The sequence below is a fragment of the Haematobia irritans genome, chromosome 5 (assembly GCF_050003625.1).
Source record: "Haematobia irritans isolate KBUSLIRL chromosome 5, ASM5000362v1, whole genome shotgun sequence".
NCBI classification, from domain to species: Eukaryota; Metazoa; Arthropoda; class Insecta; order Diptera; family Muscidae; genus Haematobia; species Haematobia irritans.
Genome location: NC_134401.1, coordinates 94,980,524 through 95,124,702, shown reverse-complemented (window position 1 = coordinate 95,124,702; position 144,179 = coordinate 94,980,524). Strand labels below are relative to the sequence as shown.

The 144,179-nt window shown below is 35.2% G+C and overlaps 3 protein-coding genes across 3 annotated transcripts in view; all 3 read right to left on the bottom strand.

Annotated features, from left to right (window-relative positions):
- Window positions 1–45,760, bottom strand: part of LOC142238612 (ATP-binding cassette sub-family G member 1-like) — a 46,274-nt gene extending 514 nt beyond the window's left edge. Inside the window, exons 1-7 of the mRNA XM_075310305.1 lie at window positions 45,470–45,760; window positions 45,081–45,198; window positions 15,184–15,519; window positions 14,873–15,111; window positions 11,041–11,288; window positions 10,802–10,970; window positions 8–264 (exon numbers count right to left, since the gene is read on the bottom strand). Coding sequence (XP_075166420.1) covers window positions 8–264; window positions 10,802–10,970; window positions 11,041–11,288; window positions 14,873–15,111; window positions 15,184–15,519; window positions 45,081–45,198; window positions 45,470–45,620 — 1,518 coding nt within the window. The 5' untranslated portion in view covers window positions 45,621–45,760. The remainder of the gene's footprint in view (window positions 1–7; window positions 265–10,801; window positions 10,971–11,040; window positions 11,289–14,872; window positions 15,112–15,183; window positions 15,520–45,080; window positions 45,199–45,469) is intronic.
- Window positions 45,761–70,756: 24,996 nt separating this feature from the next.
- LOC142241205 (ATP-binding cassette sub-family G member 1-like) lies at window positions 70,757–90,097 on the bottom strand. The gene is made up of 8 exons (XM_075312950.1): window positions 89,961–90,097; window positions 89,701–89,815; window positions 81,650–81,985; window positions 81,150–81,388; window positions 80,834–81,087; window positions 75,807–75,975; window positions 71,293–71,549; window positions 70,757–71,225 (listed from the first exon to the last, which is right to left on the bottom strand). Exons 1-8 carry the CDS (start codon window positions 90,091–90,093, stop codon window positions 70,863–70,865), a joined length of 1,866 nt encoding a protein of 621 aa, XP_075169065.1. The 5' UTR covers window positions 90,094–90,097; the 3' UTR covers window positions 70,757–70,862.
- Window positions 90,098–105,619: 15,522 nt separating this feature from the next.
- LOC142240574 (ATP-binding cassette sub-family G member 4-like) lies at window positions 105,620–129,661 on the bottom strand. The gene is made up of 8 exons (XM_075312267.1): window positions 129,426–129,661; window positions 125,595–125,709; window positions 115,184–115,519; window positions 114,866–115,104; window positions 114,535–114,794; window positions 106,980–107,148; window positions 106,671–106,927; window positions 105,620–106,586 (listed from the first exon to the last, which is right to left on the bottom strand). The coding sequence occupies exons 1-8, from the start codon at window positions 129,508–129,510 to the stop codon at window positions 106,221–106,223; spliced, it is 1,827 nt and encodes a 608-aa protein (XP_075168382.1). The 5' UTR covers window positions 129,511–129,661; the 3' UTR covers window positions 105,620–106,220.
- Window positions 129,662–144,179: the final 14,518 nt, after the last annotated feature.

Genomic DNA, 144,179 nt, shown 5'->3' with positions numbered 1-144,179 from the left:
TTCTTACTAATAGACAAAATCTGGAACCAATAAATAGGCCAAATGTTATGCCCACCATTGAGGTAAGAAAATTCATGCCAAAGAAAAGAAAAAATCGAAATGTTTCGACGGGTTGGCCAGTGACGAAATATAGAATTGCCGAACAACACAGACACATAACCGTAGTGATTGGTATTTGGGATGTCAGTAGTGCTAGAAAATAGGAACTGAGACGATACCATCGATTGAAGTACTCCCTTCTTAGATATTGCATTTCAAGGGGAACTGTAAAGAAAAGTAAATACAGTGAGTCAAAAAATTTTACATACACCCAATATTCAGTAATAAGAGTGTAAATGTTTACAAGATAACTTAAAAACAGGCAAACATAGCCATATAGTAAATTTATGTCAAGACATGTTTACGTATGCTAAATGTAAATTACTTTAAGTTTAATTAAATACCAAATCTAACCGAAAATTGAGCACTGGCTATAATCCTATATGCTGTTGAAGTCTTGTGGTCAGCAAAAAAGGAATTCTTTCCACCCAAATGAAAATTTGTTTGGAATAAAAGTATATAAATTGCTGTAATAAACCTTGGCGTATTTTTATACCCTGCTCCACACTGTGGAACAGGGTATTATAAGTTAGTGCATATGTTTGCAACACCCAGAAGGAGACGAGATAGACACATGGTGTCTTTGGCAAAAATGCTCAGGGTGGGCTCCTGAGTCGATATAGCGATGTCCGTCTGTCCGTCTGTCCGTGAACACATTTTTGTAATCAAAGTCTAGGTCGCAGTTTTAGTCCAATCGACTTCAAATTTGGCACAAGTATGTGTTTTGGCTCAGAATAGATCCCTATTGATTTTGGAAGAAATCGGTTCAGATTTAGATATAGCTCCCATATATATATTTCGCCCGATATGGACTCATATGGCCCCAGAAGCCAGAGTTTTACCCTAATTTGCTTAAAATTTTGTACAAGAAGAACAATTAGTACTATAGTCAAGTGTGCCAAATTTTATCGAAATCGGTTCAGATTTAGATATAGCTCCCATATATATCTTTCGCCCGATATGGACTAATACGGTCCCAGAAGCCAGAGTTTTACCCCAATGTGGTTGAAATTTTGCACAGGGAGTAGAATTAGCATTGTAGCTATGCGTGCCAAATTTATTTGAAATCGGTTCAGATTTAGATATAGCTCCCACATATATCTTTCGCCCGATTTACACTCATAGGACCACAGTGGCCAATTTTTTGCTCCGATTTAGTTGAAATTTTGCACAGGGAGTAGAATTAGCTTTGTAGCTATGCGTGCAAAATTTGGTTGAAATCGGTTCAGATTTAGATATAGCTCCCACATATATATGTTTTTCTGATTTCGACAAAAATGGTCAAAATACCAACAATTTCCTTGTAAAATCGCCACTGCTTAGTCGAAAAGTTGTAAAAATGACTCTAATTTTCCTTAACTTCTAATGCATATATATCGAGCGATAAATCATAAATAAACTTTTGCGAAGTTTTCTTAAAATTGCTCCAGATTTAAATGTTTCCCATATTTATACCCTGCTCCACACTGTGGAACAGGGTATTATAAGTTAGTGCATATGTTTGCAACACCCAGAAGGAGACGAGATAGACACATGGTGTCTTTGGCAAAAATGCTCAGGGTGGGCTCCTGAGTCGATATAGCCATGTCCGTCTGTCCGTGAACGCATTTTTGTAATCAAAGTCTAGGTCGCAGTTTTAGTCCAATCGACTTCAAATTTGGCATAAGTATGTGTTTTGGCTCAGAATAGATCCCTATTGATTTTGGAAGAAATCGGTTCAGTTTTAGATATAGCTCCCATATATATATTTCGCCCGATATGGACTTAGATGGACCCAGAAGCCAGAGTTTTACCCTAATTTGCTTAAAATTTTGCACAAGAAGAACAATTAGTACTATAGTCAAGTGTGCCAAATTTTATTGAAATCGGTTCAGATTTAGATATAGCTCCCATATATATCTTTCGCCCGATATGGACTAATACGGTCCCAGAAGCCAGAGTTTTACCCCAATTTGGTTGAAATTTTGCACAGGGAGTATAATTAGCATTGTAGCTATGCGTGCCAAATTTGGTTGAAATCGGTTCAGATTTAGATATAGCTCCCATATATAGCTTTCGCCCGATTTACACTCATATGACCACAGAGGCCAATTTTTTGCTTCGATTTACTTGAAATTTTGCACAGGGAGTAGAATTAGCATTGTAGCTATGCGTGCCAAATTTGGTTGAAATCGGTTCAGATTTAGATATAGCTCCAATATATAGCTTTCGCCCGATTTACACTCATATGACCACAGAGGCCAATTTTTTGCTCCGATTTAGTTGAAATTTTGCACAGGGAGTAGAATTAGCATTGTAGCTATGCGTGCCAAAATTGGTTGAAATCGGTTCAGATTTAGATATATCTCCCATATATAGCTTTCGCCCGATTTACACTCATATGACCACAGAGGCCAATTTTTAACTCCGATTTAGTTGAAATTTTGCACAGGGAGTAGAATTTGCATTACAGCTATGCGTGCCAAATTTGGTTGAAATCGGATCAGATTTAGATATAGCTCCCATATATAGCTTTCGCCCGATTTACACTCATATGACCACAGAGGCAAATTTTTAACTCCGATTTAGTTGAAATTTTGCACAGGGAGTAGAATTTGCATTACAGCTATGCGTGCCAAATTTGGTTGAAATCGGTTCAGATTTAGATATAGCTCCCATATATATGTTTTTCTGATTTCGACAAAAATGGTCAAAATACCAACATTTTCCTTGTAAAATCGCCACTGCTTAGTCGAAAAGTTGTAAAAATTACTCTAATTTTCCTAAACTTCTAATACATATATATCGAGCGATAAATCATAAATAAACTTTTGCGAAGTTTCATTAAAATTGCTTCAGATTTAAATGTTTCCCATATTTTTTCGTTGCAACCACGTTATTTTCTCGAAAATTAAGTATCTGTTTTCGGAAAGAATGTTATGTTTGGCGAGAAAACGACATTTTTGTGACAAACATGTTACATGGTCACCATCCAAAAATAACATTTTGCTCTTGAAACATATTTGAGGTGATCATATTCCTTCCCTGGGTTTATAGAGGTTCCTATAATCATGAAGCGATATGAACCAATTTTCGCATGATAATTAGAACGCCGAATTCGATTCTACCAGATAAAATTTGTTCCTCCATCAGGCTTCAGAAATAAAATCTCGGGAGTCAGTTATATAAAACAAGTAAGGAAAGTCTAAAGTCGGGCGGGGCCGACTATATTATACCCTGCACTTTGTAGATCTAAATTTTCGATACCATATCACATCCGTTAAATGTGTTGGGGCTATATATAAAGGATTGTCCCAAATACATACATTTAAATATCACTCGACCTGATCGGAATTTGATAGACTTCTACAAAACCTATAGAGTCAAAATTTAAGTCGGCTAATGCACTAGGGTGGAACACAATGTTAGTAAGAAAATATTGGCCACTTGTTCCACAGTGTGGCGCAGGGTATAATTATGAACAGAGATGGACTAATTTTTCTGCATGATTATTAAAAATCATCACGTTCAAAATTGCAACCGGTTCTAATGAAATTTACTACTTCCAGAGAACCAGGAAGTCAAATGGATCGGATGAAATTTTTTCTCCCGTGGGCCATATCCGAGGAGCGATATATAATCATGGACTGACTTGAACCAATTTTTGCACATACCAAATTTCAGCCGGCCCTGCCGAAATCTTCCGGTGTACTTTGTCTAATTCTGAGCCGATTTTGATAAAATTTGGCACACATTGCTAAAATTTTAATTAAACTCGCAGTGCAAAACTTCAACACTTTCGAAATTAAACTTCGGCCTCAGTGGTCATATCAATCTAAATCAGACACAATGGGAACTATATCTAAATCTGAACCGATTTCTTCCAAAATCAATAGGGATCTATTCTGAGCCAAAACACTTACTTGTGCCAAATTTGAGGTCGATTGGACTAAAACTGCAACCTAGACTTTGATTACAAAAATGTATTCACGGACAGACGGACATCGCTATATCGACTCAAGAGCCCACCCTGAGCATTTTTGCCAAAGACACAATGAGTCTATCTCGTCTCCTTCTGGGTGTTGCAAACATATGCACTAACTTATAATACCCTGTTCCACAGTGTGGCGCAGGGTATAATTATGAACAGAGATGGACTAATTTTTCTGCATGATTATTAAAAATCATCACGTTCAAAATTGCAACCGGTTCTAATGAAATTTACTACTTCCAGAGAACCAGGAAGTCAAATGGATCGGATGAAATTTGTTCTCCCGTGGGCCATATCCGAGGAGCGATATATAATTATGGACTGACTTGAACCAATTTTTGCACATACCAAATTTCAGCCGGCCCGGCCGAAATCTTCCGGGGTACTTTGCCTTATTCTGGGCCGATTTTGATAAGATTTGGCACACATTGCTAAAATTTTAATTCAACTCTCAGTGCAAAACTTCAACACTTTCGAAATGAAACTTCGGCCTCAGTGGTCATATGAATCTAAATCGGGCGAAAGATATATATGGGAGTTATATATGAATCTGAACCTACTTTGACAAAATTTGGCATGTGTAGCAAGAATGTTAGTCATACTCACTGTGCAAGTAAATCGGAGTGAAATTTTTACCTCTGGGATCATATAAGTGCGTATCGGACGAAAGATATATATAGCAGCTATATCTAAATAAATTTAGCATACATAGTAAAAATGTTAATTCCATTCCCTGTGCATAATTTTAAGAAAATTGGAGTGAAATCTTGATCTACGGTGGTCATATGACTGTAAATCGGAAGAGAGATATATTTGGAAGGTATATCTAAATCTGAACCGATTTCAACCAAATTCGGTACGCATATTTATAATTTTAATTCTACTCCCTGTGCAAAATTTCACATAACTGGGAGTAAACCTTTGAGGCCACAGAAGTGTAAATCGGGTGAAAGCTATATATGAGAGCTATATCTGAATCAATTTGATATTCTGCAAAATTTACGAGACTAATAAAATATTCGATTATACGGAATTGGAATAAGATCGGTTGTTAACTACGTCATTTATAACCAGATCGGCTATAAATATAAACTAATTCATTGTTTATTTGTATTTATAATGTTGTGCAAGCAAACATCACATATTTTTACACACTCTATTTTGGTACAATTTCAACAATAAGTAATAATTCCATATTTATATCATGTAACTGCAAATAAGAAAATGATACCATATAGCAAAATGCAGAATTAAAAACAGGTACATTTTTTCAACCACACTTCCCATTTTTGTGTTCGCATAAAACCACGTGCCACTTCTGAATAAATAAATTAACACAAAACACAATAATTCCGTATTCTCCGTCTATTCCAAGCAATAATCAACACACGACTGACGCGTAAAATGAAAATCGTGTTTACCTGCTCAATGTTTTTATAAAATTCGTTTCGCTGCAAAAAAGTAAAAAAACAAGTAGATACAGCACTAAGTTCGGCCGGGCCGAATCTTAAATACCCACCACCATGAACCAAATATTAGGGTTTCCTTTGAAATTTCAGGAGGGCTTGAGGACTTGAGGACACTTCCCGAAGATAAATTTAAAGACTTCACCTATGAGGACTATATCAGATTCTGGGTTTATAAGAACCATTTTTGTTTGAGTTTTAGAGGAATCATTAACATCTCTTGTAAGTGTGCAAGAAAATTATAAAATAACGTCCTGATTTGAAATCTTAAATCTGTAGATTTTCTCCCGAGAAGTAAAATCTGGAAATTTTACATTGAGTTTTAAGCAATTTTCATGATCAGTGCGCCTTCTGTATCCTCAAGAAGTGAAATCGGTTTATATGGAGGCATTACCAATTGGACCGACAAAAACTTAATCCGATACACGTTTTTGTGAGCTTAAAATACCAGAATATTTACAATTTCAGGTAAATAGGATAAAAAGTACGGTTTCTAGAAACCCAAGGAGTTAAATCGGGAGATCGTTGTTATGGGGGCTATACTAAAATATGGACCGATACTCACCGTTTTCGGCACACCTCTTTATGACCCGAAAATACCTCTAGATTTCCAATTTCATGCAAATAGGATAAAAACTTCGGATTCTAGAAGCCCAAGAAGAAAAATCGGGAGATCGGTCTATATGGGGGCTATACCAAAATATGGACCGATACTCACCATTTTCGGCACACCTCTTTATGGTCCTAAAATACCTCTAGATTTCCAATTTCAGACAAATTGGATAAAAACTACGGTTTCTATAAGCCCAAGACCCAAAATCGGGCACTATACCAAAACATGGACCGATACTCACAATTTTTGGCACACGTATTTGTGGTCCTACAATACCTTTAGATTTCCAGTTTCAGGTAAATTGAATAAAAACTGCGGTTTCTATAAGCCCAAGAAGTAAAATCGGGAGATCGGTCCATATGGGGGCTATACCAAAATATGGACCGATACTCACAATTTTTGGCACACGTATTTGTGGTCCTACAATACCTCTAGATTTCCAATTTCAGGTAAATTGAATAAAAACTGCGCTTTCTATAAGCCCAAGAAGTAAAATCGGGAGATCGGTCCTTATGGGGGCTATACCAAAACATGGACCGATACTCACAATTTTTGGCACACGTATTTGTGGTCCTACAATACCTTTAGATTTCCAATTTCAGGTAAATTGAATAAAAACTGCGGTTTCTATAAGCCCAAGAAGTAAAATCGGGAGATCGGTCTATATGGCGGCTATACCAAACTATGGACCGATACTCACCATTTTTGGCACACCCCTTTATGGTCATAAAATACCTCTAGATTTCAAATTTCAGGCAAATTGGATAAAAACTTCGATTTCTATAAGCCCAAGACCCCAAATCGGGAGGTCGGTTTATATGGGGACTATACCAAAACCTGGACCGATATAGCCCATCTTCGAACTTGACCTGCCTGCAGACAAAGGACGAGTTTGTGCAAAATTTCAGCACGATTGCTTCATTATTGAAGACTGTAGCGTGATTACAACAGACAGACAGACAGACGGACATCGTTATATCGAATTTCTCCCAGATCAAGAATATATATACTTTATATAGTCGGAAATCGATATTTCGATGTGTTACAAACGGAATGACAAACTTATTATACCCCCGTCACCATTCTATGGTGGTGGGTATAAAAATAAGTTGTCATGAAAAATATATACATGGCCTTTACGGCCATGTAATGGTTCTAGACATGTCTATACGTAACCTATAAAAATACTTTTTTCCCTGCAAAAAAGTAAAAATGAATGGTCAGGTACATGATTTTCACGACCATTTATGTAAATGGTCTCAAATTCTATCATTTGAATAAAAGAACACGTTTTTGGCATTTTATAACCATTTAAATGCATACATATTTCTCTGCTCGAAAACTATTTTTACAAAGACAAAATACATGGTTTTCGCGACAATTACATGCTTTAGATAAGCATTAAATTAATGCGGCAACGATGTCCAAACATGTTTTTTCTGTGCGTGTACTTTTAAATGCCTTTTAACTTTAAAGTCAAGATGCAAAAAGTCAACAATATTAAAGACGATTTCATTAATTTTGAATATTTTTTCAGAAGTATAAAAGCCAAGTTGACTTTAATAAAACGAAATTTTCTTTCATATTAGGATACCCAATTTTGAGTCGAACCAATTAACTATAACAAATATATAAGGCCGTAAGTTCGTCCAGGCCGAATCTTATGTACCCTCCACCATGGATTGCATATAAACTTATAAAGGGTGATTCTTTTGAGGTTAGGATTTTCATGCATTAGTATTTGACAGATCACGTGGGATTTCAGACATGGTGTCAAAGAGAAAGATGCTCAGTATGCTTTGACATTTCATCATGAATAGACTTACTAACGAGCAACGCTTGCAAATCATTGAATTTTATTACCAAAATCAGTGGCAGAAAATCCGCTTTTTTATCGACAAATTTTGTTCAGCGATGAGGCTCATTTCTGGTTGAATGGCTACGTAAATAAGCAAAATTGCCGCATTTGGAGTGAAGAGCAACCAGAAGCCGTTCAAGAACTGCCCATGCATCCCGAAAAATGCACTGTTTGGTGTGGTTTGTACGCTGGTGGAATCATTGGACCGTATTTTTTCAAAGATGCTGTTGGACGCAACGTTACGGTGAATGGCGATCGCTATCGTTCGATGCTAACAAACTTTTTGTTGCCAAAAATGGAAGAACTGAACTTGGTTGACATGTGGTTTCAACAAGATGGCGCTACATGCCACACAGCACGCGATTCTATGGCCATTTTGAGGGAAAACTTCGGAGAACAATTCATCTCAAGAAATGGACCGGTAAGTTGGCCACCAAGATCATGCGATTTGACGCCTTTAGACTATTTTTTGTGGGGCTACGTCAAGTCTAAAGTCTACAGAAATAAGCCAGCAACTATTCCAGCTTTGGAAGACAACATTTCCGAAGAAATTCGGGCTATTCCGGCCGAAATGCTCGAAAAAGTTGCCCAAAATTGGACTTTCCGAATGGACCACCTAAGACGCAGCCGCGGTCAACATTTAAATGAAATTATCTTCAAAAAGTAAATGTCATGGACCAATCTAACGTTTCAAATAAAGAACCGATGAGATTTTGCAAATTTTATGCGTTTTTTTTTTTTTAAATTTATCAAGCTCTTAACAAATCACCCTTTATAAACGGCCGTAAGTTCGGCCAGGCCGAATCTTATGTACCCTCCACCATGGATTGCGTAGAAACTTCTACGAAAGACTGTCATCCACAATCGAATTACTTGGGCTGGGGTATCTTAAATCGTTTTCTAAATTGTGAGATAGTCCATACGTGGTATATATTAGACAAAAAGGTATGTAAGTCTACAAATAATTACGAATCGATATGGACTTTGCACGGTTCGTAGGGAGCCAGAATTGAAATATGGTGGTCGCTTATATGGGGGCTATATACAAATATTGATATGGACCAATTTTTTGTGTGATTGGGGATCGATTTATCTGAGGGCTATATATAACTATAGACCGATATGTACCTAGTTGGGCATGGTTGTTAACGGCCATATACTAGCACAATTTTAACTGACTCGGATGAAATTTGCTCCTCCAAGAGGCTCCAAAACCAAATCTCGGGATCGGTTTATATGGGGGCTATATATGATTATGGACTGATATGGACCACTTTCGGCAAGGTTGTTAAATATCATATTCTACCACCACGTACAAAATTTCAACCAGATCGGATGAATTTTGCTTCTCCAAAAGGCACCGGAGGTCAAATCTGGGGATCGGTTTATATGGGTGCGATATAATTATGGACTGATATGAACCAATTCCTGCATGGTTGTTGGATACCATATACTAACATCACGTACCAAATTTCAACCGAATCGGATGAATTTTGCTCTTCAAAGGGGCTCCGGAGGTCAAATCTGGGGATCGGTTTGTATGTGGGCTATATATAATTATGGACCGATGTGGACCAATTTTTGCGCGGTTGTTAGAGATCATATACTAACACTATGTACCAAATTTCAGCCGGATCGGATGAAATTTGCTTCTCTTAGAGGCTCCGCAAGCCAATCGGGGGACCGGTTTATATGGGGGCTATATATAGTGTGGACCGATGTGGACCAATGTTTGCATGGTTGTTAGAGACCATATACTAACACCATGTACAAAATTTCAATCGGATCTGATGAAATTTGCTTCTCTTAGAGGCTCCGAAAGCCAAATCGGTGGATCGGTTTATATGGGGGCTATATATAATTATGGACCGATGCGGACCAATCTTTGCGCGGTTGTTAGAGATCATATACTAACACTATGTACCAAATTTCAGCCGGATCGGATGAAATTTGCTTCTCTTAGAGGCTCCGCAATCTAAATCGGGGGACCGGTTTATATGGAGGCTATATATAATTATGGACTGATGTGGTGCAATTGTTGCATAGTTGTTACAGATCATATACTTACACCATGTACCAAATTTCAACCGGATCGGATGAATTTTGCTTCTCCAAGACGCTCCGGAGCTAAAATCTGGAGATCGGTTTATATGGGGGCTATATATAATTATGGACCGATGTGGACCAATTTGTGCATGGTTATTAGAGACCATATACACCCACAATGTACCAAATTTCAACCGGATCTGATGAATTTTGCTCCTCTAAGAGGCTCCGCAAGCCAAATCTGAGCGTCGGTTTGTATGGGGGCTATACGTAAAAGTGGTCCGATATGGCCCATTTGCAATACCATCCGACCTAAATCAATATATATAACAACTACTTGTGCCAAGTTTCAAGTCAATAGCTTGTTTCGTTCGGAAGTTAGCTTGATTTCAACAGACGGGCGGACGGACATGCTTAGATCGACTCACAATTTCACCACGACCCAGAATATACATACAAAAGGAATGACAAAGTTAACAAAGTTAAAACAAAACGACTTCATTGAAAAGATTATCGAATTTTTGACAAGGAATAAAACTTTATATGAGATAAATGCGTCTTCTATGCTAAGTAAAATTCGCATTCGTCTTTTAAGGACATGAAATCTTTGGCCTAGCGACAATATTCTTTTCAGTGTATGCAAGCAGGCATGCTAACCATTGCACCACGGTGGCTCCCTGCACAAACTTATTATAGCCTGTACCACAGTAGTGGTGAAGTATATAAATAAAAACAAAATTTCTACTCACCATGAGCAAACATTGGCAATGTACACATGAAAACGAATTGCAGACAGGTCAATAGAATAAAATAATAATTGGACATAGCAAATTTGGCATTATTACCAAAGCCTGCGTAGGCACAAGCAGTCATTATAGCAACAAATAGTTGGAGTGTAACCCTAAGTTGCATATTGGACTAAAAGAAAAACAAAATGATTTGATGCAATGCGATTTCTCATTCACAATATTTAATTTCACACGAATACCTTATCACGCCAAATTTGTTGTGTAATTCTTATAAAAATGCATCTATACTCGTACCACCATGAACAACTATTGATTTGATAGACTTTCACCTTTGTATCACCTTCGGTATTGGCTTTATTGTCATTTGTGATCTTCTCTTTAATGACATCCTTTGAAGGTGGTATCCACTTTAGTAATTTTCCATTGTTTGTATGACGAACCATTTCTTCGTGAATGTTTCCATAGGCTTTTGTTGCTGCTTCAATAACTGTGGAGAATAATAAGAAAACGGATACATATAAATTTACGATTAGGATACAGATTTCAATCATCGAATTTTCCTTCTCGTTTTGCGTTATATCCACAAAGTTATGCATAAACAAAAAATATCAGTTTAAAAATCTAAATTATAACAAATACATATGTACTTCAAAGCAAAACATGTTTTCTTAATTTTACAAATCGTTAAACCAACGACACAAAATCCTTAAAATAAGTTTTAGCCTACTTTTAAGGCTTTTTTATCTTTAATCCACCTAGCACCCAGTTGTTCTACAAACATTTTGCATTGCGGGATGCTCCATCGATTTTTTTCCCACTTCCGTTGCAGTTCTTTAAATTTAAATAAATTTAAATTTTGGACAATTAATTCTCGGTAAAAAGAATAGAATAATCAATAAAAAAGTAAAACAAGTGAGTAAAGTAGAAAGTCGAGCGGGATCAACTGTATCATACCCTAAACCACACCTACATAATTATTAAACATAAGCATTTGTGGGTATCAATGAATTAGGTTTGGGAAATGAACAGAATTTCCTTATTTAAGAAAACTAAGAGGTACATGTTTATTGGAGTTTTATCTCAATCTGAACAGAAATGGCTTATATTAGGACACTAGTAGAAAAAGTTTCGTTATATTAACGAAATGTGTCGTTAAAAGTCAGCCAATGAAACAAATTCGTTAATACAACGAAATTTTTCGTTATTATAACGAATTTTCTGTCAATCAACGTAACGTTTCGTACTATTAACGAATATTTTCATTGTATTAACGAAAATGTTTCGTTATATCAATGAAAATTTTTCGTTGGCTGAGTTTTAATGAAATTTTCTTTGTGTGGAGCACCATACTTGATTCTGCAGAGCTAGTAGACCACTAATATTGAGTCCGTTATTAAACAAGTGAGTAAAGTAGAAAGTCGGCGGGGCCGACTATATCATACCCTAAACCACACCTACTGAATTAGCAAATATAAGGATTTGTGGGGTGCCATCGAAATAGGGCTGCGAGATATATCACATATTTATCTCTTAACTCCATATTTCAGAACATTAAGGGGTACATGTTTATGGGACTTTTGGCACAATCTGAGCAGAAATGTCTGATATTATATATAGTTGTAGCTGTATTTGATTTTGCACCTACAGAGTTAGTATATAACTAATATTGAGCCCATTATTAAACAAGTAAGTAAAGTAGAAAGTCGGGCGGGGCCGACTATATCATACCCTAAACCACCATTACAGAATTAGTAATCATAAGCATTTGTGGGGTAACATATAGGTCTGGGAGATAAACCGCAGTTGCATATTTAAGAAAATTGAAGGGTACATGTCTATGGGTGCTTTGTGTCAATCTGACTATAGCTCATAGTCAATGTTGCCAGGAAAAATGTGCGGTTTACCTTACAAGGACAAAAAAAGTTCCCTACTTTCCTATACATTCCCAAACAATTTTCCCTACTATAATTTTCGTTAAATTTAAAAAATTTTACAAAACAAAAATGGTTCTAAGTACTTTATTTTCTTAAAACATGAATATGCAACGTATATAACTTAGAATATAAATTTGTATTACGACCACGGTTACCACAGTTGGTAGAATTCTACCCAAATTATTAATCTTCTTTGTTAAATCTTTATAAAAATAAAATTTTGGAAAAAGTTTCTATAAACAAATTTTTGTGAGAAATTTTTCTATAGAAATAAAATTTTGACAATAAATTCGATAGAAATAAAATTTTGAGACAAAATTCCACAGAAATAAAATTTTGAGAAAATTTTTTATAGAAATAATATTTTGTAAAAAATGTCTATAGAAATACAATTTTGACAAAATGTTCTATAGAAATAAAATGTTGACAAAATTTTCTACAGGAATAAAGTTGACCACACATTGTTAAAGATCAAGCCTTGCCGGCTTCTAATTTCCTCCTCTAGAGCCACCAAAATGTAAAAATTATTACAAATTGTATTGAGTGAAAATGCCCTACATTGTGGCCTTACGTCCCTACAAGACGCTAAATATTAGAAAAACCCTACATATAGGGAATTTCCCCTACTTCTAGCAACACTGGCTGTGTTGATATTGCGCCTACGGAGTTAGTATGTCACTAATATTGAGCCCATTATTAAAAAAAGAGAAAATCGTTAAATTAGTGTGGGTAATAAATACAAATTTGTAAAAATCGAGCAATATTCTTATGTAAGAGCAACAAGTACGTATAAGTACGATCGACTAGAACATCAAAATTTGAAATTTGAGTAACATTGGTTAATATATAAGAGTACTATGGCCAAATTTGGGAAAATCGAGCGATGAATATATATGGAAGCTATATCTAAATCTGAACCAATTTGCATAATATTTTGCGGGTTTGATTAATACCACAAAAGGTTACCTTGTGCAAGATTTGAGTAATATCAGTTAAGAAATGAGGCCTGTATTGTCAAACATAAGGTTATTGGGTCGAATTTTCCAAAATCGGGTGATACATATATGGGAGCTAGATCTACATCTGAACCGATTTCGATTAAATTTTGCACATACTGTTAGTACTATAGAGGACTGGATCTAGCCAACTTTGAGTAAGATCGGTTAATAAATAAGGGTTCTATGGCCAAATTGGGAAAATCGGGATATACATATATATGGGAGCTATATCTCAATCTGAACCGATTTCGATGAAATTTTGCACATACAGTTAGTGCTATAGAAGATTATATTTAGCCAAATTTGAGTAAGATCGGTTGATAAATAAAGGTTTTGTGGCCAAATTTAGGAAAATCGGGTGATACATATATATGAGAGCTATATCTAAATCTGAACCGATTTCGATGAAATTTTGCAGACTTGAAGGGCGGTGAAAAAGATTACCTTCTGCAAATTTGGTGACGATCCGTTTGAAAAAAAGCGCAACGTGACCCCATTTGTCGAAATCGGGCGATACATATATATGGGAGCTATATCTAAATTTGATCCGATTTCTTCCAAATTCAATAGCGTTCGTCCTTGTGCCCAAAAAACTCCCTGTACCAAATTTCATCAAAATCGGTTAATAATTGCGACCGGAATCCTGTGAACAACAAATACATGGACAGACGGACGGACGGACACCAAGCGCTAGATCGACTCAGGAGGTGATTCTGAGTCGATCGGTATATATTTTATGGGGTCTAAACTCAATATTTCTAGCAGGCACATTTTTTGGCCGATCAAACTTATTATACCCTAACCACTATGTGGTTTAGGGTATAAAAAGATTTCCGCTACCGTGACTCGAACCGGTGTTGTCTGCACCATACGCGTTAACAGTCATCTTAGCACATTACACGAGCGGCTGAGTTGCCATAACAACGTCTAACGATTATTTTAAGACTTTTCATGGTCAAAGAAAAACGAATGCCGTTCATGGAATCGTGAACGAAATCGTGAACATTCCGTTTTAATTTTTTGTGAACGTTTCTGTTTCATTTTGTCACCGTCCGTTCACGATTGTGGAACGCAATTTTTTCTATTACTATAAGAAACCCATAAAACCCCATCCTTGCGGAATTTGATATAAAACTTACTGAAATCTGCTGGATTATAAGTGATCGGACATTCCAAGTTGAATTGTTTCAGGTAGGGAACTACATAATCAACATCGCCCTGGTAAATACATTCTCCTGCAGCTAAGATGAAAACCTTATCGAACATTTGAAACAATTTGGCCGAAGGACAATGTATCGAACAGATAACTGTGTGTCCAGAATTTGCCAAACGTTTTAGAAGTGTAACACATTGCGCTGCAGAATACTCATCAAGCCCTCTGAAATATTCAAAATTAAACAACAAATACTTATAATTTACTTTAAAAGTTCACAAAAACTCCCTTACTTACGTAGTTGGTTCGTCCAGAAATAATACAGGTGGTTTATCCATTATTTCCAAAGCAATGCATACTCTCTTCCTTTGGCCCCCCGACAGCAGACCAACTTTGGTATTTGAATGTTGTAAAAGCTGGAAAATATCCAGAATTTCATCTATCACAGATTGTCGTTGTTCTATGGTATAGCTTGGATTCAATTTGAATTTTGATGCGTACATCATAGTTTCGCCCACTGTGAAATGGGGACTGATATGATCATCCTGTAGAATATAGCGTGTATATTCATTGAATGTATTAAAGTCTTGAAGTCTGCCATTGACGCTAACAGTTCCAGAGGTTTTGCGAATTCTGAAAAAAACACACAAAGCAAAATAGTTTTGTTTACGAATAATCCATAACATTCATCTAGCAAGTATATACAGAGAGAATAAAAAGACAAGAGGACGAAACTGTAAAGCGAAACTGCGTCAGTAGATGGCAGTAATGAGGAAAAGTTCTCTAATATCATGCAGTTTTTGTCGGCGCTTCTCTCAAATATCATACAGTTTGCGTCGGCGCCATCCAGTTCAGTTATCTGCCGGCTTTACGAAACGTAAGGAAAATAGGATTTAGGACCTACTTTGTAATAACAAATGTTCTTTTATATAAATATTTTCATTCTATTAAATTTTTTGGCAGACAATTTGAAATTATAACTGCCGATGCTTTTATAAACAATTTATCAAAACAGCGCTTCGACCGCAACGTAGGTAATACCAACAATGCAGGCATTTTGCGACATCTACACGGTTGACATTTGTTCTTTTTGTAGAAGAGAAATTTTCGTCCTCTTGTGTTTTTATTCTCTCTGGTATATACAGCATGGATTGCTTAGAAATTTCAACAAAGTGATTGTGTCATCCCAATCGAGTTATTTGGGTTGTGGGAACACTTGTCGATGGCAAGTTATTTAATGCGCTTTACAGTCTATCAGTTATTCCGAACGGAATGTCGGTGTTTGTAAAGAATCTTACAGTGTGTCGGATCGATACGACTTTTCGGCGATGACTAAATAATCGGTAAATGTGTTATCGATCCCATAAACATGCAGCAGTATCGATTATGCCTTCGGATTTAACTTATAATGTGCACAATATATGGGAATTGTTCGACACGAGCACTATCGTCCGGAATAACTGATAGTCTGTAAAGAGCATAACAGCTTCTTGGCATTGCAGTCTAAATTGTAACTTAGTCCAGGTGGAGTTTATGTTAGACAAAAAGGGTGGATTAAATAAATATATAAGCCAACTCAGTTCTGAATCGGTTTATATAGAGGGGTCCATAAATAATTATGAACCAATTTTCGAAGGGAAATTATACTGAAAACAACTATATAACAGGTTGGCTGATAAGTCCCCGGTCTAACAAAGAAAAACACATTTTTTTTTGTAAAAATTCGTTTTTTATTATTCAACATAGTTCCCCAGCAAAAACTCCTATTACCGGGTATGAGTACAAGTATGCCTGCGCCAAATTGGTAACAACTTCCTCGTACATATATCAGTAGTAATACTTTTACACGGGCATGACATTGGAGGAAAGAACTTCCGTGCAAGCATACCAGCAGTCGAAAAATAAGTACTTCTTCGCAAGCATACCAGCTCTCCAAAAATAATATCTGTACCATAAAGATACCCAAAAAGTACGAACTCACCCCTGTTGTTTTGTTATCTGACACACTATACCACGCTCCACGACATGGATCTATTCAATGATGTTATTTTGTAATATAAATTATGTACAATACAACTTTAGAAAAAAAGTTATATTTTATTGGCAATATTTTTCTGAAATGTAATTTGGTATTACTTTTCGCTACTATTAACGGTGCCCACTGTAGAGCCGAACCCGGACCTCAAGATATGATTTTGGTTACCGGTATTAATAGAAAGAATCACTTTTTGCCTACGCAGGTAAGTTATTATTTTTAAATCCCAGGTAATACTGCAAGTAGTAACTTTTTGATTACCGGTATTACTGAAAGAATCACTAGTGCTTACCCAGTTTTTGCTGGGTCCCTTCAAGAGCGATACAACGATTATAACGACCTTCCAATTTTTTGATACCATTTTGGTAGTACTCCTTCGGTTTTGCAAAATTTCAGCACGATTGCTTCATTATTGAAGACTGTAGCGTGATTACAACAGACAGACAGAGGGACATGGTTATAAGAGGTTGGCTGATAAGTCCCCGGTCTGACACATAGATGGCGTCGCTAGTATTAAATGCATATTATTTTTATATAGTACCAACCTTCAAATGATTCGTGTCAAAATTTTACGTCTGTAAGTCAATTAGTTTGTGAGATAGAGCGTCTTTTATGAAGCAACTTTTGTTATTGTGAAAAAAATGGAAAAAAGGGATTTCGTGTTTTGATAAAATACTGTTTTCTGAAGGGGAAAAAATACGGTGGAAACAAAAACTTGGCTTGATAATGAGTTTCCGGACTCTGCCCCAAGGAAATCAACAATAATTGATTGGTATGCAAAATTCAAGCGTGGTGAAATGAGCACGGAGGACGGTGAACGCAGTGGACGCCCGAAAGAGTTGGTTACCGACGAAAACATCAAAATAATTCACAAAATGATTTTGAATGACCGTAAAATGAAGTTGATCGAGATAGCAGAGGCCTTAAAGATATCAAAGGAACGTGTTGGTCATATCATTCATCAATATTTGGATATGCGGAAGCTCTGTGCAAAATGGGTGCCGCGCGAGCTCACATTTGACCAAAAACAACAACCTGTTGATGATTCTGAGCGGTGTTTACAGCTGTTAACTTGTAATACACCCGAGTTTTTCCATCGATATGTGACAATGGATGAAACATGGCTCCATCACTACACTCCTGAGTCCAATCGACAGTGGGCTGAGTGGACAGCGACCGGTGAACCGTCTCCGAAGCGTGGAAAGACTCAAAAGTCCGCTGGCAAAGTAATGGCCTCTGTTTTTTGAAATGCGCATGGAATAATTTTTATCGATTATCTTGGGAAGGAAAAAACCATCAACAGTGACTATTATATGGCGTTATTGGAAGAAAAAAAAAGTGTTGTTCCAACAAGACAACGCACCGTGCCACAAGTCATTGAGAACGATGGCAAAAATTCATGAATTGGGCTTCGAATTGCTTCCCCACGCACCGTATTCTCCAGATCTGACCCCAGCGACTTTTTCTTGTTCTCAGACCTCAAAAGGATGTTCGCAGGGAAAAAATTTGGCTGCAATGAAGAGGTGATAGCCGAAACTGAGTCGTATTTTGAGGCAAAACGGAAGGAATACTACCAAAATGGTATCAAAAAATTGGAAGGTCGTTATAATCGTTGCATGAAGGGAACTATGTTGAATAATAAAAACGAATTTTGACAAAAAAATGTGTTTTTCTTTGTTAGACCGGGGACTTATCAGCCAACCTGTTATATATAAAAAAATTCTTTTCTGAAGAACGAATCTTTCTTTAGAAACAATTAAAAAAGAATTGAGTTAAAAGTCACAACGCTTCTTGTAAATTCGTCTGGTTTATTTGCTCTCGAAGAAAGAACTTTACAACAAATCGGAATTCCAATATCCCTATACAAAAGTTAGATTTTTGGAAGAAATATAGGACACAGTAGATAGTAATTTCATTGAAATAACGAAAACCGGTTAAACGATTATAAAACACCGGTAATTAACCGAAAATGCCAAATTTTTCACAATCCGGTTTCGGTTTGTATAATTGAATCAGGTTAACCGGTGTCGGTTTTGGACTACCTTATTGCAATTAAATCTTTCTTATGTCAACATATCTATTCTTTACAACAATCAGCTATACCATTTTTTTTTGCAAAATTATGAAATAAAGAAAAGACAATACAATCATACATTATGATATGTTTCGCATTTCCATAAAGGTTTTTGTTTTTGAAAGGGTTATCTAAAACTTATTTGGTGTTTTTTTCGAATTTGCTTTGTTATAGGCTTTTTCTAAATTAGAAACCAAGACCTTGGAAAACTTTGAATTGATAACGCTATTAAATACCAGTGTTTCTTCACAGCTACACATGCAGAGTGGCTGATATGTAATGCAAGAAATTTAGGAAATAACAGCAAATATTTGAATCAGTTTAGATTTGCTCGAATTTCTTTAAAATAAATAATTTTTAATTAAGAGAGGGTTTATAATCGTTGCTTTCAAAGTGTTTCCATTAAATTTAGGACACGAACTAAGGCAATTTTTCTTTAAAGCAGAGTAATACATTTTTTCGGAAAACAATTTTTTTAAATGAACTGACATAATAAAGCTTTTGATTTACGATAACAAAACGCTTAAAAAATATAGGCTAATACTTTTTTAAAAATTTTGTATCTTTCGTTTGATTTGTTTTACTTAAGAAAATATTATTCTACTTTGTAGTATCTGTTATAGTTAGCTTGTACGTTAATAGCAATTGGAGAAAGCAAACTCAGTTTTGATTTTTGTAGGCCAAGTAAATACGGCCACCAAATTAATCGTTTATTCAAAATGTACCCCATTTTTCGTGCTACCTCGCACCTCCTTTGCCTACAAGTGTCATACTTTTTATATTTTTGTGGCTGGTATTTATTTTATTTGTACTATTTTTATAAAATTTGAACACAAATCGCATTATGATTACGGATGCAATCAAGTATATGTGTCATTTTTGTTGTCACTTATGAAAAAGCTTTTAAGCGGATAATCGGAGCGCCTAAAAGTATGCAATTGCATGAATGAAAATTTTCTGTAGTACACACAAAAAAATTTTTTTCTGATTCAATCACGAAATTAATTGATCCAATTAATTTTTTAATTGAAATGTCTTCAATCACAGAAATGATAGTATCAATTAAAAAATTAATTGGCAGTCAATTAAAAAATTAATTGATCCAATTAAATATTTAATTGGTACTATTAATTTGTGTGATTGATTTTTATTTCAATTAAAAAATTTGTTGAATCAATTAAGTTTTTAATTGAATATTTTTTAAAACTCAATTAAGATTTTAATTGGAAAAATTTTCGTGAAATTTTTTTCTGTGTAGGTAAAATGACGAGATACTCCAAGCAATTGTCACTTTAAATCACTAATTTTTGATCATTTAGAAGCAGCAGTATTGTTAGATTACTTTAGATCTAACTTCGACAAACTGATATTACAGTTTCCTACAAAAGCTGACATATGATTGTGCTGCCTTTTATAGCGGGTTATACTTTATATACGTTTTTATACCCTCCACCATAGGATGGGGGTATATTAACTTTGTCATTCCGTTTGTAACACATCGAAATATTGCTCTAAAACCCCATAAAGTATATATATTCTGGGTCGTGGTGAAATTCTGAGTCGATCTAAGTATGTCCGTCCGTCCGTCCGTCTGTTCGAATCACGCTAACTTCCGAACGAAAGAAGCTATCGACTTGAAACTTAGCACAAGTAGTTGTTATTGATGTAGGTCAGAAGGTATTGCAAATGGGCCATATCGGTCCACTTTTACGTATAGCCCCCATATAAACGGACCCCGAAATTGGGCTTGCAGACCCTCTAAGAGAAGCAAATTTCATCCCATCCGGCTGAAATATGGTACATGGTGTTAGTATATGGTCTTTAACAACCATGAAAAAATTGGTCCACATCGGTCCATAATTATATATAGCCCCCATATAAACCGATTCCCCGATTTGGCTTTCGGAGCCTCTAAGAGAAGCAAATTTCATCCGATCCGGCTGAAATTTGGTACATGGTGTTAGCATATGGTCTCCAACAACCATGCACAAATTGGTCCACATCGGTCCATAATTATATATAGCCCCCATATAAACCGATTCCCCGATTTGGCTTTTGGAGAGAAGCAAATTTCATCCGATCCAGCTGAAATTTGGTACATGGTGTTAGTATATGGTCTTTAACAACCATGAAAAAATTGGTCCACATCGGTGCATAATTAACAGGTTGGCTGATAAGTCCACGGTCTAACAAAGAAAAACTCCTTTTTTTTGTCAAAATTCGTTTTTATTATTCAACATAGTTCCCTTCAAGAGCGATGCAACGATTATAACGACCTTCCAATTTTTTGATACCATTTTGGTAGTACTCCTTCGGTTTTGCCTCAAAATAGGCCTCAGTTTCGGCGATCACCTATTCATTGCAGCAAAATTTTTTCCCTGCGAGCATCCTTATGAGGTCTGAGAACAAGAAAAAGCCGCTGGGGGCCAGATCTGGAGAGTACGGTGGGTGGGGAAGCAATTCGAAGTCCAATTCATGAATTTTTGCCATCGTTCTCAATTGACTTGTGGCACGGTGCGTTGTCTTGGTGAAACAACACTTTTTTCTTCCTCATATGGGGCCGTTTTGCCGCGATTTCGACCTTCAAACGCTCCAATAACGCCATATAATAGTCACTGTTTATGGTTTTTCCCTTCTCAAGATAATCGATAAAAATTATTCCATGCGCATCCCAAAAAACAGAGGCCATTACTTTGCCAGCGGACTTTTGAGTCTTTCCACGCTTCGGAGACGGTTCACCGGTCGCTGTCCACTCAGCCGACTATCGATTGGACTCAGGAGTGTAGTGATGGAGCCATGTTTCATCCATTGTCCCATATCGACGGAAAAACTCGGGTTTATTACGAGTTAACAGCTGCAAACACCGCTCAGAATCATCAACACGTTGTTGTTTTTGGTCAAATGTGAGCTCGCGCGGCACCCATTTTGCACAGAGCTTCCGCATATCCAAATATTGATGAATGATATGACCAACACGTTCCTTTGATACCTTTAAGACCAGACCTCTGCTATCTCGATCAACTTCATTTTACGGTCATTCAAAATCATTTTGTGGATTTTTTTGATGTTTTCGTCGGTAACCACCTCTTTCGGGCGTCCACTGCGTTCACCGTCCTCCGTGCTCATTTCACCACGCTTGAATTTTGCATACCAATCAATTATCGTTGATTTCCCTGGGGCAGAGTCCGGAAACTCTTATCAAGCCAAGTTTTTGCTTCCATCGTATTTTTTCCCTTCAGAAAACAGTATTTTATAAAAACACGAAATTCCTTTTTCCATTTTTTTCACAATAACAAAAGTTGCTTCATAAAAAACGCTCTATCTCACAAACTAATTGACTTACAGACGTAAAATTTTGACACGAATCATTTGAAGGTTGGTACTATATAAAAATAATATGCATTTAATACTAGCGACGCCATCTATGTGTCAGACCGGGGACTTATCAGCCAACCTGTTATATATAGCCCCCATATAAACCGATCCCCAGATTTGGCTTGCGGAGCCTCTAAGAGAAGAAAATTTCATCCGATCCGGCTGAAATTTGGTACATGGTGTTAATATATGTCCTCAAACACCCATGCAAAAATTGGTCGAAATCGGTCCATAATTATATATAGCCCTCATATAAACCGATGCCCAGATTTGACCTCCGGAGCTCCTTGGAAGAGCAAAATTCATCCGATTCGGTTGAAATTTGCTATGTGATGTGAGTATATGGTATCCAACAACCATGCAGGAATTGGTTCATATCAGTCCATAATTATATATAGCCCTCATATAAACCGATCCCAAGATTTGACCTCCGGTGCCTTTTGGAAGACCAAAATTCATCTGATTCAGTTGATATTTGGTACGTGGTGTTAATATATGGCCCCAAACACCCATCCACAAATTGGTCCACATCGGTCCATAATTATATATAGCCCCCATTTAAACCGATCCCCCGATTTGGCTTTCGGAGCCTCTAAGAGAAACAAATGTCATCCGATCCAGCTGAAATTTGGTACATGGTGTTAGTATATGGTCTCTAGTGACCATGCAAAAATTGGCCCACATCGGTACATAATTATATATAGCCCCCCATGTAAACCGATCCCCAGATTTGACCTCGTGACGTGCTGTTAGTATATGGTATCCAACAACAATGCAGGAATTGGTTCATATCAGTCCATAATTATATATAACCCCCATATAAACTGATCCCCAGATTTGACCTCCGGTGCCTTTTGGAGAAGCAAAATTCATCCGATCTGGTTGAAATTTGGTACGTGGTGGTAGTATATGATATTTAACAACCATGCCAAAAGTGGTCAGTCCATAATCATATATAGCCCCCATATAAACCGATCCCGAGATTTGGTTTTGGAGCCTCTTGGTACATTGTGCTAGTATATGGCCGTTAACAACCATGCCTAACTAGATCCATATCGGTCTATAGTTATATATAGCCCTCAGATAAATCGATCCCCAATCGCCCAAAAATTGGTCCATATCAAGTTCATAATTGTATATAGCCCCCATATTTCAATTCTGGCTCCCTACGTACCGTGCAAAAGTCCATATCGATTCGTAATTATTTGTAGACTTACCTACACATACCTTTTTTGTCTAATATATACCACGTATGGACCAACTCACAATTTAGAAAACGATTAAAGATACCACAACCCAAATAATTCGATTGTGGATGACAGTCTTTCGTAGAAGTTTCTACGCTATCCATGATGGAGTGTACATAAGATTCGGCCTAGCCGAACTTACGGCCATATATACTTGTTGAAATTCTCAACGCTAATGTTGACTTCATTTCATAGTTCATTCTAAGATTTTAATAATAATTGTATACCCTAAACCACATAGTGGCCAGGGTATAATAATTTTGATTTGCCAAAAAAATGGGCCTACCATAAATATTGATTTTAGAGCCCATAAAATATATACCCATCGACTAAGAATCACCTCCTAAGTCGATCTAGCACTTGGTGTCCCTCCATGTGTCTGTCCGTGTATTTGTTGTTTGCAGGATTCCGGTCGCAATTATTAACCGATTTTGATGAAATTTGGTACAGAGTGTTTTTTTTTTTGGGCACAAGGGCGAACGATCTTGCATCCGAAATCGGATCAAATTTTGATTTAGCTCCCATATATATGTATCGCCCGAATTCGACAAATGTGGCCCAGAGACCACAATTTTATATTGATTTGCTGATAGTATCGTAAATTATGCCAAATTTGGTTGAAATCGGTGCAGAATTAGATATAGCTCCCATAAATATCTTTCGTCTGATATGCAGAGGCCAGAGTTTCATCGTAATTTTCTTCAAATTTTGGTCAGTTGTACTCTTAACTAATAGTATCGTCAAGTATGATCAATTAGGCTGAAATCGGTTCAGATTTAGATATATCTCCTATATATATCACATGCCGATATAGATTCATATGACCAGCGGAGGACAAAATTTCATTCCGATTTACATGCAATTTTGCACTGAGAGTAGAATTAACATTTTAGCAATATGTGTCAAATTTGGTTCAAATTTGTTAATATTTTTAGGCATAGCTCGCATATGTATGAACGCCTGATTTAGGGAAATATGGTGGAATATTTCATTGTTATATCCATTTTCAATGGGATTTTATTCCAATTTACTTGATATTTTACTCAGAGAATAGATTTGACATTCTATTCAGGTGTGTCGAATTTGATCCTCCGGTTTAGGCAAATATGGCGAAAATACCCTAATTTTATACAAAATTCTGTGATGATCTCCCATATTGTAGTCAAATCCTACACACTGTAATGCCACACTGAAAAAACAGTGAACCCACCTGGAAGAAAACATTTGGTTATTTTGGAAAATTTTGAATATTTTTAGAAAATGTTGAATATTTTTAGAAAATTTTAACTAAACAGTATTATAAACGCTGGCATCACGCCTATATCACAAAAATAAGTAAATATTTTTCGACAAAGTCAAGAAAATTTATTAGGCATAATTAATTTTTTTCTCTCGTTAAAGAAAATTTTGTAGTTTAAAGAAAAAAATTGTAGTTCAAAATTGCAAGAATGTCTTTAGTGACACACGAAGTTCAAGATGGACGCATTTTTAGTAAAATTTACAAATTTAAAGAAATAATGAACTATTTTATGAGAAATACGAATTTAGTAAATCTTTATGCTTAGTTTGTGTATATTTTTTTAGTTCATTTAACTAACGTACGCAAACAACTATTAGAGTAAAAAAACTTTCTCCAAACATAATAATTCCATGAACTAAAATAAATTCAAATTTTAATTGTAGAGAATGTGTTAGAGAAATACATGTGTATTCCAATTTAGACCTTTATGTATTTATCAAAAAATTTGATAGATTTGAGATGGTAAAAAAATTTTTGGTTTACACAGTGGTGAAGGGTATAATATAGTCGGCCCCGCCCGACTTTAGACTTTTCTTACTTGTTTGTATATCAATTAATATTTGGGGTGTAAATTCAAATAATATACAAATATGTGTATTCCAACACAATTAACATATTAAACAAGTAAGGAATGTCTAAAGTCGGGTGGGGCCGACTATATAATACCCTGCACCACTTTGTAGATCTAAATTTTCGATACACCGAAAGAATTTTCTTCGTTAATTTTACGAAGAATTCTTCATTAACTATTCTTCCTGAATTCTTCATTAAAATAACGAAATTTTCATTCATTTTCGTAAATTTTACGAAGAACATTTTACGAATATACGAAACATTCTACATTAACTTTTCTTCGTACAAAGTTCGTACTTTTAACGAAACTTTCTTCATATTTCATGAATTTTGTGAAGAAGTTTTTACTAATATTTTACGAAACATTCTGCGTTAAAATTTCCTAATAAAAAGTACGAAACATTTTCTTTGAAATAACGAAGAAGTTTCATTGAAAATGTAAAATTTCCGTTCGCGGCATTAAATTGTCTTTTATAATGTGCTTGAGTGTATTCCTTTATTCTATTTGTTATGCAAGTCAATGCTACTTCTCATTTGGGTGATAGCGCGCTATGAATAAAAGTGAAGCAATAAAACTAAAAATTATTCAAAAACTTAAGATGTAAAGTAGTGATGTCATTTTTCACACTTGCAACTACAACCAAATGCACTTTCGACTATAAATTTTTTTCTAAAAGTTCGAACATTTTTCAGAAAAAAGTACGAAAATTTTTCATAAAAAGTACGAACATTTTTCATAAAATCTACGAAAATTTTTCATAAAAAGTACGAAACATTTTCATAAAAAGAACGAAATTGTTTCATAAAAAGTACGATGATTTTTCATAAAAAGTACGAACATTCTTCATAAAAAGTACGAGTTTTTTTTTCTTACAAACTACGAAAATTTTGGAAGAACTTTTCTTCGTAAAAAGTACGAAATATTTCGTACTTTTTATGAAAAGTTTCTTTAGTTGTAAAACAATGACAAATTTCGTACTTTTAACGAAATTTTTCGTTCTTTTTACGAAGAAAATTCTTTCGGTGTACCATATCAAATGTGTTGGGGCTATATATAAAGGTTTGTCCCAAATACATACATTTAAATATCACTCAATCTGGACAGAATTTGATAGACTTCAACAAAATCTAGAGACTCAAAATTTAAGTCGGCTAATGCACTAGGGTGGAACAAAATGTTAGTAAAAAAAATATGGGAAACGTTTAAATCTGAAGCAATTTTAAGGAAACTTCGAAAAAGTTTATTTATGATTTATCGCTCGATATATAGGTATTAGAATTTAAGAAAATTGGAGTCATTTTGACAACTTTTCGACTAAGCAGTCGCGATTTTACAAGGAAAATGTTGGTATTTTGACCATTTTTGTCGAAATCAGAAAGACATATTGTCATAAGCGTAGGAAGGCCTCTGGGGAGGGGGCTTAGACCCCCCAGAAAAATTTTAGCCCCCCCCCAGAATTTGAAACTGTTCTTTTTGGGTCTAGAAGTGGTGCAAAATTGGCGGAGAAGCAAGGTTAGGTTAGGTTAGGTTAAAGTGGCAGCCCGATTAAGATTCAGGCTCACTTAGACTATTCAGTCCATTGTGATACCACATTAACTAAAAGTACCTATTACATATGGGCACTTCTAGTTTTAACCGCTGAACCTTCTTGATTATTTTTCTTTGTTGAACCAACCAGATTGTTCCAAAAACATTAGCAGACTGCTTAAGTTAACGTTTTCCAGATCCGCCAGTAATCTGAAGCTATATGCTCCTAAAAGTTGCTTGCGCTTTACACAAAATGCAGGACACTCACACAAGAGGTGTTTAATTGATTCTTTTTCCTCCGCATCATGACAGCTCATACAATAGTCATTATACTTCGCGCCAATAGTTTTTGCAAAATCGCCTATCAGGCAGCGACCCGTTATAGCAGATATCAGGAGTGATATCTGACGTCTCGAGAACATTAGCATATCTAGTGTGCGGTTTAAGTTGAAATGGGGCCATATTTGCTTGGTGTCGTTACAACCCTTGCAATTCTCCCATCGAACATTTGCCATCCTAACAGCCTTCTCACGAAGCATGAGCTTGCAGGTAGCTAGGGGCATACCAACAAATTCCAGTTCCCCTGGAATATGTAAGGTAGTCCCCAGCCTTGCCAACTCATCCGCTTCGCAGTTCCCCGGTATGTTCCTATGGCCAGGCACCCATATTAGGTGAATATTGTACTGCTCAGCCATCTCATTGAGAGATTTGCGGCAGTCGATGGCCGTTTTCGAGTTGAGGAACACAGAGTCCAAGGATTTTATTGCAGGTTGACTGTCTGAGTATATGTTAATGCCAATATTTGTTGGAACATTACTTCTCAGCCAATTCGCCACCTCTCTTATTGCTAATGTTTCAGCCTGAAAAACACTACAGTGATTAGGTAATCTTTTCGCTATTCGAATTTCCAGATCTTTAGAATATACTCCGAACCCCACTTGTCCATTCAATTTGGAGCCATCAGTATAGAAATCTATATATCTTTTATTCCCCGGGGTCTGTGTACACCACGCCTCACTGTTGGGAATTAGAGTTTCAAACTTTTTGTCGAAAAGTGGTTTTGCCAGGGTATAATCCACTACGTTAGGCACATCTGGCATTATTTTGAGGACCGAACTATGACCGTACATTTTTTCCGACCACAGCGATAGCTCGCGCGACCGCACAGCCGTTGTTGCAGCTGACTGTTTGGCCAAAATGTCTAAAGGCAATTGATGTAGCATGACATTAAGGGAGTCTGTTCCTGTCTTACTAAATGCGCCTGAGATACATAAGCTCGCCATACGCTGAACTTTATCTAAACAAGTCGGTTTCTGAAGTGCCGGCCACCAGACTACAACACCATATAGCATTATAGGTCTAACTACTGCAGTGTATAGCCAATGCACAATTTTTGGTTTTAGTCCCCACTTTTTCCCTATTGCCTTTTTGCACGAGTACAAAGCTACCGTGGCTTTTCTCGCCCTCTCTTCAATATTAAGCCTAAAATTCAGCTTCCTGTCCAAAATAACGCCAAGGTATTTTGCACACTCACCAAAGGGATTTTCAGTACCCCCTAAGGAAATGGGCCTAACCGTGGGAGTTTTACGATCTTTGCAGTACATGACTAGTTCTGTCTTTGCTGGATTTACACCAAGACCATTATCTTTCGCCCATTTCTCAGTCATCCCGAGAGCTCTCTGTATAATATCTCTGATTGTGGATGGGAATTTTCCCCTGACTGCTAGCGCCACATCATCTGCGTATGCCACCACTTTTATCCTTTCTTTTTCTAGGGAAACCAGAAGGTTGTTTATAGCAACATTCCAAAGAAGAGGTGATAGAACTCCTCCTTGGGGAGTGCCTCTGTTCACATACCTTTGTATGTTTGCTTGCCCTAGTGTGGCTGAAATACGTCTCTTTATTAGAAGTTCGTCTAACAGCCTAAGTATACCTGGATCAACATTCAGAGTTGTCAGTCCATTTAATATCGAGCTCGGATGGACATTATTGAACGCCCCTTCGATGTCTAGAAACGCCACGATTGTGTATTCTTTGACAGATAGTGAGCTTTCAATAAAGCTGACTAGTTCATGCAATGCGGTCTCAGTAGACCTGCCCTTCGAGTATGCATGCTGTCGTTTCGAGAGCAAACTTGAATCCACGCTAGTTCTAAGATACATGTCTATCATCCTCTCCAGGGTCTTAAGTAGGAATGAGGATAAGCTGATTGGTCGGAAATCCTTCGCACTCGAGTGAGAGGCTTTTCCTGCTTTAGGTATGAAGACGACTTTTGTTTCCCTCCACTTTTCTGGAATATATGCTAAGTTTACACATCGTTTATATATCACCGTCAACCAGGGGATAACTCTTTCAGCCACTGCCTGTAACTCCGCCGGAGTAATTCCATCAGGTCCGGGGGATTTGAATGGTCCAAAGCTATTTAAAGCCCATTTTATTCTAGATTCCGACACAATTTCCTCGATAGGAAATGATCGCTGAGCCTCTGTTACACCGCCGGAACATGGTTCAACCGTCTGATTTCCAGGGAAGTGTGTGTCCAAAAGTACCTCCAACGTCTCCTCACTGGACGTTGTCCAATTTCCCTCCGATGTTTTAATGAAACCTGGAGCGGTGTTAGTGGATGGTAGTACCTTCCGTAGTCTGGAAGCCTCTGACGTATTCTCAATACTGCTACAGTAATCATCCCAAGAGTTTTGTTGAGACCTTCTCAGTTCTCGTTTATATTCTCTCAGATTCATCTTGTAAGTGTCCCAATCCTCCGGAGCTCTTGTGGACTTTGCTTTGTTAAAGAGCTTCCTGCAGGATTTCCTCATATTACTTAACTCCGTAGTCCACCATGGCGGCCGATTTTTTCCCCTTGGCTTTCCTCTAGGGCAAGCAGCTTTCAGTGAAATGTTGAAGGCCTTAGTAATCCGCTCCACTGCGTGTTCGATATCTTGCACAGTGCTCATATTTGTCTCCGGCATTTCCGGTATCATCGAATTGAACGATTCCCTATACCTATTCCAATCAGCTTTCCTAACATTTGGCGGAAATATGGTCTTTGCAGTACGAACAGCCAATCTGAAACTGATGTAGCGATGATCTGAGAAGCTATGTTCCCTCAAAACTTGCCACTCAGATATCTTATCATTCAGTTCCGGAGAGGTCAACGTTACGTCCAAAACCTCTTGTCTGTTCCTGGTGACGAAGGTTGGTACATCTCCCTTATTGCAAACTACCAGGTTAGTACGCAAAATAAACTCTATTAGCGACTCTCCCCTTGCATTAGTATCACTACTTCCCCAAATACTATGATGTGCATTTGCATCGCATCCCATAATGAGTTTTGTCTTTGTTTTTAGTGACTCCTCAACTAAGGTCTTAACGGCACAGGGTGGCATCTCCCTATCATGTCCCATGTAGACCGAAGATACCCAATATTTGCATTTGGCTATTTCTAGACTGGCTACGACAGTGTCTGCATTGCTCAATGAAGGAAGCAGAAACAAGTTTAGTTCGTTTTTAGCAATTATACATGCTCGATTTATATCGGTACCGGTATTATGCAAAAGTTTGAAACCCGGAGTGCTTAATTCACAGATCTTGTTCTTATATATGTATGGTTCTTGAATAAGAACTATATCTATGTCTCCTTTCATCAGGAGAACTTTTAAGGCAGCACAAGCGGCCTTACAATGGTGAAGATTTATCTGGAGGAACCGTAGAACCATCCAAATTTTCAACCACCGTCACATCAGCCGCTTCAATTGAGTCATCAAGGGCTTCCTCTTCACAGATCTCGGTGACTCTCGCAACAATCCGCGGTTCAGTTTTGGTGAGGCTTGAGCCTGTAGAAACTTTCCGCATATGATTTTCGCCATAGTCTGCAGGTTTTATGTCTCCTTCGGCTTCGCTAGGAGATTTTTCCACTGCTGACTCTACCGGAGGCTTGTCCGTTTCGGAATCCTTTGGCTGATCGCTTTTGTATACCTTCATATGGATATCATGAAAGCCATAACTTACGCGTCCTTGGGTCTGGGCTAGATGTGGCAGCGACTCTATGTTTAATATAAACACCGCATGTCGTCTTGGTCCATCCACCTCATCCAAACGACCAACCTTCCAATCGGCGGTTGGAAGATCTGGGTTACATTCTTTTAGTCTCTCTAGTATTGACTCAGGATCAGGAGGGTTTGCCGGTATCCATGCATGTGCTCTAGGTTTAGCCGGTATGTCTTTTTTATCGACTAACTCCAAAGCGGCTCCTTCCCAAACTTCACCAATTAGCATCAATGCAGCTTTAAAGCAATCCATAGACCTCTGGTCTGCAAAAGCTATTAACTTATATCGTCCTTGATACCATTCAGCATCGTGCCGTCGAGGACTTGGTCCGGGAAACTTTTTTCGCACCTCTGAGTAGACACCAGACATCGCGTTCTCAATTTCCCCCCATTTTTGCCTTGGAATCATACCGTCCAATGCTCCTTTATTAATAATAGCCATCACAAGGCTGTCTTTTGCAACTGAGGCAAACGATCTTTGATCCCGTTTAGAGGATGGCAGCTCATCCGGTGATCGTTCCCTTTTTCCAGCTTCAAGAATTCCTTGAGCCCATTTTAAGGAATCGCTTTGCTTAGCCGACAACGTGCTTGGGTCGACTGATCCTAATTTCTTTAGGATAAACAAAGCATTTCTTCGTTCCTTGAATCTCTTTCGAGAGGGATTGCCTCCTTTTGATGTCGTCACCTTAGAAAAGGTTCGACTTGCCAAAGTGTCACCGCCAGTCGACCCGTCTACAGGTCGACTAATTGGGCCTGACTCTTGGTCGATGCCCAAATTTATAACTTCAGTCGTTACCCGTCCACTGGGCCCTGAAGTTAGCAACCCAGTGGATGACTTTGAATTTCGCTGCATGGTGGTTTATTATTTCCACCGCGGAGAAGCAATGAATGTAATATGAGCTTGTCATAGGACAAATGTTCACGGTTTCAACAGGCGTTGCAATGAATTTGCATCACTTCTTAAGGTGAGATCCGAATTCAGTGTTTTGAATGTGAATTAAAAAATTTTGTGATATTTTCCCAAATAAATAATTTTTATATAGATTTTATGATTTTTAATGCATTCTGACGCTTGTTTGAAACGTTTTTCCTCGAATAATTTCCAAACTTATCGATTTTTCTATAATGGATTTAGCAGTTTTGTGGCAAAATTTGAATAATTTGTACCAATTTATTTATTCTTACTCTTTTTTTAAACTATTTAAAAAAAAAAGAAAACAAAAAATTACACATTAAAATATGAAAAAAAACGAAGTAGTTAAAATAATTGAGGACATTTTTGGAAGTACTTTTAAAGTTGTGCCTTTAGAACAACTCACAATTTTCTTGCTGGGAAAAGTGTGGAACTACTTTTAGTTGCTTTATTATAAATTAATTGTCGAGTTATTTTGATGCCTATATTGTTATTCATTTTTATGAAATAAAACATTAATTGAACCTATAAGTTCAGTCTATAAATTTTTAGCTAGGGGGGCTATAGCCCCCCCTAGGAAAATTGTCTAGCTACGCTAATGCATATTGTTACGTTTTTATATTGAGGCGTATTTAATTACCCGATAATTAAAACACAGTTCTTTTCAAATAACGACAATCTACAATTTATTTGTTTAACTGATTGGTTTCACTTATTTGCTCTACGATGTGTACTGTCTAAACTTTAGCTTACGACTGACTTGACTGCTCCCTCCGCCATGGGCTTATATACCGTGATTTGACGATTTCGAAAATTCTGGATAGTCTGGCCTACAACCATCTAGAACTATCTTGATACAATTTATCTAACACCACATATTCAACTGGTTATCTTCATTGCCTACAGCCATCTGGAATGTTCTATAGGCATACTTTTAGGCTTATGCTAATAATCTAGTGCATTCTACTAGATTAGGTAGATGTCGTGCAGGCATAACATAAGTGATTATGGTCATATTACCGATAATTATAACAGTAAAACAAAAGGTGTTATTTTTACAATGAACGATTGGAAAACTAAGAACACAAAAGATGAAAGTACTAGAAAATAAAGAAATGACTCTAACAAGTTATGACGTAATTTTATCGTTACAATTTGAAATTTAAATTAACGGAAACTAATTTAAATAACTTAAATCTAGAAATATCAAATTCGTAACAATATATATGGGAGCTAAAGGGTGATACGGTCAAAATTTGGTCAATATAAACTTGACGTATTTCTTTCAATTTTGCATTTAAAAAACCTGAACACCCCTCATTTTGAAGGTGTGTGTGTAGAATGTTGCTCCAATTTGGTTTTGGAATTCACTCTTCAGTTGTCAAAATGCCGTCCAAGCAAGAAGAGCAGCGTATCAAAATTTACTCGCACGCAAAGCTGGCAAAATCGCTAAAAGTTGCCAAATCAACCGTTACAAATGTAATTAAAGTGTTTGGGGAACGTTTGTCGACAGCCAGGAAGTCTGGATCGGGGGGAAATCGAAAACCGGAAGCCGCTGAGACGACAAAGAGAGTTGCCGGTAGTTTCAAGCGAAACCCTAACCTCTCTCTCCGAGATGCCGCAAATAAGCTGGGTGTATCGTCTACAACCGGAAGGGGAAATGTAGCAGATATTTTCAAGCACATAAAATTGCCAAAGTTCGCAAAGAAATATCTGGTTTGGCAAGCCATCTGTACCTGTGGCTTGAAAAGCAGCATTTTCATAGCTTCCGGGACTGCCAAACAAGAAATTTACGTGAAAGAGTGTTTGAATAAACGTCTGCTGCCTTTCCTGAAGAAACACGGTTGTTCCGTACTGTTTTGGCTGGATGTGGCATCTTGCCATTACGGTAAAAAGGCCATGGAGTGGCACGCCGCCAACAACGTGCAGGTGGTTACCAAGGACAAGAACCCTCCCAACACACCAGAGCTCCGCCCAATTGAGAAATACTGGGCTATTGTCAAGCGGAACCTAAGGAAGACCAAAAAAACTGCTAAGGACGAGCAGCAGTTCAAGGCAAACTGGCTTTCTGCGGCGAAGAAGGTGGACAAGGTGGCTGTACAAAATCTGATGACAGGTGTCAAGCGTGAGGCCCGGCAATTCGGATTTGGAAAAGCGAAAGTCTAACTGAATATTTTTCCTGAATTTTATACTAATTGAACTTGAAAAATAAATTTAATTTGATTTTTTAAATAAACGATTTCACCGATTTACACGCGTTTTCCCTTGACCAAATTTTGACCGTATCACCCTTTAAAAATTGTGATTGTGGTAATACTCACCGATGGCCAGGTATCTTTAAACTTCTTAACACCGTCTTCTAAATTGTAAGTTAGTCCATACGTGCCATATATTAGGCAAAAAAGGTATATATAGGGAAGTCTACCAATAATTACGAACCGATATGAACTTTTACGCGGTAATTAGAGAGTCAGCATTGAAATATGGGGGTCGCTTTATATGGGGGCTATACATAATTATGAATAGATATGGACCAATTTTTGTGTCATTGGGGATCGGTTTATCTGGGGGCTCTATATAACTATAGACCGATGATGACCAAGTTTGGCATGGTTGTTAGATGCCACATACTAACACAATATACCAAATTTCAACCAAATCGGATGAAGTTTGCTCCTCCAAGAGGCTCCGTGGTGCAATGGTTAGTATGCCCGCCTTGCATACACAAGGTCGTGGGTTCGATTCCTGCTTCGACCGAACACCAAAAAGTTTTTCAGCGGTGGATTATCCCACCTCAGTAATGCTGGTGACATTTCTGAGGTTTTCAAAGCTTCTCTAAGTGGTTTCACTGAAATGTGGAACGCCGTTCGGACTCGGCTATAAAAAGGAGGTCCCTTGTCATTGAGCTTAACATGGAATCGGGCAGCACTCAGTGATAAGAGAGAAGTTCACCAATGTAGTTCACCAATGGACTGAATAGTCTAAGTGAGCCTGATACATCGGGCTGCCACCTAACCTAACCTAACCTAAGAGGCTCCGGAGGCCAAATGTGGGGATCTATATATATGCTATATTTAATTATGAACCGATATGGACTAAGTTTTGCATGGTAGGTGCCCATATACCTACACAAAATACAAAATTTCAACTGAATCAAAACGCTCCAAAATCAAAAAAATTTTGCTCCTCCAAGAGGCTCCGGATTTCAAATCTGGGGATCGGTTTATATGGGGGCTATATATAATTATGAACCGATATGGACCACTTTTTGCATGGTTGTTAGAGACCATATGCTAACACCAAATTTCAAACGGATCGAATGAATTTTGCTCCTCGAAGAGGCTCAGGAGGTCAAATCTGGGGATCGGTTCATATGGGGGCTACATATAATTATAGACCGATATGGACCAATTTTTGCATGGTTGTTAAAGACCATATACTAACACCACGCATCAAATTTCAACCGAATCGGATCAATTTTGCTCCTTCTAGAGGCTCCGAAGGTCCAATCTGGTGATCGGTTTATATGGGGGCTATATATAATTATGGACCTATATGCACCACTTTTTGCATGGTTGTTAGAGACCATATACTAACACCATCTACCAAATTTCAACTGGTTCGGATAAATTTTGCTACTCCAAGAGGCTCCGGAGGTCAAATCTGGGGATCGGTTTATATGGAGGCTACATATAATTATAGACCGATATGGAACTATTTTTCTATGGTTGTTAAACACCATATAATAACACCACATACAAAATTTCAAACGGATCGGATCATTTTTGCTCCTCCAAGAGGCTCCGCACACCAAATCTAGGGGTCGGTTTATATGCACTGTTAGAAAAATATGTTTTTCATATGTTCCGATATAAACAAAATGTGTTTCGGGCACGATTTTAAACCACAATATATTTAAGTGCGAACATGTAATTTTCCTAAACTAACACTAAATGTTTGGGACATCTATGTTAATATGTTAGAATATATTATGTTTGGGGCATGAATGTTTCATAAAAATCATATGTGTGAATACAAACATATATAAATTTACAAATTTCAACTAAACATACATATGTTGTGATATTTTATTCAAAGCGACAGAGAGAGTATAGAGAGAAATAGAGATGGAAACCGGGAGAGTTGACGAAAGATATCAATATAACACAGCAAAAGAGTCAAAAGAGAACAATTTCTGTGAAACCGCTTGTATGTTGTTTCGGAAAACTGTTTTATGATAAGGCCAAAAATTTGATATGTTTAAGTCTAAATATTATTTCATTTGAATAAAGAGAATATACATTCTGAACCAAGAGAATAGACATTTGAAAAACAAACAGCTTATGTTTTCGCCTTGAGAGCAGCATTTTATGTATGTGTGGACATGTGTTTTGTTTATCATTTTGGCATTATTTTTTTCTTGGTTCGTTAAAAGAAATCAGGGGTCTTCATAAAAATAACGAAAGGGCACTATACTCTTTTTAGAGTTGGGACGGTAAAATGAAATAAGGAGGAAATAGTGAAAAATTACACAGTAAAATGTAAAAAAAACAAAGTTTAGTTTCTCTTTATTAAAAAGTAGTCCACGAGGAGTTGACGGACACCATCAAATATAAAAGCGGGCATTAAGTTCGACTTTTACAGCTAAAACAATTTAAAAAGTTTATTTTCTTTAAAATGAATTATTAAAGAAAAATAAAAGGAATTTTAGAGCGATGGTATTAAATGCTAGTAAAAAACTGTTCACTCCTAAATAAATTTATGTTTATATTATAAAATTATGTATGTATGTTTATACTCGACTCCACGTTCTTCTTTTGTTAGTTTTTGAATTCCTTCCAAATTTTAAAGTTTTGTACAAAAACAGTTTTTTATTACAATTTCGTTTATATCAAGCACTGTTACTGACTATAAATCTTTAATAACGCACATTTCGATGTTTCATTTAAAAAAATTAATATAGAATAAATATAAATGTGTAAATTAAAAAAAAAAAAAAAAAAAAAAAAAAAATCGGTCGGAGCAGGGATTGAACCCACGACCCTTTGCATGCAAGGCAGACATGCTAACCACTGCTCCACGTGGCAAACAAATGTATGTTTCTGTTAAATAATGTTATGTTTGCATGGGCTCGTGGGCGCTGCAAACTATGCTATATAAATGTAACTTAAAACGATAATTATCTACTGGTGACTATAACAGCTACGTAGCCCAGTGGATAGTGTGTTGGCTTACAAACTGTATGGTCCTCGGTTCGATTCTCCGTGCAGGCGAAAGGTAAAACTTAAAAAATTTATAAAAGTGAATAATTTCTTCAACATTATTTGTATTACAGAGAAAGGTGCCAATAACTAAAAAATTTCGTGGAAGTGAAAATTACGAGTATGTTAGGGAATGAGCACAATCGTGTTTGGGAAAAATTCTTCCAAGCATATAATATTTTTGGCTCAAAATGCTTCCAAACATATAATATGTTCACATAATGCAAACATATTAATGTTTCGGCAGTATGCAATAATATATGTGCTTCCTGCAAAATATGTTTGGAACATATGTTAAAGAAGCGATTTTTTTTGAGGGTGTGGGGGCTATACGTAAAAGTGGTACGATATGGCCCATTTGCAATACCATCCGACCTACATCAAAAACAACTACTTATGCCAAGTTTCAAGTCGATTGCTTGTTTCGTTCGGAAGTTAGCGTGATTTCAAAAAGCGGACGGACGGACGGAAATGCTTAGATCGACTCAGAATTTCACCACGACCCAGAATATATATACTTTATGGGATCTTAGAGCAATATTTCGATGTGTTACAAACGGTATGACAAAGTTAATATACCCCCCTCCTATGGTAGAGGGTATAAAAAGTACAAGTACAAAGTAAATAAAATAATCAAGTCTAAAGAGGAAGAACGGTTGAAGCAAATACCTATCACATGAATAAGAAGGCCTTAAATCTAATGAAGAATTTCACCGCTGGATTGTGCGTTTCACACGCATGTTACTTCAAGGTTAAATTATATTTGCTCTTATATAGCAGAGTGTATCAAACATATATGTAGATATGTATGTACGTATGGGGTATTTGTTTTAATTGTTAATACGCACATTCGAATGCTACATAGAACACATTAGTGTGGGGTGAATAGTTTGACTATGTCTAGCAATCTTTCATTCACGAAAAATATTTATGCGACCACATCTAATAGGTGTGCCACCTATCGCATAAAATATTAATGCATAGATATTGCTTTCAGTAATTTTAAACAAATTAACAAATCTGGACTATAATTTCTATAGGAATTTCCTACATTTGAGTGAAATGGATACCCATCGTAAAATATGGGAAATTAATTCGAAAAAAAAATGGATTTATAAAAGTATACCCATATTCATAATAATTTACTGATAGTTTATCGAAGAAATTTGTATGGTAAAGTAGGTTTAAAATTTGCATTAACTTTTATGAATATGGCGGTCAATATTTACAGAAAAAGAAGTAAACTGTTTTATGGAAAAAACAAGTAAGGAAAGTCTAAAGTCGGGCGGGGCCGACTATATTATACCCTGCACCACTTTGTATATCTAAATGTTCGATACCATATCACATCCGTTAAATGTGTTGGGGGCTACATATAAAGGTTTGTCCCAAATACATACATTTAAATATCACTCGATCTGGACAGAATTTGATAGACTTCTACAAAATCTTCAGACTCAAAATTTAAGTCGGCTAATGCACTAGGGTGGAACACAATGTTAGTAAAAAAAATATGGGAAACATTTAAATCTGAAGCAATTTTAATGAAACTTCGCAAAAGTTTATTTATGATTTATCGCTCGATATATATGTATTAGAAGTTTAGGAAAATTAGAGTAATTTTTACAACTTTTCGACTAAGCAGTGGCGATTTTACAAGGAAAATGTTGGTATTTTGACAATTTTTGTCGAAATCAGAAAAACAATATATGGGAGCTATATCTAAATCTGAACCGATTTCAATCAAATTTGGCACGCATAGCTGTAATGCAAATTCTACTCCCTGTGCAAAATTTCAACTAAATCGGAGTTAAAACTTGGCCTCTGTGGTCATATGAGTGTAAATCGGGCGAAAGCTATATATGGGAGATATATCTAAATCTGAAACAATTTCAACCAAATTTGGCATGCATAGCTACAATGCTAATTCTACTCCCTGTGCAAAATTTCAACTAAATCGGAGCAAAAAATTGGCCTCTGTGGTCATATGAGTGTAAATCGGGCGAAAGCTATATATTGGAGCTATATCTAAATCTGAACCGATTTCAACCAAATTTGGCACGCATAGTTACAATGCTAATTCTACTCCCTGTGCAAAATTTCAAGTAAATCGAAGCAAAAAATTGGCCTCTGTGGTCATATGAGTGTAAATCGGGCGAAAGCTATATATGGGAGCTATATCTAAATCTGAACCGATTTCAACCAAATTTGGCACGCATACCAACAATGCTAATTCTACTCCCTGTGCAAAATTTCAACCAAATTGGGGTAAAACTCTGGCTTCTGGGGCCGTATTAGTCCATATCGGGCGAAAGATATATATGGGAGCTATATCTAAATCTGAACCGATTTCAATAAAATTTGGCACACTTGACTATAGTACTAATTGTTCTTCTTGTGCAAAATTTTAAGCAAATTAGGGTAAAACTCTGGCTTCTGGGTCCATCTAAGTCCATATCGGGCGAAATATATATATGGGAGCTATATCTAAATCTGAACCGATTTCTTCCAAAATCAATAGGGATCTATTCTGAGCCAAAACACATACTTATGCCAAATTTGAAGTCGATTGGACTAAAACTGCGACCTAGACTTTGATTACAAAAATGTGTTCACGGACAGACGGACAGACGGACATGGCTATATCGACTCAGGAGCCCACCCTGAGCATTTTTGCCAAAGACACCATGTGTCTATCTCGTCTCCTGCTGGGTGTTGCAAACATATGCACTAACTTATAAACCCTGTTCCACAGTGTGGAGCAGGGTATAACAAGTAAGGAAAGTCTAAAATTGGGCGGGGTCGACTATATTATATCCTGCACCAGTTTTTCCACATTTTCGATACCATATCAAATCCGTCAAATGTGTTGGGTGCTATAACATATATTAAGGTTTTTCTTGTGGCCACTTTACCAATGGCGATTTCATTTCATTCATTTTAGACTTGTAATACAAAAGTTTTTGCGGTCAATAAATATATTTCATATAATTCTTAAACCTGAGTAAACAAATGTAAATAAAAGAATTTAATACACAATGGAAATATAACTTATTCCGATATTAACAACAGACTATTTTATAGAAGAAAGACAAATTTATATATCTCACGAAATCAGCAAAGGAACAACCGAGAAAATGCTTAACATGAATTGTGATATGCTCTCTTCTACACACATTATAAACAAAACGTGCAATCGTGTTAACAATTAGTTACCCTAATCCTATTCATAACATTCGAACCGCAACCCGAAACAATCTCCAACTCATTAGGAGAGATTTCGCCACCCTAAATCTGACATGAAGAGGTAAATATATGTTAGCAGCATATATACGTCGCAATGCTGCCCATACACGTCTTGATACCAAATTAACATGATGGTCAAAGTTCAACCTCGTATCAAAAACGACATCTATGATGATGAAAAAAATCAATTGGAGTATTTCCTAAACCAGAAGAGAGGGCATTAGTTTTAGATGGATTCACACAAAGCGAGTTGAGTTCAGACCATTCAAGAAAATGAGTCAAAATGAGTCACTAATATCATATTGAAATCTAAATAAGTCGGATCGTTCCTATTTACAAAGTAGGAACACATCATCGGCAAACAATAAAGCATGGCACCTAGGCGAGTTTACCATCCGAGCCAGATCATTAACATACAGAAGGAACAAAATGGGCCCTAAAACGGAACCCTGAGGGACACCAGAACGGAGGGGAAGTACTCCAGAATGAGAACCCCTTAGGACAACAAATTGGCATCGACCGGAGAGGTATGAAACAACAAGTCTACAAGCTTGGAATGAAAAACCAAATTCATGTCTCAGTTTGGACACCATGCACCTAAAGTTGACAGAATTGAATGCCTTAGAAAGGTCAAGTGAAACCAGCACATTGAGTTTATCACTATTAGCATTCTCACGAAGCGTATCAGTAAGTTGAAGAAGCAACGACATTGTAGAGCGATTCCCACGGAAGGCAAAATCTGATCTTTCATAAGGTTCTCGAATACTTTCGAAAGAGCGAGCACTATAGTAATAGGCCTAAGATCTTCAGGTCCTCGAATATGGCTACCCTTAGGAATTGGGACTACTCGTCTCGTCTTCTCGTCTCGTCTACTCGTCTTCCAAGTCAAAGGAAAGGCAGATCTGGTAAAAACCATATGAAATAAATCTAAAATGTAAGAAGAAACCTAGGGAAATACTGACTTAATAAAATAAATAGGAATTCCATCCACACCTAATGATTTTGACCTAACCTTACGCAACGCGTCATAAACCTCATATTCGTAAACGCAACGGAAGTAAAAATCATTAAGAGAATCAGGATAGGACTCCACGTCCTGATCGTTTCGAAAATCAATTTTATCAGCGTCATACATAATATTCCTATGACTCGAACCAAAATCTTGCCGAATTCTCGCCGCCAAAAAGACCCGTATAAAATGTCCGTCTCTCCTTACGAATAATACGCTTAGCTCTATTCCGAAGTTTGCAGTAAGTCCTCCAATGGTCATTTGGAAAGGCTTTGTAAGCTAAATCTCTAAGCGATCGAGCTAACATGATATTGCTACGTCTCATCCATGCATCATATACAAGGACAATGTTGGTATTTTGACCATTTTTGTCGAAATCAGAAAAACATATATATGGGAGCTATATCTAAATCTGAACCTATTTCAACCAAATTTGGCACGCATAGTTACAATGCTAATTCTACTCCCTGTGCAAAATTTCAATCAAATCGGAGCAAAAAATGGGCCTCTGTGGTCATATGAGTGTAAATCGGCCGAAAGCTATATATGGGAGCTATATCTAAATCTGAACCGATTTCAACCAAATTTGGCACGCATAGCTACAATACTAATTCTACTCTCTGTGCAAAATTTCAACTAAATCGGGGTTAAAAATTGAGCTCTGTGGTCATATGTAAATCGGGCGAAAGCTATATATGGGAGATATATCTAAATCTGAACCGATTTCAACCAAATTTGGCACACATAGCTACAATGCTAATTCTACTCTCTGTGCAAAATTTCAACTAAATCGGAGCAAAGAATTGGTCATATGAGTGTAGATCGGGCAACCATATATATGGGAGCTATATCTAAATCTGAACCGATTTCAATAAAATTTGGCACACTTGATTACACTACTAATTGTACTCCTAGTGCAAAATGTCAACCAAATTGGGATAAAACTCTGGCTTCTGGGGCCATATAAGTCCATATCGGGCGAAATATATATATGGGAGCTATATACACATACTTGTGCCAAAGTCGATTGGACTAAAACTGCGACCTAGACTTTGATTACAAAAATGTGTTCACGGACAGACGGAACGACGGAACGACGGACAGACGGACATGGCTATGTCGACTCAGGAGTTCACCCTGAGCATTTTTGCCAAAGACACCATGTGTCTATCTCGTCTCCTTCTGGGTGTTGCAAACATATGCACTAACTTATAATACCCTGTTCCCCAGTGTGGCGCAGGGTATAAAAAATATTGTTTTGAGGTTAAAGATTTCATGCCCTTAAATGTGCATTTTTCTTTCAATCACACCCAGCAAAAACTAGGTAACCACATCTCATTACAATTGACATTACCAGGAGTAAAGCTGTCATTACACGTTGCATTACATTGCGGCGAGTTATAATGACTAACTTGTAATGACAAAAATAAATACTTCTCGGTAATTTTCGAATTGTTGTTCTCAAATTTTTAGGCAGTTGTAGTTAACGAATTAATAAAATAGAATAAATGATGGTACCATTAGGTATAATTATTCACATAATCGAGCACTTACATAAAAAATCAAAAAGAATATGTAATGTAATGGTAATTCTGAAAATTTTTCCGTTAAGAAATATTTCATAATAATTGTGTTTAATGACATTGTCATATTATGTTTTAAATAAATGCTTTCTTAAACCTCATTCACATTACACTTCCAAAATGCGCTTAAACTAAATTTCAAATGCCATTTGCCTTATAAAAAAGAGACTTAAAATCCACTTTTAGTAGATTCGAACCTAATGTGAATTGGCTATTGGATATAAAGGGTGATTTGTTAAGAGCTTGATAACTTTTTTTTTAAAAAAAACGCATAAAATTTGCAAAATCTCATCGGTTCTTTATTTGAAACGTTAGATTGGTCCATGACATTTACTTTTTGAAGATAATTTCATTTAAATGTTGACCGCGGCTGCGTCTTAGGTGGTCCATTCGGAAAGTCCAATTTTGGGCAACTTTTTCGAGCATTTCGGCCGGAATAGCCCGAATTTCTTCGGAAATGTTGTCTTCCAAAGCTGGAATAGTTGCTGGCTTATTTCTGTAGACTTTAGACTTGACGTAGCCCCACAAAAAATAGTCTAAAGGCGTCAAATCGCATGATCTTGGTGGCCAACTTACCGGTCCATTTCTTGAGATGAATTGTTCTCCGAAGTTTTCCCTCAAAATGGCCATAGAATCGCGAGCTGTGTGGCATGTAGCGCCATCTTGTTGAAACCACATGTCAACCAAGTTCAGTTCTTCCATTTTTGGCAACAAAAAGTTTGTTAGCATCGAACGATAGCGATCGCCATTCACCGTAACGTTGCGTCCAACAGCATCTTTGAAAAAATACGGTCCAATGATTCCACCAGCGTACAAACCACACCAAACAGTGCATTTTTCGGGATGCATGGGCAGTTCTTGAACGGCTTCTGGTTGCTCTTCACTCCAAATGCGGCAATTTTGCTTATTTACGTAGCCATTCAACCAGAAATGAGCCTCATCGCTGAACAAAATTTGTCGATAAAAAAGCGGATTTTCTGCCAACTTTTCTAGGGCCCATTCACTGAAAATTCGACGTTGTGGCAGATCGTAAGTCTATTCATGATGAAATGTCAAAGCATACTGAGCATCTTTCTCTTTGACACCATGTCTGAAATCCCACGTGATCTGTCAAATACTAATGCATGAAAATCCTAACCTCAAAAGAATCACCCTTTATTATAACGTAATTCACGAATCCAACTACCTTAAACAACCTACATTTATTTCTATTTTATGTGTGAAATTAATTTGCGTGTAATCTTATTTAGATTATTTATTAGATTTTTTGTTTGTTTATACAATATTCGTTTCTATTCAAGTAGTTCTCCTATTACAGCATCACTCGCCATATTTTGATCCATTGCAATCGGCGATAGAAATCAATAGTTTCGAGATTTGGTTGGCTGAGACAATAAGTGGCTATTTTGCAAACTTTGGTGTATCTACGAATAAGTCATTACATATTAGGTGATTATATGCTTTAGATGCACTACTTATTTTATGGCCGAAAGTATGCCTGTGGAGAAGTACTTTCCTTCTAGGACATGCATATGTAAATGTAATCCGAAGCGATGCCAATTAATAAGTGGTTATTAATTTTTAAATAGGCTTACCTACAAGATTACCGGGTAATGAGAGTTTTTGCTGGGCACTTTTAGTTGGGCATAAAAAAATAAAAAAAAATAATGATTTCATGAGCAAATTTCAATCAATTTTTTAATTTAATCAATTAAAAATTTAATTGATGTTGATTGCAAAACTCAATAAATTTTTTAATTAAAAACGTAACGTTTTCCAATTATATTCCCAACTGGGATTGTGCTTTTAGTTTGATTAAAAGAATGATTGTTTGAAATAAAGTTTTAAGTAAATAAATTTTCATCACCTTTTTTAACTGACTTAGTCTTCCGAGTTTGATTAAAAAGTTAATAGTATCAATTACTTTATTAATAAAATTTTTTTCAATTTCAATCAACTTTTTAATTGGACATATTTTGGGGATATTTTTTTCTGTGTACTTACCTATAGCCTGATAAGAGATTCAGTAAACTTGTTTTGCCACTTCCGGAAGGTCCCATAATGGCAGATAATTGACCAGCACGAAATTCACCACTAACACCATTCAATATATTTTTTGTGCCTTTTATTATTTCGTTTTGGGAATTAAGTAAAAAATTATAAAATAATTAATTACGTTATAAATTATTAAAACAAATATATATTTCGTTATTTCAATTGATTCATTCATTATTAGAAAAACACACAGAGTAAAGCACACAAATATTTTTTAATTCATTAATTTTTATACAAATACTTTTGTACAAGTTTTTTTATTTTATTTTTTATTTATTTGAAAAAATTCTTAATTTATTCTTGTCATATTTCTCTTCCTATAATATTTTTCGATTTACTTTTTCCATTACGATCCAACACACTGTAAGTGACATCACAAAAATGTAAATTCACCAGCGAATCATTCGTTATTCTTTGAAAAATATTATAACCAAAATCATTCTTTTTCACATTCATTTCAGTGGATCCATTTGAGTAACCATTGGCCATTTTTAATAGGAAAATATTTAAATATTAATTTGATTTATTATAATCCAATAAATAATAATGGCAAAGAATTGGATTATCCGATTTATAACCGCGTTTACAAGAATTTTTATTCAGAATTTATGCGCGGCAAGCCAACACAACCAAACACTAGTGCCACTTTTCCAATTGTGAATTACCCAACCGCTTTCGTTCAATTAGTGTTTGGCCAAAAAGTGAGAGTTGATTATTCGTTATCGGTCATTCGTTGTGTGTTTGAAATGCTATGAGACATCTATACTCTCATGTGCTATTATTTGATGAGTACGTTTCTGCGTGTAGTGCATAGAACATAATCCCAGCGGGAAAATTGCGAAGTACCGCAAAAATCATGCCTTCTTAACCCATGATTTTGGGATCCTTAACACCTTCCCATATGCCTTCTCCTATCATGCATGCTAAAATGCCTTGCACTTCCTTTCTAAAAAATGCCCGCAAACATTATTCTGTGCCTTCTTTGGGAATTGGAAAAAGAAGGACCTACATTGTTGTTATAAGAACGAAAATTCAGTTTTTTTATATAATCATCAAACAAACATTTGTACAAACATTTTTAACAGGACACGGTTTTAATCCGATTTGCCTCAAAACTAGAATTTGCTGTTATTTCGCAAGATGATTTATAGTTAGATATAGTTCTTGATTTTAGTTTTAGACAATGTAATGTATTCTCATCCATTTGCCAGAAATTTGGAAATTAGTATCCCTCCCCGCCTTCCAGTGTATTTAAGATAGAATATATCTTTATACCCTCCACCATAGGAAAAAAAAGCAGTAGAAAAGTGAAGTTTTGTATTCGAAACAGCGTTTCTGGCGATGTCTTAAAATTTACGTATTTTAGGGATTAAGTTGGACATATAGTTAGTTGTAGATCAATTTACCCACATATTTTCCATTGGTTTTACTTTATACGTTTGTTTTGATCGTGATATTTCTCTTTGTCTTCTATATTAGTTGTTGTTGTTATAATACAGTTTTGTAATGTTGTTGTGAGAGCATACACACAGAAAAATTTATTTGACTTCAAATCTTTTTAATCTTTTTAAGGATTTCGTTATTGAATCTGAGATATTGTTTTTTTTTAATATAAAGTCACTTTTTTGGAAGCTAACTAGCTTTAGATCTAGGCTCTGTGAATTTAAAGCTAGGATATAGGTCTCATTTATTGAATTTTCGTTCACGTTTTGCGATATATCAACACAGGTATACAGCTATAAATAAATTTCGAATAAAAAGCCAAATTGTAAAATACATTTTAATGCAACAAATGTTTTCTTATTTTCAAATAAATTTTTAATCAAAAATGCAAAATCTTCCAAATAAGTATTAGCGTATTTTCCAAATAAGTATTAGCCTCTTTAATACAAGGGTTCAATATCACAGTTAATTAAAAGATTATTCACTTAAATCATTTTTTTCTTCTTTATATTAAATGAAATTGGCCTTATTTTAAGGTCCTATAACTTTGATAGAGGCACGAACATTTCAAAGATTCGTGTACTAAATTTAAATAAAATAGATTTTAATTTAAGATTATGAACTTTTTTCAATTATTTTTTTTGTATGTGTGCAGTTTTATCTCTACATGGTTACTATAGTTTGTTCTCCCTTGCTTTTGAAAAATAAAATTTTAAAAAATTAAAAAGTATAGCACTTGTTGTATTACATATCAGCCACCCTGTACATATGGAGAGGGTGCTTGCCACTCAAAAAAAATGTTTGTTCAAAATTTCAAAAAATTGGCTGAGTAATATGGGATATAAACTCAAATCGGACGATTATATATACGGGCGCTATATATATACCTGACACGATCTCTTTGAAAATTGACAGAGATACTACTATTAACAAGAGCCAACGTTTTGCCAAATTTCATGTAAATCGGTTGTTTCCTTGAATTAGTACCAGTTTGGGGGTCAAATACCCCACTGTTCGACGGTATACTTTATACAAGTAGCTACTATTTATGTAGGTCGGATGGTATTGCGGACCACATTTAGGTGTAGCCCACGATCCTCTTGGAGGAGACAATTTTATCACATCCGGTGGAAATTTGATACGTGGCCTGTAACAACCAGGCAAAAATTAGTCCAAACCCATCCCCCGATTTTATTTCCTGCGCTTTCTGGAGGTGAAAAATTCATTCGAACCAGTTGAAATGTGGTACGTGGTGTTAGTAACTGGCCTCTAACAACGATGCAAAAGTGGCCCATATCGGTCCAAAAATATATGTAGCCTCCATAAAAAGCAACTTCCATTATTTATTTATTATTCAATTTATTATAATTACAAATTACAATAAACTTATTTATACGGGCACTAGCAACTAGAGGCTATCGGCCTAAGCAATTTCCATATTTGGTTACCTGCGCTTCTGCAGGGGGATATTTCATACGATCCAATCGAAATTGGAAATTTTATGTTAACCGATCAAGAACTGATTTAGCTTATATAGGTATTTAATCTACCTCTATGTACATTAAGGCAATGTTAAGAGGTTTTAAGATACCTTGTCTTTAGTATAACTTACTGTATTACGAAACATGGTGGATGGTCCATAAGACTCGCCCTGCCTGACATTACGGCCGTATTTACTTATTTTTACAGTGCGGTTAAATAAATAAACATAAATCTTTCTAAATAATTAATAATTAAATTAATAATAACAAAAATCTATAACTTTGCCTATGGTAGAATCTGTTCGAACCCACCAATGATCCCATACTCATTCTTTGTTGGCTGCCAAGCTATTAATTTGCTTATGTCTAGTTACTCCTAACTTTGGCCTTCTAGAAGACATTCTATGTAACATATAAAAGATCCGATACCCATTATACGTTCACTTCCAACAGAAGGGAACGCGGAATGACCTCACGTGTAGCTTAAGTTTACCTTTTGGCGCCCACATCCCATAAATGTGTCGTAGGCCAGTGGATGAGTGTAGGACTACCAATAACGAGGACCCCGGTTCAAATCCCGATAGAGCAGAAAAATAAAAATACACTTGAGGTAAATATTAAAATCACAAAAATAAGATAAACTGTATAGGAAAAGTAAGTCAAATTAAATTCTAACGTAAAAGGTATGAGGGCAAATGTTCAGTTCATAGACAACCTTGCCTTCTTTTTACACGCTTTCTTTTATGCCTTCCTGTCCAGGCCTTTTTGAGGGCCTTCTTTGGAAGGCATGATTTTTGTACTTAGTATGAAGGCCTGATAACATGGCATCGACGACACCACTTCTAGAAGGCATACGAATAGAAGCGAGAGGCAAGGCCTTGGTCTCCAATCCAATCCAATGTTATTTTGAAATGAACACGTAATGCAGCGCCCAGGCCTTATAGCTACCCGGACAGCACTTCCATCATCGATTCCACGTCGCTTCCATTTCCCGCTGGGATGTCATTTGCCTGTCCCACCAAAAATTCTCTACAAAATACAAGTCAATCTATAGAAAAATAAACACAACACACATCCGAACGCATGTAAATATATGTACTATTCGCAATTAATGCTGCCAGCCTGAGGGATTTCTTTTTTCAAATTGGGAATTACAATTTATGTTGGAAGTATTGAAATCTGTACGTGAGGATGTCCAATCATGAAGAGCCAGGGATTATAAATAGCATAGTTAAAATTGTACTAAGTTGGTTCGGAAAAAATACTTTTCTACGCCGAAATTTTCTTCATGATCTTAGGTTAAAGTGCACCCTCAAAAAAAATCGCTTCTGTAACATATACTCCCAAACATATTTTGCTTCAAGCATATACATTTTTGGGTATTGCCCAAACATTTATATGTTTGATTTCTTCCAATATATAATATGTTTGGAAGCATATTGGTCTAAACAATATAAATTGTTTGGGTAGTCTAAGTTCCAAACATTTTGTATTTTTCCATCCAAATTCAATAATATTGTCTTCCAAAAAACTATATGTTCTTATGTGAACATATAATATGTTTGGAAACATTTTGAACCCAAAAATATTATATGCTTAGAAGAATTTTCTCCCAAAGAAGATTGTGCTCACATTTTTTTCCTGCCTAATTGTATATTCCCTCACATTTTGCTCACTTCAACGAGTTTTTAGCACCTTTTTCTGTAATACAAACATTTTAGAAGAAATTATATTTTATAATTTTTTTTAATTTCACCTTTTGCCGGACGGGGATTCGAACAACGGACCACAAAGTTTGTAAGCTAGCACACTAACCACTGGCCTACGTAGCTGTTATGGTCATCAAGAGATAATTATCGTTATAAGTTATATTTATATAGCATAGCTTGCGGCGCCCACGAGCCGATGCAAACATAACATTGTTTAACAACATAACATTGTTAAACATACATTTGTTGGCAGCGTGGAGCAGTGGTTGGTCGTCCGCCTTGCGTGACAGGTGTCCTGGGTTCGATCCCTGCTTCGACCAACACCATTTTTATACCCACCACCATAAAATGGTGACGGGGGCATAATAAGTTTGTCATTCCGTGTATAACACATCGAAATATCGATTTCCGACTATATAAAGTATATATATATATATATATTCTTGATCAGGGAGAAATTTTAAGACGATATAAGCATGTCCGTCTGTCTGTCTGTCTGTTGTAATCAATAATGGCGCTATCGTCCCGAAATTTGGCACAGATTAGTTTTTTGTTTGCAGGCAGGTCAAGTTCGAAGATGGGCTATATCGGTCCAAGTTTTGATATAAACCGACCTCCCGATTTAGGGTCTTGGGCCTAGAAAAACCGTAGTTTTTATCAGATTTGCCTGAAATTAGAAATCTAGAGGTATTTTGGGACCATAAAGAGGTGTGTCGAAAACGATCCGTATCGGTCCATGTTTTAGTATAGCCCCCATATAGACCGATCTCCCGATTTTGCTTCTTAGGCGTCTAGAAACAGTATTTTCTATCCGATTTGTCTGAAATTGAAAATCTAGAGGTATTTTAGGACCATAAGGAGGTGTGTCGAAAATCGTTCGTATCGGTCCATGTTTTGATATAGCCCCCATATAGACCGATCTCCCGATTTTGCTTCTTGGGCGTCTAGAAACTATATTTACCATCCGATTTGCCTGAAATTGGAAATCTATAGGTATTGTGGGACTACAAAGAGGTGTGTCGAAAATGGTCCATATCGGTCCATATTTTGGTATAGTCCCCATATAGGCCGATCTCCCGATTTTGCTTTTTATGCGTCTAGAAACAATATTTTCTATCCGATTTGTATGAAATTGAACATCTAAAGGTATTTTGGGACCATAAGGAGGTGTGTCGACAATGGTCCGCATCGGTCCATGTTTTGATATAGTCCCCATATAAACCAACCTCCCGATTTGGAGTCTTGGGCCTGTAAAAACCGTAGTTTTTATCCAATTTGCCTGAAATTGGAAATATAGAGGTATTTGAGGACCATAAAAAGGTGTGCCAAAAATGGTGCTCATCGGTCCATGTTTTGGTATAGCCCCCATATAGACCGATATCCCGATTTTGCTTTTAGGGCTTCTAGAAACTATATTTACCATCCGATTTGCCTGAAATTGGAAATCTAGAGGTATTTGAGGACCATAAAAAGGTGTGCCGAAAATGGTGCCCATCGGTCAATTTTTTGATATAGCCCCCATATAGACCGATCTCCCATTTTGCTTCTTGGGCTTCTAGAAACTATATTTACCATCCGCTTTGCCTAAAATTCTTGAGCTACAATAACTGTATTTATTACATGATTTGCCTGAAATTCGAAATCTAGAGGTATTTTTAGACCACAAATAAGAGTGCCGAAATTGAGGTATATCGGTCCATTTATTGGTATAACCCCCATATAGACAGATCTCTCGATTTTTACTTGTATATTTTCTGGTCGATTTGTTTGAAATTGAAAATCTGGAGGTATTTTAAGATCACAAATATGTGAGTAGCAAATGGTGCCTATCGGTGCATGTTTTGGTATAGCCCCCATATACACCTATCTCCCGGCTTTATTTCTTGGGCTTCTAGAATCCGTAGTTTTTATCCGATTTGCTGATAATTAGTAATCTATAATAACATTTTAGACAAACGAAATTTCTTTTTCTTTTTTGTTTTTTCAACGATTGTCTCTAAAATTTGTGTCAAAAGAAAACTTTGCTTGTCTAAAATTACGTTTCTCAAAAAAGAAAACACTTCTTTCAGGGTATATCAGGCGCACTGATCATGAAAATTGCTTCAAACTGAAAGTAAAAGTTCCAGATTTTACTCATCGTATTTAAATAAATGCGGAAAAATCTACAGATTTAAGATTTTAAATCAAGGCGTAAATTCAACATATACACGATATGTTTATATTTTCTCTAAAACTCAAACAAAATTGGTTCTCATAAATCCAGAATGTTATCTGGTCCTCATAGGTAGAATCTTTAAAGTTTGTCTTCGGGAGCTGGCTCGTTTGCGAGGAGATTTGTCATCAAACCCCCTACAATTCTATATATTATCAAGTAACCCACTACGACGAAGAGTTTTCATAGTAAACTATTATACTTGATTCATGGTGGTGGGTATTTAAAATTCGGCCCTGCCGAATTTACTGCTGTTTATACTTGTTTTTTTTTAATATATTTTTTAACATATATTCCAGATTCGTTCGGAAGTTCCCGAAAAAGTGTCCAGCATTACATACCATATATTACATTTTTACTACGAAATTGTAAAGTGTGTGTTTTAAAAAAGACTTAAAGTCAGAAAAGAAAAGTGCTTGATATAAACGAAATGGACTGAGTTCAAATCAAATATTATTTTTTTATTGCAACAATAAAAATTGTGTAACAAATAAAGGTTTTTATATACAAGTTTAAAATTTTCGAAGAAATTCAAAAACTCTTACCAAAGAAGAACGTGAAGTCGAGTATATATAAATATTTTTCCATCGAACCCTAAGGTTAACGATAACCATTCAAAAGCACATTATATTTAAATTCTAAACAGTAATTTTAAAACAGCACATAAATTTATTTTGGTGTGAACAATTGTTTGCTAGCATGTAACACCATTAATTTAGAAATACAAATAAATATGAATTTTTATTAACGAATAATTTTGTACTTAATTTAATTCTTAAGGCCGGTATAAATTGGCATTATCACGTTAAAATGGTCATGTTCACCCTTTTACTTTTCTTTAATAATTTCTTTTAAAGAAACTAAACTTATTCAATTGTTGCTTTGGATCTTTCCCCACCATGTTATAATACAATTTACCGGAAAAGTTGTAATGTTATTCTGGTTTTGCCGCTAAAATCAGAAATAATTTTAGCGACAAAACTCGAACTCAATGTCCGTCAACTCCTCTTGGACTACTCATTAATACAGAGGAACTAATCTTTGTTTTTATAGATCTTCAAAGGTCGATACTTTCAATGAAGTCGTGTTGTCGTTATAATTAAGTGATTTGACTTAAAAATGGGTATCATAACATGAAGGAACAAATTTTGGACTAAGGTCAACTTGACTTTAATAATTCAGAAAAATTCTTTAAAATTAATGAAACTGTCTTTAAATTTGTTGCATTTTTGCATCTTGACTACAAGGCAAAAATCAATCAAAAATATGATATGTTTTTCAATACTTTATTTTAAAGACATTTTTTACTTGAAACATAGCATAATTTCTACTGGAAGTCTTGTTTTTAACGGACATTTTATAGCATATGAAAAAAAGCTGAAAAAGCGAAAAATTGAAATGTGCTTCGTAGAGTCAAGTAGACAAAACCCCATTTAAAAGGGAATTGTGTCTTAAAAGCATCCTTACTTGTATTCTCCGCTTCTTTGGTTCGGAATCAATATCAAATTTGTTAAAGTGGAGACACAATCTTTGGAACCGGACATGCTTTTTGTTCAGTGTATAGTGCCCTTTCGTTAGTTTTTATGAAGATCCCTTTAATTACCTTTGTTTGAATATTTTGACTTACTCGTCCTACGTTTCGATTTGTTTTGACGAAACAAAAAAATTGTGCCCGTAATGCGAAAATGATAAACAAAACTCATGCTCATTTTTTCAAATATATTTTATCTTGGTTCCGAATGAATTTTCTCTCCGAATACTCATTTTAATATTTTACTTAAGCACATACAATTTTTGGCGAAGTCTTATATCACAACATATATATTTTTGCTCATAATATGTAAATTTATACTTGTTTATATTCACACATAGTATTTTTCCTATATTTAATGAAATTTTCTTTGTGTATATATATTTGTAATGCGCCAATTGGTTACTTTCATTATTTTACTTCCAGCATACACTTTGTCTCTCTTTGTAAACACATATATGTTTATGGGCTATTTCTAATTAATATATGTTTGCATCAAAGCATATTATATTTACAAACATTTTATGTCCCAAACATAATATGTTCTAACATATTAACATATGTGTCCCAAACATATTATGCTAGTTTACGAACATTATATGTTTGCACTCAAAAATATTGTGTTTAAAAATTTGAGTTCCAAACATATAATGTTTATACCCAAACATATGAAAAACAGTCTTTTTCGTCCGTGTGGCAGCCCGATTAAGATTCAGGCTCACTTAGACTATTCAGTCCATTGTGATCCAGTCATGATCTTTGTGAAAACCGGTCTGGCGGTACCATTTTATGGCCAAATGTACACACAAAAAAATAATACATTTATTTTAAGAATAGTGTTCACAAAAATTTTCCAAACACGGGATTCATAAATTATATGAAAACAATTCATTAAATAAAAAATGCAGGTTTTCATTGACTATAAATGTGTACATAATATGAGTGTAATTTTTAAAATTATAAACGAAGTATACATATTATTGTCATTGCAAAATATGTACTTTTACATATTATATACTAAAAACGTCATGCATTATATGTAACTTTTCTCTTAAATTTTTTCCCCTGATTGTTAATGCCTGCATAATTGGTCAAAATGTATGAACCAATTTATTAAAATCCGCATTAAAATCCAGCCAGCAAAGAACATAGTTTTATAATATTTTATATTATTAATAAACATGAGCACCAACGACTCCAGTTAATATTGTTTTTTCGTCAATTTTTTCTAAAGCAATAAAAAATCTTCGAATCGCGACGGCGACTAAAACTGTACTGAAAAACTCAAACACAACAAAATCACGTGTTGCCTTCAAAACGTTACGTTTCGGTTTTTGTTTCGTATTATATGATTGTATTGTATACATATGAGAGTAACTCTATGTTGTGGCTCTCTCACGCTAAGGGAAAACCAGTATTTTTGATATATTAAGTAAAATTTCATTAATTTTATGAAACCGTCTGTACATATTATTAAAAAATTCATAATTTCATAACAAGTATTTACGAAAACAATATATTATGTAAGTGCACACATTTTTTATGAAATATTCCATAAATTTATAAAAATGTACAAATTCATATTGTTACGAATGTGATATTTCTAGATTTAAGTTTATTTAAATTAGTTTACGTTAATTTAAATTTCAAATTGTAACGATAAAATTACGTCATAACTTGTTAGAGTCATTTCTTTATTTTCTAGTACTTTCTTAAACATCTTTTGTGTTTCCAATCGTTCATTGTAAAAGTAACGCCTTTTGTTTTATGCCTGCACGACATCTACCTAATCTAGTAGAATGCACTAGATTATTAGCATAAGCCTAAAAGTATGTGTGCCATATCACCTGTAAAATAACGCCGATAGAATATTCCAGATGGCTGTAGGCAATGAAGATAACCAGTTGAATATGTGGTGTTAGATAAATTGTATCAAGATAGTTCTAGATGGTTGTAGGCCAGACTATCCAGAATTTTCGAAATCGTCAAATCACGGTATATAACCCCCTGGCGGAGGGTGCAGTCAAGTCAGTCGTAAGCTAAAGTTTATACAGTACACATCGTAGAGCAAATAAGTGAAGCCCTCAGTTAAACTAATAAATTGTAGATTGTCGTTATTTGAAAAGGACTGTGTTTTAATTATCGGGTTATTAAACACGCCTCAATATAAAAACGTAACAATATTTTATTTTTTTGTGTGTACTAGTTAGATTTAGTCCACTCGTAAAATTTAAAATGAAATTTATGTTCACAGTAAGGCAACGCAATCCTTGTCTTGGGTTTATTTTGCTTACAGAGTCAGAGAGAATGAAAACACAAGAGGACGAAAATTTCTCTTCTACAAAAACAACAAATGTCAACCGTATAGATGTCGCACAATGCCTGCAGCTTTGGTATTACCGACGTTACGGCCGAAGCGTATTTAAAAAAAAATATTTATAAAGGCATCGGCAGTTATAATTTCAAATTGTCTGCCAAAAAATTTAATGGAATGAATACATTTATAAACAAGTAAGGAAAGTCTAAAGTCGGGCGGGGCCGACTATATTATACCCTGCACCACTTTGTAGATCTAAATTTTCGATACCATATCACATCCGTCAAATGTGTTGGGTACTATATATAAAGGTTTGTCCCATACATATAAATATCACTCAATTTGGACAGAATTTGATAGACTTTTACAAAAACTATAGACTCAAAATTTATGTTGGCTAATGCACTAGGATGGAACACAATTTTAGAAAAAAATATGGGAAACATTTAAATCTGAAGTAATTTTAAGGAAACTTTGTAAAAGTTTATTTATGATTTGTCGCTCGATATATATGTATTAGAAGTTTAGGAAAATTAGAGTCATTTTTACAACTTTTCGACTAAGCAGTGGCGATTTAACAAGGAAAATGTTGGTATTTTGACCATTTTTGTCGAAATCAGAAAAACATATATATGGGAGCAGAGAATGAAGCCGACCCATTTTTGTCGGCGGCGGCGGACACTAAATTTTTGCCTCCGGCGGCGGCGGCTTGACGGCTGAGCCGATATATATTTGTTCACTCGGCGGCGGACAATTATCCATTATAAAATCAATTTGAAGTTAATCGAATGGTAATGAGATTAGTTGTACAACCTATCTTACACACAAATTTACTTTTCGTTCAAATTTTCTGAGCTAAATTTTTGCTAAATTATTATAGCAGATTAAATATGATTGGTTGTGTTCAAAATTTTGGAAAAAATACGACAATTTAATAAAAATTTTTCTGATTTAAATCGATATTTTTGATTACTTGGCGGCTAAATTTGAGTCGAGATGAGTCGACATATTCGGCGGCGGCGTCGACTGGCAAAAAATGGTCGGCGGCGACTGAATTCGGCGGCGCGACTCGGCGGCTTCATTCTCTGTATGGGAGCTATATCTAAATCTGAACCGATTTCAATAAAATTGGGCACACATGACTATATTACTAATTGTACTCCTAGTGCAAAATTTCAACCAAATTGGGCCAAAACTCTGGCTTCTGGGGCCATATAAGTCCATATCGGGCGAAATATATATATGGGAGCTATATCTAAATCTAAACCGATTTCAATCAAATTTTGCACACATGACTATACTACCAATTGTACTCCTTGTGCAAAATTTCAAGCTAATCGGGATAAAACTCTGGCTTCTTGGTCCATATAAGTGCATATCGGGCGAAAGATATATATGGGAGCTATATCTAAATCTGAATCGATTTCAACCAAATTTGGCGCGCATAGCTACAATGCTAAACCTACTCCCTGTGCAAAATTTCAACCAAATTGGGCCAAAACTCTGGCTTTTAGGACCATATTAGTCCATATCGGGCGAAATATATATATGGGAGCTATATCTAAATCTAAACCGATTTCAATGAAATTTTGCACACTTGACTATATTACTAATTGTACTCCTAGTGCAAAAATTCAACCAAATTCGGCCAAAAATCTGGCTTCTGGGGCCATATAAATCCATATCGGTCGAAAGATATATATGGGAGCTATATCTAAATCTGAACCGATTTCAATCAAATTTTACACACTTGACTATACGACTAAGCGGTATGTTTGTACAAAATTTCAAGAAATCGGTATAAAACTCTGGCTGCTGGGTCCATATTAGTGCATATCGGGCGAAAGATATATATGGGAGCTATATCTAAATCTGAACCGATTTCTTCCAAAATCAATAGGGTTCTATTCTGACCCTATGCCAAATTTGAAGGCGATTGGACTTAAATTGCGACCTAGACTTTGATCACAAAAATGTGTTCACAGACAGACGGACGGAGGGACGGACGGTCAGACGGACATGGTTATATCGACTCAGGGACCCACACTGAGCATTATTGCCAAAGACACCATGTGTCTATCTTGTGTCCTTCTGGGTGTTACAAACATATGCACTAACTTATAATACCCTGTTCCACAGTGTGGCGCAGGGTATAAAAAGACTACACCGAAAGAATTCTCTTCGTTAATTTTACGAAGAATTCTTCATTAACTATTCTTCCTGAATTCTTCATTAAAATAACGAAATTTTCATTCATTTTCGTAAATTTTACGAATAACATTTTACGAATATACGAAACTTCTACGAAACATTCTACATTAACTTTTCTTCGTAAAAAGTTCCTACTTTTAACGAAACTTTCTTCACATTTCATGAATTTTGTGAAGAAGTTTTTACGAATATTTTACGAAACATTCTGCGTTAAAATTTCTTCATAAAAAGTACGAAACATTTTCTTTGAAATAACGAAGAAGTTTCATTGAAGTTGTAAAATTTCCGTTCACGGCATTAAATTGTCTTTTATAATGTGCTTGAGTGTATTCCTTTATTCTATTTTTTTATGCAAGTCTATGCTACTTCTCATTTGGGTGATAGCGCGCTATGAATAAAAGTGAAGCAATAAAACTAAAAATTATTCAAAAACTTAAGATGTAAAGTAGTGATGTCATTTTTCACACTTGCAACTACAACCAAATGCACTTTCGACTATAAATTTTTTTTTCTAAAAGTTCGAACATTTTTCAGAAAAATGTACGAAATTTTTTCATAAAAAGTACGAAAAGTTTTCATAAAAACTACGAAAATTTTTCATAAAAAGTACGAAACATTTTCATAAAAAGTACGAAGATTTTTCATAAAAAGTACGAAGATTCTTCATAAAAAGTACGATTTTTTTCTTACAAACTACGAAAATTTTGGAAGAACTTTTCTTCGTAAAAAGTACGAAATATTTCGTACTTTTAATGAAAAGTTTCTTTGGTTGTAAAACAATGACAAATTTCGTACTTTTAACGAAATTTTTCGTTCTTTTTACGAAGAAAATTCTTTCGGTGTATTGTTAACACAAAGTAGGTTTTAAATCCTATTTTCTTTACGTTTCGTAAAGTTGGCAGAGAACTGAACTGGGTGATACCGACGCAAATTGTACGATATTTGAGAGAACCGCCGACAAAAACTGCATGATATTAGAGAAATTTTTCTCATGACTGCCACCTACTGACGCAGTTTCGCTTCACAGTTTCGTCCTTTTGTCTTTTTATTCTCTCTGACAGAGTAGTTTTCGGTGTTGCCAAACGTTTCATTACTTTCGTGAGTAGAATCAATCTTGACATTCAGATTGTTTATAAAAGATTAATTTCAGTAAAAATAAATTTCGGGTGTGGGCTTGATTGGTCCATGTCAACTCTGGAACAAATTTTCTACTCTATCACTTTTGGATTTTGACATATTGTGATGTAATGACATGAAAATAAGCTGTATACAAGCAATTTCAATAGGCAAAAAAACGCCAATTTGCCACATATTCTCGAATGTCTTTGCCAGAATAGACCTGATAGTCAACATGGGCTCGGTTTGAGAAATAAATAAGCATTTCAAACAGGCATGTAGTGGGATTTTGTATTTGTTCACGATAATCGCATTGTTAATATTGTCGTAAAATAGTTGTATGCATTAACGAAGGTATCATTCTATAACTAATCCTTAACAACTGTTGTTTAAGCAGCGTTGACTCTTCCTAATGTTGCGATTCATCATACTCTAAACCACATAGTGGTCAGGGTATAATAACTTTGATCTGCCAAAAAAATGTGCCTACCAGAAATATTATGAACTATTTCTAACTGGTTACTTTTCATGTTAGCCTGATATCGAAACATAGCGATTAACGTCCAAATACATGATTTGAATTTACAATTAATTATTATTCGATCAACAAAGTCCTTGAAAAGAAAACGCCACACATACGAAAAAGACTGTTTTTCATATGGTTGGGTGTAAAAATTATATGTTTGGAACTCAAATTTTTTAATTTTTAAGTGCAAGCATATAATGCTCATAAACTAGCATAACATGTTTGGGACATATATGTTAGAACATATTATGTTTGGGACATAAAATGTTTTTAAATATAATATGCTTAGAAGCAAACATATATTAATTTAGAAATAGCCTGTAAACATATATGTGTTTAGAAAGAGAGACCTAGAGAGTATGTTGCACGTAAAATAATGGAAGTAACCATTAAAAAATACTGAATTCAATTCAACGGATAGATTTCCGGCTTCTCCAGAGTGTGTAATAAAAATAATTTTATGCACCCCCCCCCACCATTGATTGCAGGCAAACTTCTACTAAGAACTGCCTGCCATCCACAGTCTCTTATCGAACCAAAACTGTCTCAATGTTTCAAATATCAAATCGGATAACAACTGCGGTTTCTATACCGTCAACTCAAATCGGGGAGATCGGCAAATCGGATGAAAATTGCGGCTTCCATGCCTTCAAGAGGGAAATGGTTCTATATAGGGTCTATATTAAAACACAAGTAAGTAAAGTAGAAAGTCGGGCGGGGCCGACTATATCATACCCTAAACCACCATTACAGAATTAGTAATCATAAGCATTTGTGGGGTAACATATAGGTCTGGGAGATAAACCGCAGTTACATATTTAAGAAAATTAAGGGGTACATGTCTATGGGTTCTTTGTGTCAATCTGACTATAGCTCATAGTCAATGTTGCCAGGGAAAATGTTCGGTTTACCCTACAAGGACAAAAAAAGTTCCCTACTTTCCCATACATTCCCAAACAATTTTCCCTACTATATTTTTCGTTAAATTTAAAAAAATTTACAAAACAAACATAGTTCTAAGTACTTTATTATCTTAAAACATGAATATGCAACGTATATAACTTAGAATATAAATTTGTATTACCACCACGGTTGCCACAGTTTGTAGAATTCTACCCAAATTAGTAACCTTTTTTGTTAAATCTCTATAAAAATAAAATTTTGGAAAAAATTTCTATAAACAAATTTTTGTGAGAAATTTTTCTATAGAAATAAAATTTTGACAATAAATTCTATAGAAATAAAATTTTGAGAAAAAATTCCACAGAAATAAAATTTTGAGAAAATTTTTTATGGAAATAATATTTTGAAAAAAATTTCTATAGAAATACAATTTTGACAAAATGTTCTATAGAAATAAAATGTTGACAAAATTTTCTACAGGAATAAAGTTTACCACACATTATTAAAGATCAAGCCTTGCCGGCTTCTAATTTCCTCCTCTAGAGCCACCAAAATGTAAAAATTATTACAAATTATGTTGAGTGAAAATGTCCTACATTGTGGCCCTACGTCCCTAAAAGACGCTAAATATTAGAAAAACCCTACATATAGGGAATTTCCCCTACTTCTAGCAACACTGGCTGTGTTGATATTGCACCTACGGAGTTAGTATGCCACTAATATTGAGCCCATTATTAAAAAAGAGAAAATCGTTAAATTAGTGTGGCTAATAAATCAAAATTTGTAAAAATCGAGCAATATTCTTATGTAAAAGCTACAAGTACGTATAAATACGATCGGCTAGTACATCAAAATTTGAAATTTGAGTAACATTAGTTAATAAATAAGAGTATTATGGCCAAATTTGGGAAAATCGAGCGAAGCATATATATATGGAAGCTATATCTAAATCTCAACCAATTTGCATAATATTTTGCTGGTTTGATTAATACCACAAAAGGTTACTTGTGCAAGATTTGAGTAAGATCAGTTACGAAATGAGGCCTGTATGGTCAAACATAAGGTTATTAGGGGCGAATTTTTCAAAATCGGTCGATACATATATGGGAGCTATATCTAAATTTGAACCGATTTCGATGAAATTTTGCACATATAGTTAGTACTATAGAGGACTGGATCTAGCCAACTTTTAGTAAGATCGGTTGATAAATAAGGGTTTTATGGCCAAATTTAGAAAACTCGGGCGGTACATATATATGGGAGCTATAGCTAAATCTGAACCGATTTCGATGATTTTTTGCACATATAGTTAGTGCTATAGAAGATTATATTTAGCCAACTTTGAGTAAGATCGGTTGATAAATAAAGGTTTTGTGGCCAAATTTGGGAAAATCGGGCGATACATATTTATGAGAGCTATATCTAAATCTGAACCGATTTGGATGAAATTTTGCAGACTTGAAGGGCGATGGAAAAGATTACCTTTTGCCAAATTTGGTGACGTTCCGTTTGAAAAAACGCGCAACGTGACCCCATTTGTCGAAATCGGGGATACATATATATGGGAGCTATATCTAAATTTAATCCGATTTCTTCCAAATTCAATAGCGTTCATCCTTGTGCCCAAAAAACTCCCTGTACCAAATTTCATCAAAATCGGTTAATAATTGTGACCGGAATCCTGTGAACAACAAATACATGGACAGACGGACGGACGGACGGACACCAAGCGCTAGATCGACTCAGGAGGTGATTCTGAGTCGATCGGTATATATTTTATGGGGTCTAAAATCAATATTTCTGGTAGGCACATTTTTTGGCCGATCAAACTTATTATACCCTGACCACTATGTGGTTCACACGCAAAGAAAAAAAACGTTTGGAAAACGTGTACCGAAAACGTTTTTCTTTTGTTAGAGTTTTTTGAATTGCTTCGAAAATTTTAAACTTTTATCACCAAAAAAAATCGTTTGTTACAAAGTTTTTATTTTTTCAATAAAAAAAGTTATTTTTGAAACAACAACAGAGTCCATTTCGTTTATATCAAACACTGTTCTTTTCTGACTTTTGGTCTTTAATAAAACACATTTTACAGTTCAAAATTTAATATAGTACAATGTAATGTTGAACATTTTTTCGGAATCTTCCGAACATATGTAGAATGTATGTAAAAAAAAAACTTTGGTCGAAGCAGGGATCGAACCCACGACCCTTGGCATGAGAGTCAGACGTAGCAACCACTGCTCCACGGTTCCAAACTAAATGTTTGTTTCTGTTAAATAAACTTTGTTTATTCGGTTCGTGGGCGCCGCAAGCTATGCTATATAAATATAACTTATATGGATATTTATCTATTGATGACCATAACAGGTACATAGCTCAGTGGTTAGTGTGTTGGCTTACAAAGTGCATGGTCCGCGGTTCGATTCTCCGTCCAGGCGAAAGGTAAAAAAATTTTAAAAATTTATAAAATCGTATAATATCTTCTACATTGTTTGTATTACAGAAAAAGGTGCTAAGAACTAAAAATCTTCGTGGAAGTGAGAAAGATGTGAGGGAAAATACAATTAGCCAGAAAAAATTTTTTTTTTGAGTTAGTCTTTATGAAATTGTTTTTACATCCTGGAAAAGAATAAACGTTTATCACTTTTCTTCCAAATACACTTCCTTACAGCGAAAAGCAAATGAGAAACGAACTTTGTTTGTCTAAAATTTCGTTTGGGAGGAAAGAATTATTTTTTTGCGTGTAGGGTATAATAACACAGTTCTTTATGAACCTAATATATCTCTGATTTCAAAATTTAAGCAAATCAGATGTAAATTGCAGCTATCATGCTCTCAAGAAGTTAAATCGGCAGATCCGCTCTATAAGAGGCATGTATCAAGCAAATCGGAACAAAATTGCGGCTACCATGCTGCATCTATCGAAACATGGGCTGATGAAACCCATCTGCCAACTTAACCTGCCTGCAGTTAAAAGACGACTGTGTGCACAATTTCAGCACGATAACTTAGTTATTGACCATGAAAATTTTCACCTGCAACCATGTTGGCTCAGTGAACATACACTGAAAAAACAGTGAACCCACCAGGAAGAAAACTTTCGGTTAATTTTAGAAATTTTCAAATATTTTTAAAAATTTTTAACTAAACAGTATTACAAACGCCAGCATCACGCCGATATCTCAAAAATAAGTAAATATTTTTCGACAAATTCAAGAAAATTTATTAGACATAATTAAGTTTTTTCACTTGTTAAAGAAAATTTTGTAGTTTGAAGGAAAAATTGCAGATCAAAATTGCAACAACGTCTTTAGTGACATACGAAGTTCATGATAAACGTATACGTAAAATTTACAAATTAAAAGAAATAATGAACTATGTTGTGAGAAATACGAATTTAGTAAATCTTTATGTTTAATTTGGGAGCCACAGTGGTGCAATGGTTAGCATGCCCGCCTTGCATACATAAGGTCGTGGGTTCGATTCTTGCTTCGACCGAACACCAAAAAGTTTTTCAGCGGTGGATTATCCCATCTCAGTAATACTGGTGACATTTCGGAGGGTTTCAAAACTTCTCTAAGTGGTTTCACTGCAATGTGGAACGCCGTTCGGACTCGGCTGTAAAAAGGAGGTCCCTTGTCATTGAGCTTAACATGGAATTGGTCAGCACTCAGTGATAAGAGAGAAGTTCACCAATGTTGTATCACAATGGACTGAATAGTCTAAGTGAGCCTGATACATCGGGCTGCCACCTAATCCAACCTAACCTAACCTTATGTTTAATTTGTGTATAATTTTTTCCCGTTTTTATACCCTCCACTATAGGATGAGGGTATATTAACTTTGTCATTCCGTTTGTAACACATCGAAATATTGCTCTAAGACCCCATAAAGTATATATATTCTGGATCGTGGTGAAATTCTGAGTCGATCTGAGCATGTCCGTCCGTCTGTTGAAATCACGCTAACTTCCGAACGAAACAAGCTATCGACTTGAAACTTGGCACAAGTAGTTGTTATTGATGTAGGTCGGATGGTATTGCAAATGGGCCATATCGGTCCACTTTTACGTATAGCCCCCATATAAACGGACCCCCAAATTTGGCTTGCGATTGCTCTAAGAGAAGCAAATTTCATCCGATCCGGCTGAGATTTGGTACATGGTGTTGGTATATGGTCTCTAACAACTGTGCAAAAATTGCTCCACATCGGTCTATTATTATATATAGCCCCCATATAAACCGATCCCCAGATTTGGCTTGCGGAGCCTCTAAGAGAAGAAAGTTTCGTCCGATCCGGGTGAAATTTGGTACATGGTGTTAGTATATGGTCTCTAACAACCATTCAAAAATTGGTCCACATCGGCCCATAATTATATATAGCCCCCATATAATCCGATCCCCAGATTTGACCTCTGGAGCCTCTTAGAGGAGCAAAAGTCATCCGATCCGATTGAAATTTGGTACGTGATGTTAGTATATTGTCTCCAACAACCTTGCCAAAATCGGTCCATATCGGTCCATAATTATATATAGCCCCCATATAAGCCGATCCACAGATTTGACCTCCGGAGCCTCTTAGAGGAGCAAAATTCATACGATCCGGTTGAAATTTGGTACGTGGTGTTAGTATATGGTCTCTACCAACCATGCAGGAATTGGTCCATATCGGTCCATAATTATATATAGCCCCCATATAAATCGATCCCCAGATTTGTCCTCCGGAGCCTCTTGGAGGAGCAAAATTCATCCGATCCGGTTGAAATTTGCAACGTGGTGTTAATATAAGGCCGCTAATAACCATGCCAATATTGGTCCGTATCGGTCTTTAGTTATATATAGCCGATCCCCAATCACACAAAAATTGGTCCATATCGGTTCATAATCATGGTTGCCACTCGAGCCAAAAATAATCTACCAAAATTTTACTTTTATAGAAAACATTGTCAAAATGTTATTTCTATAGAAAATTTTTTCCAAATTTTATTTCTATAGAAAATTTTTTCCAAATTTTATTTTTATAGAAAATGTTGTCAAAATTTTATTTTATCAAAATTTTATTTCTATAGAAACTTTAAACTTAATTATATACGTAGTTAATCGGCCTTTTTAGTTTAATATATACCACGTATGGACTATGTGGTATATATTACGGTGTTAGGAAGTTTTAAGATACCTTGCCATCGGCAAGTGTTACCGCAACCCATGTAATTCGATTGTGGATGACAGTCTTTCGTAGAAGTTTCTACGCAATCCATGGTGGAGGGTACATAAGATTCGGCCTGGCCGAACTTACGCCGTATATACTTGTTTTATTTAATTTAACGCAAAAAATTATTAGAGTAAAGGAAACTTTCTCCAAATTTAATTATTCCATTCACTTTTTTGAGTGTAGTTCTAAGAAAAATAAAATTGTACTCATCTAAAAAGTTATTATATTGATAAAGAGAATTTTGTTTATGAAAAAACTTTTTTCGTCGTCTTATTAATAAATAAATTAACACAAAACACAGTAATTCCGTATTCTCCGTCCATTCCAAGCAACAATCAACACACGACTGACGCACAAAATGAAAATCGTGTGTACCTGCTCAATGTTTTTTATACAATTCTTTTCGCTGCGAAAAAAGTTAAAACATTAAATGGTTACAAAAAAAATGTACTCGGTCTTTAGGGTCATGTAATGGTTCTAGAAATGTCTATACGTAACCTATAAAATGTGTTTTCCCTGCAAAAAAATCAAAAAAATTAATGGTCAGGTACATGATTTTCCCATGCTTATTGCCAGCATACATTTTTCTCTGCTCGAAAATTATTTTTACAAAGACAAAATGATGGTTTTAGCGACAATTCATTGCTCTAGATAAGCATTAAATTAATGCTGCAGCCATGTCCAAACATGTTTTTTCTATGCGTGCACAGACAGACGGACATCGTTAGATCGTGTAAGAATTTCTCTCCTGATCAAAAATATATATAATTTATATTAGCAAAAAACGATATTTCGAACGGAAAGACAAACCATCGTAGAAAAAAGCTTCGCAATATTAAAGAACGGGCTTCATTGATTAGTTTTCGTTAATATATTGAAATTTTTCATTTTAAGAACAAAAGTGAAATGAAACGTAAGTTTTATTCATACAACGAATATCTCTCGTTAATACAACGAAAAGGATAAGTTATTACAACGTTAGTATTCATTAATACTACGAAATATACTTCATAAGTGGTTTTCGTAAATATAACGTAGAATTACGTTCTTATACGTATTACTAAGTTGACTGACTTTTAATGAAAAATTTCATTAATACAATGTAGGAATTCATCGTATTAACGAATCTTTTTCTATCAGTGTAATTCACCATTCACACCGGGTTGAGATGTTTTAGTTTGACAGTTACCATGGAAACTAGAAATTCACATTTACTCGAAATTCACATATATGCAACCTAACATATGTCCAAATAATTACCGCGAGCGCAAAGGGAAAACATTGTTTATGTTATTTTCACATGTCCATGTTCTTAAAAGCCTTTGTTTATTATTTTGTTCTATGAAACTTATTTCAATATTTTGACACATATTTTGAATAGGGTATGTTATTCGGGGTATATTCCAAATTAGGTGGGTTCACATTCTAAAATTGACGTGTTTTGGAGGAAAACTTGTATTTTGAACTTGTTTTTAAGTATGGCGAAAACGACTCGGTTTGAAGTGCTTATAAAGGGAAAACATTTCAAACTCCAAAACATGCTTGGTGAGAACACCGTATAAGGCAAAACAATATTATTAATGACAATAGCTGCTATAATAAAGTTTGCCTATGTATAAAGATATACTAAAGACTGTAAAGATCGAAATTAGAGGTGTGCACGTGACACGAAATTGTCGTGACTCGCGAAAATTTTCGTGACTCACGCGTGAGCCGTGATTCACGCTGACGGCAACGGCGTGAGTGTGCGTGAGCGTGGTTAACCAACCAAATGTCGTGCGTGAGCGTGAGTCACGAAAATTATATCTTCGTGAGTGTGCGTGAGTAACGAATTTCGGAAAAACACACTCATGAAAATAATTCCGCGTACGAACATAAAATGCTTACGAGTTGAATTCATTTATAATTTTAGTGACACCCTAGGTGTAAAGAGTTTTATAACGCTCTCGATTTTAATCATACTCATGTTTTCAATCAGGTTCTATAGGTAAATTACTCATAAAATTATTCGTGAGTCACGAGGATATTTGTGAGTCACGACATTTTTCGTGAGTCATGATATTTTTCGTGAGTAACGACATTTAAAAGATGTTAGTGCGTGAGTACAAATTTTCTTTTCGTGAGCGTGCGTGAGTCCTACCAAAAAATATCGTGCGTGAATAAGATTTCTCCGTCTTGAGTGTGCGTGAGCGTGAGTAAAATATTACTCACGTGCACACCTCTAATCGAAATCCGAAGGTATTCTATTGCAATATGTATTTTTCATAGGAAACGTATTGAAAAACCGCGCCTAAAAGTATGTTAAGAATATATAGTAAGCAAATACTGATATTAAAGTGCTTACATACTAAGATTTATTAATTTACTAATATTTTCTTTGTGTCTTTCTGGTTGGCAACGAAACCATACGATAATAAAACACCTAAAAATATGCTCGCACGATTAGAACGTTTACTAAACCAAGAAAGACTCAATATACAAACTAAAGGGTGATACGATCAAAATTTGGTCAATATAAACTTGACTTGAAAAACCTGAACACCCCTCATTTTAAAGGTGTGTGTGTGTAGAATGTTGCTCCTATTTTGATTTTGGAATTCACTCTTGAGTTGTCAAAATGCCGTCCAAGCAAGAAGAGCAGCGTATCAAAATTTTGCTCGCGCATCGCGAAATCCGAGCTACTCGCACGCAAAGCTGGCAAAATCGCTAAAAGGTGACAAATCAACCGGTACAAATGTAATTAAAGTGTTTGGGGAACGTTTGTCGACATCCAGGAAGTCTGGATCGGGGGGAAATCGAAAACCGGATGCCGCTGAGACGACAAAGAGAGTTGCCGGTAGTTTCAAGCGAAACCCTAACCTCTCTCTCCGAGATGCCGCAAATAAGCTGGGTGTACAACCGTGCATCGAGCCAAAAAACGAGCCGGACTATCGACTTACAAGAAGGTAGTGACTCCAAATCGCGATGATAAACAAAATACGACGGCCAAAGCGCCATCCCGGAGGCTGTACACGACGATGCTGACGAAGTTTGACTGCGTGGTAATGGGCGACGAAACCTACGTCAAAGCCGACTACAAGCAGCTTCCGGGACAGGAGTTTTATACGGCAAAAGGAAGGGGAAAGGTAGCAGATATTTTCAAGCACATAAAACTGTCAAAGTACGCAAAGAAATATCTGGTTTGGCAAGCCATCTGTACCTGTGGCTTGAAAAGCAGCATTTTCATAGCTTCCGGGACTGTCAACCAAGAAATTTACGTGAAAGAGTGTTTGAATAAACGTCTGCTGCCTTTCCTGAAGAAACACGGTTGTTCCGTACTGTTTTGGCCGGATTTGGCATCTTGCCATTACGGTAAAAAAGCAATGGAGTGGTACGCCGCCAACAACGTGCAGGTGGTTCCCAAGGACAAGAACTCTCCCAACACGCCAGAGCTCCGCCCAATTGAGAAATACTGGGCTATTGTCAAGCGGAACCTAAAGAAGACCAACAAAACTGCTAAGGACGAGCAGCAGTTCAAGGCAAACTGGCTTTCTGCGGCGAAGAAGGTGGACAAGGTGGCTGTACAAAATCCGATGGCAGGTGTCAAGCGTGAGGCCCGGCAATTCGGATTTGGAAAAGCGAAAGCCTAACTGAATATTTTTCCTGAATTTTATACTAATTGAACTTGAAAAAGAAATTTAATTTGGTTTGTTAAATACACGCAAAAAAATAATTCTTTCCTCCCAAACGAAATTTTAGACAAACAAAGTTCGTTTCTCATTTGCTTTTCGCTGTAAGGAAGTGTATTTGGAAGAAAAGTATATTCGTTTTGTGATAAACGTTTATTCTTTTCCAGAATGTAAAAACAATTTCATAAAGACAAACTCAAAAAAAAAAAACATTGTTTTCTCGCTAATTGCATTTTCCCTCACATCTTTCTCACATCCACGTGGTTTTTTAGTTCTTAACACCTTTTCCTGTAATACCAACAATGTAGAAGAAATTATACGATTTTATAAATTTTTAAAATTTTTTTACCTTTCGCCTGGACGGAGAATCGAACCGCGAACCATGCACTTTGTAAGCAAACACACTAACCACTGAGCTATGTACCTGTTATGGTCATCAATAGATAAATATCCATATAAGTTATATTTATATAGCATAGCTTGCGGCGCCCACGAACCGTATAAATAAAGTTTATTTAACAGAAACAAACATTTAGTTTGGCACCGTGGAGCAGTGGTTGCTACGTCCGACTTGCATGCCAAGGGTCGTGGGTTCGATCCCCGCTTCGACCAAAGTTTATTTATTTATTTTTTTTTACATATATTTCAGATATGTTCGGAAGATTCCGAAAAATGTTCAACATTACATTGTAGTATATTAAATTTTGATCTGTAAAATGTGTCTTATTAAAGACCTAAAGTCAGAAAAGAACAGTGTTTGATATAAACGAAATGGACTGTGTTGTTGTTTCAAAAATAACTTTTTTTTATAGAAAAAATAAAAATTTTGTAACAAACCAATTTTTTGGTGATAAAAGTTTAAATTTTTCGAAGCAATTCAAAAAACTCTAACAAAAGAAAAACATTTTCGGTACACGTTTTCCAAACGTTTTTTTCTTTGCATGTAAACGATTTCACCGATTTACACGCGTTTTCCCTTGACCAAATTTTGATCTTTGTCGATGAAAACAATTTTTCGATAAAAAGAGAGCGATGACTTTTCTTAACGGAGCACGCATATTAAGAAAATTCTATAATTTGCAAGATTTGTTCGTTTGTGATTGCGATTCAAGGTTTTTATAGACCAAACTGAAGATGTTTTATAGTGAAAGAAGACAAGAAACGCGCGTTAGCGTTTTAAACTAAAAATATAATATAATCACCCTTTAAAATAGCTATTGATTTAAAAGCACGTATTTTTACATATCTCTACTCATATTTAAATTAAATATATACCTTATGTAAATCTATGACATTTTGTTGTTTTCTCTAGTTAAATTGTATTTACAAATTTTTAATATATCTAGAAAAGCTTAACTCGAGAATTTTCTTAACACAACACTAAACATTAAAGATCTTGATTATGTCTTGGATAATTTTCTAAATTTCAATCGATATTTCATGATTGAAAACGACATGATGGTAAATATAACCGTCAAAGAGCCCAAAACAATTACGGAGCGCATGTAGCTGATGTTAAGACTTCCGAAAAATTTTAGAACAGCATGCGCCTTAGACATTGGGCACATCCATTCAGTTAAAGGACAAGGGAAATCAGGACGATCGTGACCCAACAATGTATCCAAGGCCCCTTCTAAAGCGAATCTCAGAAAGCCGCTGTAAAGTACAATTTGGTAAAATGTTGGCAGTTCCATTCCATGGAACGACTGATTGGCAGTAATGGACATTGTACCATAAAACATTGGAGCCACAAATATAGCATGCTAAAAGCAGTCAAATAAACCAAATATAGATAATTTCAAAGGAAAATCATTTGTCTTTAAATCTTACCAGTTCATTGAAACTTGATCCTATAAGTAGTCCAAAACTGAAGGATACCAACGATATAATAATTAGCATGACAACGAACAGGGAAAATCGCCATAACTGCATTGGTTGTCCGGTAATAGAATATAGAATTGCTGCACTTACCATGGTCATCACCATCAGAAGCGGTAATTGCGATGTGAAGAGGGCAATAAAATAGGAACTAAGACGATACCACCTATTAAAGTACTCCCTTCTAATAAAGCGCAATTCCTGGGGAACTGAAAACAAGTGAAGAAGAAAATTGATTAAAATATTTGGTATCTTAGAATTTTATTATTACGGAAGTGGTTCCATAAGTTCAAAACTATGTTACTCGTTACATTTGGTCCAACAATTCTGCATCTTTTTAGCAGTGTTATAGACGCATTTGGATAATAAAATTCAATAATTTGTAAGAGTTGTTCGTTTGTAAGACAATTTTTTACAGTGAAACAAAACATGAAACTTGCGTCTTGCTTGGTAATATACGTGAAAACATAAATAAACAATAACAAGTATAAACGGCCGTAAGTTCGGCCAGGCCGAATCTTAGTACCCTCCACCATGGATTGCATTGAAACTTGTACTAAAGACTGCCATCCACAATCGAATTACTTGGGTTGCGGCAACACTTGCCGATGGCAAGGTTTCTTAAAACTTCTTAACACCGTCTACTCAATTGTAAGTTAGTCCATACGGAGTATATATTAAACAAAACAAGGTCGATTAAATACTATATAATTCAGTTTGACAAAAATTTCTATAGTAATAAAATTTTGACAAAATTTTCTATAGAAATAAAATTTTAACAAAATTTTCTATAGAAATAAAATGTTGACAAAATTTTCTATAGTAATAAAATTTTGACAAAATTTTCTATAGTAATAAAATTTTGACAAAATTTTCTATAGAAATAAAATTTTGCTAGATTACTTTTGGGGATCGGCTATATATAACTATAGACGGCTATGGACCAATTTTGGCATGGTTGTTAGCGGCCATATACTGCACAATGTACAAAATTTCACCACGTACTAAATCTTAACCGGATCCGATGAATTTTGGTCCTCTAAGAGCAGCGGAGGTCAAATCTGGGGATTGGTTTAAATGGGGGTTATATAATTAAGACCGACATGGACCAATTTTTGCATGGTTGTTAGAGACCATATACTAACACCACGTACCAAATTTCAACCGGATTGGGTGAATTTTGCTCTTCCAAGGGGCTCCGGAGGTCAAATCTGGGGATCGGTTTATATGGGGGCTATATATAATTATGGACTGATATGAACCAATTCATGCATGGTTGTTGGATACCATATACTAACATCACGTAACAAATTTCAACCGAATCCGATGAATTTTGCTCTTCCAAGGGGCTTCGGAGGTCAAATCTGGGGATCATTTTATATGGGGGCTATATATAAATATGGACCGATTTCGACCAATTTTTGCATAGTGGTTAGAGACCATATACTAACATCATGTACCAAATTTCAGCCGGATCATGTGAAATTTTCTTCTCTTAGAGGCTCCGCAAGGCAAATCTGGGGATCGGTTTATATGGGGCTATATATAATTATGGACCGATATAGACCAATTTTTGCATGGTTGTCAGAAACCATATACTAACACCATGTACCAAATTTCAGCCGGATCGGATGAAATTTGCTTCTCTTAGAGGCTCCGCAAGCCAAATCGGGGGATTGGTTTATATGGGGGCTATATATAATTATGGACCTATGTGGACCAATTTTTGCATGGTTATTAGAGACCATATACTAACACCATGTACCAAATTTCAGCCGGATCGGATGAAATTTGCTTCTCTTAGAGGCCTCGCAAGCCAAATCGGGGGATCGGTTTATATGGGGGCTATATATAATTATTGACCGATGTGGACCAATTTTTGCATGGTTATTAGAGACCCTATACTAACACCATGTACCAAATTTCAGCCTGATCGGATGAAATTTGCTTCTCTTAGAGGCCTCGCAAGCCAAATCGGGGGATCGGTTTATATGGGGGCTATATATAATTATTGACCGATGTGGACCAATTTTTGCATGGTTGTTAGAGACCATATACTAACACCCTGTACCAAATTTCAGCCGGATCGGATGAAATTTGCTTCTCTTAGACGCCTCGCAAGCCAAATTTGGGGGTCCGTTTATATGGGGGCTATACGTAAAAGTGGACCGATATGGCCCATTTGCAATACCATCTGACCTACATCAATAACAACTACTTGTGCCAAGTTTCAAGTCGATAGCTTGTTTCGTTCGGAAGTTAGCGTGATTTCAACAGACGGACGGACGGACGGACGGACATGCTCAGATCGACTCAGAATTTCACCACGACCCAGAATATATATACTTTATGGGGTCTTAGAGCAATATTTCGATGTGTTACAAACGGAATGACAAAGTTAATATACCCCCCATCCTATGGTGGAGGGTATAAAAAACCAACCAAAATGTTCGGTTTACCCTACAAGGACAAAAAAAGTTCCCTACTTTCCCATACATTTCCAAACAATTTTCCCTACTATATTTTTCGTTAAATTTAAAAAATTTTACAAAACAAAAATGGTTCTAAGTACTTTATTATCTTAAAACATGAATATGCAACTTATATAACTTAGAATATAAATTTGTATTACCACCACGGTTGCCACAGTTGGTAGAATTCTACCCAAATTAGTAATCTTTTTTGTTAAATCTCTATAAAAATAAAATTTTGGAAAAAGTTTCTATAAACAAATTTTTGTGAGAAATTTTTCTATAGAAATAAAATTTTGACAATAAATTCTATAGAAATAAAATTTTGAGAAAAATAAAATAAAATTTTGAGAAAATTTTTTATAGAAATAATATTTTGAAAAAAATTTCTATAGAAATACAATTTTGGCAAAATGTTCTATAGAAATAAAATGTTGACAAAATTATCTACAGGAATAAAGTTTACCACACATGGTTAAAGATCAAGCCTTGCCGGCTTCTAATTTCCTCCTCTAGAGCCACCAAAATGTAAAAATTATTACAAATTGTGTTGAGTGAAAATGCCCTACATTGTGGCCCTACGTCCCTACAACACGCTAAATATTAGAAAACCCCCACATATAGTGAATTTCCCCTACTTCTAGCAACACTGGCTGTGTTGATATTGCGCCTACGGAGTTAGTATGCCACTAATATTGAGCCCATTATTAAAAAAGAGAAAATCGTTAAATTAGTGTGGGTAATACATACAAATTTGTAAAAATCGAGCAATATTCTTATGTAAGAGCTACAAGTACGTATAAGTACGATCTTGTTAGTACATCAAAATTTGAAATTTGAGTAACATTGGTTAATAAATAAGAGTACTATGGCCAAATTTGGGAAAATCGAGCGATGCATGTATATGGAAGCTATATCTAAATCTGAACCAATTTGCATAATATTTTGCGGGTTTGATTAATACCACAAAAGGTTACCTTGTGCAAGATTTGAGTAAGATCAGTTAAGAAGTGAGGCCTCTATGGTCAAACATAAGGTTATTAGGGGCGAATTTTTCAAAATCGGGTGATACATATATGGGAGCTATATCTCAATCTGAACCGATTTCGATGAAATTTTGCACATACTGTTAGCACTATAGAGGACTGGATCTAGCCAACTTTGAGTAAGATCGGTTGGTAAATAAGGGTTCTATGGCCAAATTGGGAAAATCGGTATATACATATATATGGGAGCTATATCTCAATCTGAACCGATTTCGATGAAATTTTGCACATACAGTTAGTGCTATAGAAAATTACATTTAGCCAAATTTGGGTAAGATCGGTTGATAAATAAGCCAAATAATAAATAAGCCATAAATAGGCCAAATTTAGAAAAATCGGGCGGTACATATATATGGGAGCTATAGCTAAATCTGAACCGATTTCGATGATTTTTTGCAAATATAGTTAGTGCTATAGAAGATTATATTTGACCAACTTTGAGCACTATCGGTTGATAAAAAAAGGTTTTGTGGCCAAATTTGGGAAAATCGGGCGATACATATATATGAGAGCTATATGGATAAAATTTTGCAGACTTGGAGGGCGATGGAAAAGATTACCTTTTGCAAAATTTGGTGATGATCCGTTTGAAAAAACGCGCGTCGAAATCGGGCGATACATATATATGGGAGCTATATCTAAATTTGATCCGATTTCTTCCAAATTCAATAGCGTCCGTCCTTGTGCCCAAAAAACTCCCTGTACCAAATTTCATCAAAATCCGTTAATAATTGCGACCGGAATCCTGTGAACAACAAATACATGGGCAGACGGACGGACACCAAGCGCTAGATCGACTCAGGAGGTGATTCTGAGTCGATCGGTATATATTTTATGGGGTCTAAAATCAATATTTCTGGTAGGCACATTTTTTGGCCGATCAAACTTATTATACCCTGACCACTATGTGGTTTAGGGTATAAAAAATTATTTTCAATACATTACTCACCTATTACCAGTGGTGGTGACATAGCCAAAAATACGATTGCTGCTATCACATTGAATGCTAGATGATAATTAAAGGGACTGTAGTTGGCGTTGTCATTTATATTCGTATAAGTAAGACCAATTGCTATGGAACATAAGACATATGAGAACACTCCCGTTCTTAAATTTGACTGAAATAATATAATAATAATAATATTTTTATTAAATTTAATTTAATACAATAATGTGAAAAATTTTTATAAGATTAATTTTATTATATAACATTCGAAAATTGATTTTCTATGACTTTAACGTAATCTCTGATACCGCCAAACATAGCATGGAAGGTTTGTTAAACTTATAACTTCTTTGGTAAACAGTCCCTAAAAATTCTGCAGCATTCAAAGAAAGTCAATTGATGAAATTTTAATGCATACTTTTTGGCGCCAACTATAAAATTAAAACGAATTCTTGTACCATAAGTGATAATAGGTAGCAGTAAGTCAATTCAAAACAAGTAAGGTAAGTCTAAAGTCGGGCGGGGCCGAATATATTATACCCTGCACCACTTTGTAGATCTAAATTGTCGATACCATATCACATCCGTCAAATGTGTTGTGGGCTATATATAAAGGTTTGTTCCAAATACATACATTTAAATATCACTCGATCTGGACAGAATTTGATAGACTTCTACAAAATCTATAGACTTAAAATTAAAAAAATGGCCTCTGTGGTCATATGAGTGTAAATCGGGCGAAAGCTATATATGGGAGCTATATCTAAATCTGAACCGATTTCAACCAAATTTGGCACGCATAGCTACAATGATAATTCTACTCCCTGTGCAAAATTTCAATTAAATCGGAGTAAAAGATTGGCCACTGTGGTCATATGAGTGTAAGTCGGGCGAACGATATATATGGGAGCTATATCTGAATCTGAACCGATTTCAATAAAATTTGGCACACTTGACTACACTACTAATTGTACTCCTAGTGCAAAATTTCAACCAAATTGGGGTAAAACTTTGGCTTCTGGGACCGTATTAGTCCATATCGGGCGAACGATATATATGGGAGCTATATCTAAATCTGAACCGATTTCAATAAAATTTGGCACACTTGACTACAGTACTAATTGTTCTTTTTGTGCAAAATTTTAAGCAAATTAGGGTAAAACTCTGGCTTCTGGGGCCATATAAGTCCATGTCGGGCGAAATATATATATATATATATGGGAGCTATATCTAAATCCGAACCGATTTCTTCCAAAATCAATACGGTTTTATTCTGAGCCAAAACACATACTTGTGCCAAATTTGAAGTCGATTGGACTAAAACTGCGACCTAGACTTTGATTACAAAAATGTGTTCACGGACAGACGGACATCGCTATATTGACTCAAGAGCCCATCCTGAGCATTTTTGCCAAAGACACCATGTGTCTATCTCGTCTCCTTCTGGGTGTTGCAAACATATGCACTAACTTATAATACCCTGTTCCACAGTGTGACGCAGGGTATAAACACTGAAAAAATATTGTCGTGAGGTCAAAGATTTCATGTCTTTAAAATACGAATGCAAATTTTGCTTAGCATAGAAGACGCATTTCTCTAATATAAAGCTTTTTTCCTTGTCCACAAGTCTATAAACTTTTCAATGAAGTCGTATTGTCCTTATAATTAAGTGACTTGACTTGAAAATGGGTATCATAACATGAAAGAAAAAATTTTTGGGCTAAGGTCAACTTGACTTTAATAATTAAGAAAAATTCTTTAAAATTAATGAAATTGTCTTTAAATTTGTTGTCTTTTTGCATCTTGACTACAAAGCAAAAAATCGTTTAAATATAGGACATGTTTTTCAACATTTTATTTTAAAGACGTTTTTTACTTGGAACGTACCAAAATTTATTCTGGAAGTCGAGTCTGAATTTGGAAAATAAAGTTGTCGTAATTTCGTTTTTAAAGGACTTTGATAGCATATGAAAAAAAGCAGAAAAAACGAAAATTTTAAATTTGCTTTCTAGAAGCAAGTACACAAAACCCAAATTTAAAAGAGAATTGTGTCTTAAAAGTATCCTTGCTTGAATTCTCCGCTTCTTTGGCTCGGAATCAATACCAACATTTTTAAACTAAAGACAAAATCTTTGGAACCGAGTATGCTTTTTTTAGTGCACCACCATGAATCAAATATACTAGTTTCATGGTGGTTTGATGAAAGATATTTTCCCCAATCAGATCAGTTCATCCAGTACGCTTCCCGAAGATAAATGTAAAGATTTTACCTATGAAGACTACATCAGATTCTGGATTTATAAGAACCATTTTTATACCCTCCACCATAGGATAGGGGGTATATTAACTTTGTCATTCCGTTTGTAACACATCGAAATATTGCTCTAAGACGCCATAAAGTATATATAATCTGGGTCGTGGTGAAATTCTGAATCGATCTATGCATGTCCGTCCGTCTGTTGAAATCACGCCAACTTCCGAACGAAACAAGCTATCGACTTGAAACTTGGCACAAGTAGTTGTTATTGATGTAGGTCGGATGATATTCCAAATGGGCCATATCGCTCCACTTTTACGTATAGCTTCCATATAAACGGACCTTCATATTTGGCTTGCGGAGCCTCTAAGAGAAGCATATTTCATCCGATCCGGCTGAAATTTGGTACATGGTGTTTGTATATGGTCTCTAACAATCAGCAAAAATTGGTCCACATCGGTCCATAATTATAAATAGCCTCAATATAACCCGATATCCAGATTTGGCTTGCGAAGCCTCTAAGGGAAGCAAATTTCATCCGATCCGGCTGAAATTTGGTACAAGGTGTTTGTATATGATCTTTAACAACCACGCAAAAATTAGTCCACATCGGTCCATAATTATATATAACCCCAATATAACCCAATCCCCAGATTTGGCTTGCGTAACCTCTAAGAGAAGCAAATTTCATCCGATCCGGTTGAAATTTGGAACATGGTGTTAGTATAGGGTCTCTAACAACCGTGCCAGAATTGGTACATATCGGTCCATAATTATATATAGCCTCCATATAAACCGTTCTCCAGATTTGACCTACGGAGCCTCTTGGAGGAGCGAAATTCATCCGATGCGGTTCAAATTTGGAACGTGGTGTTAGTATATGGCCGCTAACAACCATTCCAAAATTGGTCCATATCGGTCTATGGTTATATATTACCGATCCCCAATCACACAAAAATTGGTCCATATCGGTTCATAATCATGGTTGCCACTCGAGCCAAAAATAATCTTCCAAAATTTTATTTATATAGAAAATTTTGTCAAAATTTTATTTCTATAGAAATTTCTTTTAAACTTTTAGTTTTATAGAAAATTTTGTTAAAATTTCATTCCTATAGAAAATTTTGTCAAAATTTTATTTCTATAAAAAATTTTGCCAAAATTTTATTTCTATGGAAAATTTTGTCAAAATTTTATTTCTATAGAAAATTTTGTCGAAAGTTTATTTCCATAGAAAATTTTGTCAAACTGAATTATATACGTAGTTAATCGGTCTTTTTTAATTTAATATACACCACGTATGGACTTACTGATAATTTAGAAGACGGTGTTAGGATGTTTTAAGATACCTTGCCATCGGCAAGCGTTACCAAGTAATTCGATTGTGGATGGCAGTGTTTAGAAGAAGTTTCTACGCAATCCATCGTGGAGGGTACATAAGCTGGCCGAACCTACGGCTTACAAGTATATACTTGTTTTGTTTGAATTTTAGAGAAATCATAAACATCTCTTGTAAGTGTGCAAGAAAATGATGAAATAACGTCTTGATTTGTAATCTAAAATCTGTAGATTTTTACCCCAATTGATTACGAGAAGTAAAATCTGGAAATTTTACATTCAGTTTCAAGCAATTTCATGATTAGTGCACCTTCTGTACCCTCATGATCTGAAATCGGTGTATATGGTTAGGTTAGGTTAGGTGGCAGCCCGATGTATCAGGCTCACTTAGACTATTCATTCCATTGTGATACCACATTGGTGAACTCCTCTCTTATCACTGAGTGCTGCCCGATTCCATGTTAAACTCAATGATAAGGGACCTCCTTTTTATAGCCGAGTCCGAACGGCGTTCCAAATTGCACTGAAACCACTTAGAGAAGCTTTGAATCCCTCAGAAATGTCACCAGCATTACTGAGGTGGGATAATCCATCGCTGAAAAACTTTTTGGTGTTCGGTCGAAGCAGGAATCGAACCCACGACCTTGTGTATACAAGGCGGGCATGCTAACCAATGCACCACGGTGGCTCCCTATCGGTGTATATGGAGGCCTTACCAAATGGACCGATAAGAACTAATATATACATAATATATTCGGCACACCTCTTTATGGTCCTGGAATACCTCCAGATTTCTAATTTCTGGCAAATTAGATAAAATCTACGGATTCTAGAAGCCCAAGAAGTAAAATCGGGAGATCGGTCTATATGGGGTCTACACCAAAACATGGTCCGATACTCACCATTTTCGGCACACCTCTTTATGGTCCTAGAATACCTCTAGATTTCCAATTTCATGCAAATTGGATAAAAACTACGGTTTCTATAAACCCAAAACCCCAAATCGGGCAATCGGTTTATATGGGAGCTATATCAAAATCTGGATCGATATACGTCTTAGAATTTCTCCCTGATCAAGAATATATATCGATATTTCGATGTGTTACGGAATAACAAACTTATTATACCCCCTTCACCATTCTATGGTGGTGGATATAATTAATTAATTTGATTATATTATGTGGTAAGATTATAGGAAAGATTTAAAAATAAATAAATAAATAAATTGAATTACTATTTAAATACAATTATGATTTTACATAGAAATAACATCAGCAAAGTTTTGCGAATTAAAATTTGAATTGAGTTTTAAAGAGTTTTACTAGCATCAAAAAAAATACTTTATTCGTGTACAATTTTTTTCTGCACAAAAGGAAACTCTACTCTCATGCTATTCTAACTGATGGATTTCATAATGTACTAATTTTTAACTTACCTTATCTCTAAGCATTTGCTGCATTAAACGAACGAATAGTAATTTATATTCCATCCACCATGAAACCTTAGAATCTTTGCGATTTCTGTGTGATAAATATATCGACTCCATATTAGAATCGTCGGAGTCATCAACTCTATTAATGTTATTTAATCCATTGCAATTATGTTTCCAAAAAAGAACTTTGCCATTTTGGGTTTCTCGGACCAATTCTTTTTGATAGTCTCCATAGGCTTTTATTGATACATCAAGTACTAAATTAAGGAAGGTGTATTTTCATTATTAATTTTTATAAAGAAATGAAAAGAAAACTTACAGAAATCCGTTGGATTGTGAGTTATTGGGCATTCTAAATTAAATTTTCTCAAATAGGGCACTATATTATTCATAGGTCCTTGGTATATACATTCTCCATGGGATATAGCATAAATTTTATGAACCATTTGTAGTAATCTTGCTGAGGGGCTGTGTAAAGAACATATGACGGTACGTCCACATTCGGCCAATTGATGTAGGATTTGGATACATTGCGAGGCAGCATAGTCGTCTAGGCCACTCCATTCATGAAAACAAAATTGATGTGATTTAAAAGTAAAAGTTGAAAATTCCATTCAGTGTCTGCCTCAAACTGTCGGCTTAAACCCTTTTCGACTTTTCCAATATTATATGATTTACAGCTAATATCCGAAACGAATGCTTTCGTTCGACTAGAATGCCCGCAACAGCTGAATTTATAAAGGAAAATCAGCTGTTTTTGGCATTTCAGTCGAGCGAAAGCGTTCATTTCGGATATGAGAAATTGGCCGTTATACTTACGTTATAGGTTCATCCAATAATATCACCGATGGATTATCTATCAACTCCAACGCAATGCAGACCCGCTTTCGTTCACCACCCGATATATTAGCTACCAAAGTGTCGGCTATCTGTCGTAAGCGAAACATATCCAGAACTTCGAAAATTACTTTTTCACGTTGGTCGCTATTGCAATGGGTGTCCAATTTGAAATGCGAAGCAAACATCATTGTCTCCAGAACGGTAAAGTTGGGATTTATATCGTCGTCTTGTAAGACATAACGTGAGATTCGATTGAATGCATTCATATTGCGGCGTTTACCATTTATCCGGATGACACCCATTGTTGTGTTAATGCTGTAATGGATAGACGATGGGATTTTAGAAAATTCTAGTCTAGAAAATATTTATAAATTTACACATGCCCTATTTTAAATGCAATATTTACTAAATTCGAGACAAAGTTATTTATTATGATGGATGGTACATTATTGAAAACATATTTGTAATGTTTAATATAAAGAAAAACAAAATGATTTTACTTTTTTCCTTAAACACTGTATACGTTCGACTTGAGAGGTCAGTATGGTAAGGTTATTTTTGAACCTACACCTCAAATATTAAGGAAAAAATTCCCAAAATTCTTCTAGAAAACCTCGAAAACCTCCCAAAAATGTTTACGAAAGTAAATATTCTGTAGTGATACACTTACAATTTCACCCTCCGATGAGTAACAGTTCTGAACTTCACGGCCGTGTGAAAAGGCCTACGGACCTTTTTTGGTAAATCATGGTTTTTTCATATAATTTTTTTTTTTGATTTTTTGTTTTGTTTTATTATTTATAACTAAATTCTACATACAGAAATATTTTTTTCAATTTTTTTGCTTGAATTTTCTTAAGACTATTATATACAAATTTAAAAATTATTGTTGTTGAGCGTGTACTTCTTGTCCCCTGCCCTGTGCGCAAGTGTTGCAGCGATGTAAAAGTGTGCTACGTTCTCCGCAAACAGCGTTGCCGCAGCCGAAGCAGTATGCTCGCATATTCCGCTGCCGCCCGTACTCAGAACGGCAAAGCCTACATGACGGTCTACTTGACCTAGCCGCAAACGAAGGTACATTGCCTTCCATCGGTCTTGGTAATACCTGAAATGAAAAGAAAAATAAAAAAAAAACAAATAAATATATATTCTATTCTTGAATTTGAAGATGTTTTTCTTACCCTGACATCGAATGCTTCCATCGCATTGCGTATCCTTGGATATGAGGTTATATGGTTGTTCAGGGCACGTTCTTCGATATTTGGTGTGGCCAATTGTTTCGTTAGCAGTAACAAGAACATGTCAAATTTGGTCAAAATCGGTTTGGTTCTTGGCGAGATCTAACCAATTTCTTTGTAAAATATTACTCAAATTATCCTATATCTCGAATACGTATGTATCGCCTGATAAAACATATATATGTTCTTTTGTACAATTGTATCAAAATTGCTCTAGCTTTCATCCAAGGGTGTTAGCCGATTTAATTTTTAATTGTAGCGATTTTGTAGAAGTACACAAAATGTTCTCCAAATCGTTTCAGATATTAATATATATACCCTGCGCCACACTGTGGAACAGGGTATTATAAGTTAGTACATATGTTTGTAACACCCAGAAGGAGACGAAATAGACACATGATGTCTTTGGTAATAATGCTCAGGGTGGGTCCCTGAGTCGATATAACCATGTCCGTCTGTCCGTCCGTCCGTCTGTCTGTGAACACATTTTTGTGATCAAAGTCTAGGTCGCAATTTAAGTCCAATCGCCTTCAATTTTGGCACATGTTCCTAATTTGGGTCAGAATAGAACCTTATTGATTTTGGAAGAAATCGGTTCAGATTTAGATATTGCTCCCATATATATTTTTCGCCCGATATGCACTAATATGAACCCAGCAGCCAGAGTTTTATACCGATTTGCTTGAAATTTTGTACAAACATAACACTTTGATTGAAATCGGTTCAGATTTAGATATAGCTCCCATATATATCTTTCGCCCGATATGGACTTATATGGCCCCAGAAGCCAGTATTTTGGCCGAATTTGGTTGAAATTTTGCACAAGGAGTACAATTGGTAGTATAGTCAAGTGTGCAAAATTTGATTGAAATCGGTTCAGATTTAGATATAGCTCCCATATATATCTTTCGCCCGATATGAACTAATAGGGTCCTAAAAGCCAGAGTTTTGAACCAATTTGGTTGAAATTTTGCACAGGGAGTAGATTTAGCATTGTAGCTATGCGTGCCAAATTTGGTTGAAATCGATTCAGATTTAGATATAGCTCCCATATATATATTTCGGCCGACATGGACTTATATGGCCCCAGAAGCCAGAGATTTACCCCACTTTGCTTAAAATTTTGCACAAGACAAACAATTAGTACTATAGTCAAGTGTGCCAAATTTTATTGAAATCGATTCAGATTTAGATATAGCTCCCATATATATCTTTCGCCCGATATGCACTTATATGGACCCAGAAGCCAGAGTTTTATCCCGATTAGCTTGAAATTTTGCACAAGGAGTACAATTAGTAATATAGTCATGTGTGCCAAATTTGATAGAAATCGGTTCATATTTAGATATAGCTCCCATATATATGTTTTTCTGATTTCGACAAAAATGGTAAAAATACCAACATTTTCCTTGTAAAATCGCCACTGCTTAGTCGAAAAGTTGTAAAAATGACTCTAATTTTCCTAAACTTCTAATACATATATATCGAGCGATAAATCATAAATAAACTTTTGCGAAGTTTCCTTAAAATTGCTTCAGATTAAAATGTTTCCCATATTTTTGTTTTGTTTTTTACTATCACTGTGTTTCACCCTAGTGCATTAGCCGACTTAAATTTTGAGTCTACAGAATTTGTAGAAGTCTATCAAATTCTGTCCAGATCGAGTGATATGTATATGTATGTATTTGGGACAAACCTCTATATATTCAGCACCCAACACATATGACGGATGTGATATGGTATCGTAAATGTAGATCTACAAAGTGGTGCAGGGTATAATATAGTCGGCCCCGCCCGACTTTAGACTTTCGTTACTTGTTTTATATGGGAATATAAACCTTGATAATAACTCCCAACAAATTTGAAGGAGTTGAGATGGTAAACAAATGATGATGATGGGACAAACCTCTATATATTCAGCACTCAACACATTTGACGGATGTGATATGGTATCGTAAATGTATATCTACAAAGTGGTGCAGGGTATAATATAGTCGGCCCCGCCCGACTTTAGACTTTACTTACTTGTTTTTAACTGACTTTGTCTTCCGAGTTTGATTAAACAGTTAATTGTATCAATTAATATTTTAATTAAATTAATATTTCTATCTTGATTGTATCAATTAATTTATTATATGAAAAAACTTTAACTTAAACTTTTTAATTGGAAATATTTTGATGATATTTTTTTGTAGGCGTCAAGAAGTCAAATCGATGGGTATAGTCCATTTCCGAACTTGACCGGCAGGCAAAAGAAGAGTTTGTGCAAAATTTCAGCACGATAGCTTCGTTATTGAAGGCTGTAGTGTGATTACAACAGACAGCCAGACAAACAGACGGACATCTTTCAGTGATCAAGTATATATATTAGATAGGGTCACGGCCTAAAGGAAAAAAAAGTTGATGCGGTCACCCCCCAGTTATTAGCTTATTCGAAGACAATTTCAGAACACCAAAACTTTTGTTTTTCCGTGCACCCTACGACCCCCCAAAATACAATTTATTGTGCTATGTCGTCATTTGAAGTCCGATCGAAAAGAAACGCATATCGTTGTTCGTGGTTGATCAGGGGCTATATTTCGTGCATTGGTCATTTTTGACTCCAACGTCAAATTTGATTTTTATTTTTTTTATTTCGCTTCGTATACCCCTATGACGCCCATTTCTAATAACCATTATACAGATCTTAACAAAATATGAAACTTTTGCTTTTGAAGTATTTAATTATATTCATAAACAAAAAAGTTACAGAGATTTTAAAAAGTCAATAGGTCACCCTACACAACACTAAATAGTTTTTGCTCTGTTGTCATGATGTCCGATCGAAACCACATGCACATCGTTATTCATATCTACGAAATTGATTTATAAGGCATTTAGAACACAAAACCTGTTTATCTGTAAATTTCTAACGGTACCTTTGTATACATACTCGTTGTTTGCACTACGGCATTTTCTGCGTTATGCAAAGTGCATGTGTTTTTGCTAGAATAATTTGAGAGCCTACTGTTTTCATCACGTTTATTTATAAGGTTTAAGGTTTTATAAGTTGGAATTTTCGTAATTTTCCACAATTCTGTTACCACTTTTATTGCAACTTTTATATAACATGTAAGCTTTTTATTTGTTTAACACTTGCGGTGCCTGCTTTCTTTAAATATAAAAGGAATTCAATAACTTGATGATTTGTTGCACCCTCAAAAAAAAATCGCCTCTTTAACATATGTTCCAAACATATTTTGCAGGAAGCACATATATTATTGGATACTGCCGAAACATTAACATATTTGCTTTATGTGAACATATTATATGTTTGGAAGCATTTTGAGCCCAAAAATATTATATGCTTGGAAGAATTTTTCCCAAAGACGATTGTGCTCATTCCCTAACATACTCGTAATTCTCACTTCCACGAAATATTTTAGTTCTTGGCACCTTTTTCTGTAATACAAATAATGTTGAAGAAATTATTCACTTTTATAAATTATTTAAATTTTACCTTTCGCCTGCACGGAGAATCGAACCGAGGACCATACAGTTTGTAAGCCAACACACTATCCACTGGGCTACGTAGCTGTTATAGTCACCAGCAGATAAATATCGTTATAAGTTACATTTATATAGCATAGTTTGCAGCGCCCACGAGCCCATGCAAACATAATATTATTTAACAGAAACATACATTTGTTTGCCACGTGGAGCAGTGGTTAGCATGTCTGCCTTGCATGCAAAGGGTCGTGGGTTCAATCCCTGCTCCGACCGAACACCATTGGTTTTTTTTTTTTTTAATTTACGCATTTATATTTATACTATATTAAATTTTTATAATGAAACTTCGAAATGTGGGTTATTAAAGATTTATAGTCAGTAAAAGTGCTTGATATAAACGAAATTGACTGATTTTGGATAGCATATTATTTTTTTATTGCAAAATAACAATTTTGTAACAAAAACCTGTTTTTGGTACAAAAATTTAAAATTTTGGAAGGAATTCAAAAACTCTAACAAAAGAAAAATGTGGAGTCGAGTATAAGCATACATATATAATTTTATAATATAAATATAAATTTATTTAGGCGTGAACAGTTTTTTTACTAGCATTTAACACCATCGCTCTAAAATGCCTTTTATTTTTCTTTAATAATTCATTTTAAAGAAAATAAACTTTTTAAATTTTACCTTTCGCCTGCACGGAGAATCGAACCGAGGACCATTTTTTATATTTGAAGGTGTCGGTCAACTCCTCGTGGACTACTTATTAATAAAGAGGAACTAAACTTTGTTTTTATACATTTTACTGTGCAATTTTTCACTATTTCCTCCTTATTTCATTTTACTGTCCCAACTCTAAAAAGAGAATAGTGCCCTCTCGTTATTTTTATGAAGACCCCTGATTCCTTTTAACGAACCAAGAAAAAAATTGTGCCCATAATGCCAAAATGATAAACAAAACACATGTCCACACATACATAAAATGCTGCTCTCACGGCGAAAACATATGCTGTTTGTTTTTCAAATGTCTATTCTCCTGGGTCCCAATGTCTATTCTCTTTATTCAAATTAAATAATATTTAGACTTAAGCATATCAAATTTTTGGCGTTATCATAAACCAGTTTTCCGAAACAACATACAAGCGGTTTCATAGAAATTGTTCTCTTTTGATTCTTTCGCTGTGTTATGTTGATATATTTTGTCAACTCTCCCGGTTTCCATCTCTATTTCTTTCTCTATACTCTCTCTGTCGCTTTGAATAAAATATCACAACATATGTATGTTTAGTCGAAATTTGTAAATTTATACATGTTTGCATTCACACATATGATTTTTATGAAACATTCATGTCCCAAACATAATATATTCTAACATAAATATTAACATAGATGTCTCAAACATGTAGTGTTAGTTTAGGAACATTACATGTTTGCACTTAAATATATTGTGTTTTAAAATTGTGCCCGAAACACATTTTGTTTATATCGGAACATATGAAAAACATATTTTTCTAAGAGTGTGGTAATTTAATTTTGTCGATATCCCGAGCTTCGAATTTCATTTTGTTTTCACTTTTTTCAAATATTATCAACAGCCTTCTCTCACAAAAATATGGACAGACTTAAAAAATCATGTAGCGAAAGTGATTGTTAGAATTTTAAAACAGTAGGCTCTCAAGTTGTTCTAGCAAAAACACATGCACTTTGCATAACGCAGAAAATGCCGTAGTGCAAACAACGAGTATGTATACAAAGGTACCGTTAGAAATTTACAGATAAACAGGTTTTGTGTTCTAAATGCCTTATAAATCAATTTCGTAGATATGAATAACGATGTGCATGTGGTTTCGATCGGACATCATGACAACACAGCAAAAACTATTTAGTGTTGTGTAGGGTGACCTATTGACTTTTTAAAATCTCTGTAACTTTTTTGTTTATGAATATAATTAAATACTTCAAAAGCAAAAGTTTCATATTTTGTTAAGATCTTTATAAATAAAAAAAAATTAAAAATCAAATTTGACGTTGGAGTCAAAAATGACCAATGCACGAAATATAGCCCCTGATCAACCACGAACAACGATATGCGTTTCTTTTCGATCGGACTTCAAATGACGACACAGCACAATAAATTGTATTTCGGTGGGTCGTAGGGTGCACGAAAAAAAAAAGTTTTGGTGTTCTGAAATTGTCTTCGTGTATGCTACAAAACTGGGGCGTGACCGCATCAACTTTTTTTCGTGACCCTATCTAATATATATGTTATATCCATAATATAGTGGGAAATCGATATTTCTATGTGTTGCAAATGGGATGACAAGCTTATTATACCCTGCATCACCATTCTATGGTGGTGGCTATAAAAATTACAGTATGCGTTCCATGGTGGTGGGTAGTTAAGATTCGAACTTTTGCCCCCGTCGAACGTACCATCGTATCTACTTGTTTACTTTAAAATTTATTTATTTTTATTATTTGGTAACACGTTTATTTATTACTGAGTTTTTGTTTTTAATTTTATTTTTTTTTTATACAAAAACAAAGAAGTAACCTTTGGGCAATATCTTAAAATAAACTTGAACAATTAACGCTGTTGAGTTGAACAATATTAATCACAAAAGACAAAAATGGAAGAGGTGAAAGTGGAGGTGGTAAATAAAATGACTTGTTGCTGTTATCAAATAAAATGAAAGGCCCTAAAAACTAATTTAGAACTACCTGTGCCAATAATTATTTTTCGCAAAAAATATGCCTTTTTTAATTTTTTTATAATTTACATATTTAAAGAACAAACAATTTTCTAATATAAAAAGTGATCTAGATGCTTAATGCAGTTACAATCCGAATTAAAATATTTTTAATTTAATATCACTTTTAAGATTCCGAAAAATAAGCCCCCAAAAAATAAAGCCCCACAATGGAAATGAAATAATGTCCCGAGTTTTGGGGGTTTGTTTCGTAATGAAATAAAGCCTCATTTTGAATATGCAAAAAAAAAACGGACAACAATAAAATAAATTACCAAATTTTATGAAATAGGGCCCCACGGGGATTTCTTTCATTTTCAAAAGTAACATTTATGTTACACTGCAAAAAGCATGCAGTAGTTTCAACGATTTTGTCTTTACTCGAATGATTTTGGTAATGATTCCGAATCAATATTTATTTATGTATAACAACAAAACCTAATGAAATTAATATAAATTAAAATATAACATATTAATCACAATAGGATATATGGCCTTGTTGCTCAACCCATAAAAGCAAACAAAGCAAGAGAATGTAGTAAATACCTACCGATAGCCCGCCAAAAGATTTAGCAGTGTAGTTTTACCACATCCAGATATTCCAATAATCGCAGACAATTCACCAGCTCGAAACTCTCCACTTATGCCATTTAAAATTGTTTTGGCTGTTTAAAAAAACACGATTAAATTATAATCATAGAATTAATAAAAAACCGATATTAAACACAAATAGTCAAGAACAAAAAAAAAACAAAAACTTTAATATTAGAAAAATAAAATTCTTATCTTTTTCGCAATGCACTTATTTACTTTGTCTTCCATTTTTCACTCGATATGTTATATTAGAAAATCTTAAATTCACTGCCCTATCGACGGATATTTTTCGAAATATTTCTCTATCGTCGATAAGAGAAGATGCCGATCGCGCATCCAAACATTCCATCTCAATGCCGCAATATAAACTAACTCGTTTGTTATTAGCGCTGCAGCTATTGGTTATGCGTTTATTCAGCTGTTCTATGCTTATGGCACATGCACTCTCATACTCTCGCCCTATCTAATGCGTTCCAGGGATGACAAATAAAATTTTTAAATTGTACCAACGAAAATAAAAAAGTATACTTGTTGGGTTCAAATTGTTCAAGTTCCCATTGTCCCTCGATATTCGTAGGAAATGAATAAATTCATCCAAATTTTGTTTGCTTTTAATGTGTTTGTTTGCAAAGCCTTTATCATAGTTTCGTATGAAAATATTCAGTAATAATACTGGGTATTTGAATACGAGCTATTCTTGAACTATCTCAATACTTGCAATTTTGGCGCAAAATACAAATTTTCACTCAGAAGTTGTCCATCATCTGGCAGAAGTTACGAAGTTTCAACATGACCTCTGTGTTTTGAAAGCGAACTAAATATTTCAAATTGTACCAAATAGGTCATTGTAGTATAATTGTACTTTTAGGAAATGTGATGTACCAAATTTAGTACAATTGTACCAATTTTAACCTCCCTGGTGCGTACTAAATTGTACACTGTTTAACAAAAATTCAAGGAATGTAGTCCATCATTCGTGTTAATGCAAGGCATAGCACTCTAACCATCCATGTAGATTTTTTTAGATCGTGGGGCCTCACTAGGAGGTTATACCGGTGATTATACCAAATGATAGATAGCCTCTGGTCGATACCTTATGAAGACGCCATTGTGGTAGCCCTTTGAGAACGTGTCAGAAACCATATTTTTAATGCATTTCAACTATTATATGGTAACAACATGGTTCTATCATCCTACATTGAAAAAAGTATTGACCTATTATGAAAGATTATGCAACCTAAATAGGACACTCAATTTATACAATATTAAGGACAATTTTCTTTAAAATAAAGATATTTTAATTAAAATAAAATTCATAATGTTTGTTTTAAATATTTTTTAAAATTTTAGGGATATTTGAAATTTGCGTCCCTTCGTTAAAGTCACACCCTCAAAACAATCACTCCTCTAACATAGGCTCCAAACATATTTTGCAGGAAGCACATATATTCTTGGATATTTCGAAATATTGTGTGTTTGTTTGCTGTGAACATAATATATGTTTGGAAGCATTTTGAACCAAAAAAATATTATGTGCTTGGAAGCATTTTCTCCCAAAGAAGATTGTGCTCAAAAAATTTTAATTTCTGGCAAATTGCATTTTCCCTCACATCTTCCTCACTTCCGCAAGGTTTGTTAGCTCTTAGCACCTTTTTCTGTAATACAAACAATGTAGAAGAAATTATTCGTTTTTTTAAGTTTTTAATTTTACCTTTCGCCTGGACGGAGAATCGAACCGCAGACCATACAGTTTGTAAGTCGACGCACTATCCACTGGGCTAACATAGCTGTTATTGTCATCAAGAAACAATTATCGTTATAGCCATCAACACACAAGCAACACAAACAGTCAAACAGTATATTTATATAGCATAGCTACGGGCGCCCACGAGCCGATGCAATCAAACCATTGTTTAACAGAAACATACATTTGTTGGCCACGTAGAGCAATGGTTAGCACCATCCGACAATATACAATTATGAACCGATATGGACCAATTTTTGTGTGATTGGGATCGGTTTATCTGGGGTCTATATATAACTATAGACCGTCCCTATCGGTTGGCATGGTTGTTTGCGGCCATATACTAGCACAGTGTACTAAATTTCAACCGAATAGGATGAATTTTGCTCCTCCAAACTCCAAATAAACTAATACGACGTACCAAATTTCAACCTGATCTGATGAAATTTGCTCCTCCAAATTTAAAAGTATACGTATATGTAAAACTAGACCGATTTGCAAAATTTTTCTAGAATTTCTAAAAAAAAATCTTATTTTGCAAAATTTTATTTCTATAGAAAATCTTGTCAAAATCATGTTTCTGCAGAAAATTTTGTAAAAATTTTATTTCTATAGGATTTTTATTTCTATAGAATTTTTTGAAAATATTATTTCTAAAGAAAATTTTTTGAAAATTTTATTTATGCGAAAATTTTGTAAAAATATTATTTCTATAGAAAATTTTGTCAAAATTTTATTTCTATTTTTTATAAAATTTTATTTCTATAGAAAATTTCGTCGAAATTTTGTCAAAATTGCATTTTCAGAGAAAATTTGGTCAATTTTTATTCTGTAGGAAATTTTTTCAAAATTTTATTTCTGTTGAAAACTTTGTCAACATTTTTATTTCTATAGAAAATCTTGGCAAAATTTTGTTTCTGCAGAAAATTTTGTAAAAATTTTATTTCTGCGAAAATTTTGTAAAAATATTATTTCTATAGAAAATCTTGTCAAAAATTTTATTTGTGTAGGAAATTTTTTCAAAATTTTATTTCTATAGAAATTTTTTGAAAATATTATTTCTATAGAAATTTTTTGGAAAATTTTATTTCTGCGAAAATTTTGTAAAAATATTATTTCTATAGAAAATTTTGTCAAAATTTTTTTTTATTTTTTATAAAATTTTATTTCTATAGAAAATTTGTCAAAATTTTATGTCTATAGGAAATTTTGTCAAAATTGCATTTCCAGAGAAAATTTGGTCAATTTTTATACCCTTCACCACTACTGTGGTACAGGGTATAATAAGTTTGTACATTTGTATGTAACGCCAAGAAATAGTGGTCATAGACCCATCTTTTAGTATACCGATCGGCTTAGAATTAAATTCTGAGTCGATTTAGCGATGTCCGTCTGTCTGTCCGTCCGTCCGTCTGTCTGTATATCTAATTTTGTGCACAAAGTACAGCTCGTAATTTAAGTCCGATCGTCCTCAAATTTGGCATAGGGCCGTTTCTTGGGACAGAGACAATCGCTATTGGTTTTGGAAAAAATCGGTTCAGATTTAGATATAGCTGCCATATATATTTATCCCCTATGTGGTCATAGTTAGCGTGTTTATCAACCGATTTTCTTGAAATACCGTACATCCAAATATTTTATGAATCTCGAAAATCTTGCAAAATATCAGCCAAATCGGTTCAGATTTAGATATAGCTTCCATATATATATTTCGTCCGATTTAGACTCATATGACAACAGAGGCCAAAGTTTACTACCGATCTTCGTGAAATTTTGCACAGATGGTAGAATTGACATTCTACCAATGCTTGGTAAATTTGATTGAAATCGGTTCAAATTTAGATATAGCTCCCATATATATCTTTCGTCCGATTTGAACTTATATGACCACAAAAGCCAGAGTTTTGCCATGATTTGTTTCAAATTTTGTACAAGGAGTACGTTTAATAGTATCGTTAAGTGTGTCAAATTTTGGTAAAATCGGTTCAGATTTAGATATAGCTCACATATATATCTTTCGTTCGATTTGAACTTATATGACCACAAAAGCCAGAGTTTTGCCATGATTTGTTTCAAATTTTGTACAAGGGGTACGTTTAATAGTATCGTTAAGTGTGCCAAATATGGTCAAAATCGATTCAGATTTAGATATAGCTCCCATATATATCTTTCGTCCGATTTGAACTTATATGGCCTCAAAATCCAGGGTTTTGCCGCGATTAGCTTCAAATTTCGCACAAGGAGTACGTTTAGCAGTATCGGTAATTGTGCCAAATTTGGTTGAAATCAGTTCAGATGTAGATATGGCTCCCATATATATCTTCCGTCCGATTTGCACTCATATGACCAGGGGGGCCAAAGTTATACTCCCATTTACCTGAAATTCCGCATAGATAGCAGAATTATTATTCTAACTATACATGTAAAATTTAGTCAAAATCGGTTCAGATTATATATAGCTCCCATATATACGTACACCAGAGTTGGGGAAATATGGTAGACTGTTACACATTTTAGACCCATTTTCAATGGAAGTTTCCTACAATTAACTGGATAGCGTTAGCCGATTTAAATTTTAATTCTAGAGATTTTGTAGAAGTAAAAAATTGTCTCCTTTATATAGCTTCCAACAAATGTGAAGTAGTTGAGATGGTAACACAAATTTTGGCCTACATAGGGGTGAAGGGTATAATATAGTCGGCCCCGCCCGACTTTAGACTTTACTTACATGTTATTCCATAGGAAATTTTTTTCAAAATTTTATTTCTACAGAAAACATTGTCAAAAATTTATTTCTATAGAAAATTTTATCAAATTTTTATTTCCACAGAAAATTTTTTCAAAATTGCATTTCCATAGAAGATTTTGTAAAAATTTTATTTCTATAGAAAATTTTGTCAAAAGTTTATTCCAATAGAAAATTTATGAAGAAGTATCTCTTTGCAAAATCTACAAAAATCAAGAATTCTACCAATCTACAAAACAGTAAAAAAATTACCTTTTGAATAATATTGGGCTTAAGCTGTAGTCAAGAAGGGTGGCTACGTAAGAAGAAGAGGGGCTCCTATACACTGGCCGACGATGGTGATGGAGCTGGATGAGTGGTGCACTGTGACAGATTGTATGTTGTTGTTGTGGACTGTATTTCTGAGTCGCAGAGATCTTCCAATCTCACCAGAGCAAACGACTACCTGGGTTGAAGGAGACGAGAGTGGTTACTTGGGGGATAGAATCTCACAGGGAGATTGTTGACGTTGTAGAATCGATACGAAACAATCTTGACAAAAATGAAGTCTCTATTTTGGTACTATTAGATCATTCGAAAGCTTTTGACACTGTCCACTATCCGACTTTGTATTATAAACTCATCCACTTGTTTTCATTCTCTGAATCTACTGTACGATTAATGTCTAGCTACTTGGAAGACAGAAAGCAACTGACCGTTTCTGGTAACAATGCATCGTCACAGATGACAACAAAAAGGGGCGTTCCTCAGGGGTCCATACTTGGGCCCTTGCTATATACGATGTACTCGAATGAGTTACCGAACCAGCTAGAACATACGAACATAAGAATGTATGCTGATGATGTCCAGTTATATACATCTACCACTACTGATGCAATCGATAGGTGCGTAATGAATGTTAACAATAATCTCAACAAGATCCTGGATTGGGCGAATGGAAATGGTCTAGCTCTGAACCCCAATAAATCGAAGCAATTTTGATTCATAAGAAATCCACAAGTCTGGGCAATGTTAACATATTTCTGGGTAACTGCCAAATAGAACTTGTGAAGAAAGTGAAGAATCTTGGAGTAACTTTTAATGAGAATTTGACTTGGTCTGATCATATTAATGCTAACTGTGGTAAAATATACGGTATGTTGCGTAATCTTTGGTACACTCAAGCGTTTACACCTTTTCGTATAAGACTGCTGTTGGCCAAATCCTATGTCCTCCCTACTTTGTTGTATTGTTGTGAAATTTTCTCTGGATGTAACACCACCGACTTAAAAAGACTAACAACCACGTTCAACAATATTGCCCGCTATGTCTTCGGATTGAAACGTTATGATAGTGTGACACTTTTTGCGAACAAAATTGTTGGTATCCCGTTTGACAAATACGTTCAACTCAGAACTCTGTTATTCCTCCAAAAAATTATACACACAAAGGAACCATCATACCTCTACGAACGATTAACATTCGCTAGATCCAACCGTGGTAACAATTTGATACAGACTCGACATAGAAGTCAGTTATCTGAGCGGCAGTTTTATATATATGGGACTCGTCTCTGGAATCAGTTACCCAATCAACTTCAACGTATATACAACACAGTGCAGTTCAAGACGAAGCTAACAAAATATCTAATTCAGGGCGATTAAATAACAAAAAAAAATTAATATCTAATTCATAACCATATTATTTGTAATTCCTATTCATAATTATTATTATTATACTTCTTAAAATATCTTAAAATATCTACTTATTATATTTATTATAACATTATTGATTCTAATACTCATTATAAGATATATATCTTGTGTATTAGGAACCCAAAATAAATAAATGAAATGAAATGAAATGAAATGAAAATTCAATCCACACAAGTAGAAAACCAAAAGAATAAAAACACACAAGAGGAGTCAGTTCAGTATGGGGTTTATTGGAGTTGAAGTTCCTCACCAGTAAATTTGCAGCTTCTTCTTCTGTTGGTAAAATAAAAATGGCCCTAGTTAGGTAGAACGACTTCCCAAAAAGTCGCTATATCTACTGTGGAACAGGGTATTATAAGTTAGTGCATATGTTTGCAACACCCAGAAGGAGACGAGATAGACACATGGTGTCTTTGGCAAAACTGATCAGGGTGGGCTCCTGAGTCGATAAAGCCATGTCCGTCTGTCTGTGAACACATTTTTATGATCAAAGTCTAGGTCGCAGTTTTAGTCCAATCGACTTGAAATTTGGCACAAGTATGTGTTTTGGCTCAGAATAGATCCCTATTGATTTTGGAAGAAATCGGTTCAGATTTAGATATAGCTCCCATATATATATTTCGCCCGATATGGACTTATATGGCCCCAGAAGCCAGAGTTTTAACCTAATTTGGTTGAAATTTTGCACCGGGAGTAAAATTAGCATTGTAGCTATGTGTACTAAATTTGGTTGAAATCGGTTCAGATTTAGATATAGCTCCCATATATAGCTTTCGCCCGATTTACACTCATATGACCACAGAGGCCAATTTTTAACTCCGATTTAGTTGAAATTTTGCACAGGGAGTAGAATTAGCATTGTAGCTATGTGTGCCAAATTTGGTTGAAATCGGTTCAGATTTAGATATAGCTCCAATATATAGCTTTCGACCGATTTACACTCATATGACCACAGAGGCCAATTTTGAACTCCGATTTAGTTGAAATTTTGCACAGGGAGTAGAATTAGCATTGTAGCTATGTGTGCCAAATTTGGTTGAAATCGGTTCAGATTTAGATATAGCTCCCATATATAGCTTTCGCCCGATTTACACTCATATGACCACAGAGGCCAATTTTTAACTCCGATTTAGTTGAAATTTAGCACAGGGAGTAGAATTAGCATTGTTGCTATGCGTGCCAAATTTGGTTGAAATCGGTTCAGATTTTGATATAGCTCCCATATATAGCTTTCGCCCGATTTACACTCATATGACCACAGAGGCCAATTTTTAACTCCGATTTAGTTGAAATATTGCACAGGGAGTAGAATTAGCATTGTTGCTATGCGTGCCAAATTTGGTTGAAATCGGTTGAGATTTAGATATAGCTCCCATATATATGTTTTTCTGATTTCGACACAAATGGTCAAAATACCAACATTTTCCTTGTTAAATCGCCATGTATATATATCGAGCGATAAACCATAAATAAACTTTTGCGAAGTTTCCTTAAAATTGCTTCAGATTTAAACGTTTCCCATATTTTTTTACTAACATTGTGTTCCACCCTAGTGCATTAGCTGACGTAAATTTTGAGTCTATAGATTTTGTAGAAGTCTATTAAATTCTGTCCAGATCGAGTGATATTTAAATGTATGTATTTGGGACAAACCTTTATATATATAGCCCCCAACACGTTTGACGAATGTGATATGTTATCGAAAAAGTAGATCTACTAAGTGGTGCAGGGTATAATATAGTTGGCCCCGCCCGACTTTAGACTTTCCTTACTTGTTTAGTGTTAGGTAGATTGGTAGAATTCTTAATGTTTCAGAAAATTTTGCAAAATATTCCTCTCCAACCATGAAATGCTTCATAAATTTTCTATAGAAATAACATTTTGACAAAATTTTCAACAGAAATAAAATTCTGACAAAATTTTCTATAGAAATAAAATTTTGACAAAATTTTCAACAGAAATAAAATTCTGACAAAATTTTCTATAGAAATAACATTTTGACAAAATTTTCAACAGAAATAAAATTCTGACAAAATTTTCTATAGAAATAAAATTTTGACAAAAATTTCTATAGAAATAAAATTTTGACAAAATTTCCTATAGAAATAAAATTTTGACAAAATTTTCTATAGAAATAAAATTTTGCCAAAATTTTTTAGTACATTATAATTCATTTTCATTGAAATTCGTAGATCTTAGTTATTTTCAAACTGTAGATATTTTGGTAATATAAATTCAAATGACAGTTACAAATTAAATTCAAATAATAAAATTCAAATGTTATTAAGTATAAAGCTATAGGTTTATACACCATTTTTTGTAGAATTCTACCAACTGTGACAACGGGCTCAGGGGCCACTTCTAAGCATTATTGCTAAAGACACCATGTGTGTATTACGTCGCCTTCTGGCCGTTTCAAATATATACACTATCTTATAATACTCTGTTCCTCAGTGTAGCGGAAAAATCACATTTCATGTTTCACATTTGCGGACGAATGTGGTATATACAATATTCCTCAAAAATGTTGGGATACTGTAATAAAAACTAAAATATCCTCATTCGGGAATATGTTTATTTCTTCAAAGTCCGCTATTTATAATTTTTAGAGTTGAGTTGATATCTGAGAAATGTTCACATTTAGGGCAACTACATATAGAGTAATTGTGATGAAAAAGTACGAAATGGCTCACGGTCGTGCAACGGTGTTTTGGCAGTCGAAATGTATCAAAAAAAGCACAAAAGTGGCAGTCGAAATGTATCAAAAAAGCACAAAAGTGTCAACTTTATCAACCCTGCCACACATACATAAAAGACTGCTCTCAAGGCAAAAAATCATGCATTTTCTTCAAATGTATATTCTCTTAACTCAGAATACTCATTTTAATATTCAAATTAAATAATATTTAGACTTAAGTATATAAATTTTTTTGCGAAGCCTCATTAACATTCCGAGCCCATAGCCCAAACAGATGAACTCATACAACAGTTTTCCGAAACAACATACAAGCAGTTTCACAGAAATTGCTCTCTGTTGAGCTGTTTCCGGTTTCAATTTCTATTTTTTTCGCTATACTCTCTCTCTCTCTCGCTCTCTGAATAAACTATCATATATATATTTACTCGAAATTTCTAAATTTATATATGTTTACATTCACACATATTATTTTTATAAAACATTGATATCCCAAACATAATATATTCTAACATATTAACATATGTGTCCCAAACATTTTATGCTAGTTTAGGAGCACAACATTTGTACACTTAAATATATTGTGACGAAAAACATTAATCCTGAATGCAATATGATAAATGGTTTTTGTAAGCTCGTAAATCATACACTGAACTGTCAGCGGTTTAGTAATGAAGTTTTTTGCATTTCATATCAGTCACCCTGTACTATATATAGATATTTTAATTGTTAGACTCTAGTGTAGAAAATCGCTAATAATTTTAAAATTGGTTTTCCCTATATGGCAAAGTGACGAAGATTCTATGATACCCTCCATTAATAAATTATAAAACTAATTAATAATAATAATCCTATAACATTTTCCATTGTTAGACATTTACAAAATAATTTTGTCAGCATTTAGGACTCATAAAAACGCATTTAATTTATTGATTATGGTTGCCGTTTTTTAAACGCGGTATATTCGATTTTGAAACTCAAGTGCACCCTGAAATCGTTTATCTACTCGAATTTACTCCATATCGCCTTAATCTGGGACAGCACACATATGTGTATATATTTATACGCTGCGCCACACTGTGGAACAGGGTATTATAAGTTAATGCATATGTTTGCAACACTCAGAAGGATACGAGATAGACACAGGGTGTATTTGGCAATAATGCTCAGGGTGGGTCCCTGAGTCGATCTAGCCATGTCCGTCTGTCCGTGAACACATTTTTGTAATCAAAGTCTAGGTCGCAGTTTTAGTCCAATCGACTTCAAATTTGGCACAAGTATGTATTTTGGCTCAGAATAGATCCCTATTGATTTTGGAAGAAATCGGTTCAGATTTAGATATAGCTCCCATATATATATTTCGCCCCATATGGTCCCAGAAGCCAGATTTTTACCCTAATTTGCTTGAAATTTTGCACAAACATAACACTTGGTCGTATAGTGTGCACAAGAGTGTCAAGTGTGCACAATTTGATTGAATTCGGTTCAGATTTAGATATAGCTCCCATAGATATCTTTCGCCTGATATGGACTTATATGGCCCCAGAAGCCAGAGTTTTACCCTAATTTGCTTGAAATTTTGCATCAGCAGAACAATAAGTACTATAGGCAGGTGTGCCAAATTTGATTGAAATCGGTTAAGATTGAGATATAGCTCTCATATATATCTTTCGCCCGATATGGACTTATATGGCTCCAGAAGCCAGAGTTTTAGCCCAATTTGGTTGAAATTTTGCACTACGAGTACAATTAGTAGTGTAGTCAAGTGTACTAAATTTTTTTGAAATCTGTTCAGATGTAGATATAGCTCCCATATATATCTTTCGCCCGATTTTCCATCATATGACCACAGAGGTCAAAGTTGTATTCCGATTTACTTGAAATTTTGCACAGGGAGTAGAATTCAAATACTAAGTATGCATGTCAATTTGGTTGAAATCGATTCAGATTTCTAACATATATAGCTTCCATATATATGTGGATTTACAAAGTGGTGCAGGGTATAATATAGTCGGCCCCGCCCGACTTTAGAATTTCCTTACTTGTTTTTTTGTTTTTTGTTTATTTATTTATTTTTTTTTTTTTTGAAAATAAAATGTGTCACTGCAAGCAGTCATAATTTAGATTAAGGTTTTATCAATAGTTTTTGGCATTGAAAATTATTTTAAATGCAAGAGTTTTTATTAATCCCTTCATGTTAAAATATCAAACAAATCATTTTATAGATTTTCTTTTTAAAGATTACTGCAAGTTAATCAACAAACATACAGCATTCGTATTTCATAAGGAAAAGAGTTGAAATCGTTTAGATTTCTATTATCTCAATAATTAAATAATTGAGAAAGAGGTTAAATTGGATGTATCGAGCTTTAATACCCTTCATAAACCCGCTAAGGCTTGCCACATTTTACATTGGTAAAACCAGTTCATTCGAGAAAAAAAAAAAAAAAAAAACAATTATATACGGCCGTAAGTTCGGCCAGGCCGAATCTTATGTACCCTCCACCATGGATTGCGTAGAAACTTCTACGAAAGACTGTCATCAACAACCGAATTACTTGGGTTGTGGTATCGTAAAACTTCTTAACATCGTTTTCTAAATTGTGACTTATTGTGAGAATCGATATGGACTTTTTGCACGGTACGTAGAGAGCCAGAATTGAAATATGGGGTTCGCTTATATGGGGGCTGTATACAATTATGAACTTGATATGGACCAATTTTTGTGTGATTGGAAATCGATATATCTGAGGGATATATATAACTATAGACCCATATGGACATAGTTACGCATGGTTGTTAACGACCATATACTAGCACAATGTACCAAATTTCAACTCACTCGGATGAAATTTGCTCTTCCAAGAGGCTCCAAAATCAAATCTCGGGATCGGTTTATATGGGGCTATATATGATTATGGACTGATATGGACATGGTTGTTAAATATCATATACGATCACCACGTACCAAATTTCAAGCAGATAGGACAGGCTGATAGGAACCAATTCCTGCATGGTTGTTGGATACCATATACTAACATCACGTACCAAATTTCAACCGAATGGGAAGAATTTTGCTCTTCCAAGGGGCTCTGGAGGTCAAATCTGGGTATCGGTTTATATGGGTCCTATATATAATTATGGACCAATACCGACCAATTTTTGCATGGGAGTTTGAGGCCATATATTAACACCACGTACCAAATTTCAACTGAATCAAATGAATTTTGGTCTTCCAAGAGGCTCCGGAGGTCAAATGTGGTGATCAGTTTATATGGGGGCTATATATAATTATGGACCGATGTGGACCAATTTTTGCATGGTTGTTAGAGACCATATACTAACACCATGTACCAAATTTCAGCCGGATCGGATGAAATTTACTTCTCTTAGAGGCCTCGCAAGCCTAATCGGGGGATCGGTTTATATGGGGGCTATATATAATTATGGACCGATGTAGACCAATTTTTGCATGGTTGTTAGAGACCATATACCAACACCATGTACCATGCCGGATCGGATGAAATTTGCTTCTCTTAGAGGCCTCGAAAGCCAAATTTGGGGGTCCTTTTATATGGGGGCTATACGTAAAAGTGGACCGATATGGCCCATTTGCAATACCGTCCGACCTACATCAATAACAACTACTTGTGCCAAGTTTCAAGTCGATAGCTTGTTTCGTTCGGAAGTTAGCGTGATTTGATCAGACGGACGGACGGACTGACGGACATGCTCAGATCGACTCAGAATTTCACCACGACCCAGAAAAGATATATTTTATGGGGTCTTAGAGCAATATTTCGATGTGTTACAAACGGAATGACAAAGTTAATATACCCCCATCCTATGGTGGAGGGCAGGGCTGTGGAGTCGGAGTCTGAAGATTTTGCTGGAGTCGGAGTCGTAAAAATTTTGCTCGACTCCGGCTAAACCAAATTTTTCAATTCACATTTTTTGTAACTAAGCAAGTTTTTACGAAAATTAGTTTCCATTGCGTTATTCATTCGATCAATGTACAGCATGATTGTAAATGAAAATCAACTTCCAATTACGGCTATCTTTTTATGTTTCCTAGAATGTTAGACTAGCAGATGGGCTGCTAGTCTAACATATACATATGTGGAATATTGACAGAAAATTTTTTCAAAGTCGTTTTTAGCAAATTTTGTCAAAATTTTATTTCTGTAAAAAATTTATTCAAAATTTTATTACTATAGAAATATTTTTTTCTATAGAAAATTTAGTCAAAATTGTATTTCTATAGAAAATTTAGCCAACATTTTTTAGTAATAGATTTTTTATTAGAAAATTTAGTCGGAATTTGGTAAAAATTTTATTTGTATAGAAAATTTTGGCAAAATTTTATAGTAATAGATTTTTTTATTAGAAAATTTGATCACAATTTTATTTCTATAGAAAATTTAGTCAAAATTTTGTTTCTATAAAAATTTTATTCAAAATTTTATTTCTATATATTTGGTCAAAATTTGATTTCTATAGAAAATTTTGCCAAAATTTTATTTCTATAGAAAATTTAGTCAAAATTTTGTTTCTGTAGAAAATTTTGCAAAATTTTATTTCTATATAAAATTTTGCAAAATTTTATTTACTAGACAAAAATTTTTCCAAAATTGTATGCTCACTGATACTCACTGCTAAGTTGAAAACTTGTAGAAATGACTGAAATTTTCAAATTTTTCAATGAATGAATCATAAATGCATTTTTGCGAAATTGTCTAAACAATTATTAATATTTCCCAAATATTGCCCGAGATTTTGTAGAAGTCTGATTTAAGATTTTATCAAAATGTGGATCTAAATGCAAAGTTGTGCAGAGTATATTATAATCGGCCCGCCCGAGTTTAGACTTTCCTTGCATTTTTATTTTTTGTTAAAATTGTGTTACGTCCATTAGCGTAGCTAGACAATTTTCCAAGGGGGGGGGGGCTAGCCCCCCTAGCTAAAAATTTTAAGACTGAACTTATAGGATCAATTAATGTTTTATTTCATAAAATTGAATAAAAAATTAGACATCAAAATAACTCGACAATTAATTTATAATAAAGCAACTAAAAGTAGTTCCACACTTTCCCCAGCAAAAAAATTGTGAGTTGTTCTAGAGGCACAACTTTAAAAGTTCTTCCAAAAATGTCCTCAATTATTTTAACTTCATTTTTTTCATATTTTAATGTGTAATTTTTTGTTTTTTTTTTTCAAATAGTTTAAAAAAAGAGTACCAATAAATAAATTGGTACAAATTATTCAAATTTTGCCACAAAACTGCTAAATCCATTATAGAAAAATCGATAAGTTTGGAAATTATTCGAGGAAAAACGTTTCAAACAAGCGTCAGAATGCATTAAAAATCATAAAATCTATATAAAAATTATTTATTTGGGAAAATATCACAAAATTTTTTAATTCACATTCAAAACACTGAATTCGGATCTCACCTTAAGAAGTGATGCAAATTCATTGCAACGGCTGTTGAAACGGTGGACATTTGTCCTATGACAAGCTCATATTACATTCATTGCTTCTCCGCCAATTTTGCACCACTTCTGGACCCAAAAAGAACATTTTCACTACTTTTTGGCAACGCTTTTTCGCAGCATTATTAAGATATTAATTTATGAAAGAATAGTTTTAATATCAATTACTATTTTTTTAATTAAATTGACTAAACTAAATCAATCATAAGTTCAACCACAGCTTTATTTCATAAATATCTGACTTCAAACATTGCCATCGGCAACTGCTACCACAACCCAAGTAATTCGATTGTTCATGAAAGTCTTTAGCGGAACTTTGTGCGATTGTATATACTTGTTTAATATTTATAAATATTTAAAAAAAAAACTTTTGACATTTATTGAAAAATGGAAAATCATAAATAGAGTTTCAAATTCTGCGGGGGGCTAAAATTTTTCTGGGGGGGTCTAAGCCCCCTCCCCAGAGGCCTTCCTACGCTTATGGTTACGTCCCATAACGTTAGTTTTAAATTTTAAGTACATAGATTTTGTAGAAGTATATACAATTTTGCCTAAATAGATTCAGATTCAAATTCATGCATATGGGAATATAAACCTATAAATATATAGCTCGCAACAAATTTAAAGGATTTGAGATAGTATCAATAATTTTGGTCCACAAATACATATACTGTTGGTATCTTCTCATATTATGATATGTATTTATATCATTATTTTATTTATTAAACATTGCCCTAAATTTGAAATATAGAGTTCAATTGGCATCTAATGGGAAATTAAGACCTTTTCTGCACACATAAATAAATACGATACTTTATATCGATCCACTTACGGTACTACCACAATATAACTACAAATTAGTGGTATTAAAATGAGATTTAGTTATATTACCCGGAGTCGACTCCGAAGTCGGATTCGGAGTCGAGCTGATGAAAAATGCTGGAGTCGGAGTCGAGCAAAATTGGCTCGACTCCACAGCCCTGGTGGAGGGTATAAAATTTCTGTGATTAATTTAATTTTTATAATTTTTAATGGATTCTAACGCTTGTCGGAAACGTTTGACCTCAAATATATTCAAAAATTCACAATTTTTTCAGATTGGATTTAGCATTTTTTTTCGATAAATGATTTGTACCATTTTATAAATTCTTACTTTGTTTTTAACCTATTTGAAGCAAAGAAAATTAAAATTACCTATTAAAAGTATGAAAAAACCAAGTTATAAAAAATTGAATTAAAATAACTTCCTGGGTAGGTAAATAAAGAACATCATTGGGAGTGCATCTTCTGGAAGTGCTTTTAAAGTCATGCCTTTGGAAGAATTTCCACATTTTTTTTGCTGGGATGGTAAGCTTTTTATAGGGAGAACTGGAAAATTTTAGGAAAACTGGATTTAGTTAGGTTTTGGTTTTTTTTTGATGAATTCTTTATTATCAGTGAATGAAAAATTATTTATTATTTTTAAATTCTTACTCCCCGAGAAAAATATCAGTGTTAGTAAAAATTAATTTCATTTCATTTTATTTTTTCTATAAACAAAAAAAAACTTTTTATACCAAAATCACAATTTCATTATACCCAGGTCACAATAACTGACTAACAGTCAGGTCATAATAACTTTGATCTGCCAAAAAAGTGCCTACCAGAAATATTGATTTTAGACCGCATAAAATATATATCGACCTCCTGATCTAGCCCTAGGTGTCCGTCCGTTCGTTGTTCGAAGGATTCCGGTCGCATTTATTAACCAATTTTAATGAAATTTGGTACATGGCGCTTCGTTGGCGCAAGGAAACGCTATTGAATTTGGATCAAAATTAGTTATAGCTCCCATATATATATCGCCAGATTTCGACAATGAGGGTCACATTGCGCTTTTGTTCCCACCAAACGTCGTCAAATTTGGCACATTGTAATTTTATATACCATTGTTTGAGTTTAAGGAATCCTGCGAACAATAAATACGTGAACAGACGGATGGACCGACACCAAGGTGATTCTGAGTCGATCGGTATATATTTTATGGGGTCTAAAATCAATATTTTTGGTAGGCACATTTTTTTCGCATTAAACCCTGACCACCATGAAATTTAGGGTATACAAATTTATTTCTTTCTAGAATTTTGTTTGAATTCTAAGCGGAATTTCAATATGCAAAATGCTAATAAACAGAACATCATTGTCATTGTAGTTAATACTATAACAGCCCGAACATAGCTGATGTCGGAACATCCCAGGAGTTTTAAAACATATTCAGGTTTATTGATGGTAAATACCCACTCACAATGTGGGCAAGGAAAATCTGGATGATCGTTGCCCAATAATGGTACCAAAACTCCTTCCAAAGTGTGTCTCATAAAACTGCCATACATTAAAATTTTATAAATCATGGGAAGTTCTCCACCTTTAGAGGCCAAATTAGTGAACAAGAGCATAATGGCTATACCCATAGGTCCCAGAAACAGAACATACTAGAGTTTAAAAGAAAAAGAACAGTATCGTTACATATCATTTCGAAAATAATCACAAATTTTGTTTTGTATTTATAATCTTACCAATCCTTTGAAGGCAGTACCCAACAACAATCCAAAGGTGGATGATACCAAAGAGGTTAACATTGATATGAATACGAGTAATAGCAGACGGTCCAATTCCATAGGTTGACCAGTGATAAAATAAATTATGACAGCAAACACAATCGACATTGGACCCAAAATTATTAACTGAGCTGTTACCATGGCCAGGAAATAGGAACTCAAACGATACCATTGATTGTAGTACTCTCTACGCATGAATTGTATATCTCTGGGGACTGCGAATAGAATTTAAGATACAATTTTAGAACTAAATGGATAAAGGCTTACCTGTGGCCAACATAGGAGCCATTGCCAAAAATATTGCTCCCGTTATAAAAGCTATTGCCAGAAAGTAGTTGAATAGACTGTATCGAGCATTTCGTGGAACGTTGTAGAAAATTAGACCAATTACTATGGAGCTTGCAATGTGAGCCATTATTCTCAGTTTGAAATTTGCCTAAAAACAGTGTAGAGCTTGAATAATATCCTGCGTAGGGATTGTAATCAATATTACAAAAGTATGCTTTTAAAAATTCGGAACAGGCGAATTTTAAAAGCTGCGAACGATAGGCGTATGAAATAAGCGACGAACTTTGAAACATTTATTATACCCTTCACCACTATTGTGGTACAGGGTATAATAAGTTTGTGCATTTGTATGTAACGCCAAGAAGGAAAAGTCTGAGACCCATCGTTTAGTATACCGATCGTCTTAGAATTAAATTCTGAGTCGATTTAACGATGTCCGTCTGTCTGTCTGTCTGTCTGTCCGTCTGTCTGTCTGTTGATGTATTTTTGTGTGCAAAGTACACAAAAAATTAAATTTTGAGTCTATAGATTTTGTAGAAGTCAAATTCTGTCTAGATCGAGTGATATTTAAATGTATGTATTTGGGGGATAGCCCCCAACACATTTAACGGATGTGATATGGTATCGAAAATTTAGATCTACAAAGTGGTGCAGGGTATAATATAGTCGGCCCCGCCCGACTTTAGACTTTCCTCACTTGTTTTTAATCATAACATAATTGATAAATCTATACTAACCGTGGTATGAAAACATTTGGAGAAAATGTATTAACAATTGGAGTAAAATGGTAAATGGAGGTACATAATAACTCCCATATAACAGGTTGGCTGATTAGTCCCCGGTCTAACAAAGAAAAACACATTTTTTTTGTCAAAATTCGTTTTTATTATTCAACATAGTTCCCTTCAAGAACGATACAACGATTATAACGACCTTCCAATTTTTTGATACCATTTTGGTAGTACTCCTTCGGTTTTGCCTCAAAATAGACATCAGTTTCGGCGATCACCTCTTCATTTCAGCCAAATTTGTTCCCTGCGAGCATCCTTTTGAGGTCTGAGAACAAGAAAAAGTCGCTGGGGGTCAGATCTGGAGAATACGGTGGGTGGGGAAGCAATTCGAAGCCCAATTCATGAATTTTTGCCATTTTTCTGAATGACATGTGGCACGGTGCGTTGTCTTCGTGGAACAACACTTTTTTCTTCTTCATATGGGGCCGTTTTGCCGCGATTTCGACCTTCAAACGCTCCAATAACGCCATATAATAGTCACTGTTGATGTTTTTTCCCTTCTCAAGAAAATTGATAAAAATTATTCCATGCGCATCCCAAAAAACAGAGGTCATTACTTTGCCAGCGGACTTTTGAGTCTTTCCACGCTTCGGAGACGGTTCACCGGTCGCTGTCCACTCAGCCGACTGTCGATTGGACTCAGGAGTGTAGTGATGGAGCCATGTTTCATCCATTGTCACGTATCGACGGAACAACTCGGGTGTATTACGAGTTAACAGCTGCAAACGCCGCTCAGAATCATCAACACGTTGTTGTTTTTGGTCAAATGTGAGCTCGCGCGGCACCCATTTTGCACAGAGCTTCCGGGTTCTTTTTTGTATTTTTTCTCACACTTTGAAAAATATTATATACCAAATAGCACTTCTTTTCGTAAGGCCATTTGATCACAATTCAAGAATCAAATTTTCAGAACAAGCTCATATAGCTCTTGAAGGTAGGATCTCAACATGACAAGTTTTGTTTTACATGCTGTTAGTACTAGTAAAAACAGAAGAAAAATTAAAGTTTTTAACCTTAGGCTTATTTCGGTAGTGAAAGGGTTAAATCGTTTTTTTAAATTGTGAGTTAGTCCATACGTGGTATATATTAGACAAAAAAGGTATGTGTAGGTAAGTCTACAAATAATTACGACTCGATATGGACTTTTGCACGGTACGTAGGGAGCCAGAATTGATATATGGGGGTCGCTTATATGGGGGCTATATACAATTATGAACTTGATATGGACCAATTTTTGTGTGATTGGGGATCGATTTATCTGAGGGCTATATATAACTATAGACCGATATGGACCTAGTTAGGCATGGTTGTTAACGGCCATATACTAGCACAATGTACCAAATTTCAACTGACTCGGATGAAATTTGCTCCTCCAAGAGGCTCCAAAACCAAATCTCGGGATCGATTTATATGATTATGGACTAATATGGATCACTTTTGGCATGGTTGTTAAATATCATGTACGTACCAAATTTCAACCAGATCGGATGAATTTTGCTTCTCCAAACGACACCGGAGGTCAAATCTGGGGATCGGTTTATATGGGAGCTCTATATAATTATGGACTGATATGAACCAATTCCTGCATGGTTGTTGGATACCATATACTAACATCACGTACCAAATTTCAACCGAATCGGATGAATTTTGCTCTTCCAAGGGGCTCCGGAGGTCAAATCTGGGGATCGGTTTATATGGGGGCTATATATAATTATGGACCGATTTCGACCAATTTTTGCATGGGTGTTTGAGGCCATATATTAACACCACGTACCAAATATCAACCGAATCAGATGAATTTTGGTCTTCCAAGAGGCTCCGGAGGTCAAATCTGATGATCGGTTTATATGGGGGCTATATATAATTATAGAGCGATTTCGACCAATTTTTGCATGGGTGTTTGAGGCCATATACTAACATCATGTACCAAATTTCAACCGGATCGAATGAAATTTTCTTCTCTTAGAGGCTCCGCAAGCCAAATCTGGGGATCGGTTTATATGGGGGCTATATATAATTATGGACCGATGTAGACCAATATTTGCATGGGTGTTGAAGACCATATACTAACACCATGTACCAAATTTCAGACGGATCGGATGAAATTTGCTTCTCTTAGAGGCTCCAAAAGCCAAATCGGGGGATCGGTTTATATGGGGGCTATATATAAGTATTGACCGATGCGGATCAATTTTTGCATGGTTGTTAGAGACCATATAGTAACACCATGTACCAAATTTCAGCCGCATCGGATGAAATTTGCTTCTCTTAGAGGGTCTGCAAGCCAACTTTGGGGCTATACGTAAAAGTGGACCGATATGGCCCATTTGCAATACCATCTGACCTACATCAATAAAAATTACTTGTGCCAAGTTTCAAGTCGATAGCTTGTTTCGTTCGGAAGTTAGTGTGATTTCAACAGACAGACATGCTCAGATCGACTCAGAATTTCACCACGACCCAGAATATATATACTTTATGTGGTCTTTCGATGTGTTACAAACGGAATGACAAAGTTAATATACCTCCATCCTATGGTGGAGGGTATAAAAACGAACATCGTATTAAAATTTGTTTCCTAGAATCAACTACGCAAAACACAAATATTAAAGAGCATTGCGTCTTACATTACGGCCACACTGGATAAATATTTGACAGAAATCGAAACAGAATTCCTCGCCACAGTCCAGCCAGTAAACATTTTCAGCTTATATTTGATACTAGCGTAACCCGGCCCGCATCGTTGCGCCTTCCGAAGCGTATTTGTAGGAACATTTTCCGTTAACTTTGTCAACCATATCCTTCGTGCTAAAAACAAATTCGAAAAGATTTGAATTCTTTCAAACAAATCGGACTACTTGCTTTTTCGTTTATAGGTACAAATACGGCGGATATGCATATGTAAAACGGTTCGTCTTAAAAAATGTCGGGGAAAGGGTGTACCCTTTCCTCCAATTTTTTTAAATAATGTTCTGTATACAAGTAGTTGGACAATCTTCTATATTTCTTGTGAATTTTAAGTGTGGTTTGTCAAGGAAAGGTATCCTTCTACTCAACATATCTGAAAATTAAGCACTATATTATAATAACATACAAAGAATTAATGTTTCCCATCTAATAAATCGGAGAAAGCAAAAGCAGTAAAAACTTTTACCACATAAACATTTGCTAAAATGTTAGAAAATGATGCACCCTTTACGTTGGCTGCCACTTTCATGTATATTTAAGTTATTTACTAAAAAGAAGTCTGGCAGAAGCCTATGCAAAAATCATAAAATTATGTACCGAGTTCCCATTTACGGACAACCCTGCACTTTCAATTTAAGAAAAAAACAAGTATATACGGTCGTAAGTTCGGCCAGGCCGAAGCTTATGTACCCTCCATCATGGATTGCGTAGAAACTTCTTCTAAACACTGCCATCCAGAATCGAATTACTTAAGTTGCGGTAACGCTTGCCGATGGCAAGGTATCTTAAAACCTCCTAACACCATCTTCTAAATTGTATGTAAGTCCATACGTGGTATATATTAAATTAAAAAGAGATCGATCCAATACGTATATAATTCAGTTTGACAATGTAGACATAAAATTTTGACAAAAATTTCTACAGAAATAAAATTTTAACAAAATTTTCTATAGAAAAAAACTTTTGACAAAATTTTCTATAGAAATAAAATCTTGGTAGATTATTTTTGGCTCGAGTGGCAACCATGATTATGAACCGAATAAAATTTGAACAAAATTTTCTATAGAAATAAAATTTTGACAATGATGAACATTTTATTATGAACCGAATAAAATTTTAACAAAATTTTCTCTAGAAATATAATTTTGACAAAATTTTCTTTAGAAATAAAATTTTGGTAGATTATTTTTGGCTCTAGTGGCAACCATGATTATGAACCGATATGGACCAATTTTTGTGTGATTGGACCAATTTTGGTATGGTTGTTAGCGACCATATACTAACACCATGTTCCTAATTTGAACCGGATCGGATGAATTTTGCTCCTCCAAGAGGCTCCGGAGGTCACATCTGGAGAACGTTTTATATCTGGCACGGTTGTTAAAGTTCATATACTAACACCATGTTCCAAATTACAACCGGATTGGATGAAATTTGCTTCTCTTGGAGACTTCGCAAGCCAAATCTGGGGATCGGTTTATATGGGGGCTATATATAATTATGAACCGATGTGGACCAATTTTTTCATGGCTGTTAGAGACCATATACCAATATCATGTACCAAATTTCAGGCGGATCGGATGAAATTTGCTTCTCTTTGAAGCTCCGCAACCCAAATCTGGGGATCGGTTTATATGGGCGCTATATATAATTATGGACCGATGTGGACCAATTTTTGCACGGTTGTTAGAGACCATATACCAATACCATGTACCAAATTTCAGCCGGATCGGATGCAATTTGCTTCTCTTTGAGGCTTCGCAAGCCAAATCTGGAGATCGGTTTATATGGGGTCTATATATAATTATGGACCGATGTTGACCAATTCTTTCATGGCTGTTAGAGACCATATGCCAATATCATGTACCATATTTCAGACGGATCGGATGAAATTTGCTTCTCTTTGAGGCTCCGCAAGCCAAATCTGGGGATCGGTTTATATGGGGGCTATATATAATTATGGACCGATGTGGACCAATTTTTGCATGGTTGTTAGAGACCATATACCAACACCATGTACCAAATTTCAGCCGGATCGGATAAAATTTTCTTCTCTTTGAGGCTCCGCAAGCCAAATCTGAGGGCCCCTTTATATGGGGGCTATACGTAAAATTGGACCGATATGGCCCATTTTCAATACCATCCGACCTACATCGATAACAACTACTTGTGCCAAGTTTCAAGTCGATAGCTTGTTTCGGAAGTTAGCGTGATTTCAACAGACGGACGGACGGACATGCTTAGATCGACTCAGAATTTCACCACGACCCAGAATATATATACTTTATGGGGTCTTAGAGCAATATTTCGATGTGTTACAAACGGAATGACAAAGTTAATATACCCCCATCCTATGACGGAGGGTATAAAAGCGCTCTACTCCGACCTGATATCGGACTATCACGTACCCTATATTAATTTCACAACTACTCAATGGTCCCTATAAATTCTATCGAAGTAAATCAACAAAGTTTATTTCAATTTTCCCCTTCCCCAACCAGATATCGAAAAATCGTATACTAATTTAAAAATCATGTATAAATTTAATCACCTCCTCCCACGTTCCCTGTGAATTTCAAGTAGATCGGAGATGTTTAAATTTTGCTCTATTGTTTTAAAGGGACGTCACTTTCCCCGATACAATATCGACAAACACCGTAGTGAATAGCACCCCTACCCTTCCCTGAAAATTCTTGAAACTTTCCTTCAAGTGTGGGGCAAGGAAGGTTGCCTCTTCGTTCATAACCTTCCACCACTGCCTTTGTAAATTTCAAGAAAACTTAAGAATTTTTGTTTTTTTTGCAGTTCCCGATCAAATATCGAAAAGTGATGTAACGTATCTTTTGTAAACGTCCCAGAAAATGTCAAGCAAATTATAAGCCAAAAGGGGCGGCCTCCCTTCCGTCCAAATAACACAAAATCAGGTATCAACTATTAAATCCGTAACCTCTCCCCAGTTCTCTGTAAATTTCAAGTAACTCGGTAAAGTTTAATTGTTTCTCTGTATGTACTTAAGAGAAGCGGGTGTCTCCCTATGCCCCTTTATTTTTAATAAAAAATTAGGAACCTGATATAAGTTTCATAAACTCACCCATTTTTTCCGTAAAATTTCAGACGGGGGAGTTTAGTTTTGTTTTCACTGTACTTAAAAAAAAAACTCGGGCAAAGGGGTGGTCCCCCTCCCCGACCAAATATCAAAAAATAATGTAGCGGATTTTTGTCCAGATGCCAACCCCAACATTCAATGAAAATTTCAAGCAAATCGCATAATTTTGTTACAAGTTTCAAAAAGTAGGGCCAGGGAGAGGTCCCCCTCCCCGTCCACATATGAAATCATGAGGTACCCCATATTAATTCCATAACCTCACCGCATGTTCTCTGATAATTTAGAGAATTTTAGTTTTTTTCACTGTACTTAAAAAAAATTGGAACAAAGAGGGGTCCCCCTCCGCCACAAATATCGAAATATAAAGTTGCGGATCTTCGTCTAGATGCCAACCCCAACCTTCAATAAAAATTTCAAGCAGATCGGTCAACTTTGGTCACATTTTCAAAAAGTCCGACAAAGGGGTGGTCCCACTCCGCGACCATGTGTCAAAAAATGAGGTACCCTATTTTCACCACATGAACGCCCCAACTCGGAACATACAAACAAACAAACAATCAAACAAACAAATAAACAAACATAGATTGAATTTTATATATATAGATAGAAAATCACGATAGGAGTTTTTTCCAAAAACGGTATTCAGATATTTCGAAAATGGTCCATAAGAAAAGGTTGACACTCATTTTGGTCAGATATTTGCCAAGTCGGACGTTACCCTTAAAGACTTCAATTCTCTGCTTCTTTAGAATCAATACCGAAATCATTAGTTCAAAGCAAAATTTTTCGAACCGGGCAAGCTTGCTTTTCAGTGAAGTGATATAATCCAGCGAGAACAATAAGTATAAGCTAAAAACTAAGCCTCATTATTAAAAGTACAAGATAGTACGTTTATCGTAATGATTTTTGTACCATAAATTAGTAGTTCTGAGTATTGTTCAATAGTTACCTTCTCCCTCCACATTTGTTGCACGAATCGCAATAAAAGCCATTGATACTCCAACCACCAAGAACATTGTCGACTACGCTGGGATTTTTTAGATGTTGATACCCTCATATCCTGCATATCGAATAGGTGCATATAGTTGCTAGAAAGCTTGGGTTCAAATCTTGACAAATAAGGCAACCATTCCGTGATATCACCATTCCCAATTTCACGAGTCATCTCACATTGATAATCACCATAGGTATTAGTAGATACATCTATTACTGAAACAAATCGAAGGACCAATTAAAACAAAACTATTTTTTTTAGCATAATTCTATTTATAAATGCTTACTAAAATCCAAAGGATTATGTGTTATGGGGCAGGATAAATTAAATTCTTCCAAATAGGGAAGTATATTATTCACAGATCCCTGATAGATACATTCGCCACGTGACATAACGTAGACCTTATCAAACATTTGGGATAATTTAGCAGAAGGGCTATGTAGGGAACAAATAATGGTGTGTCCGCATTTTGCCAATTCCTTGAAGATTCGTATACATTGGAAGGCGGTAAATTCATCCAAACCTCTAAATGGTTGGCATAAAGTGTGTTTATATGTAAGTTTCAATATGGATGGACGGACGGAAGGAAGAAAACAAAACTTACGTTGTAGGCTCATCTAATAATAATACGGCGGGATTACCAATTAATTCCAGGGCAATGCTAAGACGTTTCCTTTCTCCGCTAGAGATATCCGATATCAATGTGTTGATGGTTTGGTTAAGATGAAATATATCCAGCATATCGTTTATAATGGTTTTTCTATTATCTTTGCTGATGTGGCTCCCCAACTGTAAATACGAGGCAAACGTCATGGCTTCAAGAACCGTAAAACATGGTATGAGGTTTTCGTCCTGCGTAACGTAACGTGACAGCTGACGAAATGTGTGTAGATTACGACTTTTACCATTGACAATGATATCACCGTCATTTGTACGAATTCTGAAAATATAATAATTCGTCAATTTCCCATGTATCCTTGAAGGTTTAAAAAGAAATGAAAATTATGAAATTGCATTTTGTTGTTGATGGTGACCTGAGTAAATGGCCTCAAAGGAGTAATAGCCAGATGTGAAATCACAAGATCTTAATTTTAAAATCTCGTTGGATTGTAATTACTATCGGCTTAAGATTTGGGGGTTTTCGAGACGATGGCATGAATCACCCGAAGCTGGAAGAAGACTAAGCGAATGGCACAGTCCGCAGCCCGAACTTCGGAAAGCAACATACGATTCATCCCAACGCGATTCGTTCGCATCCACCCATTTATATAAATCGATTCTTTCGCATCCACTCCCTAGCCGACCAAAATCGCTATCAAATCCTCCCACCCCTTCCTCCTAAGGTTATACTAGCACCCACCTAACGAGGTTCGTTTGCATAGGGAGTCCATCTGCTTACGCGGTTAGTCCGTATCGCGATTCGTTTGCATACGCAGTTCGAACGCATACGCGACTCGTTCGCATTCGCGATTCGTTCTAATCATCCAAGTGCTAGTATAGCCGAATTCTCTCCAATTCCTCTTCTATTTACAGAAGTCAGAGGCCGACAACAAGGGAAGACAGGCATGAGGACGACTGTCTCCAACGCCGCATCACCACCACCAGTTGGCACTACACCGTCCATCACCACCCCCACCACCAGTTTATCATCACTAGTCAGCATGAATTATGGCCGCCGTCTTACAATGCAAGAAAGTGGCTCTGCTGTATTTTATCCCGAAGCGCCGGGAATGGGTTGATCGAAACTTTGGTATTTTTTGTGCTAAGCTTACTTTCCGAAAACGCCCAGGCGTGAAAGTCCAACATTACGTCGCTACTCTCGAAGCAACTCCTTACCTCTTTCCAGCCTATTTTTTTATACACTGAAAAAACAGTGAACCAACCAGGAAGAAAAATTTTGGTTAATTTTAGAAAATTTTGCATATTTTTAGAAAATTTTAACTAAACAGTATAACAAACGCTGGCATCACGCCGATGTCATAAAAATAAGTAATTATTTTTCGACAAATTCAAGAAAATGTATTAGACATAATTAAGTTTTTTCACTTGTTAAAGAAAATTTTGTAGTTTGATGGAAAAAATTGGAGTTCAAAATTGCAAGAATGTCTTTAGTGACATACGAAGTTCATGATGAACGCATTTGTAGTAAAATTTACAAATTTAAAGAAATATTGAACTATTTTGTAGAAGACACGAATTTAGTTAATCTTTATGCTTCATTTGTGCATATTTTTTTCCACGGTTTTAGTTAATTTAACTAACGTACACAAGAAATTATTAGAGTAGAGGAAACTTTCTCCAAACATAATAATTCCATGAACTAAAATAAAGGTAAATTGGCTTTAGAGAAATATAGAGTTCACTTTTTTTTTTAATGTACCACCATAGGATGGGGGGTATATTAACTTTGTCATTCCGTTTGTAACACATCGAAATATTGATCTACGACCCCATAAAGTATATATATTCTGGGTAGTAGTGAAATTCTGAGTCGATCTGAGCATGTTCGTCTGTCCGTCTGTTGAAATCACGCTAACTTCTGAACGAAACAAGCCATCGACTTGAAACTTGGCACAAGTAGTTGTTATAGATGTAGGTCAGATGGTATTGCAAATGGGCCATATCGGTCCACTTTTACGTACAGCCCCATACAAAGGGACCCTCAGATTTGGCTTGCGGAGCCTCTAACAGAAGCATATTTCATCCGATCCAGCTGAAATTTGGTACATGGTGTTGGTATATGGTCTCTAACAACCATGCAAAAATTGGTCCACATCGGTCCATAATTATATATAGCCCCAATATAAGCCGATCCCCAGATTTGGCTTGCGGAGCCTCAAAGAGAAGCAAATTTCTTCCGATCTTGCTGAAATTTTGTACATGGTGTTGGTATATGGTCTCTAACAACCATACAACAATTGGTCCACATCGGCCCATAATTATATATACCCCCCATATAAATCGATCCCCAGCTTGCGGAGTCTCTAAGAGAAGCAAATTTCATCCAATCCGGTTGACATTTGGAACATGGTGTCAGTATATGATCTTTAACAACCGTGCCAGAATTGGTCCACATCGGTCCATAATTATATATAGCCCCCATATAAAACGTTCTCCAGATGTGACCTCCGGAGCCTCTTGGAAGAGTAAAATTCATCCGATCCGGTTAAAATATGGTACGTGGTGAAATTTGATACATTGCACTAGTATATGGCCGCTAACAACCATGCCAAAATTGGTCCATATCGGTCTATAGTTATATATAGCCGATCCCCAAAAATAATCTACCAAAATTTTATTTCTATAGAAATGTTGTCAAAATTTTATTTCTATAGAAAATTTTGTTAAAATTTTATTCGGTTCATAATCATAATCTACCAAAATTTTATTTCTATTGAAAATTTTGTCAAAATATTATTTCTATAGAAAATTTTATTTCTGTAGAAAATTTTGTCAAAATTTTATTTCTATAGAAAATTTTGTTAAAATTTTATTTCTATAGAAAATTTTGTCAAAATTGTATTTATATAGAAAATTTTGTCAAAATTTTATTTCTATTGAAAATTTGGTGAAAATTTTATTTCTATAGAAATTTTTGTTAAAATTTTATTTCTATAGAAAATTTGGTTAAAATTTTACTTCTATAGAAAATTTTGTGAAAATTTTATTTCTATAGAAAATTTTGTCAAAATTTTATGTCTATAGAAAATTTTGTCAAAATTTTATGTCTATAGAAAATTTTGTCAAAATTTTATGTCTATAGAAAATTTTGTCAAAATTTTATTTCTACAGAAAATTTTGTCAAAATTTTATGTCTATAGAAAATTTTGTCAAAATTTTATGTCTATAGAAAATTTTGTTAAAATTTTATGCCTATAGAAAATTTTGTTAAAATTTTATTTCTATAGAAAATTTTGTCAAAATATAGAATATATAGAAAATTTTGTTAAAATTTTATTTCTATAGAAAATTTTGTCAAAATTTTATTTCTATAGAAAATTTTGTCAAATTTTATGTCTATAGAAAATTTTGTCAACATTTTATGTCTACAGAAAATTTTTTCAAACTAAATTATATACGTATTTGATCGATCTTTTTTGATTTAATATATACCACGTATGGACTTTCATACAATTTAGAAGACGGTGTTAGGAGGTTTTAAGATACCTTGCCATCGGCAAGCGTTACCGCAACTTAAGTAATTCGATTGTGGATGGCAGTGTTTAGAAGAAGTTTCTAAGTTCGGCCTGGCCGAACTTACCGCCGTATATACTTGTTTTTTTTTTTTTTTTTTAATTCTAATTTGTGGACTTTACAACTTTTAGCTTAATGCACATATGTTAGGTACTTCTAAGTTCAAATTACTGACCACACTGTGTCAAAATTTTGCAAAAAATAAATTGTGGGGCCCATATCTGGCGAACGTAAAAGATAATTGCACACGAACTTTTTTGTAGAGCTTTCTATCAGCAAAGAAAAAATTATCTAAATCGGTTCAAAATTGCGGAGTTGACAGTTAAAATTTCATAGCCCCCCGAGATGACCAACTTTCGGCGCCTACAGGTCAGCCCGTGGACCCACTAGGGACACACAAAGCTTAGAGGAAAACAACTCAGCTTTCACACAAAGAAAAAATTTTGTTGATATCTTAATCCGTTCAAAAGTTGCAGAATTATTTCCGCAGCCCGAACTTCGGAGAGCAACATACGATTTATCCTAACGCGATTCGTTCGCATCCACCCATTTATATAAAGTGATTCTTTCGCATCCATTCCCCATCCGACCACAATCTCTATCAAATCCTACCACCCTTTCTTCCCAGGTTATACTAGCACCCACCTAACGAGGATCGTTGGCATACGGAGACCATCTGCTTACGCGGTTAGTCCGTATCGCGATTCGTTTGCATACGCAGTTCGAACCCATACGCGACTCGTTTGCATTCGCAGTTCGTCTGCTTACTCGGTTCGTCCGCATACGCGATTCGTTCTCATCATCCGAGTGCTAGTATGGCCGACAACAAGGGAAGACAGACATGATGACGACAGGCATGAGGACGACAGTCGGCACTACACCATCTCCAACGCCGCTTCACCACCACCAGTTGACACTACACCGTCCATCACCACCCCCACCTCCAGTTTATCATCACTAGTCAGCATGAATTATGGCCGCCGTCTTAGAATGCAAGAAAGTGACCCTGCTGTATTTTGGCCCGAAGCGCCGGGAATGGGTTGATCGAAACATTGGTAGTTTTTGTGCTAACCTTACTCTCCGAAGACGGCCAGGCATGAAAGTCTAACATTACGTCGCTACTCTCGAAGCAACTCCTTGGGTCTTTCCAGCCTATTTTTTTTTTTGCATCGGTGATCTCTTGCACTTTTTGGCTTCAATGAAGAAGCTATTAAGCCATGCTCATTTCTTAATATGTGTTGCATCTTTCCTTGCGATATCTTCAGCTCACGAGAAAGTTTTCTACCACTATGGCGGGGATTTTGATTAAATCTACCCTTCAGATTTTGGATAATTTCTGGTGTTGTTACCGGTTTTTTCGTCCATTTTTTGGATGCGATGCGAGACTGCCAGTATCACGGTAGCGGACACTGATACGAAAAACAAAAAAATGTATTCACATTTAAGTGATAACCATTCTTATTTTTCTAGCCAAATATAATTCACACTATCGTGCTTGAACTTTATCATGAATAACCTTGTTTGTGAATGCAATAGATCAAAATGCTTTCATAAGCTTGCAAACAATAAAATGACAGTTCATTTGGAATTGGAATAAACCTGTCAGACAAGCGGTTTAGAAATGTTTGCAATCTGGAGTCGGTTACAATACATATAGGGCTTTCCGACCCCCCAAATGTCATTATTTTGCTTGTTGACTACACCGATGTCGAGTAGAGTTGTGCACATGAGTGTGCGTGAGCGTGAGTCCTGCCAGACAATATCGTGCGTGAGTAAGATTTTTCCGTCGTGAGTGTGCATAAGCGTGAGTAAAATATTACTCTTGTGCGCACCTGTACACTCAAAAAAAGTTTACTTGGATTTAAAGATTTTGACCTTCCCTTAAGGATTTTTGTATTGATTCCGAGCCAAAGATGCCGCTTCTTGAAAATAAAGAATTTTTTAAGCGACCTATCTGGCTTTAAATCTAGGACCAATAAAATTAAAATTAGGATACAGATTTCATTTATCAAATGTTCATTCTCTTTTCGCGATTTATTAATAATGGTACTCACGTACAAACAAATGCTAGTTTAAAATCCAAATTATAACGGATACTTCAAAGTAAAAAATGTTTTCTTATTTCCAAACAAGTATATATGGCCGTAAGTTCGGCAAGGCCGAATCTTATGCACCCTTCACCGTGGATTGCGTAGAAACTTCTACGAAAGACTGTTATCCACAATCGAATTACTTGGGTTGTGGTATCTTAAATCGTTTTCTAAATTGTGAGTTAGTCCATGGTCTAAATTAGACAAAAAAGGTATGTGTAGGTTAGTCTACAAATAATTACGAATCGATATGGACTTTTGCACGGTACGTAGGGAGCCAGAATTGATATATGGGGGTCGCTTATATGGGCGGCTATATACAATTATGAACTTGATATGAACCAATTTTTGTGTGATCGATTTATCTGAGGCTATATTTAAATATAGACCGATATGGACCTAGTTAGGCATGGTTGTTAACGGCCATATACTAGCACAATGTACTAAATTTCAATTGACTCGGATGAAATTTGCTCCTCCAAGAGGCTCCAAAACCAAATCTTGGGATCGGTTTATATGGGGCTATATATGATTATGGACTAATATCGACCACTTTTGGCAAGGTTGTTAAATATCAACTTCCACCACGTACCAAAATTCAACCAGATCGGATGAATTTTGCTTCTCCAAAAGGCACTGGAGGTCAAATCTGGGGATCGGTTTATATGGGGGCTATATATAATTATTATACCCTCCACCATAGGATGGGGGGTATATTAACTTTGTCATTCCGTTTGTAACACATCGAAATATTGCTCTAAGACCCCATAAAGTATATATATTCTGGGTCGTGGTGAAATTCTGAGTCGATCTGACCATGTCCGTCCGTCCGTCTGTTGAAATCACGCTAACTTCCGAACGAAACAAGCTATCGACTTGAAACTTTGCACAAGTAATTGTTATTGATGTAGGTCGGATGGTATTGCAAATGGGCCATATCGGTCCACTTTTACGTATAGCCCCCATATAAACGGACCCCCAAATTTGGCTTGCGAGGCCTCTAAGAGAGGCAAATTTCATCCGATCCGGCTGAAATTTAGTACATGTTGTTAGTATATGGTCTCTAACAACCATGCAAAAATTGGTCCACATCGGTCAATACTTATATATAGCCCCCATATAAACCGATCCCCCGATTTGGCTTGCGAGGCCTCTAAAAGAAGCAAATTTCATCCGATCCGGCTGAAATTTGGTACATGGTGTAAGTATATGGTATCTAACAACCATGCAAAAATTGGTCCACATCGGTATATAATTTTATATAGCCCCCATATAAACCGATCACCAGATTTGACCTCCGGAGCCTCTTGGAAGACCAAAATTCATCTGATTCAGTTGAAATTTGGTACGTGGTGTTAATATATGGCCTCAAACTCCCATGCAAAAATTTGTCGAAATCGGTCCATAATTATATATAGCCCCCATATAAACCGATCCCCAGATTTGACCTCCGGAGCCCCTTGGAAGAGCAAAATTCATCCGATTCGGTTGAAATTTGGTACGTGATGTTAGTATATGGTATCCAACAACCATGCAGGAATTGGTTCATATCAGTCCATAATTATATATAGCACCCATATAAACCGATCCCCAGATTTGACCTCCGGAGCCTTTTGGAGAAGCAAAATTTATCCGATCTGGTTGAAATTTTTTACGTGGTAGTAGTATATGATATTTAACAACCATGCCAAAAGTGGTCCATATCAGTCCATAATCACATATAGCCCCCATATAAACCGATCCCGAGATTTGGTTTTGGAGCCTCTTGGAGGAGCAAATTTCATCCGAGTCAGTTGAAATTTGGTACATTGTGCTAGTATATGGCCGTTAACAACCATGCCTAACTAGCTCCATATCGGTCTATAGTTATATATAGACTTCAGATCCATATCAATAATTGTATATAGCCCCCATATAAGCGACCCCCATATTTCATTTCTGGCTCCCTACGTACCGTGCAAAAGTCCATATCGATTCGTAATTATTTGTAGACTTACCTACACATACTTATACTTTTTGTCTAATGTATACCACGTATGGACTAACTCAAAATTTAGAAAACGATTTAAGATACCACAACCCAAGTAATTCGATTGTGGATGACAGTCTTTCGTAGAAGTTTCTACGCTATCCATGGTGGAGGGTACATAAGATTCGGCCTGGCCGAACTTACGGCCGTTTATACTTGTTTTGGTATTCTTTAGGTTCCGCCTGACAATAGCCCAGTATTTCTCAATTGGGCGGAGCTCTGGCGTGTTGGGAGGGTTCTTGTCCTTGGGAACCACCTGCACGTTGTTGGCGGCATACCACTCCATGGCCTTTTTACCGTAATGGCAAGATGCCAAATCCAGCCAAAACAGTACGGAACAACCGTGTTTCTTCAGAAAAGGCAGCAGACGTTTATTCAAACACTCTTTCACGTACATTTCTTGGTTGACAGTCCCGGAAGCTATGAAAATGCTGCTTTTCAAGCAACAGGTACAGATGGCTTGCCAAACCAGGTATTTCTTTGCGAACTTTGACAGTTTTATGTGCTTGAAAATATCTGCTACCTTTCCCCTTCCTTTTGCCGTATAAAACTCCTGTCCCGGAAGCTGCTTGTAGTCGGCTTTGACGTAGGTTTCGTCGTCCATTACTACGCAGTCAAACTTCGTCAGCATCGTCGTGTACAGCTCTGGGATCGCGCTTTGGCCGTCGTATTTTGTTTATCATCGCGATTTGGAGTCACTACCTTCTTGTAAGTCGATAGTCCGGCTCGTTTTTTGGCTCGATGCACGGTTGTAGACGATACACCCAGCTTATTTGCGGCATCTCGGAGAGAGAGGTTAGGGTTTCGCTTGAAACTATCGGCAACTCTCTTTGTCGTCTCAGCGGCTTCCGGTTTTCGATTTCCCCCCGACCCAGACTTCCTGGATGTCGACAAACGTTCCCCAAACACTTTAATTACATTTGTAACGGTTGATTTGGCAACTTTTAGCGATTTTGCCAGCTTTGCGTGCGAGTAGCTCGGATTTTCGCGATGCGCGAGCAAAATTTTGATACGCTGCTCTTCTTGCTTGGACGGCATTTTGACAACTGAAGAGTGAATTCTAAAATCAAAATAGGAGCAACATTCTACACACACACACCTTCAAAATGAGGGATGTTCAGGTTTTTTAAACGCAAAATTGAAAGAAATACGTCAAGTTTATATTGACCAAATTTTGACCATCACAACTACTTGTGCCAAGTTTCAAGTCGATAGCTTGTTTCGTTCGGAAGTTTGCGTGATTTCAACAGACGGACGGACGCACGGATATGTATATAAGTATATATGAATATATGTACTTTATGTGGTCTTAGAGCAATATTTCGATGTGTTACAAATGGAATGACAAAGTTAATATACCTCCATCCTATGGTGGAGGGTATAAAAAAAACGTTAAACCAAAGATGTTAAGTCGTCAAAATAAGTCTTAGCCTAAGGACAATTCTTTAAATCAAAAATGTTTTTCTTTACTTTAAGGAAAATTAGTCTCAGTTCAAAGACATGTGACTTTAACGGAGGGACGCAAATTTACAAAATTTGTGTCCTAAATTTAATACAACAATTTTTTAAAGCAAGGATTATAAACTTTATTTTAATTAAAATTTCATTATTTTAAAGAAATTTGTTCTTAATATTTTGTAAATTCCGAATCCTAAAATTTAGGTTCGGTTATCTTTAATATCACGTAAATATTTTTTTCAGTGTAATGTCGAAACGCTTTATTCAACGGATTTATTATATACTGATAAATCCGTTGAATAAATGATGTCAAAATTTCTGTCATTGTCATTTGTCAAAGAACAGAATCTTCCAAAGTGGTACCTACCGAAATACCGTGTAAATCGAAATTACACCTATTGTTGGAAAATCATGTGTAAGTGATACACCCCAGCAAAAAATTTTAGAAGTTCTTCCAAACGCACAACTTTAAAATCACTTCAAGGAGATGAACTCCCAACGAAGTTTTTATTTTGACTACCCAGGAAGTTCTTTTAATTCAATTTTTTATAACTTGGTTTTTTCATACTTTTAATGGATAATTTTAACTTTTTTTGTTTCAAATAGGTTAAAATCATTTAAATTTCGTCGAAAAAAAATGCTAAATACAATCTGAAAAAATTGTGAATTTTGGAAAATATTTGAGGTCAAACATTTCCGACAAGCATTACAATCCATTAAAAATTATAAAAAATTATAAAAATTATTTATTTGACTGAATATCACAGAATTTTTAATTTACATCCAAAACATTGAATTCGGATCACACCTAAAGAAGTGCTGCTGTTGAAATGGAGGACTTCCGTCCTATGACAAGCCCATGTTAAATTTATCGCTTCTGCGTCAATTTTGCACCACTTCCGGATCCAAAAAGAAAATTTTCAGTACTTTTTTGGCGACGCTTTTTTTGCTGGGACATATAACCGTATGCGACATTCAACCAATTTGCTATGATTTTCTTTTTGGTTTCTATTTCATTTTAAAGATTTTAGAAAAAACTCGGCTAATGTCATTGCATTCAAGTTCATCGCTTTTGTTTCAAAAATAAATTTAAGTTTAATACCACCGACATGCTTGGTTACTGCACATGCTACTTACGACTGATAAGAACTACGAGTACTCGTGTCGTGTGAAATTTCTATGTTTTTAAAAATAATCGAAACAGTTGTTTTCATAAAATAAAATATGCGAGTATGTCTATTTACCGATAATGTGCTAAGAGGTTAAGTAGCGTGGTCTTTCCACTTCCTGAAGCACCAACAATGACTGATAATTCACCTGCACGAAATTCTCCATTTGCACTGTTCAAAATAGTTTTTGCTGTGAAAGAGAAAAATTAGTTGCTGTATCTTTTTGTAAAATAATTTTATGTGCAAAACTAGTTTCAACTTTCTTTTGGGGGAAAATAATTTGTTGTGCTTTTATTTGAAAATTTTAATGAGAATGGGAAAATCAATAGCAAATGTTTTTAGCATTTTGACTTCAAAGGAAAACGTTTTCAAGTGAAATGAAACCTCTTTCACTTCACATGAAACCTTTTACAATCAAAATGAAACTTTGTATAACCTCCAACATTGGATCGTGGTGAAATTTTGATTCGATCTAACCATGTCCGTCCGTCTGATGAAACCACGCTAACTCCCGAACGAAACAAGCTATCGACTTGAAACTTGGTCGGATGTTATTGCAAATGGGCCACATCGGACCACTTTTACATATAGTCCCCATATAAACCTATTCCCAGATTTGACCTCCGGAGCCTCTTGGAGGAGCAAAATTCAAAATTCTCTAACAACCATACAAAAATTGGTCCATATCGGTCCATAATTATATATAGCCCCATATAAACCGATCCACAGATTTGACCTCCTGAGCCTCTTGGAGGAGTAAATTTCATCCGATTTGGTTAAATTTGGCACGTGATCTAAGTATACTTTCTTTAACAACCATGCAAAATTTTATCCATATCGGTTCATAATTATATATAGTCCCCATATTAAGCGACCGCCATATTTCAATTATGGCTCTCTAATTACCGCGCAAAAGTTCATATCGGTTCGTAATTATTTATAGACTTCCCTATACATATACAGTGAAACCTCTTATAGGTGGACACCCACGGTTGCCTAAATTTTGTCCACATTTGGTATACCTCGATTTACTTCGTGATTGGTTCCGGAATTTGACGACGTTAATCGAAACTATGTAAAGCGAATTAAAAATTGTTCATACTTACTCCCAGCGTTGCCACAATGAATTTTTATTCTGGCCCAACATTTTTCCAAAATTGGACCAAAAATTCGTTCCAGCGGACCATTATTCCAATTTAAGTTAATATCAATTAAAAGTTAAAATGTTGGAAAATTTTACTTCGATAGAAAATTTTGTCAAATTTTTATTTCTATTTCGATAAATATTTTGTCAAAATTTTATTTCTATAGAAAATTTTTTCAAAATTTAAATTTTATAGAAATTATTGCAAAATTTTATTTCTATATAAAATTTTGTGAAAATTGTATTTCTATAGAAAATTTTGTCAAAATTTTATTTCATTGTTGTTGTTTTTGATTTCAGCTTAAAACCATGTATTGACTAAACTACTCGTACATGTGTAGCTTAACTAACAGAGGAAAAGTATGTTTGTCAAATTTATTTGGGCAAAGCCCTATAGACTGCAAGATGGTTGGATGGGCGCACGTTTCGGAATTAACACATTCCTCATCAGCATCCTCTATTTGCAGCAAAACTATCAACCAATTATCAGAATAAATTCAGGCAGTTCAATAAACCCAAGGTGAACCACACTTGAACCTTCCGAAAAAAGGTTTATGATAGCCGGCTTATGCCGAAATAAATTCATACAAACATTTCTCTTTTCCTTTGCCACCATCAAATCATCGATTTGAGTGCAGTTGGCTGGGTTTATTTTGAGCGTGCTTCCTCTTACTTCATTCGTGTTTTGTTTTTTATTGTGGGTTTGTACTTCAATCATATTTGTTGTTTTGATCTCAGCTTTAAAACCATTGTGTTGACTAAACTACAACACAAAAAAAAACACGAAATTTTATTTCTATAGAAAATTTTGTCAAAATTTTATTTCGGCGAAAATTTTGTCAAAATTTTATTTCTGCGAAAAATTTTTCAAAATTTTATTTCTATAGAAAATTTTGTCAAAATTTTATTTTTATAGAAAATTTTCTCAAATAAAATTTTGTCTATAGAAAATTTTGTCAAAATTTTATTTCTATAGAAATTTTTGCAAAATTTTATTTCCAAAGAAATTTTTGTCAAAATTTTACTTCGATTTATTTCTATAGAAAATTTTGTAAACATTTCATATCTATAGACAATTTTGTCATCTTTTATTTCTATAAAAAGTTATCGCAAAAATTTGAAAAGCTACACACACATAGAAATAAATTAAATGCTAAATGTGTACAGAGTTAAAAACTGGGATTCCCCTGCTTTTACTTAAAAATTGGAAACAACTGAGGTTGGATGGAACAAAAAAAATCGACAACGTAAATCGAAGTTGGATGGAAAAAAAATTGGATGAAGTAAATCGAAACAACGAAACCGAGGCGACGTAAATCGAGGGATTGCTGTATAGCAAATGTTCCCAGAGAACTTTCCACATTTTAGAAGACGATGTGAAGAAGTTTTAAGATATGTTATCTTGCCATTGGCAAGTAAAGGGTGGTTAAATTGTAAGGGCCGATGTTGAATGTGAACCACACCTAAACGCCAAGTTTTTTTTCCGAATTTTATTTGACATTTCTCTATTTCAGACTTACTCAATTTGAACCATGGACGTCGTGAATGGGCAGAATGGTTCCAAGAAATGGCAACAGTGGATGATCAATTTTCGAAGAAAATCATCTTCAGTGATGAGGCACATTTTCACCTGCGTGGATTCGTCAATAAACAGAATTGCCGCATTTGGGCGAATGAGAATCCAAGAGTGATTGTCGAAAAACCAATGCACCCACAAAGAGTGACTGTTTGCTGCGGTTTATGGGCTGGCGGCATAATGAGACCGGTCAGGCAGTTACTGTGAATGGTGTTCGCTATCGTGAGATGATAACGAACTTTTTATGGCCCGAATTGGAAGATATGGATGTGGACGATATGTGGTTTCAGCAGGACGGTGCCACTTGCCACACAGCTAACGAAACAATGGCTCTTTTGCGCAACAAATTCAATGGCCGTGTTATCTCACGTAATGGCGATGTCAATTGGCCGCCAAGATCAAGTGATTTGACACCGTTGGACTTTTTTCTTTGGGGTTATTTGAAAGAAAAAGTGTACATCGATAAGCCAGCAACAATTCAAGAGCTAAAGGATGAGATAATTCGGCACATTAACGGCATAGAACCTCCATTATGCCTTAGCGTCATCGAAAATTTGGACCATCGGATGAAGGTGTGCCACCGTGGTCGCGGCGCCCATTTTGCCGATATTTTGTTCCATACATAATTGAGTGAATAATAAAATAAAATTACAATAATTTCCCAAATAGTTTGTGTTGTATTCAAAATCAACATCGGCCCTTGAAATTTTAACCACCCTTTATTACCACAACCCCAGTAGTTCGATTGTGGATGACAGTCTTTTGTAAAAGTTTCTACATAATCCATGTTGGAGGGTACATAAGATTCGGCCTGGCCGAACTTAGGGTGGTATATACTTGTTTGACATTTTTCGTTCTGTGTATAGTTGAATCAAAACTTTGCCTTCATGATGAGATTCTGGATATTGAACTATCAGACACATTTCATTGGAGTTGTTCCACAAAGGCGTGGAAGATTATAAGTGCTTGTTTCAATATAACATTTTATTATAGGGTAATAATATTTTTTGCTGTGTATTACATTTTGAAGTACATACGTTGAGAGCACTTGTTTGTAATATACCACCTGAAATAGTTTCATTGTGCTTAATTATTTAATTTTTCAACATTTAATTTGTTTTCTATTCCCATTGGCATTTTAAAGATTGAGTAAAAAATAATTTTTCTAATGCTTATTTATATTCACTTTCAACTCCATTTTTCACACGATATGTAAGATCTTTGAATCTTAGGTCAACAAGCGAAACACTGGATGTATGGTTGGGTACCATCTCTCAAGGGCCGTTTGTGATACAGAGATAACAAAAAAATCGTTTTTGAGTTAGGAACTTTTTTTTAACTTTTTATATGAAATTTTTTAATAGTAATATAAAGACTAAAAAATGTAATAACAACCGCAAGTAACAAAATTCGTGTTCAATCTATAAAGCTGCTTAAGAGTTAATGACGATTCTTTAAAATTTGATAAACATTGCCTTATCTTCGGTCGCTGTTATGCTCTATGCATTCCAGTGCAATGTTAATATTATCATGTTAAAACATACTAAGTACGTTATTACAAACAAGTATATAAAGCAGTAAGTTCGGCCGGGCCGAATCTTAAATACCCACCACCATGAATCAAATATTATAATTTCCTGTGAAAATTTCAGGGGGTTTGGTGACAAGCAGATCAGTTCAACCAGTACGCTTCCCGAATATAAATTCAAAGATTTTATCTATGAAGACTAGATCAGATTCTGGATTTATAAGAACCATATTTGTTTGAGTTTTAGAGGAATAATAAACATAGTGTGCAAGTGTGCAAGAAAATGAAATGAAAATGAAATAACGCCATGATTTAAAATCTAACATCTGTAGATTTTTACCCCCATTATTTAAATGGTTACCAGAAGTAAAATCTGGAAACTATAATTCAGTTTCAAGCAATTTTCATTATCAGTGCACATGGACCGATATTCACCATTTTCGGCGCACCTCTTTATGTTCCTAAAATACTTCTAGATTTAAAATTTCATGCAAATTTGATAAAAACTATGGTTTCTAAAAGCCCAAGAAGTAAAATCGGGAGATCGGTCTATTTGGGAGATAAACCAATACTCGCCATTTTCGGCTCTCATATTTAAGGTCCTAAAATATCTGTAGATTTCTCATTTCAGGCAAATTGGATAAAAACTACGGATTCTAGAAGCCAAAAAAATAAAATCATTTCTTGGACAACTATTTGTATTCCTAAAAACCTCCAGATTTTCGATTTCAGGCAAAGTGGACAACAATTACGGTTTCTTGAAGCCCAAAAAGTAATATCGGGAGATCGGTTTATCTGATGGCTATATCAAAACATGGACCTATACTCACCATTTTCGGCATACCTTTTTATGGTCCTAAAATACCTCTATATTTCCAATTTGACGCAAGTTGGACAAAAACTACGGTTTCTATAAGCCCAAGAATAAAATCTGGAGATCGGTCTATATGGGGGATATACCAAAACCTGGACCGATACTCACCATTTTTAGCACAACTCTTTAGGGTTTTAAAATACCTCTAGATTTCTAATTTCAGGCAAATTGGGTAAAAACTACAGATTTTAAACACCCAAAAAGTAAAAACTGGAGATCAGTCTATACACCCATAGAAAAAATCATGAACGCGAGGTCATTTTGAAACGATCCGTTCATGAAAGTGAATCAACACACATGTGTTGTCAAACTGAGAACAAATGGGGACAATCTGACAACGTAAAAATGACACCATACGTTTTCAAAACAACAACCGGCGTTCATGATCTGAAAACGTAATGGTTACGAATTTATAAACAAAATTAAAAAAGATTTCCCCTACCGTGACTCGAACCTGTGTTGCCTGCACGATACACGTTAACAGTCGCCTTAGCACATTGCACCAACGGCGGTGTTACCATAACAACGTCTAACGATTATTTTAAGACTTTTCATGACCAAAGAAAAACGAATGTCGTTCATGAAATCGTGAACGCCCGTGGACGAAATCGTGAACATTCCGTTTTGATTTTTTGTGAACGTTTCCGTTTCATTTTGACAACGTCCGTTCACGATTGTGAAACGCAATTTTTTCTATTAGTGTATGGGGGCTATACCAAAACACCATTTTCCGCACACCTCTTTATTGTTCCAAAATACCTCTAGATTTCCGATTTCAGGCAAATTGGATAAAAACTACAGATTCTATAAGCCCAAGACCCCAAATCTGGAGATCGGTCTATATGGGGGATATACCAAAACCTGGACCGATACTCACCATTTTTAGCACACTTCTTTATGGTCCTAAAATACCTCTAGATTTCAAATTTCAAATTTGATAATAACTACGGATTCTAGAAGCCCAAGTAAAATCGGGAGATCGGTCTATATGGGGGCTATACCAAAACATGGACCGATACTCGCCATTTGTGGCACACCCCTTTGTGGTCATAAAATACCTCTAGATTTCCAATTTCAGGCAAATTGGATAGAAACTAAGGTTTTTATGAACCCAAGACCCCAAATCGGGAGGTCGGTTTATATCAGCGTTGCCAATTTAGCTTTTTTCCCGCTAGATTTGGCTTTTTTTGAAGACGTTTAGCGGGGAAAAAATGCATTTAGCTTTTAGCTTTTTTTCTGGCTTTTTTTCATGACCCTTTTAGCTATTTTTGGCTTTTTTATTTTCGACATGTTCCTATTGAAATATGGATAAAACTTCGTTTTTATCTAAGTCTTGCTGCCAGAATAAGGTTTTCCGCATATTTCAAAGCTCAATTGATGCCTTAATAATTATTCAAGCCATTATGCGGGTATTTTTGCAGCAAATACACCTCGTTGTAAAGTTTTTTCCTCGTCTTCATAAAAGTTATCGTGAACTTTAAATCTACTATTACCATACAAATTCCTTATATAAACTGTCAGTAAATTATTAGGAATAATAGCATTTGACTCGTTTATCCTTTTTATGTTATTTTAATATGTATTCTAAAGTTATTATGATATTACTAAATTAAAATAGTAGATGTGAATTGCTTTGTACACTGAAAAAATATTGTCATGAGGCCAAAGATAAAATACGAACGCGAATTTTGGTTATAATAGCATTTGTGAATTTTTCTTATATGTTATAAAACTGTTTTCCTTGTCCAAAAGCCGATAAAATCGTTTTGTCCTTATAGTTAAGTGAACTTAAACATGGGTATCTTTTCATGAAAGAAGGCTAGGGTCAATTCTAAAAAATTCTTAAAATTAATTAAATAGTCTTTAAATTTGTGGAGTTTTTGTATCTTGACCACAAACCAAAATAGCGTTCAAAAAAAGAAGAGGTTTTTCAACATTTTATTTTAAAAACGTATACGCAGAATAATTTCTACTTAAAGTCGAGTCTGAATTTGGAAATTTAAGTTGTCGTTAGCACGTTTTTAAAGCACTGTGGTTGCTCATGAAGAAAAAGCTGAAAACACGAATACATTCAAATTTGACTCTGAATCAATACCAAAATCATTAGTGTACAAAATCTTTGGAACCGAACATAGAAATAATTAAGGAAATAAAGTTTTGAATGTGGTATTATTTTTTTAACATCAAAAAAATGCAATAAAAAAATTCGTAGTGATAGGATCAAAACAAATCTGCTATTTATTAATGGAATAGATTTACATTTACGAAAATGGGACAACAATAGGTTTGTATGGGAAATTTTCGAATAAAAGTTATTCAGTATAAACTTGCAAGACAGTTAGAATGGGTTTTATTCTCTTGAGTAATATTAGGAGAAGTGTACACGTTCACAAATTTATCATTAATTCAGTTAAAACGAAATATATTGATATTTTCTAATGCAATTCTATGTGACATTGGTGATTAACCAGCTGATAATTGCAAGTTTACCGGGAAAAAAGTTTTTAGGAAATATAAATGAAGGACTTCCAGTAAAAATTTGTGATAGTAATCAAAATGTATCGAGTACGCAAACAGAGCTAATATGACATAGATTTTCTTACAGTCTCACAGAAATGGAAATAAAATGAATACAATTAAAATAATATGCATTTTAAGTGAAATAAAGCCTTTAAGTTTGTTAAATTTCAATCAAAAATGTGACTTTTGATAGAAAAAAATTTAGCTTTTTTCTAGCTATTTTTTAACATTATTTAGCTTTTTTTGGCTAGTTTTTTGGGCAAATCTAGCGGTTTTTGGTGAAACAATTCTGGCAACGCTGGTTTATATGGAGACTATATCAAAACTTGGGCCGATATAGCCCATCTTCGAACTTGACCTGCCTGTGGACAAAAGACGAGTTTGTGCGAAATTTCAGCACGATTGTTTTATTATTGAAGACTGTAGCGTGATTACAACAGACAGACAGCCAGACAGACAGGCAGACGGACATGGCTATATCGTCTTAGAATTTCTCCCTGATCAAGAATATATATACTTTTTATAGTCGGAAATCGATATTTCAATGTGTTACAAACGGAATGACAAACTTATTATACCCCCGTCACCATTCGATGGTGGTGGGTATAAAAATGCACTCTGGAAAAAACTAATTTCGTGAGCAGATTTTTTGAACTTAAAATACGAATGCGCATTTTTCTTACATAGAGGAAATACTACAAAAATATTTCCAATAAAGTTGAAATGATACACTGTTGCCCGTTTGGTAATGATTTTGAGCCAATGAAGCTGATAATTGAAGTGAGGATGCCTTTCAGTCACAATTCTCTTTTAAAGTTAGTTGTGAATACTGGATACTAAGGGACAAATTTCAATTTATTCGTTCAGGCACAGAGGGAATATGGTTTATATGGGGACTATATCAAAACCTGGACCGATATAGCCCATCTTCGAACTTGACCTGCCTGCAGACAAAAGACGAGTTTGTGCAAAAATTTCAGCACAATTGCTTCATTATTGAAGACTGTAGCGTGATTACAACAGACAGACAGACGGACAGACAGACAGACGGACATCGTTATATCGTCTTAGAATTTCTCCCTGATCAAGAATATATATACTTTATATAGTCGGAAATCGATATTTCGATGTGTTATAAACGGAATGACAAACTTATTATACCCCGTCACCATTCTATGGTGGTGGGTATAATAAAGTTGATGCAATTAAAATTTCTCGTAAGACCAAGTCAAATAAAAACCTGAAGGATTTTTTTTTATAATGAAAAAAATTAATTGAGTTTTTCAATCAAACTCAATTATATTTTTAATTGAATCAATTGAAAAATTAATTAAAATTTATTAATTTAATGATTGAAGACATTTCAATTAAGAAACTAATTGGATCAATTAATTTCGTGATTGAAACAGAAACAAAAATATTGTGTATACTAACATTTCATTCGGTTTGTAACACATCGAATTATTGGTGTCAGACCCCAAAAATTATATATATTCTGGGTCGTGGTGAAATTTTGAGTCCATCTAGCGATGTCTGTCCGATTGTCTGTTAAAATCACGGTAACAGTCGAACGAAACATGCTATCGACTTGAAATTTTGCAGAAATAGTTGTTATTGGCGTAAGTCGGACGATATTGCAAATGGGCTATATCGGACCTTTTTCTTCAGATTTGATGTCTGTAGGCCGTTAGACGAGCAACTTTCACCTTATGCGGTTAAAATTTGCTACGTTATGTCAGCATATGTTTTCAAAGAACCGTGCAAAAATTGGTACATATCGGTCCCTAGTTATATGTAGTCCTCATATAAATCGACCACCACGATTGGACTTCTGAAGCCTTTCTCTGATATAAAGTTGTTTTCCTTGTCCTATAGTCGATTAACGTTTTAATGAATTCAAAAAAGCGTTCAAAATGATGAATGATGAATTTCAATACTTTATTGGAAAGACGATTTTTACTTGAAACATGACATAATTTCTACATGAAGTCGAGTCTAAATCCAAAATTTGATAGCCCCCCATACTAACTGACTCTCCGATTTGGGGTCTTGAGCGTCTAGATATCCCAATTTTTATCCGATATGTCTGAATTTCAAAATCAATTTTGGATGCATAAGTAAGTACGCCGAATATGGTGTGATTTGGTCACATTTTTATATAGCCCCCATATTGCTCGATCTACTTCTACTTAATGCCGCAATTATTATCCGATTTACCCGAAGTTCAAAATCTGTACTCCATATAGACTATCTTACAATTTAGTAGTCGATACGCCATCTATGGTGGAGGTACATATGATTCGGCGTGGTACGGCCGAACTTTCGGCCGTTTATACTTGTTTCAGTTAAAGTTAACCGTAGAGAAGATATTTGCAATTTACATTCTGTTAACTGACAGTTAACTCCTAACGGAGCTGCATGAAAATGATCGTAAATAAAATAATTTACTTTCTTAGGAATTTTTGTTTAGATTTTAGTCAACATTTAATTAGCCAATGAATAGTATTTATATATAAACTTCCCAGCAAAAAAAAAATTGGAAGTTCTTCTAAAGGCACAACTTTAAAAGTTCTTCCACAAATGTCGTCCAAAAGATGTTCTTTATTTTAACTGCACAGGAAATTCATTTGAGTAATTTTTTTAATAACACGCTTTTTCATATTTTTATACCCACCACCATAGAATGGTGATGGGGGTATAATAAGTTTGTCATTCCGTTTGTAACACATCGAAATATCGATTTCCGACTATATAAAGTATATATATTCTTGATCAGGGAGAAATTCTAAGACGATATAACGATGTCCGTCTGTCCGTCTGTCTGTCTGTCTGTCTGTCTGTTGTAATCACGCTACAGTCTTCAATAATGAAGCAATCGTGCTGAAATTTTGCACAAACTCGTCTTTTGTCTGCAGGCAGGTCAAGTTCGAAGATGGGCTATATCGGTCCAGGTTTTTATATAGTCCCCATATAAACCGACCTCCCGATTTGGGGTCTTGGGCTTATAGAAATCGTAGTTTTTATCCAATTTGCCTGAAATTTGAAATCTAGAGGTATTTTATGACCATAAAGAGGTGTGCCAAAAATGGTGAGTATCGGTCCATGTTTTGGTATAGCCCCCATATAGACCGATCTCCCGATTTTACTTCTTGGGCTTATAGAAACCGCAGTTTTTATTCAATTTACTTGAAATTGGAAATCTAGAGGTATTGTAGGACCGCAAATACGTGTGCCAAAAATTGTGAGTATCGGTCCATGTTTTGGTATGGTCCCCATATAAAACGACCTCCCGATTTGGGGTCTTGGGCTTATAGAAACCGTAGTTTCTATCCAATTTGTCTGAAATTGGATATCTAGAGGTATTTTAGGACCATAAGAGGTGTGCCGAAAATGGTGAGTATCGGTCCATATTTTGGTATAGCCCCCATATAGACTGATTTCCCGATTTTACTTCTTGGGCTTCTAGAATCCGAAGTTTTTATCCTATTTGCCTGAAATTGGAAATCTAGAGGTATTTTCGGGTCATAAAGAGGTGTGCCGAAAACGGTGAGTATCGGTCCATATTTTAGTATAGCCCCCATAAGAACGATCTCCCGATTTATCTCCTTGGGTTTCTAGAAACCGTAGTTTTCATCTGATTTGCCTGAAATTGTAAATATTCTGGTATTTTAGGCTCACAAAAACGTGTATCGGATTAAGTTTTTATCGGTCCATTTGATAATACATCCATATAGACCGACTTCACTTCTTGACGGTGTAGAAGGCGCACTGATCATGAAAATTGCTTGAAACTCAATGTAAAATTTCCAGATTTTACTTCCACAGATTTAAGATTTCAAATTAAGACGTTATTTTATAATTTTCTTGCACACTTACAAGAGATGTTAATGATTCCTCTAAAACTCAAACAAAAATTGTTCTTATAAATCCAGAATTTGATATAGTCCTCATAGGTGAAATCTTTAAATTTATCTTCGGGAAATGTCCTCAAGCCCTCCTGAAATTTCAAAGGAAACCCTAATATTTGGTTCATGGTGGTGGGTATTTAAGATTCGGCCCGGCCGAACTTAGTGCTGTATATACTTGTTAATGGTAAATTTAAAATTTTAAATGCTTAAAATAAAATCATTTACTTTCTTATGAATTTTTGTTTAGATTTTAGTCAAAATTTAATTAACCAATGAATAGTATTTATATATAAACATCTCAACAAAAAAATGGAAGTTCTTCTAAAGGCACAACTTTAAAAGCTCTTCCAAAAATGTCCTCCCAAAGAAGTTCTTTATTTTATCTGCACAGGAAGTTCATTTGAGTATTTTTTTGATAACTCGGTTTTTCATATTTTTAATGGGAAATTTAAATTTTAAAATGGTTAAAATTATTTAAAACTTGCTGAAAAAAAATGCTAAATATATTCCAGAAATTTGCGAATTCTTAAAAAAGTTTGAGATCAAGCGTTTCAGACAAGCCCACTAAAAATGCACTAAGAAGCATAAAAAATTTTAATAATTATTTATTTATCAAAATATATAAAAAAAAATTTAATTCACATCCAAAACACGTATCAAACCATGAGAAGTGACGCATATTCACTGCAACAGCTGTTGAAATGGTGGACATCCGTCCTATGTCAAGTCTATCTTAAATTCATCGCTTCTGCGCTAATTTTGCACCACTTCCGGATCGAAAAAAGTACATTTACACTACTTTTTGGCGACGCTGTTTTTGCTGGGTTATAATTTTCAATTATATTTTAAATTGCGACAATCAATTGTTAATTAAAAACGCACAAATTTTGAATCATTTCCCCAGCTGACTTTATTTTTTTATTTTGATTAAAAAGTTAGTTGTATCCATCAATTATTAATTGGTTAAGTTTTCAATTTCATTGAACTTTTTAATTGGGAATATTTTGGTAATATTTTTTTTTTGTGTGTGGTGGTGGGTGCGTAATTTATTTGAGATTCGGTCCTGTCTACCATACAGTTGTTGAACATATGTATCAAGTAGATCACGAACATTATATCTTTCGTTTATGTGAACAAAGGCGATTTTGCTGATTATCACTGTTTTCAACGCAATCGTTTACCTTGACACTTGTATATGCAACTTGCAATCACTCAACCAGCAATCAAACTGCATAAACTGTGGTATACACACACCATTGCTTTGCTCTCTGTTATTCCAAACTGGACAGGTTTCCCATTGCTACGTGAAGCCGGTCTCACTAATAAGTTGACTTTATAACAAGTATATAACGGCCGTAAGTTAGGCCAGTTGGAATCTTATGTACCCTCCACCATGGATAGCGCAGAAAGTTCTACGATAGACTGTCATCCACAATCGAATTACTTGGATTGTAGTAATACTAACTGATGGCAAGGTATCTTAAAATTTCTTAACATCGTCGTCTAAATTCTAAGTTAGTCCATACTGGGTATATATTAGCCAAAAAGAAGGCCGATTAAATACGTATACAATTCATTTCTTGATCTGCAAATATAGGGGAGTCTATAAACAATTACAAACCGATATGAAGTTTTGCGTGGTAATTACAATTCCGTAGTTAAACTAACTTATTTTTATTGGAAAAAAATTATTTGCTTGTAGTTAAATTTTATTATTTTTATCGAAATTTTCCACAGCTTAATGAAATCTTACTTTTTTTTAAGTGTGCCTCAAAAATTTTGTGAACTAAACATGAGTATAAAGTTCAATGATCGTACATATACGAGTAAGTTCAATATGATCTAAAGCAAAAGAAGATTTTCGTACGATTCCCAAAAATAGTAAGAATGAACTACTGTATGGTTAAAATGGTCATGATTTGGTGCCAATGATTTTCTTCTTTAGTTTTTTAGTTAATTTTTTCTTCTATGAGATGATGTAATTTCGTGAACTGCAATTAAAAAGTACAATAGGGAATTAAAATTTTCTGGTTTTAACAACGCTTTGTTGAAATCTCAAAATGTGGAGTAAAATTTAGTTCATTCTTCTTATAAAACAGTTCACTTTTTTTCGGTATAGAGAGCCAGAAGTGAAATAAAGGGTGATACGGTCAAAATTTGGTCAATATAAACTTGACGTATTTCTTTCATTTTTGCATTTAAAAAACCTGAACACCACTCATTTTGAAGGTGTGTGTGTGTAGAATGTTACTCCTATTTTGATTTTGGAATTCACTGTTCAGTTGTCAAAATGCAAGAAGAGCAGCGTATCAAAATTTTGCTCGCGCATCACGAAAATCCGAGCTACTCGCACGCAAAGCTAGCAAAATCGCTAAAAGTTGCCAAATCAACCGTTACAAATGCAATGTGGAACGTTTGTCGATAGCCAGGAAGTCTAGATCGGGGGGAAATCGAAAACCGGAAGCCGCTGAGACGACAAAGAGAGTTGCCGGTAGTTTCAAGCGAAACCCTAACCTCTCTCTCCGAGATGCCGCAAATAAGCTGGGTGTATCATCTACAACCGTGCATCGAGCCAAAAAACGAACCGGACTATCGACTTACAAGAAGGTAGTGACTCCAAATCGCGATGATAAACAAAATACGACGGCCAAAGCGCGATCCCGGAGGCTGTACATGACGATGCTGACGAAGTTTGACTGCGTGGTAATGGACGACGAAACCTACGTCAAAGCCGACTACAAGCAGCTTCCGGGACAGGAGTTTTATACGGCAAAAGGAAGGGGAAAGCTAGCAGATATTTTCAAGCACATAAAACTGTCAAAGTTCGCAAAGAAATATCTGGTTTGGCAAGCCATCTGTACCTGTGGCTTGAAAAGCAGCATTTTCATAGCTTCCGGGACTGTCAACCAAGAAATTTACGTGAAAGAGTGTTTGCTGCCTTTCCTGAAGAAACACGGTTGTTCCATACTGTTTTGGCCGGATTTGGCATCTTGCCATTACTGTAAAAAGGTCATGGAGTGGTACGCCGCCAACAACGTGCAGGTGGTTCCCAAGGACAAGAACCCTCCCAACACGCCAGAGCTCCGCCCACTTGAGAAATACTGGGCTATTGTCAAGCGGAACCTAAAGAAGACCAAAAAAAACTGCTAAGGAGTTCAAGGCAAACTGGCTTTCTGCGGCGAAGAAGGTGGACAAGGTGGCTGTACACAATCTGATGGCAGGTGTCAAGCGTGAGGCCCGGCAATCCGGATTTGGAAAAGCGAAAGCCTAACTAAATATCTTTCCTGAATTTTATACTAATTGAACTTGAAAAAGAATTTTAATTTGATTTTTTAAATAAACGATTTCACCGATTTACACGCGTTTTCCCTTGATCAAATTTTGACCGTATCACCCTTTATGGTGTCGATTTATATGGGGGCTATATACAATTATAAACCGATATGGACCAATTTTTTTGTGATTGGATATATGGCTTTCCAAGAAGCTCTGCAAGCAAAATCTGTGGATCCGTTTATATGGAGCTATATATAATTATAGACCGATTTGGGCCAATTTTTGCATGGGTGTTAGAGGCCATATATCAACACCACGTACCAAATTTCAACCGGATTGGATGAATTTTGCTCCTCCAAGAGGCTCCGGAGGTCAAATCTGGGGATAGGTTTATATGGGGCCTATATATAATTATGGACTGATATGGACTTTCGTCATTAAAAAATATGTACTCTTCCATAATATATATTAACAAGTATATACGGCCGTAAGTTCGGCCAGGCCGAAGCTTATGTACCCTCAATCATGGATTGCGTAGAAACTTCTTCTAAACACTGACATCCACAATCGAATTACTTAAGTTGCGGTAACGCTTGCCGATGGCAAGGTATCTTAAAACCTCCTAACACCATCTTCTAAATTGTATGTAAGTCCATATGTGGTATATATTAAATCAAAAAAGATCGATCCAATACGTATATAATTCAGTTTGACAAAGTAGACATAAAATTTTGACAAAATTTTCTACAGAAATAAAATTTTAACAAAATTTTCTATAGAAATAAAATTTTCACAAAATTTTCTATAGAAATAAACTTTTGACAAAATTTTCTATAGAAATAAAATTTTGGTAGATTATTTTTGGCTCGAGTGGCAACCATGATTATGAACCGAATAAAATTTCAACAAAATTTTCTATAGAAATAAAATTTTGACAATGATGAAAATTTTATTATGAACCGAATAAAATTTAAAAAAAATTTTCTCTAGAAATAAAATTTTGACAAAATTTTCTATAGAAATAAAATTTTGGTAGACTATTTTTGGCTCTAGTGGCAACCATGATTATGAACCGATATGGACCAATTTTTGTGTGATTGGACCAATTTTAGTATGGTTGTTAGCGACCATATACTAACACCACGTTCCTAATTTGAACCGGATCGGATGAATTTTGCTCCTCCAAGAGGTTCCGGAGGTCAAATCTGTAGAATGTTTTATATGGGGGCTATATATAATTATGGACCGATATGGACCAATTCTGGCACGCTTGTTAAAGATCATATACTAACACCATGTTCCAAATTACAACCAGATTGGATGAAATTTGCTTCTCTTGGAGACTTCGCAAGCCAAATCTGGGGATCGGTTTATATGGGGGCTATATATAATTATGAACCGATGTGGACCAATTTTTGCATGATTGTTAGAGACCATATACCAATATCATGTACCAAATTTCAGGCGGATCGGATGAAACTTGCTTCTCTTTGAGGCTCCGGAACCCAAATCTGGGGATCGGTTTATATGGGCGCTATATATAATTATGGATCGATGTGGACCAATTTTTGCATGATTGTTAGAGACAATATACCATAATTTGCTTCTCTTTGAGGCTCCGCAAGCGAAATCTGGGGATCGGTTTATATGGGGGCTATATATAATTAAAGACCGATATCGACCAATTTTTGCATGATTGTTAGAGACCATATACCAACATCATGTACCAAATTTCAGCCGGACCGGATGAAATTTTCTTCTCTTTGAGGCTCCGCAAGCCAAATCTGGGGATCGGTTTATATGGGGGCTATATATAATTATGGACTGATGTGGACCAATTTTTGCATGGTTGTTAGAGACCATATACCAACACCATGTACCAAATTTCAGCCGGATCGGATGAAATATGCTTCTGTTAGAGGCTCCACAAGCCAAATATGAGGGTCCCTTTATATGGGGGCTATACGTAAAAGTGGACCGATATGGCCCATTTTCAATACCATTCGACCTACATCGATAACAACGACTTGTGCCAAGTTTCAAGTCGATAGCTTGTTTCGTTCGGAAGTTAGCGTGATTTCAACAGACGGACGGACGGACGGACATGCTTAGATCGACTCAGAATTTCACCACGACCCAGAATATATATACTTTATGGGGTCTTAGAGCAATATTTCGATGTGTTACAAACGGAATGACAAAGTTAATATACCCCCATCCTATGATGGAGGGTACACCCTCACAAAAAATCGGTTCTGTAACATATACTCCCAAACATATTTTGCTTCAAGCATATACATTTTTGGGTATTGCCCAAACATTTATATGTTTGATCTCTACCAATATATAATATGTTTGACAGCATATTGGTCTAAACAATATATGTTTGGGTAGTCTAAGTTCCAAACATTTTGTATTTTTGCATCCAAATTCAATAATGTTGTCTTCCAAAAAAACAATATGTTATTATGTGACCATATAATATGGTTGGAAGCATTTTGCACCCAAAAATATTATATGCTTAAAAAAAATTCTCCCAAACAATATTGTGCTCAAAATTTTATTTATTTATTTATATATTTACAATCATAATGAATTATGAAAATAAACAGGTAATATAGGTGCTAAAAACATAGGTTTTCGACCTGAATGCTCAAAATTTTGTTTCTGCCTAATTGTATATTCCCCCACATCTTTCTCACTTCCACGAGATTTTTTAGTTCTTAGCACCTTTTTCTGTAATACAAACATTGTAGAAGAAATTATTCAATTTTATGATTTTTTTTATTTTAATTTTACCTTTTGCCGGACGGGGATTCGAACAGCGGACCACACAGTTTGTAAGGATCAAGGAAGTAGCTGATCAATTGCCCAAGGAAAAATAAAATGTCAATTTTGTAATAACAAGCAACAACCACCAACTTAATTCAATATCGCTCCCTGTTAAATAGCGCTCCAAGCTACTAAACACATATATGTTTATAGGCTATTTCTAAATTAATATATGTTTGCATCCCAGCATATTATATTTACAAACATTTTATGTCCCAAACATAATATGTTCTAACATATTAACATATATGTCCCAAACATGTTATGCTAGTTTATGAACATTATATGCTTGCACTCAAAAATATTGTGTTTAAAAATTTGTGTTCCCAACATATAATGTTTATAGCCAAACATATGAAAAACAGTCTTTTTCATCCGTGTATAAAAACGTCATTTAATACATGTAACTTTTCCCCTGATTCTTAATGCCTGCATAATTGGTCAAAATGTATGAACCCATTTACTAAAAACCGCATTATAGTCCAACCAGTAAAGAACATAATTTTATGATATTTTATATTACTTATGAGCACCAAAGCTTCCCTTTAATATTGCTTTCGTCAATTTTTTACAGCAATAAAAATTCTTCGAATCGCGAAGGCGACTCAAACTGTACTGAAAAACTCAAACACACGTGTTGCCTTCAAAACGTTTTGTTTCGTTTTTTTTGTTGTCTCGTACTATATGATTGTATTGTTACATATGAGAGTAACTCTATGTTGTAGTTCTCTCACGCTAAGAGAAAAACAGTATTTTTTGATATATTAAGTAAAGTTTCATTGATTTTATGAAACCGTCCATATATATTATTAAAAAATTCATAATTTCACAACAAGTATTTACGAAAACAATTTATTATGTAAGTGTACATAAATTTATAAAAATGTACAAATTTATGTACAAATTCATATATATATTTTTTTGTGTGTACTTACACCACCTACCAAATTTCAACCTAATCGTATCAAATTTGCTATAAAAATGTATTTAAGTCCCAAACAT

Excerpts from the sequence above, each read along its gene's own strand:
- LOC142241205 (XM_075312950.1), bottom strand. The coding sequence starts at position 90,093 with ATGGAATGTTTGGATGCGCGATCGGCATCTTCTCTTATCGACGATAGA. Across the intron at positions 81,389-81,649 it reads TTATTGGATGAACCTATAAC|TGGCCTAGACGACTATGCTG; the intron begins GTAAGTATAACG and ends TCATGAATGGAG. Across the intron at positions 81,088-81,149 it reads TCACAATCCAACGGATTTCT|TACTTGATGTATCAATAAAA; the intron begins GTAAGTTTTCTT and ends TCCTTAATTTAG.
- LOC142240574 (XM_075312267.1), bottom strand. The coding sequence starts at position 129,510 with ATGGTACCCAACCATACATCCAGTGTTTCGCTTGTTGACCTAAGATTC. Across the intron at positions 115,520-125,594 it reads AACCTCTTAGCACATTATCG|AATTCGTACAAATGACGGTG; the intron begins GTAAATAGACAT and ends TTATATTTTCAG. Across the intron at positions 107,149-114,534 it reads AACAAATGTGGAGGGAGAAG|GCAAATTTCAAACTGAGAAT; the intron begins GTAACTATTGAA and ends CACTGTTTTTAG.